This window comes from Choloepus didactylus, chromosome 22, assembly GCF_015220235.1.
Source record: "Choloepus didactylus isolate mChoDid1 chromosome 22, mChoDid1.pri, whole genome shotgun sequence".
NCBI lineage: Eukaryota > Metazoa > Chordata > Mammalia > Pilosa > Megalonychidae > Choloepus > Choloepus didactylus.
This window is the reverse complement of record NC_051328.1, coordinates 5,629,438-5,741,459: the sequence shown is the minus strand read 5'-3', so window position 1 is coordinate 5,741,459 and position 112,022 is coordinate 5,629,438. Positions and strand designations below refer to the sequence as shown.

The window sequence follows — 112,022 nt, the reverse complement described above, 5'->3', positions numbered from 1 at the left end:
TGAGCCACCTCCTTCTCTCAGCCTTACCCCGGGCTGAAAATGGAGGACTTCTTGGGAGAACCCCACCTGTCAGGTCCTCAAGGTTCTCTCCTCACCACTGATCACCTCCAGGGAAGCACGCAGTTGACAAGTCTCACTGCCTCACACACAGCTTCCCACCAGCGTTTTAGTCCCCAACTTTTAAAATTATGTGCAGACAACCAGGATTCACCAGAAATCTGAGGAAAGCCTCTGATTCAAAAGACAGTTCAAAACAAAAACAGAAAAGTTAACAGTATGAAGGGAGACAAACTGTATCATTAATATCCTCAGAGATTCAAAAAATATGTTGCAACTATAGAACAAAATAGGACTCTCTTTTAAAAAGGAGCGTCTGAGGAAAAAAAAACTCAGAAAAACATGATAGCGGAAATAAATAAAAACAGAAGGGTTGGAAGATAAAAGTTGAACAAAAAGTCAGAGATGGAAAACAGAGAAGATAAAATTAGAGCGTCAGTCCAAGAGACCCAATATCTGAATAATTGTGGAGTTCCAGAGAAAACGGAAGCAAGGAAAATAAAAACAAGAATTGAAGATTTCCCAGTACTGAAAGACCTGTGGTACCAGATAGAAAGGCCCATCCCATCAAGTGCTATAGATGGAAACAGACCCACCTAATTCCCATAATAGTGAAATTTCACCGACACTGACAAAGAGAAGATCCCAAAAGTTTCGAGAGAGCAGAAAAAAGGTCACCACTCTGACATTAGATTTCTCACAACACTGGAAGTAATAAAGCAAAGCTTTCAAATTCTGAAGGAAAAATCTCTTCCAACTTAGAATTCTATATCCAGCCACACAGTCAGCTGAGCGTAAATGAAGAACAAAGACATTTTCAGACCTTTATTGCCTGTGTACTCTTTTTCAGGAAGCCTCCGGGTGAGGTGCACCAGGAAAGGAGGGAGTCTGTGGAGAAAGAGGAATGAGACATGGAATGTAGGAGAGCCGCAACACAGCAGGAACGAAAGTGGAGAGAGAGGCTGGGGTGGCATCTGGGCCCCAGGCCCAGGTAGTTCGAAACCTCTGAGAAGAAAGCAATAAAACGCCTGGTGTACCTGAGCATTGGAGGAGGCTTAGAAAATAGGGCGAATTAGTAAGGAACATGGAAAACTTAAAAAAAAAAAAAAAGGTAAAAAGAAAAAAGTTGCACAGAAGAAAGTCATTTTATTACCCAGTTCAGTTGAGAAGAACCGAACTTACCCAGTCATGTAAACACTGAATATTGAGCTAAGCAAAACCCAGCGTGACTCCACAGGGAGGCAGGGACACAGGAGTGGGAAGTCCACAAGTAATTTCAAGAACTAGAAACCAAGAAGCGGCAATGGAAGCATACTAGAGACATGAAGATAAACACCCACTCCCTCCCCTGCACACACACACCCCACCGACAAAAAAGCAGGCCAAAATGAGAAGTGGCTGCTTCAGAAGAGGGGGGAAGTGGAGAGAGAGGATGGGGCACTTTTAGGACTATCTGGCTTTAAAGTATGACAAGAGATGCCCTGCCCCATCCACCTGCTTTCCACGACTACTCAGGTCCTCTCACCCTCCCCTCGGCCCTGCCCAGCTGCCCTACACACATCTGTCATGCCACAGGCTTTTCCTGTGTCACCTTTTTCCTTACCTTCTGTCTCCCTGTGGAGACGTCTTGAGTACACCTGACACTTGAAAGCAGTTTCCTTGAATAGGATTTCAAACGCAAAGATGCAAGGCATGATCTACCAAACGATTTTAAGGATTGCTCCCGCAAAGCCAAATTCCTTAAGTTACCTGCTGAGTAATTTAAGTGCAAAGTGGTTTGCAACCTAAACTGAGCAATAGCTCTTTTGAGAATTGATACACCATTTAAATAGATCACTTGATGCTTTTAATAACCTCCTTTCCTTTCATTTTAATGTTGGCATGACCACATCTCACTGTCTATTCTCATGTGCGCTTTGGATGGGTTCCCCTTCAAAAATAACAAAAAATTTTAATCCCATGTGTTTAAATACGAGTTCATTACTTCCTTTAAAACACACACAGATTATTAGTCTGTTTTTTTTTTTTAATAGCTTTCCTTGGACAAGCAAGAAGTATAAAGCATTTTGCTTAAAAGGTGGAAAATGTTACCAATTTAAAAGTCAAAGAAGTTGCACTGCATTTCTGAGCTAAACTGGTAAATATAAAACATCTCATAATAGACTTCTCTGAACACAAATGAATTGAAATTACAGCAGCAATTCTACCATGAGAGCATAATAAAGTGATTTCAAGGAAAATACCTCCTAAAATACATCTCTATGCTCCCAAGGATTAGGGTGATCACTGCCTAGAATTTCCCACAACCACCTTTCAACCTCTCTGCTTTATTTTTTTTTTCCCCATCAAAATCCAAGGTAGCTCTCTGCCTTCCCTGCTTTTCTGACCTAAATAGATTTTCTTGTTAGAGTCCCACCCCCCCCACCTTTGCCCACCATAAGATTCATTCTAGTCCAAGACAGAGAATTTATTTTTAGAGGGAGTTTTGGTTGTTGGTGCTGCAGGTATTAAAGGGTCTTAAAAGACTGCATTTTAGGGGGCAAGTGGTGGAGAATTATCAGCATAACCAATTATTTTGCTAAGGGCAAAACATTTTTAAAAGAGTTAGTAACAGAAATAGTAGGGCAGTAAGTTTCAGATGACTTTGTTGGATTTATAATTTAAATCCTAGCGAAAATATCCAAAGATGAAACACTTCTCAAAGCAATTCATGAAAACTCACCTAAAAGAACATAAAACTAAGGGAAACTTTCTCAATAAACTCTGTTCAAAAGAAAAGTGCCATCAAGTGGCAATACTTATAAAATCCCTGTTCAAGATAAGATGAAAAATACTGGGCATTTTGTAAGAGTTTATTAGTTTTTAAGCACCTTGGGGTATCTGACATGTTAATTTACCAAAGCAACTTGCATGCAAAACTCAGAATAAAAAAAAGAAATGAAATAGGTCTATACGTGGCTAATATGGAAAGATCTCAATGTGCTGGGGAAGTTGCAGAATAACAGTACTATCCCATTTATGTTAAAAAGACCCTGAAACTACACATGTACATATATTTACATATGTAAGTGCATAGGAAAAATTCTAGAAGGATCCATACTAAAATATTAAAGTGGTCACTCCAGGGATATAAATGGGATTAGTGGTGAAGGATGACAATAACCTTTTATTTAGATAGTTAAATATTATTTACATTTCTTCACAATGGAACATACATTTATATATTACCTGTAAAATTGAATTCAGTGTGGCTGGGTAGATGGACAACCTTGTTCTGTATATTCAACTTCTCTAATTCATCATTTGAGAACTTCAGGGCTGCTATTTAAAAGGGTGATCCTTTCTTGCTTTTTTAAAGAGAACACTTTTAGTACATGTTTAAGAAGTGAGCAGAACAAATTGGACTAAAGTGGGCAGTCTGGTTTTACCAGCCAGCTGTCTACATACTGCTGAGTAACTCTTCACTCTAAATTATCTAGCAAGTTTTCCAGCATTTTTTCACCACCATTCAGTTGGGTCCCAGGCAGGCACCTCCAGTCCAAGCCAAAGGACTGCCAATTCTGCACCATAGCAGGTGCAGGACTCTGAAAACATGCTTTATTTGGGTTATTAACCCTGTGTCTGTTTCACTGGAGAACCAAACACTTTCATCATTCTAAGGTAATTCTGTAACTTTTGGCTCCACTTCACCTGTAGTCAAGTATTTCAGTTTCACAGTACACTGAGAATAAGCCCTTACATTAAAGGATAAAACCAGGCCTGTTAATCATATTCTAGGGAGTCAATTTCCAAGAGTCTTGTAATGACTCCAGTAACCATGTCTAGAACCTGAGCAGGAAAATAAAACAGCACCTTAAGGCATCTCTCACTCTCTGCTGCTGGCATTAGACAGGATAAAAACCCAGCTTAAAGATTCAAAAAGCAGCCACAGAAATGGTATCTATGCACAAGAAAATCTCCCATCAGTAAAACAGAGCTGTCTTTAGAATTAGAAGATAAATTAAAAAAACAAACAAACAAAAAAACCAACTAGCCATTCAAGTATACATCATAAAGGCTCATACCAGAAGTTTTGAAGATATAGAGAGCACAAAGCCTTTATTGAATTGCAGATTATGAATAAACCCAATGGTAAGCACTGGGGGCAGATGTGCATAGAAATGCAATTTATAAAATTTTCAAGCCAAACAATTGACATCTTTGAAGAAATTGTTGTTAGCTAAAAAAAAGCTTCCAGGTGTGCAATTCATTCATAGTATTCATAACTGATGCCCAGTGATATGACCTCAGGAAATGTCGAGATTTCATAAATCATTTGTATCAAATCTCTTTTTCTGTTAAATTCCTTAGTGTCTCTGCAGCAGTAACTAAACAAGATTGGAAAGCTTTCGGGATGAGTCAAACCTCCAGCACCTCACAGGAGTCCGCATTTCTTAACACAGAAGGCAATGCTAATCAAAGAAGGAGATAAATAAAAAAGTGATTAACAACAAACACTGGCTTCCATCAAACTTCTTAAGCATTTGTATCTACAGTATATTCCACTTAAAAAGGCTCATCTCAGTAGTCCTCCACATTTTATGCCTGGAAAGAAACTATGCTGACATACCACTTAACTTTTCACTTTAAGGGTCTTAAGACCCTGCGACTACTTAAGACTACTACAAGTAGTAGGTAAAATGTGAAGACTGACACTGATGACAAATCTTTGGTTTATGTTGATTACAGGGCTTCAGAAGACTTGAGGGAAAAAAACAAAGTATTCCCTGAAATTTTCAATATATAAAAATCAGAGAGAGATCTTAAAATTCAGAGATTAAGTTTAGGGATAAAGTGATATAATGAATTGCAACTAAGTGCAATGGGTAATAACGAAATTATCTTGGGGGGATAGCAGCTATCAATTGCACGGACTCCAAACTGAAAGGTGAAAATAAATGTCAACTCAACTTGGATGATAACCAATAATCTTGCTCTCTTTAATAAGTAGGGGCTGACGAATCCATAAAAGGCAAGTATTGCACTTCGCCTAGCAACTAGCTTTGGGGAATGCTTCTCCTAGCCCTCTCTCTTCTCCGGTACTCCACCTCAGCTAACCATTCACATAATGATCAGCTTAGCTGGTTTTATTTCATCATCTCTTGCTTGTGCATGTATTTTGTTTCTGTGGCATCTTTAAGATAAAGCAATGCTCCAAAAAAACTCAACGGGACTGTGAGGCCACGTAGGGGCTGGTGCCACCAAAAGGAGTCACGGCCATGGAACTACAAGGACGTAAGTTAAAATGTAAAAATAAAGATGATATATACACAGATCAATAAAAAGCTTCCACTGAAATACACAAGTCAAAAGAATACCTGATTTCCATATTATCATCATTATCATCTATTCTTACTGATATGGCTGAAATTTCTCAGAGTAAATTCAAGGAGAGACCTCAAGCTTATAGTAACCTAAGGGAACTTGCTATGTCTCTGCTCAAACTCTAGTTTCTAAAGTCTTATCTTCTTCAATCTAGTAGACTCTGGACTAGTTTAAACTTAATAAGGCGCTGCATATAAATAGAAAATAAAAAAGCCAAATTCTTTAAAAAAAAAATTTTAACCTGAGTAAAACAAACATTAGCAGTTTATTAACTAAAAACTGTCCTTAAGTAAATATTTAATTCTGAATATCAAATAAATCAGCAGACTTTATAAGCAGTTTTTCTGGTTAATAATTTTGTCAACAGTCAATTATCCATATATTTGGCTCATTATCTTTGATGAAAAAAAGTTGCTTAAGGTGTGAACTCAGCAGATGGTTGAGAAAAAGGCTCCTGGGTTACCCTGTCATTTGTGAGCCATGCTAATAACTTCCACAGTAAAAGCCGGTTTATTTCTTAATTGTGTAAAATATCAAGTGGCATATTAAAATTTGTTCTTTAACATTTATTCCCCCATAAATTGTTTTGACAGAATGGCAGGTTAGCTAAAGCCCTAAGGTTTGGAAGCTGAAGCAAGGGGAAGGAATTACTTAAACAAATCTTCCAAGAAATTACTTAAACAAATCTTTGTTCTCACTTTAATGCTACATCATTTTCTAAACACTTCACTAGATCAACTATGTCACTGATGAATTACTATATGAAGAGTAACTATTAAGCATACAACTTTTCTGGTCAATTAAGTTTAATACAGCCATTTATAGAATACTTTGCTCACAAAATATTTTATTAGAATGTTGCTTTCCACTAACTGAAACAGTTTAATGGGCTAGGAGAATAACAATGGATGGATAAGAATAAATTCTTCTGATCATTAATTTTAATATTCCAATATTTATCACAGCAAAATTGAGAATGTCTTTTTTTATAGTTTATCATTTATTTTTGAAAAGCAACCAATTCCCTATGAACATTCCTAGTAAGTGACTGAAATGCTAAAAAATAAAGCAATGGTATAACTGAAGGAACTGATCAGTTTCAAACTGTAGATCAAATTAAAATAAAATTGAGAAGACGTAATTACAAGCAATAAAAACATCAGCAAAACTCATTATCCAGAGATTTCTAAAGAGCAATCCCCCAACTACATCTTAGCCATTGAGGCTTGCAATAATGTGTGTCACAGCAGCAAACCCTCGAGGTTTCTGGAAGCCCCTAGCACTAGAGTCCACAGGTGAAGGCAAACACAACTCACACTTACCATTAAATGCGGGAGGGAATGGGAAGAAAACACATAGAGGTATAAGACTCCAGAGGGAAAAGACAAACAAAGCTCTCCCTACCACCCATGTTTTGCTCTGTGAAAACTTTATTCAGGAATATCTGGAGCCAAAGCAAATAGCCTGAAAATTAATGAGAGGCTCAAAATGCAAGCAAAGGTAAAACACACTCAAAATAGGACAAAAATATAGCATGATCATGTATTGAAAACTGGAGGGCAACTACATATAATAACAGTAAATCCCATAAATAGATCAAAACTAGATTTGAAAACCAAGCACAACATCTCCAAACAAAACAAAGACGCTAAAAACCAGGCACCCCTTCATTGACAGCTTAAAACTGGAGGAAAAAAATGCATTTACCTTTATCTTCAAATTATAACCTTTCAGGCTTTGTGCTGGCACCTCTTTGATCCATCAGCACCTCTAAAGACCAGTATTTAGCATTTTATTGTGACTTTTTAAGAGCTTCAACACTGACCAAGATAACATACAGGACCACCAAAGAAATGTCACCACAGTGAGGCATAATTTGTCAAACCCCATTCTACAAGTACCGGCAAAGGAAGGTTATGATTCATGGATGTGGATGGACTGTAATATTTACATGGCATGTTCCTGATAGATTCACAAAACCTTTATAAAAGTACTAAAACTCAAAAAAAGAAATCAGACAGGAGTCAAATACAGAGATGAAATGTACAAAACAAATGAACAGGCAAACTAAAAGTTCTTGAAAGTATTTTACTTCAGATTGAAAAATGAACAGCTTCCACACTGTTCACTGTAAGATACACAGTATTCACGAATACAATGCTGGTCATTTGAGGAAATGTACACACCTCAATTTCTCCTTCATGCTTTTTCTTTTAGAAAGATACTGTTTACCAAAAAGAAACTTCAGCAGTACAGGAAAAACTATTTTCCCAGTAAATTTACGAAAACCTAAGATTCCCAATGGAATCAAGATTATCTTCCCGCTACCACCACCTTAATACAATCACATGCTTATTGGGACACTAATATCCGCACCCTAAAAGCACATTTACTTTCAACAATGAGGGTGATTCTTTTTAAAAAAAACTTCAGTGTGGTAAATGCAACATGGATCTCTGCAAGTATTAAGTGTCTGAAATAGGCAGCTAATACTGGATTTAATATTATTTTATAAATAATTTGTTCCCTTAGCAGTAAACATAAGTCTACACATTCACAATCCTAGGAAATAAATACTGTGATTATGCACAATGTGTTATGACAAACTAGTTTCAAAAAACAAAAGCTCAACATCTTGATAAAAATTCTGATCAGAATAAAATGTGACTCTAAAATTTAAAACATTGTCAACATAACATCACATTTAAAATCTTCCACAGTTTACACAAGTATGAGTTTCCAGTTTTGGAATATACTTTTCCGCTGTGAATTAAAATATGAACATATTGAAAAATGTTAATTTCAGTGATGACATCAGTTTTGGTCTTACTTAAGCATTATTTTCTTCATAAAAAGTTGCACTAAGTGTCCATTAATGGTCTGATTGGTCTTCAATATTTCATAAATGTATATAAAAGAAATTTCTAAAAGCCAATAGTATTTCATATACACATACACACACACACACACACACACACACACATGAAAGCATCTCATCTCAGAAATGGCTACATTTAACAGAGCCACACACACCGATGTTAAACATAAGAGCTTTCACCTTGAAAGAAAGCATTTTCCGAAATGTCACTTACATTCTATTACATTAAATATCCCCATCTGAGTTTCAAACTAAACATGTGATGAATAACAGAATTATACATCGCATCTGCACTCAAAGCTGACCACGACCAAAATTTACAGTATGATTGAAACAAGCCAATGTTTAAAAAAGTTTTAATTAAAGATAACAATTCCATGAAAGGAGAGGATAAAGAATGGGATGACAAGAAGTATTTGGTCTTAATAAGGCAATACAAAATAGACCCATTATCAAAGACCATTTAATTTCTTAAGATAAACAATACCAAAAGCATAAAGTGGAGTATAAGAAAATAGTTTTTTATAAGTATGATTTAATTAAAGCTGTTTACAGTTATTCTCTCCCACAGTAGTTAAGCATGAATTTAAAAAAGAATAAAAGATGAGAAAAACAAGCACACGCAGCACACAGTGGTTAGAGGGGCTGGCATGCAAACACCTGTGGAACGCGAGGTTGCACCGCAACAGGAATGGGACAAGACTTGGGTGGCTTTTTTTTTCCTTTTAGGAAGAAGAAAAAAAAAAAAGACTGCAAAGGAAACAAACACAAAGTCATGTAATTGCCCACTGCCCAAGACGACAGCACTACAGAAAACAGTTGCAAGTTAATTCTCAGAGATGACTAGAGATTTTTCAGTGTTTACACAAAAGTACATAGTACATATTTTTTTACAAAATAAAATAAACATCATTTGCCACCATAAACCTTTCTTCAGAGAGGAAAAATTTTTGCAGCAGGTCACAAGGGTTCTATTAAATCATTTCAATGCTGAGGAAAACAAATTGAGTAATAGAACTAATCACTTCCCTATATATGGATGTTAAGATGACAATTCAGATTATTTTTCAAACTAATCCTGAGAAAAATCTGTTTACAATTTAAACAGTAATGTTATGTAAAAAGTATTAACAAATCCACTATTACAAATATCAATTTCCTATATGGTCGTCTATATATACACACAATAAAATGGTAAATATATGCAAAAATGTTAAAAAAAAAAAAAAAAAACATGCACAGATCACTTTCTCCTTTGGAATCTGGACTTCCTATAAGATATCTTTGTTTTCCTTCCCCACCCCATCCTCTGAAACTGTGTTTTATTTCTATCACCTTACCCACACTGAATACTATTCCCTATAACGCTGCATAAAGCCAATGAGAAATATATTTATTTTACATTCAAGCTTTAAATCTTAAAATGACCCTGTTGTAGCATATGACTTATCAAATGAGCAGCCTTTTTTTTTCCCCCTTTTTTGCTTGCTTTTTGTTTCTGCAGTTGTCAGTCTTCATGATCCATTCCGTGGCGAGCTGGGAAAAAACGCAGTTGCTAAATCAGCGTCTGAACAGTGTCAGGCTCCCGAATGTCTCCTAGGAGTCCCTATCCAACTGTCCTGAGCATGAGATCAGTGCACACAGGAGACAGCCCATCGCACAACGCCGACTATCTGCACAGCTCTGAGAGGGGGGCGTCCCTCTTGTGTTTCCTCTTTTTGCCATGGTAATACTGATTATTTGATTTGCCTTGATGCTGTTTGTTTGTCATCAAGGAACCATGGCTCGTCTGAGTTGTACCTTGGAAGCCTTTGCTGGAAGAACGGAAGAGCCTTGTTGATCCATGCTGCAGAAAAGGAGAGCGGTCAGAAGACGTCAGCATTGCAGATTAAATACAGCAACCTTCTAAGACCTGAATTCTGGGGGAGCTTTCAAAACTAGGAATATGCTGGGCAGAGAGTTAACATACTGACCACTGATTTTTCTAGCAGGCAGAAAAAGATGTTGTACATAAGTGAAACATCTGGGATAAATGAGGTGAACTCACTTGAGCTCTAAAACTTGCACATTATTTTTAAATGGAAATCTTGAAAAACACAGACCATTATACTGTCTTCCTAATCGAGTACACAGAATGTAAAACTTTTCTTAAGGAACCTATCAATTGTTATACCACATAGTAAACAGCTTTAGAGAAAGAAGCTGCTAAAATGTGCAGGTGTGCTGTCAGCTCATGGCTCGTCACAGTTGGCTGCTCCTTTCTTGCTATCACTTGTCACTTACTCATGACACCAGTCTTTTCTGTCAGCCCTGTCACTTTAATTGCTTTTTCTAAATAAGTCTGTGTTTGGCACACCCAACTAAAGCTGTATATGACAAAGGGGATTTGGTAAGTGAAGTCGGACACGAGATGACTACTGCCAAGAGGGCTTTCCCCAGGGTCCCAGATGTCCTCAGAAAGGATGAGATGGCCCTGGGCTAGAGACCTATAGAAAACGGTCTCCTCCCCTCACTCTCATTCATTACTTCTGGTTACATAACTATGTTAGGCAACTAAAAAACAGCTGCCTGACCATTTCACCACAGGCAACTAAGCAGTGAATATTAAAATATAAAAAAGGGACACATTATCCCAGATATGCACAACATTGCCATGAGGTCATGCAAACACTTCATGTGAGTCCACTTCAAGCACAGTGGAAACTTTTCTATAACTTGACGCAATTTTTGATGCTGAGTCTGTAGTAAGGTGGGTTGGCTAGGACCTCTTGTAAGGACCAGTCACTAGATTCCCACAAAGGCTTATGTTACAACAGTATCTCATAAAGATTCTCAAGACAACCTGTTACTAGGAGCATTGTCATGCTTTGGGACCTCTTAGAACAAAATTGGTTTGCTCTCTAGCCTAGAGTTTTCTTCAGACCCATCACATATATTATTCATAAATCTTCTAAGAAATTCTAAATATTGTGTATTAAATATTAACATTTAAAAACACAAATTCCACACACCTGAGACTTGTTGGTGCTGTTAGATGTGTTCATGGTCTGGGTGCTCTGCATTTTCCCGACTGCTGGAGAAGATTCCAAGGACACATCTTGCGACCCAACTCGGTTCCCAGGGGATGGACGGCAGAGCAGCTGTTTCGGGGTTTTGCATGGTGTTGCATCGGAATCCTAACACAAGTTACAGGAGTTATAAAATCACATATTAATAATTTAGATATTCAATACTAAGAAAGGAAAACAATTTCAGCTAAGTACTCTCTGGGCTAAATTTATCTTCGTCAAATCCACTGCCCACACCTGAGCTTGTTAATCAGCCTTGAAGGAGCTCACAGAGGTTCTAAGTTTATTTGCATTTTTATTTACAGAAAATGAACCACAGTATAGTGGAAAGAGCATGGTAAAGAGTGGGAAACCTGTGTCCCAGTCCCTGGCTCAATGTGTTCAAGCAAACACAAAATAATCAGTTTAAGAGAATTAATCTCTGAGCGTGTGATTACAAATTAATGATCCCTCCACCCAAACACCATGTGGAAGGGGACCTGCCAGAGACAACAGGCTGAATGGGCTGCTCTGGGCCATGACTGTGCTACTTCTCTCCTCAGGTCTCTACCCTTCACCCTCGAACTCTGCCCACATCCCAGAGTTATACACTCTTGGTCTCTAAACCTCCCGTGAGGCCGTCTCTGCTTCCGCCCTGCTGTGTGTGATATCTAGCTCAGCATTCTGTCCTCCACCGTGCTGCTCTAAGAGCCAAAAAGGCACACGGGTAGGTTCTGCATCTGAGGGTTTATAACTTCATAATGATACATGGTTCTAGTTAACAATGTAAAATTATGTCCCTTACATATTTGGGTTGCTTTTTGTGTCATACACTTAACAAAGTCAAAATTAAAATAATCGAGTAAGCCCATTTTAGATCTCAATTAAGTAGACTCTAAATTAAATTTTTAAAAGTAACTGTAAATGTAATTGACACTTAAAATTCAGTCAAGATAAAGACAAAAAGTAGATTAGGGATGGTCAGAGAGGAGGGAGATAGGGGACTCAGGAGGGACTGCCAACAGGTATAGGGTTTCTTTTGTGCTTATGGAAATGTTCTGGAATGAGCAGTGATAGTTGTGCAGTACTGGGAATATATTAAAACCCACTGAACTGCATACTTTAAAATGGTGAACACTGTGTGAATTCTATCTTGATTTTAAAAAACTCAATCAGTGATGGGTTGAGCCCTCTACCATAGGTTTTACCCTTGGGAAGACGGTTGCTGCAAAGGAGAGGCTAGGCCTCCCTATAATTGTGCCTAAGAGCCTCCTCCCGAATGCCTCTTTGTTGCTCAGATGTGGCCCTCTCTCTCTAGCTAAGCCAACTTGAAAGGTGAAATCACTGCCCTCCCCCCTACGTGGGATCAGACACCCAGGGGAGTGAATCTCCCTGGCAACGTGGAATATGACTCCCGGGGAGGAATGTAGACCTGGCATCGTGGGACGGAGAACATCTTCTTGACCAAAAGGGGGATGTGAAAGGAAATGAAATAAGCTTCAGTGGCAGAGAGATTCCAAAAGGAGCTGAGAGGTCACTCTGGTGGGCACTCTTATGCACACTTTAGACAACCCTTTTTAGGTTCTAAAGAATTGGGGTAGCTGGTGGTGGATACCTGAAACTATCAAACTACAACCCAGAACCCATGAATCTCGAAGACAATTGTATAATAATGTAGCTTATGAGGGGTGACAATGGGATTGGGAAAGCCATAAGGACCACACTCCACTTTGTCTAGTTTATGGATGGATGAGTAGAAAAATAGGGGAAGGAAACAAACAAACAAACAGACAAAGGTACCCAGTGTTCTTTTTTACTTCAATTGCTCTTTTTCACTTTAATTATTATTCTTGTTATTTTTGTGTGTGTGCTAATGAAGGTGTCAGGGATTGATTTAGGTGATGAATGTACAACTATGTAATGGTACTGTGAACAATCGAATGTAAGATTTGTTTTGTATGACTGTGTGGTATGTGAATATATCTCAATAAAATGAAGATTAAAAAAAAAAAAACCTCAATCAGGAAATTCAAACACATTTTTCTGACTACAAGAAGCCTTACTCAATAGAGTATATTACTAGATAATTCCATTTATATGAAATTTTGGAATAGGCAAAACTAATCTACCATGTTAAAAAATGCCTCTGAGAGTGGAAGTGGGGATTAACAAGGAAGGATCATGAGAGAGCTCTCTGCGGTTTGTTAGGGTTTGAGGTTACACATGTGTATACATCTGACACAGTTCAGTAAACATGCAGTTAAGACTTGGCCATTTCCTTGTATGTCAATTTTATATCAAAAGAAAAAAAACTATAAACAAACATTGAACTCTAGTTAAGGATGTGCATGCAACAGTATTTTGGGGAAAGTGTACTGATGTCTGCAATTTACTTTGAAATGCATCAAAGAATAAGATGAATTAATGGATACAGGATGGATAGATGGTAAGTATGGACAAACAAGTAAAATGTTAATAGTAAAATCTAGAGGTGAATATGTGGATGTTCACCTCTGCTGTATGTTTGAAATTCTTCATAAAATGTTGGGAATAAGTACAGTCATGAAAGCTATTAAAACTGCCCAGTAACAAATAAGATGAGTTAGCCTTATACCTCTAGAATGAGTTAACCCAGCAACAGAACCTCTAACCTTCCAGGTTTAGAAAAACCACCTGTGTAATACTTACTACATCACTAGAGCTGGACTGCGTGGCAGAAGAGGAAGACACTGGACCTGATGAAGAGTTTGAAGAGTGTTTACTAAGAGATTCCGAAGTTTTACTTCTACATTTTCCAAGGGCTTCATTTTCTTCAGATAGATTATTATTACATTTATCTAACTGCTGAGTATCTACTATCAAGGTAACACCATTTCCTGAAAGAGTGGCAAAAGATTGGAAAACGTTTCTTCCCATTAAACACACACAACACAGAAAAGGCTCTAATACTTGGTCAAGCAATAAATAAAAAAATCTTACCATTGCATGAAGGCTCAGGCCTATTCTGCAAGCCCCACTGCTTTGATATCCAATCTCTATACGTGGCGACTTCATCCGTTACTCTAATTATTCTACCTAATATGCTGCATGTGTTTAAAAAAAAGGGGGGGGAGACATTAATTTGAAGATAAGAAGCCACAACCAATCTTGACACAATGGGTTGATTTTAGTTCAATATTTACCTCTCTGTTTCGTTGTTGGGATAGTACTTGGCTATTGGTGATACAGCATGACTCAAAACAACGTAGGCATAATCAAAGGCCTGTTTCACTTGCATGGCCCCATATGAACTCCTTCCAACATCATTACCTTAAAAAGAAATGTATACATAAAATAGAAGCTTGACCACTGATTAGTTTGAACTAATTCATTTATAAAATGAAATTCCAGCCTCCAGCAGGGGCTACAGTTGTCTCTGCTAGACCTGCACCTGAGAGCTGGACTTTCAGTAGTCCCCACAACTCTCCAAGCTCTGAACATGTCTATCACGCAGTTAGCACTTTTTTTTTTACTAAGGCATATAATTGCCTAAACGTATTTTGGCCCATCAAGGACCACCCAAACATACACAGTCAAGTAAACAAAAAAAATAGGTGTCTATTCTCTCCTAGAGTGAAATCAAGCTATATTAGAAATCCTGAATTTTGCACTTTTATTAAACTATATATATATATATATATATATATATATATATATATATATATATATATATTTCCTCCACTAATTATGAGCTCCTAAAAGGCAAGGACCATGTCTCATCTGAAAAATCTTCATGTTCTTGGCAAAACACCTTTATACAGAGTAAGCTCCTAGTGAATATTTCCTGAATGAATAAATACATAGAATGATTAATGTTTATAACAGCTCAGTAAGCCAGAAGAGGGCTTCTACACAATTACTGTACCTCTTAACTTCCTTTTCTTGTTCATTTTCAAAGATTACACATTAAAGCAAATAACTAAAAGTATTTTCATGAAGTCTAATAATGTAGTCTAAGTATTTTACAATTATATCAAGAAAAAAAATTGCCCAGAACAACTAGGATACAAATTAGCAAACACAACTTCATGAAAATATGCAAGGCATTTATTTTCTGTTCACTTTCAAGCCAACATAAAGCTAGGAAAGGCAAAATAAGACTAGACAAAAATAAAGAAGAAAGAAGTGGTCCAAAAGGAAAATAAACTGTTTCCTGAACCCTTTTGTCATGAATTCAGAAATACATCACTGAGTTCACTGCCTTTAAGTACTTCAAAATCATCACATTAAAGCCTTGGCTGACAAATAGTTAGAATCATGAGCAATGAGAACAATGGAAAAAAGAAAAATGACGGCCAAACTGGAAGTGCACAGAAACCCATCCAAATAGCTAATATCTTCTCCTTTGCTTTTAAGAGTCAAATTCTACTCCCAACCCATTTGGAAGTATGCAAGGCGTTTTTCTAGTTTATTTTGGTATGTTTGTTTAAAAAACATTTGATTAAAAAAGAATGACTACAACCAGATGTTATTCCTTCATTTTTTATCTAAGGAGAGCTCAAAGTACAATAAAGATTACTGACAATGCCCTCTCTTTGAATGCCCCAAAAATTTACCTAATTTTAATACCTGGTTGTAAAGGATCTTCAATATAAAGCATTGATGGCCTGTAGCCATCTAGCATATTCTTCTGTACTTCATCTTTGGCCACATAAGAACCACCATCCTTTATCCGGATGCCAGTCTTTAAATAATTGAAGTGTCGTCCATATAATTCAAAAAATTCTATTAAGAGAACACCATAGTTTGTATTGGGGATGCAAGCATCTTCCCTAGGATGCAACTAAAAATAGAAAAAAGGAAGAAATTATGTTGGATTTTCTCCAAATTATCAAGGAGGGAGAGAATATAAATGACACCCTAATTTATATAACCAGTATCATAATTTTAGCTTAGACATGAGACAACAAATACACGGTAATAGCCGGCTCTACTGCTGTTACAGAAAACACTAAAGCTCCATGGGTGTGGAACTGGTGGGGTACGGTTTATAAAGTTGACTTCTGCAGCCGTCCGGGACGGTAACAGGGCTGACTTGGCCCAGCAGACCAGGAAAGTCATCCTGCAGGGAGTCAGGCAGTTGGCAACACCGCGCCACGTGAATGTACTCGCTCACAATCTGAAGGCTTGTGCCTCAGTTTCTGCTGAGTTTATAAAATTAGCTGCTTAGAAAAATTCCTATTTGTGGCATTTATACTACTATTTTACATTAATGGAAATTAGACCATACCTTTGTCTGTTAAAATTTGTGGTGAAAAGTCTCAAAAATAAGAGAACAAAAGGAATTATATTTTTAAAGAACTTTTAAATATTTATTTGCTAAATTATAAGAGTATCTTGTTTAAAGGGAAAAGCTGTAAGTAATCAAGGGAAACATTCCAATTAGAGCTTAGTTTAAATTATTTCCAAAACATTTTCCCAGTTGATTTTCTTCTAAAATTTTAGTAGACACTTGCATGTGTATCCATACAACTCACCTGAAGGAAACTGACTGCCATTAAAAAGAGACTATAAGAACCAATTCCACCTGTAAATACTTCATTAAGGTCCCTCTGTAATAAGAATTGTTTCAATACTAAAACCAAGTATGGTAATACAGGATATTTCTGAAAAAGAAATAAAATTATACTTTCAGTGAGTCCTATATATCAGAAATAGCTCTAGGCATTAACGGGGAAACAAACTTGTCCTTACATTACAAAATTTGGTAGAGACATGCAATATATTTAATCTTCTATTTAAAGAGTAAACTATAAAAAAAGGAAGTTATAAGTAACCAAAAGTTTTCTGCCTCACATCGAAAATCTAAAACATGTGTACTTAAATAATGGCACCCAGGTACCTGTGACAGAAACTCTGATGGCATATATTTAATGACACTCATTTATAAACATTATCATGTGACACTCAGTTGTAAGCAGGTAATAGAAATGGTACAAGGACAAAGTCTCACAACATCTTAAAGCACTAACTCCGTGAGATCTTAAAGAATCACTTTTCCTGGGCGGCACTCCACCACACAGACCAGGGTCCCTGAGACAATCTGCTTTGCCAGAGCCCAGAAGCAGCCCTGCCTGCTGGCCTCCACGTGGGCAGATGTCCACACTCAGACTGTCCGTGCCTTGGAGAGGATGAGGCAGGGCTAGCCATAAGGGAGAACGGCAGAGTTGGCAAGCAGGGGCAGGGAGAGTCCATCTTGCCCTCTCGCACATACTCATTAAGCACCCACTACAAATCCAGCCCAAGGATACTGATGTACACAAAGCAGGCACAAACACCCAGAAAGAAATCTTAACAGCCATCACCTAGGGGTGGTAGAATTACTATGCTTTTCATTTCTCTTGTACATTTATTTATGTTGTTTAAATTTCCTACAGTGAACATGTACTGCTTCCATAAGAAAGAAAAAGGTTTACACTTCTGCAAGGCACAGAGTAAGTAAGAATGGGAAAGAACAACAAAATACAGAGTTATAAATAAGCATTTTTAAACATTATAGTTGGAGTAAGAATAGATATACCTCTTTAAAGGACAATTAGGCAAATATTCAACAGACTCTTATCTGCATATTATATACCCTTTGACCCCAAAATTCCACTTCCAGGAATCTTCCCACAAACATTTTTGCAAGTGTAAACAAAGATGCACACATGGAAAGATGTTCACCAATGCACTTTTTGTAATAGTAAAAAAACTGAAAACAACGTAAACATCAGTAGGGAACTGCTAAATAAATTATGATACATCCTTACAAAGGACTATTGGGTTGCCAATAAAAAGAATGAAGTAAACTTTTATGTGCCAATATGAACAAACCTCCAAAATATTAAGTTAAAAAGAGGAGGTATAAGACAATGGGTGTATAGTGTGCTATTCCTTTTATGCTTAAAATGTCAAGAAGGTAAACAAACAAACAAAAATGGTTGATGGTGGTAAATTCTAGAAAGCAGATCTAAGCATCTAAGGTGTGAGGGTAACTAGCTTTTCACTATCTTTTTAATATTATTAAATATTTTTATCATTCATATTCTTTTCAATTAAAAAACATTTCTTTCCTGAATTGAACACTTGAAAATGGCTTAAAAATTACTTTTTAAAAAATTTATTTTCCAGGAAAAAGAAAATTTATACACACATACACACATTAACACCAAAAAAAAAAGTGGGATTATGGATACTTTTCTTTTTCTGCTTTTCTGTACTAAACACATTTATACGAGAACATAATGTTTACAACATGATAAAGTAGCTACAATTTTTCTTCCCCCTGCCCCCAAAAAAGGTGGAAACATAGAGCTGCTAAAGGAAAAAAAACTGGGAACGGGTAGGAAAGAAGATATACTACATAAGCCAAAGAGGTTTACATTTAGCTAAGGGGGTTTCAGGGAAAGCTAACAACTGTCTTTAAATATGTAGAAATGATGTTGACAAATTCATCCCTATTTTGGAAGAAACAAAATAGACTTAAAGAGCTTCAAGATAAAAAGAAACCTGCAGGAACTATCTCACAGGTGATTTGAGAATTAAAATTTAGAAAACCTCCCTAGGGAGGTTCTTAAATCTGAACTCTTGGAGATTAAAAATGGGCAAGAATCAACTGTACAGCATGATTTCAGCTTTTGTCTCCCTAAGAGGAAGGATCTAGAACACAGAATTTCCATAAAAGCTTTCTCAATCTTTAATTCTCATTTGAGGTCATATTATAAATTAATTACTGATTATTACAAGCAGATTCAAGGAAAGTAAACCACTGCATAGAAAAGAATCATTTGTCAGCAATATGCTTAGAAAAACAGTTTAGCAAAGTCTATTGGAACACCACCATAATAGAATCCCAGAACAAAATTATATTTCTAATAGTTTCACTGTGAAAACGCTATAAACTCTCTGACCTTGGTAAAATCTTTGATGAGGTCAGCTGCTCTCACGCCATTCTGTACATTAAAGCTGATATCAACTTTCACTTCAGTAAAAGAATCTGTTAATTTAATAATAGGTACCTAGAGAAAGAAGAAAGGCAAAATTAAAATACTGAACCAAATTAGAAGACAAAAGCACAGATGGAAAGTCACTAGGCTTGAGGTCTAGACCTGCTCATGAGGACACAGAAGCACCGAATGTTCTGAAGACGGCACACCGTTCTTACCCTGGTCTTCTACAAATACTTTACATTATGTGTTTAGCATTTAACTTCAAAAACAATGTATTTTGTAACTTCTATTAATTGAGAATATTGAAATCAAATAACAAAAACCTTTCTCAACATTATATACTTTGGAGAACACTGTTTCCAACTCAGAATAAGATAAAGGATTATGAATGCTAGGCACTAAATGTTTCCTATCACCACACTGGTTATAGTAAGAAGACTGCCAGAATGAAGCACAATAATCCACTTGCATGACTGGTCAGTTTCGCAAAGAGCCAAAAAAGCAACTCAACAAAAGAAGATACAATGTAAGAATGACCCTCAAATAAAAATGACTGGATGATTTCTATGTGATATTAGGAATTATTTAAAAATATTAAAAAATAACTTTCCTATCTGCAAAATGCATTAGAAACTTCAAACCACCAAAATTGTGTGCAAAACTTGGGTCTTCTAATAAACAGTGTTCCATAAGAAACAATACAAGTGTTCTGCCCAGAGAAAACCTAATAAGCAAAAATCTAAACCTCTAAAATAGATGTATTTATTTCTATAATGTGTTTCCTTAAAGGCCCTTTAATGGTCATCCAGTTATGGTTAAAATGTGACTCGATTTACAAAGTCACAATTATACACAATTTTTCAGTGTCACAAAATAAGATATAATAGAATAGCAACATTTTTCTAGGTAACTACAAACTGTTTATTAGAAATCCATATTTTTACTTATACATTTTTATATTTTATAAAAGTCTCTACAGGAGTGACATTAAAAAACATTTACACACCTATGGATGAGTAGAAAAATGGGGATAAAAACTAAAGGACAAATGGGGTGGGATGGGGGGATGATTTGGGTGTTCTTTTTTCACTTTTATTTTTTATTCTTGTTCTGGTTCTTTCTGATGTAAGGAAAATGTTCAGAGATAGATTGTGGTGATGAACGCATAACTATGTTATCATACTGTGGACAGTGGATTGTATACCATGGATGACTGTATGGTGTGTGAATGTATTTCAATGAAACTGAATTAAAAAAAAAAAAAAAATTTGCACACCAATGTTCATAGGGGCATTATTCATGATTGCCAGAAAATGGAAACAATCCAAGTGTCCTTCAACAGACGAGCAGATAAACAAAATGTGGTATATACATATGATGGAATACTATGCAGCAGTAAGAAGGAACAAGGTCTTGAAATGTGACAACATGGATGAACCCTGAGGACCTAATGCTGACTGAAATAAGTCAGTCACAAAAGGAAAGACACTACATAGTATCACTAATATGAACCCCCTGGATTATGTAAAATCAGTGACTTAAAATGAAGACTATGGGGACCTAGAGAGAGACAGAAGCTAGAGAAGGGGGAATGATAACCTAATATGTACAGACCTGTCAACGAAGTTGAACTTAAAGGTATGGGAACCAACAGGAGTGATGACAGTTCATTAATGGGATTATAAGTATTAGTGCCATATCCTGAAGGCAAACATGATTGAAAGAGGTTAAAGTCACGTATCTCTCAGATTAGCATAACAAATATAAATAAGTTCTTGCGTGATCCGCTTCTAAAGTATGATGCTTGTACAAAGAGTTAACAACAGAGTGGTATACAGGAAAAACTACCTATTGCATACTATGGACTATATTTAAAAGAATACCTTACTAGTACCACACCACAACTAGGGGTAAATAATTGGGGTGGGGGGAGGGTGGGTTATGATAATTGTTTAAAATTGAGAGGGATGATGACTGTACAACTAAGTGAGGATAACGTGAGACATGGATTGTTTGTTTTGGACAGAATATCTGCTACGTAAAATTAAGGACCCCCTACTTAATAAAAGTAAAGCCCTTGATCTTGAGGCTTCCTCTTGTGATACTCACTGCTGCAAAGGGAAGACTATGCCCACCTATAATTACGCCTAACAGTCACTTCCAAAGAACCTCTTTTGTTACTCAGATGTGGCCTTTCTCTCTCTCTAAGCCCAACTCTGCAAATAAAATCATTACTCTCCTCCCTGCGTGGGACATGACTCCCAGGGGTGTGAGTCTCCCTAGTGACATGGGACAAGACTCCCAGGAAGAAGCCTGGCCCTGGCTTCATGGGATTGAGAATTTCTTGAGCAAAAAGGGGAAAACAAGTGTAACAAATTAAGGTTTCAGGGGCTAAGAGATTTCAAATAGAGTCGAGAGGCTATCCTGGAGGTTACTCTTATGCAACCATCAGCTAGATATTTACAAACAGCCACAGTAAAGTCAAGAACAAACCAACAAACAGTATTCCTCAAAATCCTAAAGAATACCCAGGTCCCTATCTGAGATTCTACAAAAATTTTACTCACTAAGTTTATTTTTCAGAAAGTTAAATCCTCCAGATTGTTCCTATGCCAGATAAGTCCCAAAACCCAGAGGCACCAGTCTCTTAAGGAACATCAACCAGATGCATCCCCCTTCCCCATAATGCTGGCACTCCTTTTCAATATGAACAAGTTAGGGTGGTCATTGCCCAGATATCCCCAAAGATTGAGAAAGTGATCAAACGACAGGGAGAAACAACAGACAAGGTAGGATTTAACAAAAGAATTATGTCTACTCAACATTATATAGATTTTTTTTTTTTTTTTTTTTTTTTTTAGTTTCTAGTCTATTAGAATAGCTATAAGGAAATAACTAAAATTGTGGAATTATAACCCATACTATACTTTGAAATTTGTTCTATAATTACTTTTTAAATTTCTGTATATTTATTTCACAATAAAAAATGTTTTAAAAAAGTCTTTGCAATGAGTACTGTATATAATAAAATGGAATAATGTGAGATTAACAAAAATGAAAGAATCATTTACACAATCCAACTACGCTTACCAAAATCAAATTTTAACTTTACAAGTTTCATGTGTAAATAACTAGAGATTTTAAGATGAAATGTTGAAGAACTTACAGTTGCCTTGTCCAGAACTTTCACCGAATCCTCATCTGCAACTTTATGTTTCCGAAGAGCTTCCTCCAGGGTCCAGAGGGGCAGGTTCTCCCACTTCCCAAACACCACAAGGTCGATGTCACTGAACAGACAATGTGCAGCAAAGTGGTTTAAAGAAGCAAAAAACTACTCGTTTTAGCTTACATTCAAGTTTACAGACTACAAATTGGTGTAATTTAAAACCTATTTCCCACCCTGCCCAATGAATACTAAATGTGTTGGTGACAACTGAGGGAAGTGGGATTGTTGATTTTAACTACGTCCTCCTCTCAGTCATTTAACAGAATCCAGAAGCCAGAAAATAGGGTGATTTGGAAAGAAGTAAAACTTCAAAAAATATCAATTAATGTTTCCTTCTCAAAAAAGCTTCTGGTACTGAACTTACGAGTTTGCTATAAAGATTAGAATAACTATAACTTAGAAATACTATATGGTATTTTTGAGCCTTTTCTCCTCCATTCTTAGATCCTATCTAGTATCATGTATTGCATTTAATTGTCATTATCTCTTTAGTTTCCCTTTCTTTTTTAATTCTGGAAACACATATACAACATAAATCTTCCCACCCCAACCTCTCCCAAGCACACCATTCAGTGCAAACAATCACATTTGCTATATTGCAGTACCCTCATAACCATCCATTACTATCACTTGCCCTTCACCCCAAACAGAAACCCTGCACTCATTTTGCATTAATTCCCCACTGTCCCTGCCCCTCACCCCTGGTAAACTCATATTCTACTTTCTGTTTCTATGAGTTTGCTATATTTTCTTTGTGGTTACCATAGGGCTTTAATTTCCTAAATCTATAATCTTGTTTGCTTTGATACCAACTTAACTTCAATAGCATATGTAAACTATGTTCCTATACCCCTTTTATGTAATTTGTGACAAGAACTACATAAAAGTAGAGCCCCCATTTTTATGTAGTTCTTGTCACAAATTATATATTTATACACTATGAGCCTCAAACCAATGATTTAGCATTACATTTTATGCATTCGCCTTTTAGATCCTGTAGGAAGTAAAAAGTGGAATTACTAACCAAAAATAAAATAGTGTTGGTATTTATATTTAGCCATGTCATTATCTTTACTGGATATCTTTATTTCTTTATATGGCTTCAGTCAACTGTCTAGTGTCCTTTCCTTTCAACCTGCAGAACTATCTTTAGCATTTCTTGTAGGGCCAATCTAGTGGGGACAAAGTGCCACAGCTTTTGTTTATCTGGGAATGTCTTAATCCCTCCCTCATTTTTGAAAGACAGTTTCACTGGATATGGAATTCTTGGTTGGCAATTTTCAGCTTTCAGCACATTTTAAATGTGTCTTTCCACTGCATTCTTGCCTCCATGGTTTATGACGAGAAATGAGAACTTAATCTTATTGAGGCTCCCTTCCACGTGACACTCTGCTTCTCTCTTACAGCTTTCAGAATTCTATCTTTGGCATTTATAGCTTGATTATAACATGGCGTGGTGTGGGTCTATTGGGCTTATCCTGTTTGGCATTCATTGAGCATCTTGGATGTGAATATTCATGTCTTTTGTTAAACTGGGGGAGTTTTCAGCCATTACTTCTTTAAATATTCTCTCTGCCCCTCTTTCTTCTCCTTCTGGAACTCCCACAATACATATTTGTGGGAGTACATTTGATGGTGCCCCTGTCACTTTGCTTCATTCTTTCCTCTTCCTATCCTCAGACTGGATGATTTCAATTGTCTTATCTTCATGCTGATCATTTCTTTTGACAGCTCCATTTTGATGTTGAACTCTTCTAGGGAATTTTTAATTTCTGTTACTGTGGTCTTCAGTTCTGTTTGGTTCCTTTTCATAATTTTCATCTTTCTATTGATATTCTGTTTTCATTCTTCTCTCAGTTTCCTTTAGTTCTTTGTCCATGTTTTCCTTTAGCTATTCGACACATTTAGGACCATTTTTTTAAGGTTTTTGTCTGGAATGTCCCAGGTCTAATCCTCCTCATTGATGGCTTCCAATGCTTTAATCTCCTTTGCCTGGGCCACAGCTTCCTGTTTCTTTGTATATTCTATAATGTTTTGTTGAAATCTGGCCATTATGATATTTTAATGTGTTATTGCTGGAATTTAAGACTCAGGCATCTGTTCCTTAAGCTTGTACACAGATAATGTGGTGACAGAGCTTTTCTTGGAAGCCTGGAGCTAACAAGGTAAATAAATAAATAAAAGGGAGAAAAAAGAAAACACATTTCCCAGTCTTTGCAGACTGACCTGTGCAAGTGCTCTCCATCAGGATTTATCCATACAATGAGTTTGGAGAATAGCTCCTGGCCAAAGAGTAGGAACCTTCCCATCCTTTCTGCATGTGCATATTGTCTTGGGCATGTGCTTTGGCCCTAGGAATTCCCAGGTTTACACAGATATGACTGTCTCCTCCTCCACAGGAACAGTTTCATCATGGTTCAGGCACTACACTGTATGTCCTGCACGCAGCCAGCAATCCCTTGCCCCAGGCAGCCACAACTTGACTGCTCTCCCACTGCATTCTGAAGGAGAGCTTTGTGAACTGCTGTACCAGTTTGTATATATTATGTCCCCCAGAAAAAGCCATGTTCTTTGATGCAATCTTGTGGGGGCACATATATTAGTGGGGATTAAGTTGGAATCTTTGGATTAAGTTGTCTGTATGGAAATGCACCCCACCCAACTGTGGGTGATGACTCTGATTGGATAATTTCCATGGAGGTGTTACCCCACCCATTCAGGGTGACTCTAAATTAAATCACTGGAGCCATAAAAATGAGCTGACATCTGGGAATGCCCAGGAATGACTATGGTCTGTTAATTTCTGATGGGTATAGTAGGACCAAGTTCACAGAATTGTTGCTATATTAGGTTACTTTCTTGGGGGAAAGTAAGAAAACGTTGGAAGTAAAGTAGTTATCTTAGGTTAGTTGTCTTTTTCTTACTCCCTTGTTATGGTCTCTTTGAAATGTTCTTTTATTGTATGTTTTGTTTTTTGTTTTTTTTTAATTTTTCATACAGCTGATTTAGAAAAAAAAAAGTTAAAAAAAAAAACAAGGAAAAAAATAAGCAGAGCCCCCTTGAGGAGCTGGTGGAGAATGCAGGGGTGTTGGGCTTCCCCACCTCGATGGTTGCTAACATGCCCACAGACATAGGGGACTGGTGGTTTGATGGGTTGAGCCCTCTACCACGGAATTTGCCCTTGGGAAGACTGTTGCTGCAAAGGAGAAGCTAGGCCTCCCTATAATCATGCCTAAGAGCCTCCTCCCGAATGCCTCTTTGTTGCTCAGATGTGGCCCTCTCTCTCTAGCTAAGCTAACTTGAAAGGTGCAATCACTGCCCTCCCCCCTACGTGGGATCAGACACCCAGGGGAGTGAATCTCCCTGGCAACGTGGAATATGACTCCCAGGGAGGAATGCAGACCCGGCATCGTGGGACGGAGAACATCTTCTTGACCAAAAGGGGGATGTGAAAGGAAATGAAATAAGCTTCAGTGGCAGAGAGATTCCAAAAGGAGCCAAGAGGTCACTCTGGTGGGCACTCTTATGCACAATTTAGACAACCCTTTTTAGGTTCTAATGAATTGGGGTAGCTGGTGGTGGTTACCTGAAACTATCAAACTACAACCCAGAACCCATGAATCTTGAAGACAATTGTATAAAAATGTGGCTTATGTGGGGGGACAGTGGGATTGGGGGGGGCCATAGAGATCACACTCCCGTTTGTCTAGTTTGTGGATGGATGAGTGGAAAGGTGGGGGAAGGAAACAAACAAACAGACAAGGGCACCCAGTGTTCTTTTTTACTTTAGTTGCTCCTTTTCACTTTAATTATTATTCTGGTTATTTTTGTGTGTGTGGTAATGAGGGTGTTGGGGATTGATTTTGGTGATGAATGTACAACTACGTAATGGTACTGTGAACAATCGAATGTACGATTTGTTTTGTATGACTGCGTGGTATGTGAATATATCTCAATAAAATGAATAATTAAAAAATATATATACAAAAAATAAACCTGCAAAAAAAAAAAAAAATGAGCTGACAAACAGAAGGAACTCAGTGCAGCTGAGAGTGACATTTTGAAGAGGAGTTACAACCAAGAGGGACACTTTGAAGAATGCACAGGAGCTGCAGATAAGAAACGTTTTGAAGATGGCCGTTGAAAGCAGACTCTTGCTCTGGAGAAGCTAAGAGAGGACAAATACCCCAAGTGCAACTAAGAGTGACATTTCTGAGGAACTGCAGCCTAGAGAGGAACGTCCTGGGAGAAAGCCATTTTGAAACCAGAACTTTGGAGCAGACGCCAGCCACATGTCTTCCCAGCTAACAGAGGTTTTCTGGGCACCAGTGGCCATCCTCCAGTGAAGGTACCCAATTGTCAATGTGTTACCTTGGACACTTTATGGCCTTAAGACTGTAACTATGTAGCCAAATAAACCCCCTTTTTATAAAAGCCAATCCATCTCTGGTGTTTTGCATTCCGGCAGTATTAGCAAACTAGAACAACTGCCTTCTACACCAGGGCAAGTTCTAGAATGATGAGTTCCTCAGACCATCAGCAGGCACACATGTCCGCAGCATGTGCCCCAGGGCTACTCTGCCCACCCTGGGATCAGGGCCAGGGGTCCTCACAGGGAGCGCAGCGAGGGGTAAGAGAGGGGCCAGCCAGGGAGCCATGAGATCCCAATGTGTTTATGTAGCCTTTCTCTTGATTCAGAGCTTGCCTTTTTACTGCAGTCCTTTAGTTGTTTTCTGGAGCTTTGAGAAAAGATGTTTCTGCCATTTCTTACTGATTATTCAAAGCCTCTGTGGAGGGATGGGACCTGGAAGCTTCTCGCTCGACCATCGTGATCAGCGCAGGCCTAGCATTTCTTCCTTCTTTCTTTCTAAAAAACTTTTTATTTTGAAATAATTTCAAATTTACAGGACAGTTGCAAAAATAATACAAAACCAATAGAGGGAACTCCGACAAACCCCCACCACCACCAGATACCCAGATCCACAATTTGAATATTTTGCCACATTTGCTGTATCAGTCTAATTATCTATCTATCTGTTTTCTAAACATTTGAGAGTAGGTTGTATATACATCATGCTTGTTCAAAACCTAATACTTCCATGTGCTTTTCCTAAGAACAAGGATATTTATTTAAGCACAGTTATCAAGTTCAGGAAATTTAACATTGATATAAAGCTTATAATCTATATTCCAATTTTTTCTTATGTCCCAATAATATCCTTTAAAACCAAAGCATTTCAATTCTTAGAAAACAAATATTCACTCCTCAGGAAAAACTTATCATCTACCACAGTGGTTATAGGTCAAGACAGCCCTCATTTGAGAAGACTCAAAATATGAACAAGGGCCCCCAAAAGATCAAGACCTTCCCGGAGAAGTTTTATACCCTGAATCTCAGGGCCAGGATGCTGGAACAGTATAGCTAGTAGTATGACTTCTCAATTTAAAAAAGCGAGACCTCACATTCCAGAGTGTATCCAGCTCCACAGTATAATCAGATGTTTTCCCAAAATACTAAACTTACATCTATGAATTCCCTTCTGAACCACAGGTAATGGGTTAAGTTATGGGGTTGAGCAGTACTCTACAGGGTAGCCAATCACTAGAATTAGTAACTAACTGGGTCCATTGCTGCACACTCCCTTTTACATCCATTTGTATCATCTCAATCTTGAGAAGGTGATCTGAAGTGATATTCTGCCTCAAAGTAATTCAAATAAAATACAGGCAAATAAACTTTTGTTTCATAAACTTGATTATTTTGTCTCTACTCTTACACATTCAACAGCTAAAATGAATACACTGTATAAAAATGTACAATCCCTTGAAAGTTTCATAAACATACTAACCTAGTAGGTAAATACAAGCCAGTTTTAAAACTTCCAAATATCTGGACCTGAAATAGAAAAAGAAGTTACTACATTAAAGTATCAGAAGAAAAGCCACCAAGCTAGGGGGAAATACTGGGTTTTGCTACCCTCTACTGGTAGTTTTCAGTACTACAAAAGCATTTTCATAAACTTGCTTTCACAACATGGGAATTCTGTTTTATAGGTGGACGTTTGGAACAGAGTTTAAATTTATCAGGTTCAAATGTGAAACATATAGACCAAAACAGAAAGCTTTTAAAAGTAATAGGTCACCTTATAGTTATGGTACGTGAATATATCTCAATAAAACAATTAAAAAATAAAAAATAAAAAGTAATAGGTCACTAATGTTTCTTTATAATCCAGAGACATTCTTTTGGAATTGATTTTATACAAGCTGTCATAAAAACTCTCATTCATAAAATAAAACCATGCTCTTGCCATGTTATGTTCACAAATCCTTAATTTTTGTTCTCTAAGCAGAAGTCTTCTCACAGATTCCTAAATTAGGATCAGACTACTCTAACTATGGGATGAGCACTGGCCTGCAGGACAACCCCACAGGGGAGATTAGGACTGTCACTGTTACATCACGCTGTGGCATGAAACCAGGGCCCCCCTCTGTCGGCCCACGACCTGTGGAGGGATGGTGGGCATGGGGGTCAGCATAGAGGCTGGGACTGGGAACTTTGCAATAACTGGCAATGGAAAGGCCTCAACCCTTAGGGTGAGAAGCATCCTGGCCTCTTCTAAACAAACCCTTATCTAAACAGAAGTAAGGATACAATCCTCCAGCTCAGAATGACAAACATTAATTTAGATGAGGGTCTCCCCACCTCAGCACTACTGACATTTGGGCTGGAAAATTCCTCACTGTGGGGTCTGACCTGTGCACTGTAAAATGTTTAGCAGCATCCCTGGCCTCTACCCTATGGGTGCCAGTAGCAACTCCCCAGTTGTGACAAAAATGTCTCCAGACAATGCCAAATGTCCTCTGGCTGGGGGCGACATTGTCCCCATTTGAGAGCCAGTGACTTCGATCACATTGGAGAAACAATGTGACATGTAGTAGAGGCTCAGTAAAATATTAGTGTCCTTCCTTCTTTATCTACAGTATCTTATCTGAAACTTTATTTTGGCAATTGGAAATAAACACTTCCCTGGCTTCCCCTTCCCCACTTTCAGACAGAATCTAAAGAGAAGCAGTCTAACACAAAGAAATGGATTCTAACAAATTTCTTCTTTGAATGCACAAAATTTTAGAAGAGATCCTCAAAGGAGCCCTGAAAAGTGAAGTATTAACCTACTATCCATGACAAGAACCACAAATAAGCAAAAAAAAATCTGGGGCAAACATTCCATTCATTGGGTGGGGGCTGTATTGGGAAGAAAGGAGTAGTCAGAAAGCAAGGAGAAAACAGCAATTTCAGGACAGGGGCAGAGGAGACTTATGCCTGCATTAGCCTAAGAAAAGGAACTTCAAGTGAGGAAAGAAATTCCTTCTTGACATTTTCTTTCAGCTACAAGCAATTAATATTTGTTTATACCGTAGGTTGGTACAAAATGGTAATAGGGTTTTGATATATCACATCCAATCACAGACTACTACAAAGAGGTTTCACCTTTCTTCTCTTTAAATTAATTCTTCCTAAATATAGTTCACCCTTAGTAGTTGCTATGCAGCACTACAAAAAAAAGTATCAGTCATTCGATTCGATGAAAATAATTGGGATGCCCCAATTCTAAAGGCTGCAGAAAATGGTTCGCCTTTAAAATGTGATTAGACTGTAGCTCTACAGATGCACATCACCGCACGTGAGGCCCGTGACCCGACACCCATGCGCACTCCCCGTCCTGCGGGCGAGGCTGCTGCTCTCAGCACCCAGCTCCCCAGGCGGGTACTCACGTCGGCACTGGGCCACAGCTCCTTGATCACACTCTCGATCCTGTTCACCACCTCCATCCGCATCTTCTCCTCCTCCGGTCTCGGAGACATGTATTCATAAAAATCACTGATTTCTTCATGCAGACTGAAGAAAAAAGAGGAAAAGTTAATATAGGTAGGGTCACACTAACGAGAAATCATCAACTTAAATAGTCTCATCTAATTAAGTCTTACAAGATAATTCGGCTAATGATTTTTATACTCAGATTTTTACCTTAGATTTAATGTGACAACCCACGATAAGCTCAAATGGGAATGTACAGACTTTAACTGAAAAGGCCAAAATAATAAAACAAAATGGAAAACTCCAAGCAGTATTAGTGAAAGTGCCCGAGCAGACTTCAGAGCATTCATCATCTACCTACGCAGAACACCTGCTGGGTGCTGGCGACTTAAACAAAGAAACAAACAAAAAGGGTAAGACCTGGCCCTGCCTTTATGTTTCCAACCTAGAGGACATAAACACAAGAAGACAGTGAATCCAGGTGACCTGGGCAGGCTCCCTGGCAGAAGAGACTTACCCTCTTACCTCTAATCCATTCCTCACAGTGAACAACTCAGTATGTGTTTCGTAATGTTTCCTGGCAGAAGGACTGGCAGACCAAGGCTCCGTGAAGGGGCTAAAGGTGTCCAGGAGGCTGAGTGAGGAGGCACCGATAGGAAGTGTGGAGCAAAATGCATAGGGCTATGGCAGAGGGAAGAGCGGGAGAAGCACCCAAAGAAAGGCAGGCCCTGGACAATGGGGGGTTCTGAACGACGAGCTAAGAAGTTCGGACTTAATCCTGTGGCAACAGGGAACTATTTAATGTTTCTGACGCAGACTAAGTGAAGACTGAGTTAAAAAAAAAAAAAAACTCAGCATTTTAAGAAGATTAATCTGGCAACTGTGCAAACAATGGATCGACAGAGAAACAAGACTGGATGCAAGGAGAACTGTTCATAAATTACAGCAATTGTAAAGGGGCCGGATGAAGGGCTAGACAAGGATGGTGGCAGGAAAGGAATGGTCAACAGAAGCAACACACACATGCGTGCACACACACACACACAGCACTCTCACACACACACACTCGGCTAGGTGGCAGAGCCTGACAAAATAAGGAAAGAAAGAGGATGCTTGCAAGGGCTAAAGCCTGAGGGGCTGGGGGAATTACCCAGCAGGATGAAGGAAAAAAAATAACTAGGCTGAGTACTGAGTTGAAGATAATCAATTAACACTGCAGAACAGAAGAAAATGAAAGCAGCCATTTCTTACAAAGTTGGTGAAACTAAAGAGCTTCTTTTGGGAATGGGAAAGTGAAAAGAAATGCAAAGGTAACTTATGTGCCTAACTTTCACTGAATGCTTACCAGGCCATGGGGCCCACTCCGGTTAACTGGAGGTAAACTGGAGTGAGGACCTCAGGGCTCCCGGATCACAGTACCTCACAGTCTATCACATCAGGGGAAAGGTGATGCTGGAAATGGGTGCCAAGTACCACGGGAGTAGAGAGGTAGAGGGGGGCTTGGCAGCTGTGGGGGTGGAGGTGGTGGACCAGCTAGGAAGGGCTGGGATTATTAACAGAGCCTTGAAGGAAAAATGTGCCCTTGAAGCCCATTCAGATAGAGGTCCATTTCTCCCCAATTTGGAAGACCAAAAATGGTTTTGAGGAAGGAAAAAACACGTTTAAGACCCAATCCCCATTTTTGCTACCAGAACTCTGATAACTTTAAAACTGTGACTGATTGATCAGTCAACAATTTCTAATTATTCTGAGGTTTCATTTTTAGCCCAAGAGTCAAAAAAGCTTGTTCTGGACCCAGGCTCTGCCTGTAGGCAGCTGTGTTTCCTTCGGCAAGTGGCTGGAGCCTTCCGGCTGCAGGTGCGACACGGGTTGACAAGTCTAATATGACAAGAAGGAGATATCAATAAAGTTTCTGTATTAAAAAAAAAGTGCAACCCAGGGATAATCTGGGGCTAAATAGAGGCATGAAAACATTACTTTTGTTCTAAGAAAGCTCTACTACAGAAATGCTAGGATCTCAGAATTATGGGAACTATATGAATTTTGTAATGCTCATTATGGGGGGGGGGGGGATAAAGAAATGACCCTCTAAGGGCTCAATTTCTTTGGCTATCGAAAAGGAAGAGCCTCTGCTTCCTACCTGTCAGATGGGCAGCCCTGGGGGTCGATGGGAGTCCTTCAGCAGCTTCTGCACCCTCAAACCAGAAGCACACAGAAGACTTCCCGTGTGTATTGTATACTAATAAATGATAAATAATAGTTATATAAATTTTTAATTTTCCTTCTTTCCATCCTCCATGAAGGAACAAGGCTGCTGTTCAAGGACGTTCACCACAGCATTATTTGGAAAACTAAAAAAATTTAGAAAAAGCCTCAACACCCATCGGTGGGATCCGAGTAAACAATGATTCGACCACTCATAGCCAGTGACCCATTAGAAAGACTGAGGTACAGCTCTGTGAGCTGAAGGAGAAAGACAGAAGATGTGCTAAGTTTAAAAAGAAAAGCACTAACAACATGTTTAGCATGATCCCTCTTGTGTGCAGCAAAAGGAGACACAATGTGTTTCCATGTGCATTACAAGTTTTCTGGAAGGAGAACTGTTAACAGTGATTACTTAGGGGAGAGGTACTTTTCCCAGAGGAGGGAATGGCACGAGAGTTAAGGAGACTTGAACCTTTCATTTCTTGTCTTTATCATTACAATTGTTTTTAAACTGCTAGCATGTATATGTCTGCTTTTCTAAGGGATTATTATCTGTTTGATGAGATTATAGGTCATTTGTCATCTTCTTTACATTTTCCCATAGGAAAAACAAAATGTTTTATTTTTAACCCTCTATATAATGTACCTGTGTGTGTATATGTGTATGTGTATATAGATAGATAGATATTTTTTTCCCTCCCATAGAAGAGAGTTTATATACCACCATACTGTTAAGAGTTACTAAATCTGGAGAGTGAAAAATTGGGGAGTGGAGAATTCCATTTAAAAATGTATAAATCTATATAGTCTACCTTAAAAAAAATTATATATATATTAGTTACCACAAAATATTTTTATAACAAGAATTTTGTACCAAGGAAAAATACTCATTAAAGAAAATTAACATTTGAAGGAGAAAGACTCATGGTACTCTAATATTAATTTAGTCTTGCAGATCAAAAGGTTACATGCTTCGCAACTGGGGAACCTGAGAAATTTTAAAAAGAACTTGATGGATGGCCTATGAGCAGCACCGCCACCTGGGGACACAGAGAGCCCCCAAACCCAGCCCACAGCAACTGCACACACAACCATTTGGAAAGTACTGCATGCCCAAAGCACGGTGTGTGGTTTCTGTTAGTGTCGGGCTAAAGATTTACATACTTAGATACATGGCCATATACAAGACAAACTTCTGGAATAATACATTAAAAACTGTTGGCAATGGTTTGCCTGGGGGAGTAGTACTAGGTCTGATGTGGCAAGGATTTATTTATACCCTTCTGTGCTGTCTGATCTTTTTCAAATGTGCGTAGGCTCCAAGAGAAGTAGCAGCAAGCCCTCAAGCGAGCATAGTGCAATTTGAGTGACATCTTCAGAGGCTCTAGAATCCAATTTTTACAAAGAAACCGTCAAACACGCATCGGTGCCCCTGTACTTCCAATTGCCAGCTAGACACCTCTACCTAGACCTCATCTTAAACTAATCAGTGAGTTCAAAACAAAATTCTTCATCCTTCTCCCAAACCTAGTCCTTTCTCCTTGTACTTTCCTCCTTGAGTTGTTTCCCCCAACAGGATCCGCAGCGTCCTCCCTGGTTCATCCTTCCTCATGCCTCTGAAGCCGACAGGTCCCCAAGGCCTATCCAGTCTACAGAAAAGACGTCTCTTCCAAATCAGACCCCACCCTCCATCTGCCCCACCCGGGCCTTCCAGTTCAAGTCCCTTCATCTCTCGGTAGGACACTGCAGCAGCCTCCAAACTGGTCTCCCCTGCCACTAGCCTCTCCAGGCATCTTCCAGGTGACCACCAGGGACCCCTTCCAAACTCTTCATCAGAGCATTCCCTGCCTTCTAGCCTCCCTGCTCGCCCCTCTCCCTGGAGCAGCCATACGGAGCTGGGCCCTGAACACATGCGCCTTCTCAGGAATCAGCCCTTCCTCACATCTGCGAGTCCTGTGCCTGGAACACCCTCTTACTCAGCTCCCAGGAGCGCAGATGCACCTCCCCTGTAGAGGGCCCAGAAGCACAATCACTGCAGTGAAGTACGATGACACTGGACTGCCCAGGTCCCAGCTCCTGCACAGCAGTTAATCGTGTGAATCACCTGTGGATGGGTCCCCACTCAGACTCGACTCTCCCAGAGCAAGAAGCCTGCCTGGTTCAGCCAGCCCCTCAGACCCGATACTTGGCACAGAGAACCACTTCTTCAGGAAGGGACCCTTAGCTTACACATGTGCATCTACCCACATCCATGTCCACATGGTCATAAAACAAGATTATGTTCCCTCAGATAAGTTCTGCAGCAGGATCTAAGCAAATGGACACTCTCTTGCATGTGGGTGAGCACTGACAGAAGCAGAAAGGATGGCAATTTGGTCCAAAAACTGAAGGTGCCCTCTGACTTTCAGACTGTAGCCGAAGGAAATAAGTCTGGCATGTGCCCTAAAGGTATGGCTATAAGAAAATGTCTACAATGAATATGTACTTTTTTTAAAAAGTCAAAGTGTAGAAGTAGTTCAAGAATGGAATACCCCATTAACATCTTTATACTTTAAAGTCTATGCAATGTTTCTTATTTTCTACAGTATTGACAAGGATACAATGAGATCACTTGAAAAAGGCCGTGCCTATCAAAATAGACGTCTTCCAGTATGAAAGCTGAGAAGAAAAAGCCCCCTCCCTCTTCCATTTGTAAGGAGGCAGACAAACTGATTTATACCCCCCAAAACTCTCACTAAGATTTGAAAAAAAGAGAGAGAGAGGGAAAATACAATGTCAAATTATTTAGAAGGAATAAAGAAAAAGCCCACATACCTTATTTTTGTAAACTTTGTAGGCATTTAATAACCGTTATTCATAGTCAACGAATGTCACATTCACTATGCTGACCTCTCTCCTTGGTTAGGACAAATTGCAGAGACTGGACATCTGTCTGTATGTACTAGATTCCCAAATTTTCATTTCTTCTTCTTCTAAGAGGTGCTCATACCTGCCTTCCTAGAAATCAGAGCACTCCTTTTAAATAGCATCACCTGCTGCTGCCCAATTTAAGGACTACACTTGTGTTAGGCCACAGTTTCAGGATAGTGTTTCCTTCCATCATCTGTCCCTTCCCCTTTACTTCTAGGAAGAGACACAATAAAAACTTACTCCCCCCAAGCCTGTTACTTTTGCCAAGCAACTACTTTCAATTATAAGATAAAGAAGAAAAAAAGAGAAAAGAGAGAAAAAATCATTATCTAGGAGTGCTTATGGAATTCAAATCACTAATTCTTTCCCTTTCAGTAAGAATTCTCCACTTCCCCATCATTCTGAATAGATATAACCAAACATGGGTAAAGTGGGGAAGCCTGAAGAGGAATGGTTGATAGTATTTCTCCAACTAAGATCAAATATTCTGAACCTGAAGCTTAGTTAATAAATTTATTTCCCAAATGGGAGGCACTCAAATATTTGCTGAGTGAAAAAACAAGCGAGGTTGAACCTCTCCTCATCTACAAGGTCCATATGCCAATAAGAACAGTTCATTCGACAGAAGTGTTACATTCTTAAATATAATAATGAAATGTGGGCATGTTTAACGTGTACAAATTTAATACCAAACTTAATTGTTTAATTTATTTATTTAGGGTGGAAGGGCTGATGTTTAAGAACAAATAGGATCGGGTTGTTTTGAGTGTTCTTTTTAACTTATTTATTTACTTTTGGAGTAATGGAACTTCAAAAAGTGATTGGGGTAATGAATGCACAACTATATGATGATACTGTGAACCACTGATTGTACACTTTGGATGATTATCTGGTATATGAATATATCTCAATAAAATTGCATTAAAAAAAACAAACAGGCACCGCTCTGTGGGCATCCTGCTTGCAACCTCTACTGGTAAAAGAAGCACAGCGTCAACACAGGGGTGCCTCATCTCAAGGACCTCTACAAATGAACTCCAGAGAGCCAGAACACACTAGAGGTGATCATTTGCTTAATAAATGTTTTTTATTAAATAGGGCAAGCTCCCAATGCATATTTAAAATAATTTAACCATTAATACTGATTACTTTCAGTAATGGAACTGGAGACAAGGGTAACTGGAGAAAGGCTTTCACAATTTACTTGGATTTTTTTCCTGTGCTGTTGAGATTGTTTGGATAAGTGCTGGTATTATTTACATAATTTTAAAAAGCTTATGCAAAAGCAAACAAAATGATTCAGAAAGATTCAATTTGCACATAAACCGAAAAACATAATGTATATAAAACTAGGTTTACTTCATGAGATCCTATACTTTTTCAAAATTAACATTAACTCCGAAAGAAATATGTAGATTTACAGCTGTTTGGGAAAGGACACAGAAAAAAAAAAAAAATTACCTAATTACCAGCCCCTTAGCAGCAGCAAACACAGCCAGTGCTGAGCACGTGCCAGACGCCGACACACACCAAACACTCGAGGCAAACCTCCTGCTTCACTACATACACCACTTCAGAGCCAGTGGAAAAACGGTGATTACATCACGGTCACTTTGCATGGCGTTTGATTTTACAAAAATGAATCTTTAATATTTGCATATTGTTCTAGAATATGAATATACCATAATTTATTCCACCAATTCCTCATTCTTGAGCATTTAGATCGCTTCCAATTCTTGGCTACCACAATTAAAATTATGATGGCTATCATCCTTGCACGTCAAACTGTAACCAACTCTAATCTTTATTTTAGAAGAAATTATTAGAAGTAGAAACCCTGGGTGAGAGAGCACGGAAGAGTAAGGGGCTAGGAAGTGTATTCGAAGACATTATTGGGGAAAACTTCCAACCCTTCTGAACGACATAAATATGCAAATCAAAGATGCCCAAAGAACTCCAAATAGAATACATACAAATAAACCCACTCCAAGACATATTCTGACCAGATTGTCAAATGCTGAAAGAAGGAGAAACTTCTATAGCAGTAAGAGAGAAACAATTCACCACATACAAGGGAAACAACGTAAGACTAAGTACTGACATAGTGGGCACCATGGAGGCGAGAAGGCAGTGGTATGACATAGTTAAAATTCTGAAAGAAAAAAATTGCCATCCAAGAATTCTTTATCCAGCAAAGCTCTCCTTCAAAACTGAGGGGCAGCTTAAAATTTTCACAAACAAATGCTGAGAGACTTTGTTAACAAGAGACTTGCCCTATAAGAAATACTAAAGAGAGCCCTACTGGCTGAGAAAAAAAGGAGAGAAGTCTGGAGAAGGGCACAGAACTGAAGATTTTTAGTAAGGGTATCTTAAAGGAAATAAAGATAGAGGGGGGGAAAGTACATATGACAAATAAAAACCAAAGGATTCAAGAACTGCCTTCACAGTAATAACACTGAATGTGAATGGATTAAACTCCCCAATTAAAAGATATAGATTGGCACAATGGATTAAAAAAATATGAATCATCAACTTGTTGTTTACAAAAGACTCATCTTAGACCCAGAGACACAAAGAAATTGAAAGTGAAAGGATGGAAAAAAAATATTCCTTGCAAGCTATAGCCAAAAGAAAGCAGGGGTAGCAATACTAATTTCAGATAAAATAGACTTTAAGTGCAAGGATGTCATAAGAGACAAAGAAGGATACTATATACTAATAAAAGGGACAAATCACCAAGAAGAAATAACAATCATAAATGTCTATGCACCCAATCAAGGTGCCCCAAAATACATGGGACAAACATTGGCAAAACTGAAGGAAGCAACAGATGTTTCCACAATAATTGTGGGAGACTTCAATACATCACTCTCTGCTATAGATAGATCAACCAGACAGAGGACCAATAAGAAAACTGGGAACCTAAACAATCTGATACAAAAATTAGGCTTAAAAGACATACATAGAGCATCACATCCCAAATTACCTGAATATACACATTCTTCTCTAGTGCTCATGGAACATTTTCCAGGACAGGTCATATGCTGGGGCATAAAACAAGTCTCAATAGATTTAAAAAGATTGAAATTATTCAAAACACATTCTCTGACCACAATGGAATGCAACCAGAAGCCAATAACCATCAAAGATTTAGAACATTCACAAATATGTGGAGGTTAAACAACACACTCCTAAACAATCAGTGGGTCAGACAAGAAATAGCAAGAGAAATTGCTAAATATAGAGAGGTGAATACAAATAAGAACACAACATATCAAAACTTATGGGATGCAGCAAAGTTGGTATAGAGGGGAAACTTTATAGCTCTAAATGCATACATTAAAAAGGAAGAAAGAGCTAAAATCAAAGAACTAATAGAACAACTGAAGAAGCTAGAAAATGAACAGCAAACTAATCCCAAACCAAGGAGAAGAAAAGAAATAACGAGGATGAAAGCAGAAATAAATGACATAGAGAACAAAAAAACAATAGAGAGAATAAATAACACCAAAAGTTGGTTCTTTGAGAAGATCAACAAGATTGAAAAGCCCCTAGGCAAGACTGACAAAATAAAACAGAGAGAAGACCCAAATAAACAAAATAATAAATGAGGGGGTGGACATTACTGCAGATCCCGAAGAAATTTTAAAAATCCTAAGAGGATACTATAAACAACTACATGCCAACAAACTAGATAATTTAGAGGATGGATAATTTCCTGGAAACACATGAACAACCTAGACTGACTAGAGAAGAAACAGAAGACCTCAACGAACCAATCAAAACCTAGAGATCCAATCAGTACTCAAAAAGCTTCCTACAAATAAAAGCCCATTGTCAGATGGCTTCAAAGGGGAATTCTACCAAACTTTACAAAAAGAACTGACACCAATCCTACTTGAACTCTCAAAAAAAATTGAAGAAAATGGAACACTACCTAACTCATTTTATGAAGCCAACATCACTCTAATACCAAAACCAGATAAAGATGTTACAAGAAAGGGAAACTACAGGCCAATCTCCCTCATGAATATAGATGCAAAAATTCTCAATAAAATATTTGCAAATCGAATCCAAAGACACATTAAAAAAATCATACACCATGACCAAGTGGGGTTCATTCCAGGCATGCAAGGGTGGGTCAACATAAGAAAATCAATCAGTGTAATAAAACACATTAACAAATCAAAAGGGAAAAATCAAATGATCATCTCAATAGATGCTGAAAAAGCATTTGACAAAATCCAGCATCCTTTTTTGATAAAAACACTTCAAAAGGTATGAATTGAAGGAAACTTCCTCAACATGATAAAGGGCATATATGAAAAACCCACAGCCAGCATAGTACTCAATGGTGAGAGACTGAAAGCCTTCTCTCTAAGATCAGGAACAAGACAAGGATGCCCGCTGTCACCTGTCTTATTCAACATTCTCCTAGAAGTGCTAGTCAGAGCAATTCAGCAAGACAAAGAAATAAAAGGCATCCAAATTGGAAAGGAAGAAGTGAAACTGTCATTATTTGCAGATGATATGATCTTGTATCTGGAAAACCCCAAGAAATCGATGACACAGCTACTTGAGCTAATAAACAAATTCAGCAAAGTAGCGGGATACAAGGTTAATGTACATAAGTCAGTAATGTTCCCATACACTAGAAATGACCTAACTGAAGAGACACTCAAGCAAAAGATTCCATTCTCCACAGAAACTAAAAAAATCAAGTACCTAGGAATAAACTTAACCAAGGATGTAAAAGACCTTTACATAGAAAATTACATAACTTTTTACTAAAAGAAATAAAAGGGGACCTAAAGAGATGGAAAGATATTCCATGTTCATGGATACAAAGGCTAAACGTTGTTAAGATGTCAATCCTCTGCTGAGCTCCTCGTATATAACCTGGTCAGTCTCTGGAACTCTGGATCTGTGTGACACATGAGACTCAGAGTTGGAACTTGGCAGCTATGAATGAATGCCAGTATTACCCCATACAGCAACTGTTGAAAGAGCTGAAAAAGAATTCAGGCTTTAATTAGAGATATGAAAAAAGAGGATCTGGTTAGGACTAAGGCAAATCAGGCCCAAAGGTAAAGGATGATACTGACTGGGTTTTAAAACTACAACTTTTGTGTGAGCCCAAGGGAGGACACGTTTATCTGGTGCAGGACCTCTATTTTCTGTAACACACTAGATAATTTAACTTGTAAGATCAGTTTGTTTGAACAAGGTAGGTGCAGGGAGCAATGAATGGGAAGTGGGATTTGGTGAATTTGTACAGGCTGGGATGAAATCTCGATACATGCAGAGTGATATGGGCAGAGAGTATAACTGTATTTGCGGGGCCCCCTTGAGGAGCTAGGGAGAAATGCGGAAATGTTGGACTTCCCCACCTGGGCTATGGCATTTTTCCTGTCAACGTTGAGGACTGCCAATTTAATGGGCCGAGCCCTCCATCTGGGGGCTTTCCCTTGTGAGGCAAGTTGCCACAAGGGAGAGGCTAAGCCCAGTTATAATTGAACCTAGGAGTCCTCCCCTCCTGCCACACCGAGAGCCTCTTTGTTGCTCAGATGTGGCCCCCTTCTCTCTAAGCCCACTCAGCAGGTGAACTCATTACCCTCCCCTCTACATGGGATATGACACCCAGGGATGCAAATCCCCCTGGCAACAGGGGAAATGACTCCTGGAGATGAGCCTGGACCCAGCACAGTGGGATTGAGAGGATCTTCCTGACCAAAAGGGGGAAGAGAGATGAAACAAAATAAGGTTCCAGTGGCTGAGAGATTTCAAATGGAGTTAAGAGGTCACTCGGGAGGGTATTCTTACGAGCTATATAGATACCACTTCTTAGTTTTTAGTGTGTTGGAATCGCTACATGGAAATACCTGAAGCTGTCAAACTGCAACCCAGTGACCTTGATTCTTGAAGATGTTTGTATACCTACGTAGATTGCACAGTGTGACTGAGTGATGTGAAAACCTTGTGGTTCACACTCCCTTTATCTAGTATATGGAAAGATGAGTAGAAAAATGGGGACAAAAATTAGATGAAGAATAAGGTGGGATGGAGGGGATGGAAAGATTTAGGTGTTCTTTTTTGCTTTTATTTTTATTTTGGAGTAAGGAAAAGGTTCAAAAATTGATTCTGGTGATGAATATACAACTGTATGATGATGCTGTGAATAACTGACTGTACACTGTGGATGACTGTAGGGTGTGTGAATATTTCTCAATAAAACTGAATTTTAAAAAAATGTAAATGAACGATGGGGGGAGGAGGCGAATGAGATATTCTGGATGTTCTTTTTTATTTTAATTTTTATTTAACCTTTTGGAGTAATGAAAATGTTCACAGTTTACTGTGGTGAAAGTACAACTATATGATGATACTGTGAACAACTGATTGTATACTTTGAATGTATGTTATGTGATTATATCTCAATAAAATTGCATAACACACACACACACACACACGAAAAAGATGTCAATCCTATCCAAACTGATTTACAGATTCAAAGCAATTCCAATCAAAATGCCAAACACCTACTTTGCCAACTTGAAAAACCTAGTTACCAAATTTATTTGGAAGGGAAAGATGCCTTGAACTGCTAAAAACATTCTAAAAAAGAAAAACAAAGTGGGAGGACTTATACTTCCTGACTTTGAAGCTTACTATAAAACCATAATAGTCAAAACTGCATGGTATTGGCACAAAGATAGAAATATTTATCAATGAAATCAAATTGAGAGTTCAGAAATAGACCCCCAGATCTACAGCTGATCGACTTTTGATAAGGCCACCAAATCCAACTGAACTGGGATATAACAAGTCTCTTCAACAAATGGCCCAGGGAGAACTGGATATCCATATGCAAAAGAATGAAAGAGGACTCCTACCTCAAACCCTACACAAAAATTAACTCAAAGTGGATCAAAGACCTCAATATAAGAGACAGTACCATAAAAATCCTAGAAAATAATGTAGGGAAACACCTTCAAGACCTAGTCTTAGGAGGTTACGTCTTTAACCTTACAACCAAAGCAAAAGCAAAGAAAGAAAAAATAAATGGGAACTCCTCAAAATTAAAAGCTTCTGTACCTCAAAGGAATTTGTCAAAGAGGTAAAGAGGCAGCCAACTCAATGGAAAAAAATATTTGTAAACCATGCATCTGATAAAAGACTGATATCTTGCATATATAAAGAAATCCTACAACTCAATGACAGTAGTACAAACAGCCCAGTAAAATGGGCAAAAGATATGAAAAGACATTTCTCTGAATAGGAAATACAAAAGGCTAAAAAACACATGAAGAAATGTTCATCTCATTGGCATTGAGATGCAACTCAAGACCACATTGAGGTATCACCTCACACCAATAAGAATGGCTGCCATTAAACAAACAGGAAACTACAAATGCTGGAGAGGATGTGGAGAAATTAGAACTCTTATTCATTGCTGTGGGACTGTATAATGGTACAGCCCCTCTGGAAGACAGTTTGGTGGTTCCTCAGAAAACTAGATATCGAGTTACCCTACGATCCAGCAAATTCACTTCTTGGTATATACCCAGAAGATCTGAAAGTAAAGACACAAACAGATATTTGCACAACAATGTTCACACTGTCACTGTTCACAATTGCCAAGAGATGGAAACAATCCAATTGTCCTTCAACAGATGAATGGATAAACAAAATGAGGTACATACACATGGTGGAATACTACGCAGCAGTTAAGAAGGAACGAGGTCGTGAAACATATGAAAACATGGATGAACCTTGAAGACATAATGCTGAGTGAAATATGTCAGACAGAAAAGAAGAGATACAGTATGTTTCCACTAATATGAACTCAGTGAGAAATGTAAAATAAGTATCTTAAAATATAGAATATAGGGGACCTAGAGATAGAAGCTAGTGAAGGGGGAAACAATCTAATATGTACAGAAATGATAATGAGGGTGATCTTAATGGTATGGGAATGGTCAAGTGTGACTACAGTTCATTAATGGGATTATAAGTATCAGTGATGCATTGAAGGCAAACATGTCTGTAAATGGTTGTTTAAAGGCATGTAACCCACAAAGTAGCATCACAAACCTAAATAAGTGTTAGCATGACATAAGACATGACACCGGTACAGAGGGTTAACAACAGAGTGGTATGGAAAAACTACCCATTACGTCTTAATGACTATATTTGATAGGAATATCTTACCAACTCTACACTAATACTAGGGATGAATAATTAGCAGCTGAAAAGAGCTCTGGGATGTATTATGTTATGATAATTTTTTAAAGTTGAGAGTCATGATGATTGTACGATGAAGTGAAGATAATATAAGAAACTGACCATTTATCTTGGGATAGAATATATATTAAGTGAAGCTAGGTACCCACTACTTAACAAATCAAGCCCTCAACTTGAGGATTGCTCTTATGAAATTTAGGGTTGTTTAGGAGGCTGAGCCTCCTATAATTATGCCTAAAAGGCACCTCCAGGGAACCTCTTTTGTTGCTCAGATATGGTCTTTCTCTCTCTAAGCCCAACTCAGCAAATATATTCATTAACCTCCCCTCCACCCCCCTCCCCCACTGAGGGACATGACTCCCAGGGGAATAAATCTCTCTGGTGACATGGGATGTGATTTCCAGGAATGAGCCCTGCCCTGGCAGCAAGGGAATGAAAATGCCTACTTGACTAAAAGGGGAAAAAAAGAAAGGTAATAAGCTAAGGTCACAGTGGCTGAGAGGTCCCAAACAGAGTCTAGAGGCTATCCTGGAGGTTTCTCTTATGCAAGCTCCAAGCAGACATCCTAAATGACCACAATATGCCATGCCCTTACCAAAAATAGCCCCCAAATACCTAGGTCCCCACCTGAGATTCTATAAAAGATTCAGTCACCATGTTTTATCTTTCAGAAACTTAAATCCACCAGAGTATTCCTATACCAGACAAGTCTTAAAACTCAAAGGCAACAGCCTCTTTAAGATCAACAACCAGATGCAGCCCCCTTCCCCATACTATCGACACCCCCTTTCAATATGAACAAGTTAGGGTGCTCACTGCCTAGACACCCCTGAAGATGGAGAAACAGATTAAGTGAGAGGAAAGGGTAGCAACAAACAAGATAAGATTTAACAAAGGTCTATGAATACTGAAACTTTATATAATTATATATATATATTTGGATCTTGGAGTGCTGGAATGGCTGGGAGGAGGTAAATGACATGGTGGAACTGTAGCCTACAGCATCCTTTGGGATTTGCTCTACAGCTGCTCATCGAATTGTGCCTTGAAGGTTGTCACCTTTCCGTATATACCTTCTACTGCATGATAGAGGAAGGGACTGAGACTGTGGAACTGTAATCTATAACAATTTTTTAAATTACCTATATTACTGCTTGTTGAGCTATACATTGAGAGATGACATCTTTCTGTATGTATGTTATATTTTGCAATAATGTAAACGGGTGAAGTTATAGTGACCCATGACATTGTTTGAAATTTGCTCTCTAACTACTTGTGAAATCATACTTTGAAAGTTATCAGTGTTATGTATATATGTTAAAGTTCACAATAAAAAAAATGGAAAAAAAAAAAAAAAGAAAGAAAGAACATGGGCATCTTAAACTTTTGAAAAATACTCCCAGAATGCCCTCCACTAGAATGGATACTGATACACCCTCCCAAGAAAATGCACAAGGGTCTTCCCCAACCTCCACAAGAGTATTTTGTTTTTATTCTTTGTTTCCTAGTAAGGTTGGGAATTTTCTCGGTATTTATTTGACATTTGTATTTCTTCTTTTTCAGTTCATTTCAATAAACCATCTGATGGAATTCAGCTGGAATCAAACCTCTGCTTCACCACTTTCTGGGTATGCCTGGGTAGGGGATTCATCACTCCAAGCCTCAATTTCCTCCTTCAGTAAAATGAGGATAACAAGGGTAACTAACTTGGAGGGATTATATAGGGATTAAAGAAGAATATGGAAAGGGCACTGTTTACTTAGCATATAGTAAATCTTCAATAAATATCAGCTATTATTAATCATTATTAACAAATATTTACTGAATGCCTACAAAGTGCTAGGCACGAAGATACTACCCGCAACAAGACAGGTATATTCCCTGCCATCCTGAAGTTTACAGACTACTGTGAATTGACTGCTTTAATCTTTTTATTTTTATTTTTTGTGTTGACATATTTTCTTATTGGTTCTTTAGCCTTCTTTATAGGTAGCAAATACATTTTACCCAGTTTCTTTCCATTTAAAATTTTTTCAATATGTATAAGTTCTTTTTTTTTCCTTGATGGAGTTATATCAATGAATCTTTGCCTAAAAGGGACAGACAACTTAGGTAACTACAAGAAGAAAGAGCAACTCACATGCAACTTTAATGCTGGATGCATCAGGGAGTGGTGGAGAAGGTGGTAACCTGGAGGGCCCAGACCCTGTCTCAAGGAAACAGCTGCCACTGAGTGATGGCCAACTGTTGCCACGTAGGCACGGGAAGTTCAGTGTTGCCAGTGCATCCCACTTCTCCAAGATAAGCTAGAAATCCAGACTTGTAGGTAAAACTTTGATTTTAAAATTCTGGCACAATTTTTAAAAGATAAATAAAGCAAGACAAAAGGTAACTTGTCTGTAGGTCTGATCCAGCCATTAGGCCATGTATGAAATCTCTGCTCTTAGGTCTTCCCTCTGTGAAATGTTTCAAAAGGCTTCTTAACCTTGATATTGGAAAAATATCTGGCTATATTTTCTTCTAGTTACTTAATTTTGTTTTCTTGTTACTATTTAACGATCACTTATTCATTTGGAATTTAACTGAATATGGTGAAAGGTAAGGTTCTAACTCTTTTCCCCCCAAATACTTAATCAAGAGTCCTGCACTCTTTACAGACGATTCTACCCTTTCTCGATGACTGCGTATACACTTGCTGTTCCAGTCTGCCCAGTGATCTGTCCCCGACTCCCCTGGGTAATTCTACCGTCCCACCCCCTTTCCTTAGGGAAAACAGTCCTGCCCCTACCATTTCATGTGATCTGGGAAGGCTGCACAGCTGGAGGTCCTGGACAGGAAGGTGAAGGCGTGGGTGGCCCCAGTGAGTGCAGCATCCCCATGGCCAAGGGCCACGTGGTGTGCTTCCCCAGGACTTCGCAATCGGACACTAAGGAAGCTTCTCTGCTTCTATCAACAGCCATCCCTCTCTTCCCTCCAGCTCCACAAAGGAAGCCTGTCAGCCAAAGGAGAGAACGAGCCATCCCTGAGAAAGAATCAAAGCCAGGGAGACAAACAGAATTGGAGCCAGGAATCAGTGAAGCAAGAATCACCCCCCGGGCATCCCAGCTACTTGAAAAAATGTCTTTGTTAACTGTTATGTAGAAGAGCTACTGACTTCTTTTTTTTTTTTTTTTTTTTTTTAAATCATCATTTTATTGAGATATATTCACATACCCCGCAGTCATACAAAACAAATTGTACTTTCGATTGTTTACAGTACCATTACATAGTTGTACGTTCATCACCTAAATCAATCCCTGACACCTTCATTAGCACACACACAAAAATAACAAGAATAATAATTAGAGTGAAAAAGAGCAATTGAAGTAAAAAAGAACACTGGGTACCTTTGTCTGTTTGTTTGCTTCCCCTACTTTTCTACACATCCATCCATAAACTAGACAAAGTGGAGTTTGGTCCTTATGGCATTCCCAATCCCACTGTCACCCCTCATAAGCTACATTTTTATACAACTGTCTTCGAGATTCATGGGTTCTGGGTTGTAGTTTAATAGTTTCAGGTATCCACCACCAGCTACCCCAATTCTTTAGAACCTAAAAAAGGTTGTCTAAAGTGTGCGTAAGAGTGCCCACCAGAGTGATCTCTCGGCTCGTTTTGGAATCTCTCTGCCACTGAAGCTTATTTCATTTCCTTTCACATCCCCCTTTTGGTCAAGAAGATGTTCTCCATCCCACGATGCCGGGTCTACATTCCTCCCCGGGAGTCATATTCCACGTTGCCAGGGAGATTCACTTCCCTGGGTGTCTGATCCCACGTAGCGGGGAGGGCAGTGATTTCACCTTTCAAGTTGGCTTAGCCAGAGAGAGAGGGCCACATCTGAGCAACAAAGAGGCATTCAGGAGGAGACTCTTAGGCACAAATACAGGGAGGCCTAGCCTCTCCTTTACAGCAACCGTCTTCCCAAGGGTAAAACTTATGGTAGAGGGCTCAACCCATCAAACCACCAGTCCCCTATGTCTGTGGTCATGTTAGCAACCATGGAGGTGGGGTAGGCGAATACCCCTGCATTCTCCACAGGCTCCTCAAGGGGGCACTACATCTTTTTTTTTTTTTTTTCCTTGTTTGTCTTTTTTCTTTCTTTCTTTTTTTTTTTTTAACTTTCCTTTCTTTTTTAAATCAACTGTATGAAAAAAAAAGTTAAAAAGAAAACAAACATACAATAAAAGAACATTTCAAAGAGACCATAACAAGGGAGTAAGAAAAAGACAACTAACCTAAGATAACTGCTTAACTTCCAACATGTTCCTACTTTACCCCAAGAAAGTTACATAATATAGCAACATTTCAGTGAACTTGTTCCTACTACATCCATCAGAAATTAACAGACCATAGTCATTTCTGGGCATCCCCAGAACGTTAAATAGCTTATCTGTTCTTCTTGGATTATTGTTCCCCCTTCCTTAATTGCTCTCTACTGCTAGTTCCCCTACATTCTACATTATAAACCATTTGTTTTACATTTTTCAAAGTTCACATTAGTGGTAGCATATAATATTTCTCTTTTTGTGCCTGGCTTATTTCGCTCAGCATTATGTCTTCAAGGTTCATCCATGTTGTCATATGTTTCACCAGATCGTTCCTTCTTACTGCCGCGTAGTATTCCATCGTGTGTATATACCACATTTTATTTATCCACTCATCTGTTGAAGGACATTTGGGTTGTTTCCATCTCTTGGCAATTGTGAATAATGCTGCTATGAACATTGGCGTGCAGATATCTGTTCGTGTCACTGCTTTCCGATCTTCCGGGTATATACCGAGAAGTGCAATCGCTGGATCGAATGGTAGCTCTATATCTAGTTTTCTAAGGAACTGCCAGACTGACTTCCAGAGTGGCTGAACCATTATACAGTCCCACCAACAATGAATAAGAGTTCCAATTTCTCCACATCCCCTCCAGCATTTGTAGTTTCCTGTTTGTTTAATGGCAGCCATTCTAACCGGTGTTAGATGGTATCTCATTGTGGTCTTAATTTGCATCTCTCTAATAGCTAGTGAAGCTGAACATTTTTTCATGTGTTTCTTGGCCATTTGTATTTCCTCTTCAGAGAACTGTCTTTTCATATCTTTTGCCCATTTTATAATTGGGCTGTCTGTACTATTGTCATTGAGTTGTAGGATTTCTTTGTATATGCAAGATATCAGTCTTTTGTCAGATACATGGTTTCCAAAAATTTTTTCCCATTGAGTTGGCTGCCTCTTTACCTTTTTGAGAAATTCCTTTGAGGTGCAGAAACTTCTAAGCTTGAGGAGTTCCCATTTATCTATTTTTTCTTTTGTTGCTTGTGCTTTGGGTGTAAAGTCTAGGAAGTGGCCTCCTAATACAAGGTCTTGAAGATGTTTTCCTACATTATCTTCTAAGAGTTTTATGGTACTTTCTTTTATATTGAGATCTTTGGTCCATTTTGAGTTAATTTTTGTGTAGGGGGTGAGGTAGGGGTCCTCTTTCATTCTTTTGGATACGGATATCCAACTCTCCCAGCCCCATTTGTTGAAAAGACCATTATGGCTCAGTTCGGTGACTTTGGGGGGCCTTATCAAAGATCAGTCGGCCATAGATCTGAGGGTCTATCTCTGAATTCTCAATTCGATTCCATTGATCTATATGTCTATCTTTGTGCCAGTACCATGCTGTTTTGGCAACTGTGGCTTTATAATAAGCTTCAAAGTCAGGGAGTGTAAGTCCTCCCACTTCGTTTTTCTTTTTTAGAGTGTCTTTAGCAATTCGAGGCATCTTCCCTTTCCAAATAAATTTGATAACTAGCTTTTCCAAGTCTGCAAAGTAGGTTGTTGGAATTTTGATTGGGATTGCATTGAATCTGTAGATGAGTTTGGGTAGAATTGACATCTTAATGACATTTAGCCTTCCTATCCATGAACATGGAATATTTTTCCATCTTTTAAGGTCCCCTTCTATTTCTTTTAGTAGAGTTATGTAGTTTTCTTTGTATAGGTCTTTTACATCTTTGGTTAAGTTTATTCCTAGGTACTTGATTTTTTTAGTTGCTATTGAAAATGGTATCTTTTTCTTGAGTGTCTCTTCAGTTTGTTCATTTCTAGCATATAGAAACATTACTGACTTATGTGCATTAATCTTGTATCCCGCTACTTTGCTAAATTTGTTTATTAGCTCTAGTAGGTGTATCGTTGATTTCTCAGGGTTTTCTAGATATAAGATCATATCATCTGCAAACAATGACAGTTTTACTTCTTCTTTTCCAATTTGGATGCCTTTTATTTCTTTGTCTTGCCGGATTGCCCTGGCTAGCACTTCCAGCACAATGTTGAATAACAGTGGTGACAGCGGGCATCCTTGTCTTGTTCCTGATCTTAGAGGGAAGGCTTTCAGTCTCTCACCATTGAGTACTATGCTGGCTGTGGGTTTTTCATATATGCTCTTTATCATGTTGAGGAAGTTTCCTTCAATTCCTACCTTTTGAAGTGTTTTTATCAAAAAGGGATGTTGGATTTTGTCAAATGCTTTTTCAGCATCTATTGAGATGATCAATTGATTTTTCCCTTTCGAGTTTTTAATGTGTTGTAATACATTGATTGTTTTTCTTATGTTGAACCATCCTTGCATGCCTGGAATGAACCCCACTTGGTCATGGTGTATGATTTTTTTAATGTGTCTTTGGATTCGATTTGCAAGTATTTTGTTGAGGATTTTTGCATCTATATTCATTAGGGAGATTGGCCAGTAGTTTTCCTTTTTGTAGCATCTTTGCCTGGTTTTGGTATTAGATTGATGTTAGCTTCATAAAATGAGTTAGGTAGTGTTCCATTTTTTTCAATGTTTTGAAAGAGTTTGAGTAAGATTGGTGTCAGTTCTTTCTGGAAAGTTTGGTAGAATTCCCCTGTGAAGCCATCTGGCCCTGGGCATTTATTTGTGGGAAGATTTTTGATGACTGATTGGATCTCTTTGCTTGTGATGGGTTGGTTGAGGTCTTCTGTTTCTTCTCTGGTCAGTCTAGGTTGTTCATATGTTTCCAGGAAATTGTCCATTTCTTCTACATTATCCAGTTTGTTGCCATACAGTTGTTCATAATATCCTCTTATAATTTTTTAATTTCTTCAGGATCTGCAGTTATGTCACCTTTTTCATTCATTATTTTGTTTATATGGGTCTTCTCTCTTTTTGATTTTGTCAGTCTAGCTAGGGGCTTGTCAATCTTGTTGATCTTCTCAAAGAACCAACTTTTGGTGATATTTATCCTTTCTATTGTTTTTTTGTTCTCTATGTCATTTATTTCTGCTTTAATCCTTGTTATTTCTTTTCTTGTACTTGGTTTAGGATTGGTTTGCTGTTCATTTTCTAGCTTCTTCAGTTGATCCATTAGTTCTTTGATTTTGGCTCTTTCTTCCTTTTTAATATATGCGTTTAGTGCTATAAATTTCCCCCTTAGCACTGCTTTTGCTGCATCCCATAGGTTTTGGTATGTTGTGTTCTCATTTTCATTCGTCTCTATATATTTAGCAATTTCTCTTGCTATTTCTTCTTTAACCCACTGATTGTTTAGGAGTGTGTTGTTTAACCTCCAGGTATTTGTGAATTTTCTAAGTCTCTGATGGTTATTGACTTCTAATTGTATTCCATTGTGGTCAGAGAATGTGCTTTGAATAATTTCAATCTTTTTAAATTTATTGAGGCTTGTTTTATGTCCCAGCATATGATCTATTCTGGAGAAAGTTCCGTGAGCACTAGAAAAGTATGTGTATCCTGGTGATTTGGGATGTAATGTCCTGTAGATGTCTGTTAAATCTAATTCATTTATCAGATTGTTCAGGTTTTCAATTTCCTTATTGGTCTTCTGTCTGGTTGATCTATCTATAGGAGAGAGTGATGTGTTGAAGTCTCCCACTATTATTGTGGAAACATCAATTGCTTCCTTTAGTTTTGCCAATGTTTCTCTCATGTATTTTGTGGCACCTTGATTGGGTGCATAGACATTTACGATTGTTATTTCTTCTTGCTGAATTGCCCCTTTTATTAGTATGTAGTGGCCTTCTTTGTCTCTCAAAACATCCCTGCATTTGAAGTCTATTTTATCTGAGATTAATATTGCTACACCTGCTTTCTTTTGGCTGTAGCTTGCATGAAATATTTTTTTCCATCCTTTCACTTTCAGTTTCTTTGTGTCCCTGTGTCTAAGATGAGTCTCTTGTATGCAACATATTGATGGTTCATTTTTTTTGATCCATTCTGCGAATCTATATCTTTTAATTGGGGAGTTTAATCCATTTACATTCAACGTTAAAACCGTGAAGGCATTTCTTGAATCGGCCATCTTATCCTTTGGATTATGTTTGCCATATTTTTCCCTCTCTCTATTAATATCCTTTATTGTACCCATACCGAATCTCTTTAGTACTGAACCTTTCTCCAGGTCTCTCTGTCCTGTCTTTGTTTCTCTGTCTGTAGGGCTCCCTTTAGTATCTCCAGTAGGGCAGGTCTCTTGTTAGCAAATTCTCTCAGCATTTCTTTGTCTGTGAAAAATTTAAGCTCTCCCTCAAATTTGAAGGAGAGCTTTGCTGGGTAAAGTATTCTTGGCTGGAAATTCCTCTCACTCAGAATTTTAAATATATCGTGCCACTGCCTTCTCGCCTCCATGGTGGCTGCTGAGTAGTCACTACTTAGTCTTATGCTGTTTCCTTTGTATGTGGTGAATTGCTTTTCTCTTGCTGCTTTCAGAACTTGCTCCTTCTCTTCTATGTTTGACAGTGTGATCAGTATATGTCTTGGAGTGGGTTTTTTTTGGATTTATTCTATTTGGAGTTCGCTGAGCATTTATGATTTGTGTATTTATGTTGTTTAGAAGATTTGGGAAGTTTTCCCCAACAATTTCTTTGAATACTCTTCCTAGACCTTTACCCTTTTCTTCCCCTTCTGGGACACCAATGAGTCTTATATTCGGACGTTTCATATTATCTATCATATCCCTGAGGTCCATTTCGAGTTTTTCAATTTTTTTCCCCATTCTTTCTTTTATGCTTTCATTTTCCATTCTGTCATCTTCCAGGTCACTGATTCGTTGTTCAACTTCCTCTAGTCTTGTACTATGAGTGTCCAGAATCTTTTTAATTTGGTCAACAGTTTCTTTAATTTCCATAAGATCATCCATTTTTTTATTTAGTCTTGCAATGTCTTCTTTATGCTCTTCTAGGGTCTTCTTGATTTCCTTCATATCCCGTACTAGGATCTCATTGTTCGTCTTTAGTTCTTTGAGTAGCTGCTCTAGGTGCTGTGACTCTGCTGGTCTTTTGATTTGGGTGCTTGGGCTTGGGTTATCCATATCGTCTGGTATTTTCATATGCTTTATAATTTTCTGTTGTTTTTGGCCTCGTGGCATTTGCTGAACTTGATAGGGTTCTTTTAGGGTTTGTAGACCAGTTGAAGTCCTTATCTCTAATTTATCAGATCTACAGCTTCGTGGAGTACACTTTCTCTAACTAGCCAGCAGGTGGCGTCCACGAGCCACCTGTTCTCCACAAGCCAGATCTCCCCTGCTTAGCCTTTTTGGTGAGTAGGGGAGTGAGTCTTGTGGGGCCCAATTGGTGTACCAAGCTTGTGTGTGTAGTTGGTGTTGCCTGCCCTGTATGTGGGGCGTGTTTCTGGGCAGTCGGGGAGAGGGGGTGGCCCTAACAATCAAATCTCCCTGATGATCCTAGAGTTTTAAAGCTGCTGCAATAGTCTAATCCTTCAGTTCAGTCCTGCCACAGTTTGTCTCTGCCACTGACCCACAAGTCTTTGGTATTGGCGTATGGCTCCTGAGACTTGCAAGTGGGCCCCTCTTCCAGGCTGTGCACCCCGGGTCCTCTGTTGAGGGATGACTGTGCTATGTCACAGGTGAGTGCCGTCCCCCCAGGGCAGTTCTGGGCTGCTGGGCTGTGTTGGGAGGCTCCCAGTCTGCTCAAATGATGGCTGAATGGGGCTCTGTTAATTCACACTGCTCCCCCTTCCCAGCTCTGGGACATTCAGCTGAGGTTGCAGGGAAGGCTAATGTCCACGCCCAGTTTTGTGGTGTGTGCCTGTTATTTGAAGCACTTCCGTCACACTGGGTTGTCTGGGGCAGCTCTGGGCTATGGGGCTGGCGATGGGCAGGAGTGTTTCCTGTCCACCAGGATGGTGGCTGTGAGCGGACACCCCCCTTTTCTTGGGAAGTTGTGTTGTTTAGTGAATTTTCTCAGCCACTGGATTATTGCCTTTTGTCTCAGAGCCCTCTTAGTTCTGCTCTTGACTTGACGTGCCCAAATTTCAATTCTTTGAAGCTTTTTGTATTGAGCTTCTTAGAGTAATTGTTTTAGAAAAAGCAAATAGGATTTAAAAAAAAAAAAAAAAAAAAAAAAACGGCCCTCCTCAGAGATCTAATGGGTTATTGAAATGCTAATAGACAAAGCAACCAGGGCCATTAAGGAAAGGTGCACAGGGCAGAGAGATCAGCTTTGCTTCGGGATTTGCATATGCGCCTCAAGGCCTGATCTCCGCCCTTCCCCTTTCTGTGTTCACCAGAACTCCAAAAATCCTCTGCTTTTATTTTGGAGTTTTTCGTGTTGTTTTTTTTTCTATGCCTGTCTCCTCTCTGCTGGGCTGGCTGCTCTCAGAGTCTCTGGTGTCTGGTCTCAGTCTATCTATGGTTGGAGTTTGAATCAGTAGAATGAGTTTCCGATAAGAGCAGCCACTGCAATTCTCCCTTCTCCTTCCCGGAGCTGACAGCCCCTCCTCCCCCGGGACTGAGCCTGGCAGGGAGGGGCGCGGGTCCCCTGGCCGCAAAAACTTACAGATTTCGCTGATCTCAGCAGTTCCACGTTTTCATGAGTGTTGTATGAAGTATGCCCAAAGTCAGATTGCTCTGTGGTGTCCAGTCCACGCAGTTCCTGGCTTTTTACCTACTTTCCTGGAGGAGTAACTAAAACATACAGGTCACCAGTCTGCCATCTTGCCCCGCCTCCTACTGACTTCTTTATATTTATTTTACAACCAACCAACCAATTTCCCTGCCCTGCTGCATAAGCTAGAATTACTAAGATGAGGTTAAGTAATACCAGTGAGAACAGGCACGCTGGTCTTGTTCCTGATTTAATGGGAATTGTCTCTAGTGATTCAGGTAATGTAGTATATTGGTTTGAAAGTGTCACTATTGTTAGGTCAAGGAAGTACCTGCATATTCCCAATTTGCTAACACTGTACTCTTTTTCATACAGAAATTTCATTTAAGGCTTCACTCAACAATCATTTTCAACAAAAAGCTGTTATATTTTTTGCCAAAATAAAAGCAGCAATTTCTTCCTAACGATGAAAATTAAGATTATTATTATTATTAAACTAAAAGCTACAACTCTAAGTATGTGGCTTCCCCAAAAACAAACTTCACAAACAAGCCCATAATATTGTAGCAACAGCAAAAATGTTTAAAGCCCTTACCCTAATAAGTTTTTTTTTTTTTCATATGCTCAATGAGGTAAAGGTCTTTAACCCAATAATTAGCAAACAAAACAAAACAGAAACAATTTATCTGACACTTCTATTGAGCAGCCAACCACCAGAACACAAGAAGACATTTTATGGATATGCACAAAACTGAAAAACATTGAAGATTTCCTATAATTCTATGATTATAAAAATTCTCTGGACCCTATTCTGTGTTCCATCTTGTTAAATCTCTCAAACTGAATTTATTCAAAATACATATGTCTCATTTACCACCTACCCTCTCTTAAAATCTGCTGTCTATAGATGTTATTAGCAGGTACATCTATCTTTGATGCTGTGTGAAGTTCTTCTACACTGAATATGTCTATACTGGGCAAAACAGCACTTTATCAAAGTAATGCTTACTCAACAACCTTGTAACGACTTCCCATTAAATTTATCCTTATCCCTGAAAACAGTATGAGGTCCTTGGTCCTTATGATCTCTGGAAAAAAATAAGACATCTACTAAATAGCCTACTTTTTTTTTTATTATTATTGTTTTTGAAAGAAGCCATGAACTGATGATTTTAAAGAGGTCCAGTAACGACAATAAAACAATGTCTCATTTAGTCTTTACCAACAGAACATACAAGTATTACAAAATTTCCTCTCCATATACCACAACTTTAATAATGATTTTTAAAATGCTATATTACTATACGAGATAGAATTTGAAACCCTCCTTTGATTTTTATACCTTAGGACCCTTGTTAACTTTCCAGTTTCATTCAGAGCATGAGAACGTCTCAGGGTCTGAATTTGGCCTCTGCTGTCCTGCTACCAGCTCACTCTTACCACGTCGTTCTGACTTCCTTCCCTTCTCGCCTTCAGCTCCTGTTCCACTTAATAGGAACGCTAGAGGGAAGTGAACTCACTGAGCGCCTCAGGGTTTCTCCAAACGCATCAAGTCCGCAGTTTGGGTGCCAGGCTTTGAGAGTCCTCCTGACGTGACCAGAGTGTCTTCTACTCTTGGCTGTTCTGGAGCCAGCCTTGCCTTGACAAAGCACCCAACTTCCATATAGTTCCTCCTATTTTTAAAAGAGCTCTTGACTATGTCTAACTCAATCTTTCACAGTAATTCTGTGAGGTAGGTCAGACAAAAGTCAATTTTCTAATTAATTTTTTTAAATGGAGAATAATTGATTTTCCTAAGATCACACAGAACCAAATCTGAAAAACGGAACATGCCAACCATAAAAGAAGCACGGAGGTAAAATTACTTTTGAACCCTGGCTAAGACTCTTCTAGATGAGTGACCTTTCAAAGGTTGCCAACTTCCCCCAGTCTCAGTTCTGGCATCTGTAAAACAGGGACATTAATGCCCAATCCACAGCTCTGTGAGGCAGCCAGCCTGCTGCCCAGCACCTGGTACACTTCGGGGTCCTTTCTAGACCCTCTGAACTTTGCTGCCAGGGGGTGAGCTCACATACGGACCAGGGCAAGGAGAGGGTGGCACAGGTCACTTCTCCAAGACCAGTCAACTCACCAGCTTAGTCAGGCCACCGCAGGCCACACCCTATACTTTCTGGCCCTCTCCTCATTCCTCCGCATTACCTATATTCCCACAAACACTACGGAAAGCCGTGACACAACGAGCACTGTGCCCAGCCTCTGTCCAATCCCTTGAGCCTCATTACATCTAACACATATCCCATCTTAGAACACAGGACGGCTCCTCTGGGCTACAACTACTCCAGCAACGTGAATCCCTTAGCCATTGACTCTTTGCCTGAACCAAAAAGCTAATTCCAAAATATTTCAACAACTGACACAAGTTCCACATCTCTAATACCCACTAATTCCTCTTATGCCAGAGGTCAGCAAACCACACCCACAGGCCAAACCCAGACTGTTGCCTTTTTCTGTACATTACATGAGCTAAGAATGGTTTTACATTTTTTAGACTGTTGAAAAAAATCAAAATAATAATATTTTGTGACATAAAAATAATATAAAATTCAAATTACAGTGTACAAATTACAATGTCTTATTGGAATAGGCCATACTCGTTCCTTTACATACTGTCAATGGCCGCTTTCAGGTGCTACAACAGCAGGGCTGAGTAGTTGAGACAGAAACCATACAGCCCACAAAGCTTAAAATATTTACTATCGCTACAAAAATAGCTTGCTACCCCCTCCTCTATACATAGACTCCATAATGTATCCAAGAGTAATTTGGTAGATCAAGTCTACCAAGTTACACTAAGCACTTCTGGTATTGCCTTGTATGTAATTTAGGGGGTAAAGAAATCTACAGAATTAGACGTATAGACATATTCATAATCCAATCCCAGGGTCAATTAAGTCATACTTAAAAAAAAATAAAAGACCGTGCTAACTACTAAGTAAGTAGTTATACATTAAAACTTAGCTAACAAAAAGATGTGACCAAACATCTTACTAAAGATTTAGGGATAGCCAATAAGAACATGAAAAAATGCTCAGCACCATTAGTCATTAGGAAATGCAAATCAAAACCCTGATGAGATACCACTTCACACCTATAAGGATGGCCATAATTTAAAAAAAACAAAACAAAAAACAAAAAATAGTAAGTATTGACAAGGATGCAGAGAAACTGGAACCCTCATACGTTGCTGGTGGAAATATAAAATGGTGCAGTCCCTGTGGAAAAGTTTGGGAGTTCCTCATAGTTAACATAGAATTACCATATGACCCAGCAGTTCCACTCCTAGGTATATATATACCAAGAGAATTGAAAATATATGTCCACACAAAAACTTGTACAAAAGTGTTCATAGGAACTCTATTCACAGCAGCCTGAAGACGGAAATAACCCAATGTCCATCAAAAGATGAATGGATAAACAAAATGCAGCTTATCTATACAACAAAATATTATTCAGCTATTACAAAGAGTAACGTACTGATACATACTATAACATGGATGAACCTTGAAAACATTATGCTGAGTGAAAGAAGTCAGACACAAAAGGTCACATATTATATGTTTCCATCTACATGAAACATACAGATTAGGCAAATCCATAAACAGAAGACAGATCAGTGGTTGCCAGTGGCTGGAAGGACGCAGAGTGAGGAGAGCTGCAGGGACATGAGGAGTGCCCGTTTAATGAAAGAGGGATTCCGTTTGGGGTGATGAAACCACTCAGGAACTAGATAGTGATGACGGTTGCCCAACACTATGAAGGTACAAAATGTCACAGAATTATATTCTTTAAAATGGTTATTGTAATATATTTTACATTACATATATTTTACTACAATTACCCAAAAAAAAAAAAAAAAGGCATTAAAAATGTACTGCTCTGGAACTGGGGAAAAATGCAGAAATGTGGGACTTCTCTAACTGGGTTATTACTGATATTCTCACAATCACTGAGGACCACCAATTTAGTAGGCCGAGCCCTTGATCTTGGGGTTGCCCTTATGAAGCTTGTTACTGCAAAGGAGAAACTAAGCCTATTTATAATTGTGCCGAAGAGTCACCCCCAGAGAACATCCTTTGTTGCTCAAATGTAGCCTTTCTCTCTAAGCCCTCACTGCCCTCCCCACTACGTGGGACGTGACTCCCAAGGATGAGTCTGGACCTGGCATCATGGGATTGAGAAGATCTTCTTGACCAAAAGGGGGAAGTGAAATGAAACAAAATAAAGTTTCAGTGCTTGAGAGATTTCAAATGAAGTCGAGAAGTCACTCTGGAGGGCATTCTTATACACTAGATAAATATCCCTTTTTAGTTTTTAGTGTATTGGAATAGCTAGAAGGTAACACCTGAAACTGTCTAACTGCAACCCAGTAGCCTTGATTCTTGAAGACGATGGTATAACTTGTAGCTTACATGGTGTAACAGTGTGATTGTGAAAACCTCGTGGCTCGCACTCCCTTTATCCAGTGTATGGACAGATGAGTAGAAAAATGGGGACAAAAATTAAATGAAAAACAGGGTGGGAAGGGGGTACGGAATGCTTTAGGTATTCCTTTTTACTTTTATGTTTATTCTTTTTTTTTTTTTTTTGGAGTAAGCAAAACGTTCAAAAATTGATGAGGTAATGAAGGCACAACTATATGATGGTACTATGAACAACTGATTGTACACTGTGGATAATCGTATGGTATGTGAATATATCTTAATAAAACTGAATTTTTTTATAAAAAGGTACTGCTCTGGGGATGGGCGGAAAGGCCACCAGCTCAATTATCATGTAGCTAATCAGCAGAGACAGATCACTACAGAATTAGGTCCTATATCCTACCTACTATATCAATCAGAGCAATATGCTACTTCATATAAATACTATTAGTCTGTTGAAAAGAAATACCAAAAAAGGCATTTTCTTAATAAATATGATTCTCTGGTTATTTCTTGACACAAATTTAGAAAACTATTTTATCTCTAATAGAAATATTTAATAGCAACCTGGAATTAGTTTATGTCATGGACAGAAGATAAGTAACTGATTTAGGTATTACAAACAGAGTTCACACTAGTAAGACATGCACCACACATGGGAATGCTCAGGAGAGAGTATAAAGCGGGTTTCCTGACAGCTCACCCAGGCCTCAGTTCATGTCTTACATTTGGCCCTAGACCTGCCTGAAGAGGTTAAAGGTTGTTTCCTTTAAAAGCATTAGGAAAAGAATTATCTTCAAATAGAAACAAATGCCAATAAGCATTTATAACCAAAGGAACATGAAAGTTCTTTCTTCCCAACTTACTCTCCCCACAACTCACTTCCAATATTTAAAAATCCCATTGGTATGGTCTCACACTTTAAACAGGACAACTCAGTTGAGAATTTAACAGTGAGAAGATAATTACTCCAGGGTCATGGAAACACAAAACAAAACTAACAGAAGTCAATTTGTGATTTTTTGGCAGTAAAATTATTTTTAAAACATATACCAAAAAAAAAAAAAAAGCATACACACACACCATGTCTAAGATTAAGCACACAGGCTTTTATTTTGGTTCTATTAATGGAAAAAGCAGTAAGGGTTCAAGCACTAAAAATAGTCCATAAAAAAAACTGAGCTTACAATGCAATTAAGAAAAAGAGATGGACCATCAGTTAAAGAAACTATATCAGCTAGGGGCACGGAGGTAATAATAGTAGATGCACAGTGAGATCCCCTATAAATGGTGAGTATGGAAAAAGAGAAAGGAAAAAAAAGGCATAAACAAGCTCCTGCTAAACTCAAATGTTAGCATCTCTAACTTAGCTGTTCAAAATTGAGGGAAAAATTAAACTTAGCAGCAGCCTATAAAATAAAGCAATGTTTCTCAAACATGGAGAAATATGTCTCAAAAACCAGTTCTGCAGACACATGCCCTGCCCCAAACGTTCTTCATGAGAATTTTTAAATGTTGTGCTTTCATTTCATATTAATATAAAAAACATTAGCATTAACCTATCCTGGATCATCCAGATGCTTCCCTCGAAACAGAGCTACCCAGGGATTTCCCAGCCCACATCTGCTGCTGGGTCTACCATCAGGCTAAGACCAAACAATAGGATTTTAATTGTCCGTATGAACAGTCAAGAATGGAGTATGAGCTGAAACGAGTAATGCACCCATGCCAAGGAAAGGTCCCGTGGCTCTCCTGCAAGGCTCTGTGGTTTTCAGAATAGAGAAGGATGGCGACAGCACAGAGTCCTCACGTGGCTAAGTAATAAAGGCATGCCCAACACCACCGAGCCTGCCACAGCCGGCAATGCCATCCTCACATCAGGAGCAATGATTTAATTGGAGTAAAACATCCTCTGTCACATAAAATTAATTTCAATTTTTTTGGTTATCATTTCATCTGTATTTAATTTGTAAATCTGTTTTATAATCTTTGAGCATAAGAACTGTATACTTGTGTGCACTCTTAAATAACGTAATAAAAATAACTTAAGCTAACACTGGGCATCTACAGAAAGTTTTCTGCAGAGTTCAATTTGAGAAACACTGCTATAGAGTTAGAATTAAAAATTAAGCCAATATGCAACCAACTTAATAAAGAAGTTGAAAGAAAAAAAAATTAAGCCGTTATACAGCGTTTACAAATGCAGACAGCACTATACACTGCTAATGGATGTAAACATATGTAGAAGCAAAAACATGGATGGAAAGGACATGTGCTCTGCTGAAAAGTTGTATTATTCCTTAAATAAAAAAGAAAGGAACAGTAACAAAAATAATAAAAAAGAAAATAAAGGAAAAAGAAAGATTAAAAGAAAGGAAGGAAGGAAAGAAGAAATGAAGTTGGAGAGAGGAAGAGAAAAAGGAACTCAAATTTGTTAAACTCCAGTGGTAAGTACTCAGATTCATTAAGTTACTCTGTATCCTCTCCACATGTTTGAAATAGTTAAAAATAACAAAAATAAAATTTGAAATCGCTAAAAACCAAAAGCTAATAACATAACATGACTTAGCCAAGACTATGTCTCTATTTTTCAAAGCCAAAACACTATTACCATGGTAGTGCCTGGGATGTGAAAGTACTACTAGGCGCAAGGTGACACTAAGAACCAAAAGCTGGAGACACTCCCAGGTGTCTCCCAAGAAATACAGAAATAATGTCCACACAAAAACTTGTACACAAATGTTCACAGCATTATTCACAATAGGCAAAAAGTAAAAACAACCCAAAGATCCATCAACAGATGAAGGGGTAAGCAAAATATGGTGTACCCATACGATGGAATAGTATTAGACCATAAAAAGGAATAGCGTGCTGATGCTACATGAGATGACATGGATGGACCTTGAAGACAGCATGTTGAGTGAAATACGCCAGACCCAAAAGGACAAACATTGTATGATTGCACGTAAATGAAGCAGAATATGCAAATTCATTGAAACAGAAAATACCGTACAGGATGGAGGAGAACGGGGAGCTCCCACTTGAGGGGTAGAGTTTCTGTTTGGCTTGATGAAGAAGTTTGGTGAGGATGGTGGTGATGGCAGCACAACATTGTAAATGCAACCACAATGCCACTGAATTGTACACATGAAAGTGACTACAGTGAGAAATTTTGTGTGGTATACATACATGCTGTGTGTGTATATATATATATTTCAAAAATAATTTTTTTTAATCTTAAAAAAAGATTAAACTAAGTAGCGGTGCATGGCGAAACAAGAATGAACATTGAAAACATTATGCTAAGTGAGAGAAACCAGTCACAAAAGACCACATGTTGTATGATTCCATTTATATTAAATGTGCAGAACAGGCAGATCTACAGAGGTAGAAAGCAGACTGGTAATTGCCTAAGTTTGGAAGGGCTTGGGGGGAAATGGGGAGAGACTGCTAACGGAAACGGGGTGTCGGTTTGGGGTGATGAAAGCATTCTAAAATTGATTTTGGTAAGGGCCACATAACCCTGAATATACTAAAAACCACTGGAATGATACACTTTAAATCGGTGAATTGTATGGTATGTGAAATATATCTCAGTAAAGCTGTTATTAAAAAAGGGGGGGAGACCTGCTATTACAGCTGCTAAACAAACTGTGCGTGAATTTTCACCTGTATGCCACCACAAAGCAAAACAAGAGGAAAAGGAGACTCTGAAAGTTAATAAAAAGAACCCTTGAACGTCAGAGAGATGAACGATTTAACTTCACATTTCAGTTAGCATGTGTAACTAAGTTTCATGACTCTTTGAAAACACTTGCAGAAAACCCTATATTGGGATCCAAAGGGGCTCCAGGGACTCCAGGGTCACCACTGATCTAAAGCATTAAGAGATTTTAAGGTAAGAGCAATCTAATCCGAGAGTTCCAACAGCTTCTTTCCACATGTCGCTCCGTGAACCGGCACCTGCTGATCTAAGCTCCCTCCTGGGCGCTGCTGGTTTCACAGGATAATCTTCCAGCATCCACACAAGGTCAAAAAAAAAATCTTTTCACAATGAACTTCCTTACCAATGAGCACATATTACATGTCCTTAAATTTGCCCTTAACTAGGGAACTTGTTTCATTTTATGGAAAATTACACAGAACTGAACAATTTCTTGGCAGTTTCTTCTTCATCAGAAGACACAACCACCCATTTCTGGAACTGGTAAAACCCTCACCTTATCTAATTCTTGTGCATAAGACCTTCTGGCCAAGGACAGAGGCCAATTTTCTAGTTCAACAGTGTGCCAAGTACATTATTATCTCACTTTCAGATAAAAAGTGATAAATATGATGAGAAAAAATAAAACACTAATGCACAAATGAAACTTCAAAGTAGACTGATAATATGACTAACACATTCACACATACCTCAAAGCACACAAACATACACTAAAAAACTAGTGAAGCAAAAATCTCGTAACCACTATACCAAGACCAAAAAGAAGTAAAATGATAAAACCCAGCCTAATGGGGGGAGAAGGGAGGTTCCAGAGCCATGAGAAAAGAGGTTGCATTCACTGTTAATGCTCACAATCTTTCTGGCACCACATAATCAGAAACCCAGCAATCTTACTTTGAGGAACACAAACCCAGATACTAGCCAGGAGGTAAACACTCTGTATAAGTATGCTTCAAGCACTTTATTTACAATAGAAACTAATAAGCAAATGTCCAACATTAGGAGACTGTTTAAGTAAACCTTAGTGCATTCATATAGGACAATATATTCACTAAAAAAAAAAAAAAATGCTGCATGTGTAGACGTAAATACAGGGAAAGGACCATAAAAAATGTAAACTGGAGGAAGTATTAAGACTTTTCATGTTGATGAAAATAACAAAAGAAATGAATCTTTCACAATGTCTAAAAAATCAAGAGTTTATGGAGACTAACAGTTGATGCTTTGTAATAGAGATTCTTTGAAATTCTTGGCATTTTTATGTTATTTTATAGTCATGCTGATCAAACAAAATTATTAAATATATAACTTAAAGTTTCTAACCCTGGTTACAAAAAGCAAGCACCAAAGAAAATGCATAACACATCAAATTAAGTTTTTTCTTGATAATTCCTGAAGATCTGACACAATTATTCTTGTTACCAGTAACTGTTAATCACCTCCACATTTTTTATAAAACACCTCCAAGCGCTGGCCCTGGTACCTAAACATTCAGGCTCTGCGTGGCCCACCCAGGACACCTCCCACATTGGACATAGGCTCTGCTAGTATCTTGATGCAAATATTGACGAGTTCAATGAAACCAGCAAATCTTCCTGAGCGCCCTCCTCTCCTCCATCCCTTCTACAGCACAGGCTCCTCCAGCATTGACCAAAGGACAAATGGCAGCATTTGCTAAACCTTTAAATACACACACACACACACACACACACACACACACACACACACACACACACACCATCCCAGCAAGGCCAGCACATGTGCACAAGGAGGCTGAAGAACACTCACTGCAGCACTGCCATAGGACAAACAGGAAGCAAAATATATGTTCACCAATAGGGAAATGGAAGAAAAAAAAAAAAAAAAAAAAAAAAATATATATATATATATATATATATATATATATATATATGAATTCTGCGTAGCACTTAAACCAACACAAAAAAATTTCTAAAATATATTATGTGAAAAACCGTCTGAAAGGATCCACCAACAGGACACGGGAGACCATCACTACCTCTGAGAAAGAGACTGGACGATGAGACTCCTGCCTTTCATGTGATATTTTACATTTTTACAAGGAGAATATATCCATGCCTTACTTACATAATGACAACGTACCTTCAATAAAAATCTCTGGATACATTCATTTAGTACATGTTCAAGTAAATTACATATGATTTATCTAACACTCCATATTAAGGGACTCCAAACTCCCATGAATGAGGAGAGCCTGAATCTGACTGACAAAGGGTATTCAAGGCATGTTGTCTTCACATTTAAATGCACCAACACATCCCCCTCTGTGCTGCTCCTACAATATAAATTCTCTCCCCTGCTAAAAAAAACCTAGCACTTCTAGTGCAAGACCAATTTTTTTAAAGAACTCTTACTATAATCTCAAACTCCTTAATAAACATTTTTACTTTTAATCCAAAAAGTAAGTGTGATACAAGGCTTGAGCCAAACTTCATTTCATTAAAATAATGTCTGTTGCCCACATAACTATTTTGAAGTTGTTTAATTCACTTGGTCTGGTTTTAATCGATACAGAAAAATTTAGTTGGAAGCAAAGACATTACGGTCTGGAGCACAGACTTACAGCGTCTCACTCCCTCCCGACTAGAAGTCCTTTCTACCTACTGGGATCTATGGTTTCTGAGATCTCCTGGAAGACAGTAAAAATCAGCTTGGGAAGTCCAAGCTCTAAGCCTATGACCAAGGGAAGAAATGTTTATACGGTACAGGATCTATATTTTCTAAACAATATAACTTCTACAGCCAGTTTGTTCAAACACCACAATTACATGGAACTTTGAACAGGAAGTGAGATATGGTAGGTCTGTATAGGTTAGAGTGAAATAGCAACACATCCCAAAGTAATTTGGGTGGAAAATAAAAATATATATTCAGGGCCCCCCTGAGGAGCTGGGGGGAATTGTGAAGGTGTTGGACTTCCTCACCTGGATTGTTGCTGACGTTCTCACAAACATTGGGGACTGACGGCTTGATGTGCTGAGCCCTCCGTTTTGGGGCTTCCCATTATGAAGCTCATTATTGCAAAGGAGAGACTAAACCTACCTATAATTGTGCCTAAGAGTCTCCCCCTGAGTGCCTCTTTGTTGCTCAGATTTGGCCCTCTCTCTCTCTAACTAAGCCATCTTGGTAGGTGATCTCACTGCCCTCCCCCCTATGTGGGACCTGAATCCCGGGGGTGTAAATCTCCCTGGCAATGCAGGACACGACTCCCGGAGATGAATCTGGACCCGGCATCACGGGATTGAGAACATCTTCTTGACCAAAAGGGGATGTGAAATGAAACAAAATAAAGCTTCAGTGGCTGAGAGATTTCAAATGGAGTCAAGAAGTCACTCTGGTGGACATTCTTATGCACTAAATAGATAACACTTTTTAGGTTTTAATGTATTGAAATGGCTAGAGGTAAATACCTGAAACTACCAAACTCCAACCCAGTAGCCTTGACTCTTGAAGACGATTGTATAACAATGTAGCTTACAAGGGGTGACAGTTTGATTGGGAAAACCTTGTGGATCACACTCCCTTTATCCAGTGTATGGATGGATGAGTAGAAAAATGGGGACAAAAACTAAATGAAATATAGGGTGGGATGTGGGGGATGATTTGGGTGTTCTTTATTATTTGTATTTTTTATTCTTATTCTGATTCTTTCTGGTATAAAGAAAATGTTCAAAAATAGATTGGGGTGATGAATGCACAACTATATGATGGTATTGTGAACAGCTGATTGTACACCATGGATGACTGTATGGTATGTGAATATATCTCAATAAACTGAATTTTATAAAAAAGTGGCTAGCAAAAAAAAAAAAAGAGAGAGCCTATGAGTGGTAGGTCTAGACCTGGGCTGCATTATTATTTTATATATGATATGCGGACCACCTCCGCTACAGACCTATTAAATCAGAATGTCTGAAGAGTAGGATCTAGTCATTTCAATTTTTTTTTTCAGTTCTCCAGGTGATCTAATGGGCAGCCAGGATTGAGATCCCTGCTTTCAAGTAACTGATGTAGGAGTTCCTCTTAAAACCATTACCTGCATGGCTTCATGAAACATTGTGGAGATGAGGTCAAACACCAATCTCTGGTTTTATTTGCTATCACAGTTTTACACTGATAAAACCAGATTCTGGGTAGACTAGGATCTGGTCTAGATTAGGGCTAAGAAGTAAAGATACTTAGTTTCAAGTAAAAATAAAGTCACTAACTAGCTGTGGAACATGGTAAAGTCATTTAACCTCTCTGAGGCTCAAGTTAATCAAAAAAAAAAAGACTGAAGTAAACAACCTCAGAAAATCTTTTTATTCTCAAATGCTATGATGATTCTCACATGGCTACAAATCAGTCAAGTCAATGAGCATGGTGATCTTTAAATAAATGCATGAATATCATCTTCAAATATAAAGATTCATCAAATCTTTTTACATGAAATCCTATTCTTCATCACAAATAAGAAATCCTAACTGAACATAATTATGTTCTATCAGGACAAATAAGTCCCAAAATAAGTCCAAATACATTTGAAATCAAAGAAGTTTTTTAAATAACTTCTTAAGTTTCCCCCTCCCCGACAACATCATTCTGATTTTTTTTTAACCATATATTATTTTGAAGTCATAAAATAAAGATGAGAACCTACTCTCATCAACCCTCCTTTTTCAAAAAGAAAACCATTAGTCATGGGAAGGAAAAAAGAGAGGAGTAGCTACTCCAGATTAGAAAAGTTTATGACTGCCCCTAGCGTGCTCAGGTCTCAGAGGTGGCTCCTACAAACTCCTCAGGGAGCCAAAGCCAAACTATGGCCAAGAAACTTGGTTCAGACTATCTTCTTGGAATCTTCCTCTACAGAGGCCAGACTGCCTTTCATTTCACAGCTGCTACCATGCTAGCTACATGGTTTTCATATGTCAACAGTGGTTTTTAAAATAAACATTTGATTGGAGGAAAATATCCCTTGACAAGACTGACTCCCAGTAGGAACCCTGCCCAAAAGGTTGTACGGATTACATTAGCCCGAAAGCAGGAATGGGTCACACTACAGCTAAAGAATAGGAGCACAAGATTAAGAAATACAAGTTTAATTCCACGGAAAAATGAAAGTGTTACTCCTGGTTGTTAACTTAAAGCTTCCAGAACTTCATCTTCGTAGCAGAGATCATAGGCCATTAAACTCATGACAATTTTCTTCAGCTACCATAAACCGAAGTGTGCCAGTTCGATGTATTATGTCCCCCAAAAGGCCATTATCTTTGATGCAATCTTGTGTGGGCAGACATATTAGCGTTGCTTAGATTTTGGAATCCTTTGGGTGTTTCCATGGAGAAGTGATTCAATCAACTATGGACAAGACCTTTGGCTGGATAATTTCCATGGAGGTGTTGCCCCACCCATTCACGGTGGGTCTGAATTAAATTACTGGAGCACTATATAAGCTCAGACAGAAGGAGCAAGCTTGCTACAGCCAAGAGGGACACTTTGAAGAATGCACTGGAACTGAGAGAGGAGCTTCAGCTTACAGAGACATTTTGGAGATGGCCTTTGAAGGCAGACTTTTGCTCCAGAGAAGCTAAGACAGGACAAACACCCCAAGAGCAACTAAGAGTGACATGTATGAGGAGCTAAAGCCTAGAGAGGAACGTCCTGGAAGAAAGCCATTTTGAAACCAGAACTTGGAGCAGACGCCAGCCATGTGCCTTCCCAGCTAACAGAGGTTTTCCAGACGCCATTGGCCATCCTCCAGTGAACGTACCTGATTGTTTATGTATTACCTTGGACACTTTATGGCCTTACTAACTGTGAAACTAAATAAACCCCCTTTTATAAAAGCCAATCCATTTCTGGTGTTTTGCATTCTGGCAGCATTAGCAAACTAAGGCCAGGTATGGTACCTGTGAAGGGCAACCATGACAGTTCACTCTAGGAGAGAATTAACTTCCCTTTCCACACGCAAGGCTCTAGTCATCCCAAAGCCCACTTCCGCTTCCTGCAGCCCACCTTGTTTCCTTTCACTTAGGGACATCAGCTCATCAACAGAGCCAATAAGACATTGTATCCCCTTCTCACTCAAAAAAAAAAAAAAAAAAAAGAAAAAAAAAGGATTGGAACCACACCAAATGTCTTTCCATCCATGAGTTCATAATAATACTCAAGAACAAAATCACTCACTGATCACTTCTAGAAGAGCCTGTCAAGCATTTATGCTGTTTCCCCTATAAGCACAGTACCTTCAGGATAGCCAAAGAGCTGAGAAGGGAAAGTTTCTCCTTTTAGAAGTGCTTCAGCTAAAAACTGAAGGAAGATCAGGAGAATTAGAATATCAGAAGTCTCCAATCTTAATAATGAATAAATATAGGCAATGATCATTAATGGCTACTGATATCACAAAAATAAAGCCAATCAGACATTCTGTATCCTCTGATAGAAATACACACTACCACTTAGGAAGTTTTATTATAATAAAAACTTTATACACACACACACACACACAGAGAGAGAGAGAGAGAGAGAGAGAGAGAGAGAGAGAAAGAGAGGCACACAAGCCTCTAGATCTAATTACAAATTTACAGAAAATACAGAGGAACAAAGGAACGTGTTAAACTAACACCACGGAAATGCAACCAGCAAAACAGAGAGTCAGAAAATCTATAGAAAATACAACCTGGTTTCTTCCACAAATAAATTAATAGGGTGAACACAAAGATGGTGGAGAAACCTATAGATTAAAATATTTAAAAGGCATTTCAACCAGTAACAAGCTAAGAATCTCATTTGGATTCTGATTTCAACAGACTCTTAAAAAGATAATTATGGGACAACTAGGGGAACAGGAAGATTGGATATCTGATGCTAGTAGGAAATTTAAACTTAATTTGTTTAAATATAATATAGTATTGTGATTATGGCAGAGTTTTTAAAGTCCTTAACTAGAGACATATACAGAAATACATATAGATGAAACGACGTGACATCTGGGATTTGCTTCAAAATAATGTGGGGCATAAATGAATTGGGGTGTGGATGAAATAAGTTTGGCCATGAGCCAATAACTGTTGAAGCTGTGTAATGAGTACACGAAGGTTCATTATTCTACTCTACTTACATATTATGTTTGTAATTTTCCATAATAAAAAGGCATTAAGAAATGAATTGGAGGACTTTCAGATTTCAAAATTTCTTTGAGAGAGGTCAACTATCATAGTAGTTATTATGCCCTGCTCACTATTATCTATCTCAATTCTGTTAAATACCAAATATCCAATCTGTCCCTTCAGAGCTTATAGTTTTAAACCAATATAGTCAGTTTTTCCTTTCCAATCCTCTATAATCTAATCAATATTTCAAAACCTAGCAGACATCTAAAAGATGTCTGACATAAAGTTGGCCCTTCCCTCACTAGTCAAAGCAAACCTCTCCACCTATATACTGTCTATCCAACTAGATCATAATTCCCTAGAAGGCAAGGAATAGACTATGTTTTCCTCTCTTTATTTACCACAGAAAGCCTAGCACAGTGCTTTGCATACAGCATTTGATTATTCAACTAAAATTTGTGTGGATCAACATTGTGAATGTAATTAAAACCACTGAACTGTATACTTAAAAATGGTTAAAATGTTATATATGTTTTACCACAATAAGATTTAAAGAACAACAGTGTGGCTCAGTTCTGGCCTGTTCAGAGATGAGAAGCAAAACCATCAAGTGAAACAATACCAAAAGCAGACAATGTTTTCAAAGTCTACAGGTCATCAAAAATACATTTAAAAAATTGTGATAGACACATAAAATGGAATACTACCAGGTACCAAAAAGTAACAAACTGCTGATACACACAGCAATATGGATAAATCCCCAAAACATCATAGTAAGAAAAAGAAGTCAGGCACAAAAGACTATACAGTATATAATTCCATTTATATGAAATTCTGTAAGGGACAAAAGTGGTTGCTTGGAGCCAGAGATGAGGGAAGGAAACTAATTGTAAAGAAGCATGAGAGTACTTTTTGGAGTGATAGAAATGTTCTACATCTTGTTTTTGTATCTTGATTATTATGGTGGTTACACAACTGTACATATTTGCTAAAATTTATCTAATTGGACAATTAAAATGGGTGAATTTTATTATATATAAATTACACTTTAGCAGAACTGCTTAAAATCATAAACTTAAATTTAAAAATATATATATATTTGTAATAGGACAACCAAAGTTAGATATAAATAAAGACCTCTTACAAATTAATTTTAAAAAGACAAACATCTCCAAAAGAAAAATGGGAAATAAGCAATTCAAAAGGAAAATAAAGAGGCAATGATATGAAGATACACACAGATTAAGTCAGTAAAATTTTTTTTTCACCTGTAAAATTGTCAAAAATGTTTTGTTTTGCATTGGTTTAGTTTTTAATTATAATATTTAGCACTGGTGAAGGTTTAGAGAAAATGGCGACTCTCCTACACTTCTGACATAAGAGTGAACTGGCCTAACCTTTTTCCAGGGCAACCTGGCAAAAACCTTAAAAAATATGAAACCCTCCACATCTAAAACTTTATCCTAAAGAAATAATCATGTGCCAAGACAACTCAAGGGGAAAGAATAATCTTTTCAACAAACGATGTGAGGACAACTGGATATCCACGTGCAAAAAAATGATTGGCCCACACTTCATCCCAAATACAGAAATTAACTGAAACTTGAATACAGACGCAAAATCTTCAACAAAATATTAGCAAACCAAATCCAACAGCACATAAATCCCATAATCAAGTGGGATTTATCCCAGGGATGCGAGGTTGGGTCAACATAAGAAAATCAATTAATGTAATAAACTGCATCAATAGAACAATGAAGGGGGGAAAAGGCACAATCATCTCAATTAACGCAGAAAAGGCATGTTACAAAATCCAGCACCCCTTCTTGATAAAAACACTTAGAAAACTAGGAATAAAGGAATGATTTTCTGATACATACGACAACATGGATGAACCATGAAGACATCATTGTTGAGTGAAATAAGCCAGACACAAAAGGACAAATATTGTATGATCTCAGTGATATGAAATAATGAGAATATGCAAATTCATAGAGTTAGAAACTAGAATACAGGTTACCAAGGGCTGGAGTGGAAATAGGTAATGGGAAGCTAATGCATTTTTAAACAGAACAGTTTTCTGTTTGGGGTGATGGAAAAGTTTTGGTAGTGGATGGTGGTAATGGTAGGACAACAGTGTGAATGTACTTAACTTCACTGAATTATATATTTGCACATGGTTAAAAGGAGGAAAATTTAGGTTGTATATATGCTCCTAGAATAAGATTTAAAAAAAAAAAATAACACAGGACTGTACTACACAAACTGTGAACCCTAATGTAAACTATGGACTATAATTATAATAATTTTGTTTCATCAATTGTAACAAAGGTATCATATTAATGCAAGCTGTTAATAATATGGAAAACTGTGAGGGGAAGGAAGTATATGGGAATTCCACTTTCTACATGATTTTTCTGTAAACCTACTTTTCCAGTAAAAAACAAACGTAAAAAATTAACTCAGACTAGATCAAAGAAAACACAGGTGTAAACCTTTATGACCTTGGATTAGGCACTGTTTTCTTAGAGATGACACCTAAAGCATTAAGCAACCAAAGAAAAAGGACAAATTGGACTTCATCAAATTGAAAAGTTTTTTGCTTCAAAGGATGCTATCAAGAAAGTGAAAAGACAACCCAGAAAACTGGAGAAAATCTCATTATCATCTATCTGAAAAGAGTCCAGTATCCAGAATATATAAACAACTCTTACAACTCAACAAAAAAATGGTCAAAGGATTTAAACAGACATTTCTCCAAAGAAGCTATCACAAATGGCCAAAAGCACATGAAAAGATGCTCAACATCATTAGTCATTAGAGAAATGCAAATCAAAACCACGAGATACCACTTCATACACACTAGGATGGCTATATTCAAAAATATATATAATAACAAGCATAAACAAGGATGTGGAGAAATGGGAACCCCCCATACAATGCTGGTGGGAATGCAAAATGGAGCAGCCACTTTGGAAAACAATTTGGCAGTTCCTCAAAAACTTAAACACAGAATTACCTCATGACCCAAACAATTCCACTCCTTAGTATACAACCAAGAGAACTGAAAACGAGCTCATACAAACACTTGTGCATCAACGTGCATGGCAGCATTATTCACAATAGCCAAAAAGTGAAACAACCCAAAGGTCTATCAACTGATGAATGGATAAACAAAATGTGGTATATCCATACAATGCAATATTATTTAGCCATAAAAAAGAATGAAGTTCTGGTACATGCTACAACACAGGTGAACCCTGAAAACATTAACGCTAAGTGAAAGAAGCCAGGGCACAGAAGGTCACATATTGTATGATTCCATTCATGTGAAATATCCAAAAAAGGCAAATCCATAGAGGTTGTTGTCAATGACTGAGGGATGGGAATATGAGGCAGCGGGGGGGAGATGGAGAGAGACCACTAATGGGCAAGGGATTTCTTTTGGAGGGGATAAAAATATTTTGGAAGTAGACAGCTGTGATGGTTGCACAACTGTGTAATATACTAAAAGCACTCAAGTGTACACTTTGAGAGGGTAAGCAAACAAGTGGGGAAGAAAATAATCCTGGTTGGGGCAACGGCTCAGCTATAAGCATGTCTTTTATTAAAAACAAAAGACTGGACACAAATTAACAGTCCAACAGCAGGGGGCTGTGGGGATTGGTGAAATAAATTAAGGTATATTCAATCAATGGAAAACCACGCATACATGCAGGAGCTACACTGGGTCACACTAAAGGTGACAGGTATTAAAAATGCTGTAGCAACATATTTGGTACGGAAAATGTTTGTGATAGCAAGTTTTTAAAAAAGTCAAAAAAGGGGGACTCGGGCAAGATGGCGGCATAGAGAGGAGTGGAAGCTAAGTAGTCCCCCTGGAACAACTACAAAAAACCAGAAACAACTAGTAAATAATCCAGAATAACTGTGGGGGGACAAACGAGACCGTCCACTCATCATACACCAACCAGAATTGGGAGGAATGCCCGAGAACACAGCATAAAATCTGTAAGTAAAACCTGCGGAACCAGGTCGGGAGACCCCCTCCCCCATAGCCCGAGCTGCAGAGCCTCGTGGTGCCAGAGACAAGCTCTCTCCCAGCAAGCGAATACAGCTCAGCTGAGCTCCAACTGGGGTTTTAAGTAGCAAGTATGAACTGCTCACTACAGGTACGCAACCCCAAAAAACAGACAGAGGCTTTGGGTGATGACTGACCTGGGAGAGCCGAGGGTCACCTTGGACTGGGTCTGAAGGGGACTATCAGTTTCTTTTTTGGCTCAGTGGAGAAAGCCCCAGTCATTTTCAGTTTCCAGGGCTGTGACTCTGGGAAGGGTGGAGACACCACAAGCAGAGAGCGAGACCACTGAAATGCTAATGACCTCCACCTGGGGGGTCTGTCTTCTCTAGGAGGAAAGGGGTGGGGCCCTTTCCATTCAGAACCAGACCCCAGAGCCTGGGGGAACAAGGCCATACCTCCTCACACCAGTCAAGAATTATAGGCTAACAGGTGTCACCTGCTGGGCAGAAAAGCACAGTGACCTGAGGCATCAAAGGGTGGAACAATTTTCTAAGACACACCCGCAGGGAAACCAGATACTGAATATTTCTTCCCTCTGGGACCTGAGCCTGTTCTGGTCTGGGAAAACCTGATTTGGATAACCAAGGAAACCATGCCTAGACAACAGAAAATTACAACCTACACTAAGAAAAATAAAGTTATGGCCCAAAGGAACAAATGTACACTTCAACTGAGATACAGGAATTTAAACAACTAATGCTAAATCAATTCAAAAAGTTTAGAGAAGATATTGCAAAAGAGATAGAGGCTGTAAAGGAAGCACTGGACATGTATACGGCAGAAATCAAAAGTTCAAAAAACCTACTAGTAGAATCTATGGAAATGAAAGGCACAACACAAGAGATGAAAGACACAATGGAATCATACAACAGCAGATCTCAAGAGGCAGAAGAAAACACTCAGGAACTGGAGAACAAAACACCTGAAAGCCTACACGCAAAGGAGCAGATGGAGAAAAGAATGAAAAAATATGAGCAACGTCTCCAGGAACTCAAGGATGAAACAAAGTACAGTAATGTACGGATCATTGGTGTCCCAGAAGCAGAAGAGAAGGGAAAGGGGGCAGAAGCAATAATAGAGGAAATAATTAATGAAAATTTCCCATCTCTTATGAAAGACATAAAATTACAGATCCAAGAAGTGCAGCATACTCCAAACAGAAGAGATATGAATAGGCCTACGCCAAGACACTTAATAATCAGATTATCAAATGTCAAAGACAAAGAGAGAATTCTGAAAGCAGCAAGAGAAAAGCGATCCATTACATACAAAGGAAACTTAATAAGACTATGTGCGGATCTCTCAGCAGAAACCATGGAGGCAAGAAGGAAGTGGTGTGATATATTTAAGATACTGAAAGAGAAAAACCACCAACCAAGAATCCTGTATCCAGCAAAGCTGTCCTTCAAATATGAGGGAGAGCTCAAAATATTTTCTGACAAACAGACAATGAGCGACTTTGTGAACAGGACACCTGCCCTACAGGAAATACTAAAGGGAGCACTACAGGGTGATAGAAGACAGGAGTGTGTGCTTTGGAACACAATTTTGGGAGATGGTAGCACAACAATGTAAGTACACTGAACAAAGGTAACTATGAATACGGTTGAGAGAGGAAGATGCGGAGCATGTGAGACACCACAAGAAAGGAGGCAAGGTAACGAATGGGACTGTGTAACTTGGTGAAATCTAGAGTATTCAACAATTGTGATAAAATGTACAAATACGTTCTTTTACAAGGGAGAGCAAGCAAATGTCAACCTTGCAAGGTGTTAAAAATGGGGAGGCATTGGGGGAGGGATGCAATCAGCATAAACTAGAGACTGTAACTAATAGAATCATTGTATTATGCTTCCTTTAATGTAACAAAGGTGATATACCAAGGTGAATGCAGATAAGAGGGGGGGATAGGGGAGGCATGTTAGACACTTGACATTGGTGGTATTGTCTGATTCTTCATTCTACTTTGATTTAAGGTTATTTTTCCTTTTGCTGCTTCCTAGCTGTCATTTTTTTGTTTCCTCTTTCTTTTGCCTCTCTACCTTCTTTGACTCTCCCTCCTGCCTTGTGGAAGAAATGTAGATGCTCCTGCTTAGTATGAGCAGAATGTTCAATTAGGATGAATTTAAATGTTTGGAAATGAACAAGGGTGTTGGTAGCAAGATGTGAGAATAACTAACAGCGCCGAATGGTGTGTGAATGAGGTGGAAAGGGGAAGCTCAGAGTCATATATGTCACCAGAAGGAAAGTTGGAGGTCAAAAGATGGAAATGTATAAAACTGAATCCTATGGTGGGCATTGTCCATGATCAACTGTACAAATACTAGAAATCACTTCATGAACCAGAACAAATGTATGACAATACAATTAGAAGTTAATAATAGAGGGGCATATAGGGAAGAACTAAACACCTATTACAAACTATAGACTACAGTTAGTAGTATTTCAACATTTTTTTCATAAACAGTAACAAACGTACTATATCAATACTAGGAGTCAACAATTGAGGGGGGGTGGTTAGGGATAGGGGAGGTTTAGAGTTTCCTTTTCTTTTTTCTTTTTTCATCTTTCACTTTATTTCTTGTCTGGAGTAATGAAAAGTTTCTAAAAATTGAACAAAAATTAAGTGTGATGGATGCACAGCTGTATGAGGGTACCCAGGGGCATGTGATTGTACACTTTGGATCTTTGGATAATTGTATGGTATCTGAACAATCTCAATAAAAATGAAAAAAAAAAAAAAAAAGTCAAAAAAGTATACCCACAACGTTCTGATACCCCTCTGCAAAGAAGAAAAAATAATCTCAGAATAAAACCGGTACTTTAAACTGGAAAAAAATTTTGAAATTATACTCATAATAGGAGTCCATATTGATAAAAAGAAAAAAGGAAATATATAATTACACATATTAAAAAGGCTAAAAATATTCACACCAAAATGTTAGCAACAGTTATATCTTGGTAGTAGTATTATAGGGTTATCCCCCCACCCCTAGGTTTAGTTAAATTTTCTAGTTTTTTAACAATCAGCATTTATCAGAGGTACTGTAAAATACATTTCAATTTGAAAAACTAACAAGTATTTGTAAGGGACAGTGATATTAGCACCTCGTACAAATAGGAAAATCAAGAAGAATACATTCAAGGATTAAGGGCATCAAAATTTCAAACCTTGTTATTGACCAAATGCTTTATTAAATCCAAATTACCAAAAATTAACTTTAAAAACCCCATACCCACAATCCTAATGGATTCTTTTTCTTGCTTTGACAGAAGTTGATTTGATATTTTACGGAGCTACAAATCACACTATTTGACAGAATCAAACCAGTGATTTCAAAGGGCCAGAAGGAAAAATGAGGGACCAGGTCTCTATTCTCAGTGAAGAAAGTTCAGATGAAACGGTTTATTCGAGGATAGATGTGAGGAGAAAGTATTTATTCTACACAGGCTGAGGCATTATTCTGATATAAAAATACTGTAAAAAAAACTTCACCACCACCACCAATAACCACCACTAACCACAGTACTGTTTACTTCCCAAAATACAGCCTAGCCAACAGAAAATAATGTGTATCCAACATAAGAAAGGAGAGGACTGCCAATTTTGAAATCAACTCAGCAGTTACACTTTTATGTTTTTAGAAAATGAGATTAAAGCTCTACTCCATGCTAATAACTGTTTCCAAGAAAAAGCAACATGTAAAGGAAACACTGCAAAGCAGTTCAAAGACAAAACAAAGAAAAAGAATTAAAATGAAACCTCTAAGTATAAAACCAAAATAAAACCTGAAAATGAAGGCCCTTTTAGGTCACAATTTTATTCAGAGAATTTTAGTTGAGAAAATTCCCAATACTGTCAAGAAGTTCTTAGAGTAAAAATTAAAGCTAATTTTGAAGGTGAGGTTATCTATAAGAAGGTTAATAGGAAGAAAGCACAATGAGCTATCACCACACTTACCAGAATGGCTAAAATAAAAAATAATAACACCAAATGCCGGTGAGGTACAGAGACACTGGATCTCTCGTACATTGTGAGTTGGAATGTAATATGGTACAGGTGCTCTGGAAAATGTTTATTAGTTTCTTTTAAAACTAAACATGCACTTACCATATGACCCAGCACCTTTGGAAATTCATCCCAGAAAAAGGAAAATCTATGTTCACATAAAAATACGTACATGAATGTTTATAGCAGCTTTATTTGTAGTAGCCACAAAGTAGAAACAATCTGAATGTCCTTCAAAATGGCTGAAAACTTAAACTATGGAACAATCATACCATAGACTACTACTCAGCAATGAAAAGGAATGAACTACCAGTAACAAACAACTTGGATAGCTCTCAAAAGAACTATGGTGAGAGAAAAAAGCCACTCAAAGTTACATACTATGTGATTCCCTTTATGTAACATTTCTCAAAAGACAAAGTTACAGAGGTGGACAACAGATGAGTGGTTGTTAGGGATTAAGCTCTAACAAATTCATGTGTGTGTGAGACTATAAAAGGATAGTATGAGGGATCTTTGGGGTGATAGAATAGTTCTGTATCTTCATTGTGGCAGTGGTTATACAAATCTACACATGTGATAAAATTGCACAGAGCTACACACTCATACAAGTGCACATAAAATTGGTGAAATCTGAATTAGGCTATGGATTGTAACAATGTCAACTTCCTGGTTTCGATATTAAACTATAGTTATGTAAGATGTTACCATGAGGAGAAACTGGGTGAAGCACACACGGGACCACTCTGTACTATTTTTTGCAACTCCTTATGACTCTATTATTTCAAAATAGTTACGTTAAAAAAAAAAAAAAAAAAAAAAAGATGGGGCTGTGTATGAGAAGGTTAATATGCTAACAAGAATAGTACTTGGAACATGGTAACAGGGCTCCCATTTCATTGAGTACTTTCTATTAAGTCAACTAATTTGAAAACACAAATATACACTGTATATATATTTGAGCAGAAAGCATGATTTGAGCTAGAATTCCTGGGTTTAGTTACCAGACACCACATGAAATCTCTTTGCACAAGGCAAGATTGTTTTCAGATCTGAAATTGCTCAAGCAAATAAGGAACCAGCGTATAACATAAACAGCTCCAAATGCAGTTTTTTCCAAAATCTTTAACTCAAATTTCCATGTGGCCCAAAACCCTTAGTATACAACAGTCTCGTCATTAAGCAACTCATTGGATGAAAATAAATGTAGCACCTGCTGTTTGGTTCCAAATTAATGAAAAGTCTATCTCAAGGCCATCCTCAACTTCAAAAAAAAAATGTATATATATATATATGAAAGAAATTAATTCTGCGTAATCTTAAAAACAGTAAAACAAATTTGAAGCCGTATGGTGTTCTGCAGAAGCTGAGTCCCTAGCAAATATTCTGAGGGATGGAAAGAGCATTCTACTTGCCGTCCTCTGAATTCCTCGAGCAGGCTCTGAGCTGTCCAGCCAGCTCTGCAGGAAAGAGCAAAGAGAGGCGTCTCAGACCAGCTGCTGGGAACTGGTCCCTAATTCTTCACAAAGGGTCCTCTTTGGCTGTAGCCCCTTCAGAATCACTCCATACCTGTCTGTGTGAAAGTGATTAACGCAACTCTCTAGTGTCATGGGTGTGATCCTAAAATAGTTTCCTCCACTAAATGTTACTCAGATGGATTCAACAGGAGAATGGAAAGCTGTGTGAAATCAGACCTCAGCTTACTTTTCTACTTTTCCACAGGAAAAAAATGATTTCAATTTTTCTCAGCTTCAGCAGGTGTAAGAAAACCTAACCAGTTCTGTCATGTCTACACCATTCCTGTGATGTACAGGTTGTCTGAGAACCCACAAATGAGGAAATCATCTGACCAGTCAGGTATCAGCAAGGACACCTCGAATTCTCTTTCCATGGACCATTCTGGACTCCTAATAACATTAGGATTTATTGGTAGCATTTAATGAAAGTTGAGATGTAAGGCATCTAGCAGGCCAGGACCAGAATTTTTCTACAGCACCCTCCCCGCACCCCACACTACCCCACCCCCAGACGTTAGACTTCTCCATTACCCTTTTCACATCTTTTCTTTCCTGCAATATACTAAATCTTTTGTGTGAACACAGGGTACACTCCAAAAAACTCTATTCACTCGCTGTTTCCTTTTGCCTTTCAACAGCTAAAAATGTAATGAGAGTTGAAAAAGACTCCATACACTGAAATGCCAACGATTCTGACAACTACAGTGTTCACAGATCACAGATTCTGGATAAGAGATGCAACTGTAACATGGAAGTAACTTTGCTGAACACAGTGTTTTAGATTTGGGGAGATTCTCAACTAGGAATTACACTGTATAAGACTCTACACTGCAGAAAACCTAATGTCTTCTTAAAAGCACATTTCATTAACCAAATGTAGTAAAATTCAATAACCTGAGGTTCTCAGGTCACTAAAGAATTACTGTGGGCTATGCAAATGCCCAGAAATTAAACTTAGGGTAAGCACTTGGAATAAGGCCTGTAAATTCTTTCATTCTCAACCTAAGTTAATCTGCCTGATCGCTTTGGAGCCCGGCAGGAACACCAATTCCATTGATCACATTGTGTAGAAAGAAGCAGAGAGAAATAAGCCAAATGCCACTGAAGAAAAGAATCAGCATCTTCGGAATACCACGATACACTGAACATTGAACACTAGGTAATGGTACATAAGGGAGACCACTGCCCTGCTGCAGTGAGGAGCACAACATCTCCACTCCCAAATTTCAACCCCCCACCAGACATTTCCACTTAAACATCTGCCCCTTAGCTTCTACCCCAAACCAGCAGTCCCTCCAGCCTTTATTTTCAATAGCAACACCAACATTTCTCTAGTCAAGTTCAAGCTGTAGTGTGATTATTAAATCCAATAAGGGACTCAAAATCCTCTATGTCCTTACTTGTAATACTCCTCAAATTCACTCTTCCTTCCCAATCCCCACTTCCACCATCCTAGTTCAAGAAATTATTCTGTAAACCCAAATGTCCCAAGGAGGTCTTTTTGACGTCCCACAGTCAAATTCATACTCCAAAACAGTATTTTGGACAAGTCTCCTAAATATTTGAAAAAGTATCTACAGACCTGGCAGTGGAGCCAACAGAAACTTATCCTCATGGGCTTAGACAAGAATCTAGAACCTTCTTTAAGAAGTTTCTGGACACCAGGGCTCAAGGCCAAGGGCTCTAAATCTCTATAAATTGCCTGTGTTTGCTATTTCTGGTCATCCCTTCTTTCTCCACAGTGTTCAACAATTAAATCCTTGAAATGAAAAGGGTTATGGCTTGTTTTCATGGACAATCAGAAAAATCTGGGCAGACTGCAGTCAGCCTGGGAGGTGAATGAATCCCAAGAAAGTAAGTAGAAGCAACTTAAAAAAGGGGGGGGGTGGGAAGGGGGAAGCGAACCAACTCCCTGGGTAGTGGCTACATGGGGAAGAAGACTGAGATGGTGAGCCAAAGGGAGTTTAATTTTGAAAGAGGACTATGAAATTCAAATACCTTACTCTACATTAAAGAAGTTTCCATCTAGTTAGTAAGAGGTCACACACATAAATAAAAAGAAAATTAAAAGATGAGCTATCTATACTAAAAGCATGATGCAAATGCTCCAAGAGTCCAGAGACACCAAAAATTAAAGAACCTGGGTAGCAAGAAGTCAGGATTTTGAACTGCATCTCGAAGGAGTGTTCAGGGAATAAGTCAACCAGATGGCTGATGCTGAGAACACTGAGAGAGAAGAGATGTGAGAGATGCAAGAGAGAATGTGTATTTTGCTGTTCTATATAGTTCTAATCTGCTTTTTGTCTCCTCTGCCTATCTGGACTGCCAGTTCAGAGTCCAGGGACCATGGCAATGTGCTAACCTATTAGTCAAATGCCAGTCACATCCTAAGGGCTCGGAAAATGTTAATCTCAGAATAGCATAACATTGAGGTGCACTCTGAATTCAGATTTTTTTTAATACCTGTATTAAAAAATGGTAAAACTTCTTGAAAACTTAAGAAATAAAGAGCCATAATAAAAACCCAGACATTCACTCTAGGAACTGCTTAATATATTTTTCAAAATTGGAAGGTCCTCAGAATTGAAAGTTTTAAATTTTAAACTGCTGACATTCGCTAAAGGAGGAGGCAAGAGAATGGAAAGTCTGATGGAGTGATAAGCAGTTTTAAAACAGGTTTACACTCAGTTTTTAAAAGTAATCCCTCTGGGAAATGAAAACTCGTTTCCTTAATCCCTTTGAGGGCAATATAATAGTTAAATCAGGAACAAGAACATTTTGCTTCTACATAAGCTCAGTTGTGAACCTTTACTCTTACAGTGAAAGAGGCAGCCAGCATTTTGAATTTATACCATATATTTTCTAAACACATATACAGAGGTTTCAGTAAGACTCAATCAGGGAACTTCAGGGTTTTAGTTGACAGTGATTACTTAACTGGAGCTTGTTCCTACGAAATGAAACTACCAGAACCCCTCAATATCAATTTACTTGTCACTAAACCACGGGTTTACACTCTGACTTGGAAATGTTAACAGGATGGAACCACAAGCCTTTTATTAAAATTTGATGACCATGGAGAGCGCCCTTGAAGCTTAAGCAACGACAGAGTCAACCCTAAAGGGTTCCCTCTGGAAAGTGAAGACGGGTTTGACATGTACCCCAGTGCCAGTCCTAAAATGTTGGACGGCATTTTCCAAAAAAGGTGGGAGCTGTAATAGTAGCATATAGCAGACACCAGCCCACTACAAGCAGATGGAACCCCCCAACTCATTTTAGCCAAATCTTCAAAAAGGTACACATGCAGAATGGTCTCTCCTTGCCAAACCAGGGCATATCTGAATGGGTGAATCTAAAAAGAAAAGGGATTACTAATAGCGATTTCATGTGCCTACTATAGAACCTTGTCTAATACAGGATCTGAAAAATGAGAAGCAACTTGAAAGCCCATTCTCCATACTCAAGCTAAACACACACGAAAAAACAAACCAAAAAACCCAAAACAAGAAAGGAAAAAAAAAAAAAAAAAAAACATGGTCCTAAAGCTTTATCTTACACAAGGATTCATAACCTATTCCGGCACAGGGGAAATCTAGCTGGAAACATTCCCTGCTTATGTACATAATTCACTAAGGGTCAGGTACGATTCCATTTGGTAAGAGCTGAACTTTAAACCAAAAGTCACTAGTGGTGCAACATCCACTCACTAGCATAAAGTTACGCCCTGGAATGAAGAGCACTGGCTGTCCGTGCCAGGATGACAACTTTGTACTTGAGAAGCTGAGGCCACAGACCACCAACTCCTCCTGGAAAGTTCCATCAGGTTCCTCAAAAGAAGAGCTGACCACCTCCACCAGCTTAAACTTGGCTGTCACCCCATTCCTCCCTCCTCAAAGACAAGGTACCCCTAATATAGGCAATTTTTAGAAAAATTTTAAGATGGAACAAAGGGTCAACAGCAGGCAATGCCTTGTAGGGCTGACATGAGTCCTGTTCAGGATTGGGGGAGGGGAAGGAGCATTCTGGATGTTTCTAGTCTTGGCAAGGGAAGCACCTCCAACCTCTAGATCCTGTGCCATCAAAAGACACTAAGACACGAACATTCCTAGGGAATGAATGAAGTGCTGGTGCTAAGCGACCTCATCTTGGCATGTGATGATGGGGAGGGAGGTGTGGACAGCTGGAAGGGGGCTCCGGAAGGTGTGTTTGACCACGGAGGATGGGAAAAAAGTGTGCATGTATGGGGTGGGGGGGCAGGGAAGGTGTGGATGGTTCCGCGGGAGGAGGAAGGTGTGGATGACTAAGGGAGGTGGGGGGGGCGGGGGAATGGCCGATGGGGATGTCCAGAAACGGAGTGGACACTAAGGAGGGTGGGGGCAAAGTGTGGATGGCTGGGGGACGGCCGTCTGCCCCCAGGGGAGCAGCAAGGAGCCCAAGCCTTAGTGGGGGGAGGCTGCCCTCGTCCCGGCTCCCCGCCAATCCCCCTTTCTGTGGGCGTGTGCCGGCGGCGCGTGTGCACAGGCCAGGCCACAGGGCCGTCACTCACCCCACGACTCCCTGGTTGTAGTTCCTCCGCTTCCAGGGGGTCCCGCTGTACACGCCCCCGCTGCTGTCGGCCCGGCCGCCCCCCGCGGCCCGCCCTCCGCTGGGCTGCAGCAGGCTGTAGTTGAGTCCGTAGGTGCTGGCCTTGTTGTCGCGCTTCCTCTTGTTGCTGCTGCCCGCAGCCGGGTCGACGGGCTCCGCGGCCGGGGCGGCGGCCGAGGAGTGCGGGGACGAGGACGCGGAAGGGGACGAGGACGCGGAGGGGCCCGCGGCCGCCCGGCGGGCCCAGGCCGCGGGCTGGTGGTGGTTGTTGTTGTTGTTGGTCGTCTCCAGCGGCAGGAAGTCCCGCTGCTCCGCGGGCAGCGCGTGGCCGCCCAGCAGGCGCTCCCCGGAGCGGTACATGCCGGCCGAGGCCGGGCCCGCGCCGCCGGAGCTGCCGGTGCTACTGCCGCTGCCGCCGGTGGCCGCGCTGCTCCCGCCGCCGCTCGCGCCGCCGCTGCTGTGACAGTGGTGGTTGAAGTAGAGGTTCCTCAGCCCCTGGGTCGTCTCCCAGATCTGCATCCACAGACTGTTGGACGGTCCGAGCTGCTCTGGCTGGAACCAGGCGATCCTCGGATCCATCAAACGGCGGCGGCCGCTGCCCCCGCCCCGCCCGGCCGCCCGCAGGGCCGCCGCCGCCGCCGCCGCCTCAGGCGCACGCCCGGCCTCGGCTGCTGCTGCCGCCGCCGCTGCTGCTGCTCCGGGCCCGCCGCGGGCGGCGCGATCGCGCAGGGAGCCCGGCCGCCACCGGCCGCGTCGCTCCCGCCCTCGGGGGCTCCGCAGACCCTCCCCCCCTCCCTCCGCCCCTCCGCCGAGCCCCTGTCACCGGGGTCCCCGTGCAAATGGCGGCGGCGGCGGCAGCTCGGGAGAAGGGCGAGCGGCAGCAGCGGCGGCGGCGACGGCGGCGGCGGCGAGGAAACGCGCCTGCTCCGTAGCGTCCTCGCGCCCCCCCCCCCGGCCCCGGGGCGGGGCCTCGGCCGGCTCCGCCCCGCTCGCCCCGCCCCCCGCCCGCGCTCGCCCCGCCCCGCCCCCGCACCCCCGCCCGCGCTCGCCCCGCCCCGCACCCCCGCCCGCACCCCCGCCCGCACCCCGGAGGCCGCGCCATGCGTCACAGAGGCCGCGGCGAGGCGCGGTGAGGGCCGCAACTGCCCGGCCCAACCGTTCCGGCGTCGGCGCGGGGGGGTCCCCGCCTGAGGCGCGCATACCTGGGCGTCGGGGCGCCTCCGAGGCGCGCGCTGCCGCCCGGCCTTGGTTTCCCGGTCGGTGCGGCCGGGTGACTCCGGACACGCCGCCGGCTCCGCGAGAGCACGGGCTGTAGGAGGCGCCGCCCCGCCCGCTGTCCGCTGCCCCCGCCCTGCGTCTTCCGGGCACACCTTCGGCTCTCCCGAGATGTCGGCTCCAGCCTTTTTCACTGAAACGCTTCCCGGGGGTTATCCTGTTTCGTGGGCGAACATGGTGGACACACCCCCAGAGGGGAGAGAAGGCGCCACGCCTGACCCGGACGTGCACCCTAGAACGCTGCCTGGGCGCAGGCTGCTCTGGTTTTACCGCGGCCGGCGCCGCCTGGCCACACCCAGCGTCTCGCATGCATCTGCGGGGCGCTACTGCGCTCGGACCGGGGTGCGAGAGACGCAGACCTTGGCACCGGGTTATCCGCCGCCTGACTTGAGAAACCTGCGCCCACCTCCCCAGCGGGACGCGCATCTTCGTTCCCGTGGAGGATGTTGCCACCCCTGAGTGTCTAAGCCCTGAGCTCCAAATCACAGCCACACACTCCAAACCCACAGGCACGCACACACACAAACACGCACAGATGCACACGCACAGAGAAACACAGGCGTACAATTCAAGCTGCTTGTATTGTACTTGCCCTAAGGTGCAGCAGCAACCTTGGAAGACTTCCTTAGTTCTGACTTAACTTTCAGAAAACCCCAAACTTCTTAAACCTAGAATGAGGACCATATTGTTGGCATCAGTAGATGTTTTCCACAAGGTGATTATTTGCATATCTTTCCAATCCCTGGGGTTGGAAATAAAAAAAAATTAAAAGAAATTTTAAAAATAATAATAAAAAAAAAAAACCCACGAAGGGAAAGGGAAAGTTACGCATTTTAAATTTAGACCTTTAACATTGGTTTAAAGTCCAGAACAAGTCCCTGAAGCAGAATTAGGCCTTCTATTTTGGGAGCTCAATATCCTGGAAAGATCTTTTTGGCAAAGATGAAAACTGTTTATCAAAGAAATGAATCATTGCTCTATCTATTTTCTTGCTGAGAGAATAGCATGTCCATAAATATGGAAAACACACAAAAATCCTTCAGAATTTTGGTCATTTTGTTTTGTTGTTTTACTAAAAATCAGTGATTAGAGTTTTCTCCGAATAAAATTTGTGATATACTAAGAGTTAAATAGCCAGGAAAATAGTGGTATTTTCTATGCTATTCAGACAATAAATTAGACAAAAGTTTTAAAGAAATGTATTGAAATGTGTTTCTTTTGACTTCAAATTAAAAAAAAAATTAAACAAAAATGGAAAGCACAAAAAATTCAAGACTATCAAGATCCCACCATCCAGAAATGCCTACTGTGAAGACTTTATTAAATATTCTTCCAAAAATCTCTCCATCCACATATACATATTGAGATACAGGTATAGATTCAGTCTTTTAAAATATTATTTCAGGTGTTCAAGAACACATTAAATGCCATGAATATCTAAAACAGGAAAAAAAGTTGTTCAAAATTAGTAACAGTACATGCCAGAAGTTAACATTTGTTACATTTGAGTGCTCGTTTCTTCAGCACTACTAAAGGATTGGCAAAGTGTTCAAATGAGTTAGTATACATAAAAATACTTTGTAAACTCTTGAGTGAGATTGAAACGCAAAGCATTACTGTTCTTGCACCCAGTTGGGGAATGCTACAGCTGTTTTGCCCTGTATCCATGTTTCAAGGGATCATTCAGTAAATCTTGGTTGAATGTCTATCCTCCATATGGAAGTGAGCTAATTGTTTTAGAGGAAATAAGTAACCAGGGCCTTTGGCTGTCATCCATGAATTTACTGTCTAGTTAGAGAGGAATAAAGGTAAATATTTAAAGTGAAATTGCTGTTCATTCAATTAATACAACAAATATATCTTGAGTACTTCTTATGTGCCAGATGTTGAGTATACACAATGAACAATACGGGCAAGGCCCCTGCAGTCATGGACCTTGCATTCCACCAGCAACGTAAACGTAAAGAATCAGATGGCTGGGAAGAAAGAGAAAACAGGCTACATCCATAGTGAGTAACAGGATCCTATTTTTAGATGGGCTAATCAGGGTAGACTGCTCTGAGGAAGTGACATTTGAGCAGGGACCTAAATAAAGTGAGGGGGTGAGCCAAGAACATCTAGGGGATGATCCATCAGGCTGAGGGAACGGCAAGTGCAAAGGAAGATGTTTTGTGCACAAGATGATAAGGCAATTTGGCTGAGTGTTAAATGTGTGCCATGGTATAGAATCAAAGTATCTTCTTGGAATTTTCTTCAAATCATCCAGTCCAAAGAAAATATTTAGGAATCTTACATACCCAAAACTGTATTCACTCTCCCCAAAAAATCTCAAAGTAATCTACTACTGCATCCAAAGAGATATACTACACTAATTTCAACTGATCAATTTTAGAAATCACTGCAAATGTTCATTTTGCTATTGAGAACGAAAGAACAGACATTTGTAGCATTCTTCAAGACCATCTGCATCAAACTGGTGAGCCAGATAACACAGCTATCCCAAAACCACACGTTTCCCTCCATAATCTAGCATCTTGTTCAGTCTTGGGGTGGGAATGGGGAGGTTAGTTGATGGTCTCAACTTGCAAGATTTACTGAAATACCAAGGTTCTGCAATAAAAATTGCAAAAAGAAATGAGAAGGCCTCTAAGCCAGGTGAAATCACTGCCCTCCCCACCCCCCCCCCATGTAGGACATGACTCCCAGGGGTGTAAATCTCCCTGGCAATGTAGGACATGACTCCCAGGGATGAGCCTGGTCCCGGTATCACGAGATTGAGAAAGTCTTCTTGACCAAAAAGGGGAAGAGAAATGAAACAAAATAAAGTTTCAGTGACTGAGAGATTTCAAATGGAGTCAAGAGGTCACTCTGGTGGATGTTCTTATGTGTTATATAGATATCCCATTTTAGTTTTTAGTGTATTGGAATAGCTAGAAGGAAATACCTGAAACTGTCTAACTGCAACTCAGTAGCCTTGATTCTTGAAGATGATTGCATAACTACATAGCTTCCATGGTGTGACAGTGTGATTGTAAAAACCTTGTAGCTCACACTCCTTTTATCCAGTGTATGGATGGATGAGTAGAAAAATGGGGACAAAAACTAAATGAAAAATAGGGTGGGATTGGGAGGATGAAATGATTTGGGTGTTCTTTTTTACTTTTATTTTTTATTCTTATTTTCATTCTTTTTGGTGTAAGGAAAATGTTCAAAAATTGATTGGGGTGATGAATGCATAACTATATGATGGTACTGTGAACAGTTGATTGTACACCATGGATGATTGTATGTTATGTGAATATACCCCATAAAACTGAATTTAATTAAAAAAATTGATTGGGATGATGGATGCACAACTGTATGATGGTACTGTGAACAGTTGTTCCATGGAAAACTGAATTTAAAAAATTGGATTTAAAAAAAAAGAAATGAGAAGGCAAGTTACCTAAGAATCAGGCAAATTTAAATGTTTTCATTGATTATTTATTAACTTGAATCACCCCCAGGAGTCATGTCCCACAATGCCAGGGAGATTTACACCCCTGGGAGTAAGGTCCCAAGTAGGGGGGAGGGCAGTGAGTTCACCTGCCGAGTCAGCTTAGAGGCCTTCTCATTTCTTCATACAATTTTCACTGCAGAACCTTGGTATTTCAGTAAATATTGCAAATTGAGACCATCAATAAATGTTTTCATTGATGTATTTATTAACATGAATTGCATGTACATACTACCACATTATATTATTAATTTCTCACTCAGAGATCCTTACCACATCCACAAGGACCTACACAATCTGAACCTACCCCCTCTCTGCTCTCCTGTCCTACCTTAACCTGATCACTTGCTCCAGCTACACTGTTCCAGAACTCTCCAGCAAGATCACAAGGCAGAGCCTGTGCACTTGATCATTTTATGCTGGAGCCTTCTTCACCTAGCTGTCTTTGTGACTCCCTCATTTCCTTCAGGTCTCTGCTGAAAGGTTGTTGTGCCAGGGACCTTCCCAGCTTTTTCACCCTTTTGACACATGTATTAGATTTGGGAAAGGTCCCATTTATTTTTTCTTTCATTGCTTGTACTTTGGATATAAGGTCTAAGAAACTACTGCCTATCATTAGATCTTAAAGATGTTTCCCTACATTTTCTTCTAGGAGTTTTTATGGTACTGGTTCTTATATTTAGGTATTTGATCCATTTTGATTTGATTTTTGTATAGGGTGTGAGATAGGGGTTGTGATGGTTGTGTTCATTTGTCAACTTGGCCAAGTAAAGGTGTCCAGGTGTCTGGTCAAGCAAGCACTGGCCTAACCATTACTGCAAGGACATTTTGTGGCTGGTTAATAAATCAGAGGCTGGTTTATTAAATAACCAGTCAATTGGTTTTATCTGTGGCTGATTACATTTACAATCAACTAAGGGAGTGTCTTCCACAACGAGAGAATCCAATCAGGATTTAATCCAAACAGTTGAAGACTTTTAAGGTAGAAGAGAGAACTTTCATTTCTTCTTCAGCCAGCCATTCCTCTCCTGGGGTTCATTGAATACCTTCATCAGAGTTGCCAGCTCGTGGCCTGCCTTAAGGAATTTGAAATCATGAATCCTGCCCTATGGAATTTTGACTCGTATATCCCCACAGTTGCTTAAGTCACTTGTATAAAATCTCGTATTTACAGATATCTCCTGTTGGTTCCCTTTTCCTAGAGAGCCCTGACTAATATAGGGGTCTTCTTTCATTCTTTCGGATATGGATAGCCAGCTCTCCCAGCACCATTTATTGAAAAGGCTGTTCTCTCCCAGTTGAGTAGACTTGGGAACCTCACCAAAAATCAACTGACCATAGATCTGAGGGTCTATTTCTGAACTCTCAATTCAATTCCATTGATCAATATATCTATCTTTATGCCAGTACCATGGTGTTTTAACCACGGTGGCTTTATATTATACTCCAAAGTCAGGAAGCATGAGTCATTCCACTTCATTCTTCTTTTTCAAGATATTTTTGGCTATTTGAGTCCCCTTACCCTTCCAAATAAATTTGGTAACTAGCTTTTCCATTTCTGCAAAGTAGGCTGTTGGAATTTTGATGGGCATTGCATTGAATCTTTAGATCAATTTGGGTAGCACTGACATCTTAAAAACATTTAGCCTTCCAATCCATGTACATGGTATGTCTTTCCATTTATTTAGGTTTTCTCACCTCCAGCTTTTGCTGAAACTTGTCCATCACCCTGTTTTGGTTTCCTGGGCTGCTTAAAGCAGATACCATGAAATGTTTTGGCTTTAACAATGGAAATTTATTAGCTTAAAGTTTTGAGGCTGAGCAAATGTACAAACCAAGGCAACATCAAGGTGATGCTTTCCTCCCAAAGACTGGCTGCTGGTGATCCTTAGCTCCTCTGCCACATGGCAAGGCACATAACATTGTCTGCTGGCCTCTCCCGTCTCTTCTGGGTTCTGTTGATTTCAGCTTCTTGCTTCTGTGGCTTTCTCTCTGTGTGTATTCATTCCGTTTGTAAAGGACTCCAGTAATAGGATTAAGTCCCATCCTGAATGAGGTGGGTCACACTTTAACTGAAGCAGTCTCATCAAAAGATCCTACTTACAAGTCCACACCTACAGGAATGGATTCAATTTAAGAACATGTATTTCTTGGGTTCACACAGATTCAAACCACCACATACCCCAAATGGAAACTGTGTACCAATTAAGCATTAACTCCCCATTCCCTATTCCCACCCCAGCCCCTGTATTAATTTATGACTCTATAAATTTGCTTTTTCTAATTATTTCATATCATTGAGATCATACAATATGTGTCCTTTTGTGTCTGGCTTATTTCACTCAACATGATATTTTCAAGGTTCATACCATGTTATCGCATATGTTTTGGTTTGGTAAAGCTGTGGGAAGGCACTATACCAGAAGTGGGTTGGATTTTACAACAGGGATTTATTAACTTAAAATTTACAGTTCTTAGGCCATGAAAATGTTCAACTCCAGGCATCAACAGGATGATACCTGGACTCTGAAGACAGGCAGCTGGCATCCAGGACACTCTGTCACAAGAGAAGGCACATGGCCAGCGTCTGCTGGTCCTTCTCTCCCAGGTTTTGTTGCTTTCAGCTTCTGACTTCAGGGGCTTCCTCTCTGTTTTCTGTGGGTCCTCTCTTAGCTTCTCCAGGGTTTTTTTTAATAAACTTCTCTGGGTGTTCTTTACCTTCTGTCTCGCTTGGCTTCTCTGTGCACTTCTCTGAATTTTATCCCTTAGCTTTTGTATGTGTTTTAGCCTCTTATAAAGGACTCCAACAAGAGGACTGAGACCGACTTTGAATAAGAGGTCACATCTCAATTGAAATAACCTAATAAAAGTCCCCCTCCCCATAATAGGTCTGCACCCACAGGAATGGATTAAAAAAACATCCTTTCTGGGGTACATACAGCCTCCAAACTACCATAGCATGTTTCAGAACTTCATTCAGTTTGAAGGCTGAATGACATTCCATTGAAGGTATAAACCACATTGTGTTTATCCATTCATCTCTTGATGGACACTTGAGTTGCTTCTATCTTTTGGCAATTGTGAATAATGCCCTATAAACATCATTGTGCAAATATCTGTTTGATTCCCTGCTTTCAATAATTTGGGGTATATACCAAGAAGTGAGATTGCCAGGTGAGGTTGTCATGTGGTTATTTCCATACTTAACTTTCTGAGGACACTCAACTGTTTTCCACAGTTGCTGCACCATTTTTCATTCCCACCAACAATGGACAAATGTTCCTATTTCCCCACATTCTCTCCAACACCTATTATTTTCTCTGTCTCTCTTAACAGTTTTTGACTTAAAATCTATTTGATCTGATATTGCTATAGCTACCTCACCTCCCTTTGGGTTGCTATTTGCGTGGTATGTTTTTCCGTCCTCTTACTTTGAAACTAATTGTGTCTTTAAATTTAAGATAAGTCTCTTGTAAACAGAATGTAGTTGCTATTTTATCCATTCTGCCAATCTGTGCCTTGTGGCTGGGGAGTTTAATCTATGTACATTTAAAGTAACTACAGATAATGCAGGACTTCGGCCATTTTGCTATTTTGTCTTTATACGTCCTATGCCTTTTTTGTTCATCAGTTCTTCCATTAATGCCTACTTTCATATTTATTTGATTTTTTGTAGTGTAATATTTTGAGTCCCTTTTCATTTCCTTCTGTATATATTTTTCTGATTTCTTTTATGGTTACCATAGTGCTTAAATTTAACATCCTGAATCTGTAACAATCATGTTTGATTTGATACCAACTTAATTTCAATAGCATATACAGTCTTCCTACACTCCTCTATCCCCCCTCCTTTTTGTTGTACTTCTTACAAATTGTATCTCTATGCACTGAATGTCCAAAACCATAAATTTATCATTACTTTTTATGCATCTGCATTTTAGAACCTATAAGAAGTAAAAAGTGGAGTTACATACTGAAAAATACAATATAGTAGTACTGGCACTTATCAGACTATCTTTACTAGAGATTTTTATTTTTTTATGCTGCTTTGATCCACTGTCTGGTGTTCTTTCCTTTCACCTTAGAATTCTCTTTAGTTTTGCTTGTAGGGCAGTTCTAGTGGTGACAAACTCCCTCAGCTTTTGATAATCTGGGAATGTCTTTAAGTCTTCCTCATTTTTTAATGCAATTTTATTGAGATATATTCACATACCATACAATCATCCAAAGTATACAATCAATTGTTCACAGTGTCATCATATAGTTGTACATTCATCACCACACTTTTTTGAACACTTTCAGTACTCCAAGAAATAAAAATGAAAATAAGAAAAATAAAAATATGAAAGAACACTCAAAATATCTTACTCCTTTTCCACCCTCATTATTCATTTACTTTTTGTCCCCTTTTTTCTTCTCATCTGTCCATACACTGGATAAAGGGAGTGTGAGCTACAAGGTTTTCACGCTCACACGGTCACATCATATAAGCTATATAATTATACAATCATCTTCAAGAATCAAGGCTACTGGATTGCAGCTCAACAGCTTCAGGTATTTCCTTCTAGCTATTCTAATACCCTAAAAACTAAAAAGAGATATCTATAAACTGCATAAGAATAACCTCCAGAATGACCTCTTGATTCCAGTGAAATCTCTCAGCCACTGAAACTTCATTTTGTTGCATTTTGCTTCCCCCTTTTGTTCAAGAAGACTTTCTCAATCCCACGATACCGGGTCCAGGCTCTTCCCCAGGAGTCACGTTGCATGTTGCCAGAGAGATTTACACCCCTGGGAGTCATGTCCCATGTAGGGAGGAGGTCAGTGAGTTTACCTGCAGTGAAATCAAATGTGTGTTAAGCCATTAAGTTTGTGGTAATTTTTAATGCAGCAATAGAAAATTAAATTTATTTTGTACATTGCTCTATCTCCCAAACACTTAGAAGAGGGTCCAGCCTATAGTAGGTGCTCAATAAATATTCTTAACTAAAAATATTGTTTTAGAAAAGCAAAACAGAACAAAGTGGACAGTAATGTTATAGCATGATACCAGTGGGGGGTGTGTACGTGTGTGTGTCTCTCTGTATCCATCTGCATAGACAGAGAATATTCCTAGAAGGGTCTATAGGAAACTGACAGAAGTCTGGAGAGGGAAATTAGGGTATTGCAATCCATGAAGGTGGAGACCTTCATTTCACTTTGTACCCTTTTGAACTGTTTTTTTTTTTCCCCTCTGTAAATGTATTACTTAAATATACACACACATGCCAAAACACAATAGCCCCCGTGACTTGAAATTCTAAAGTTTTCCAAAGTAAAATCCCTTCCTTGGCACTTAATCCTTTGCTCTGTGCTCTGCCCTCCCTTCCCCAGCAAGTCCCAACACTGTCATTCACTTCCACCCCAATCCCCGCCAGGATGTTTTCTGGTGGACATCTTCATTAAAGAATAGCCAACAAAGGAATTAAATATGTTTTGGACTTGTGTATTATGCTTTGCATGCCTCACAAAAAGCAGGCAGGCAAATTTTGTTCCCAGACCTGTGTAAGCCAAGTCCCAAGGGACTTTTCCAAGGTAAAATGCAAGACAAAGATGCCAAGCTTTCTCCTTACTGTTATTGTATAACCAGACCAGCAGGCAATTCATTCTAGAAAAGAATTTGAATAATACAAGTCAATAGTGATACAAGTCACCTAGAAATAGGCTTTGAAAAGTGGCCCAAATAATGGGGAACCAAGCAATTTCCATATTTGTTTGGCCGAGGTAAAAAAAGCCAACGGAATTTGCAGGCTGAGGACAAATGGACAGAACCCATTACACTGTGAGGAAAACTAAGGCCAAGAGTACAGCAGACAGCTCTGGCAGGCCACACACCATGTGCCAGAAGTAGAAGCTGCCACAGTTGCCACTTAAAACAAACTCACACCCCACCCTGTTGCATCATGTTAGTGGAACTGTTTCAAATCTGTAGCCCAGACCTGTTTTGAAACTGGCCTATGTGACAAACTTAAAATACAGCAAACGCTTTCTCTTCTAGGGCTCATAGAGTATTCCAATACAGTGAATGGGCTGTTCCTGAGATTACATCTCATTCACCCTCAGTAATTAGTCAGAGACTATGACCACAGCAAGACAAGGTTTTTGACCTTGTTCGAAGTTCTAAAACTGGACCTGAAAACACACAACCATAATTAATGTTCAATGATTAATCTATCTCTGTGAATGGATAGCTAAAAATCAGTGAGCTGTAAGATATCACCTCTGCCTAGGTTCTTAAATCACATTTAGTTTTGTGTATGAGTGTGTGTGTGTGTAAAAATTACAGTTCGTCACAGGTGACACTAAGGCTACATCCACTTGATTATTCAATCTATTCAAGCCACACATCTTGTCAATGTGGCCACAAGGCCATGACTTCAAATTCTATGAAGGTCAAAAACTGTGTTCCATCTCTTGGCCAAAATAACCTCTAGGAAATATTTGGATACTTGACTAAATTTCATCTTTGCCATTCATTCTTTCAATCATTCTTTCTATCAACACATAACATGAAGAAATAATGAGGCATAAGCCAGTGGTTTTGCTCACAGTCCCACAGCCCATGGGTATGTGGGTGTTTTCTAGTCAATGTACTTCATTGCAGCCAAATCCTTTGTCAATTGGATGGACAAGAAGCTCCAAGAAGACAGTCATTATGGGTGTGACTGTTAGGTTCATGTGTCAACTTGGCCAGGTGATGGTACCCAGGTGTCTGGTCAAGCAAGCACTGGCCCAACAATTACTACAAGAACATTTGTGGCTGGTTAATAAACCAGAAGGCTGGTTTGTTAAATCATCAGTCAATTGGCTGCAGCTGTGACTGATTACATCAACGAAGGGTGTGTCTTCCACAATGTGAGAATGCAATCAGCTGAATTTAATCCAATCAGATGAAGACATTTAAGTGAGACTGATAGAGGACCTTCATTTCTTCTTTGGCTGACCAGTGAAGTGTTTCCTGAGGAGTTCATCGAAGTTGCCAGTTCTTTGCCTGAGGAGTTCATCAAACACATTCATCGGAGTTGCCAGTCTGCTGCCTGCCCTACAGAATTTGGACTCGTGCATACCCACAGTTAATTGAGACACTTTTATAAATCTTATATTTATAGATACCACGTTGATTCTGTTTCCCTAGACAACCCTAATTAATACAATGGGTAACTCAAATGGGGAGCTGGCAGCTCTGGAGCAGAGTGTCCTGGGGACACAGCCTCAGACTCCCAAGTGATGAGGAAGAGAAAAGAAAAATGATCAAGCACAATCTAACTCAACCTATTTTAAATAACAAAAAATGAACAGTCCTCTCACCTCCACTTCTAATACTGCTGCCACATGTAATAACCATTACTGTTCTAAAACTGATCAAATCTACTTCACATTATGACCAGGTGGTTGGGAAAATTTTACTCCAGTGGGAGGTTAGGTGTATATATAATACAATATAATATAGTATAATATAATATAATATAATATAATATAATATAATTACATTGCATTAGTTTATATAACCTATAGTGAATTTTCCCAAATCACTGTGAATTAAATATTTTAGTGCCAAATATGAGAAACCCCAAAATGATGATTTCTTACATTTTACATTCTTTTATAGCCATTGGAGTCCATGACATATGAAGGAAAGAAAAGGAAATGGAAAGAGAATAAGAAAGTTTCTTGAAACTCCCCTATAGAAATGGAGCAGCTCTCAACTAATACCACATTCTGGGTTTCTAGAAACAGATAGGAAAGATAAAGAATCCACTCATTAAATGCCCCAAAATATTGGGGACAATCTCAACTTTGCTCATAAAGAATTAGGTACCCTCTTGTGTGTATCAGGTTGACAAAGATTAAGGAATGTTTTGATGCCCCGTGGTGGTGAGGACACAGGGGAACAAGTCTGTTCCCTCTCGGCAGAAGAGGAAAGTGGAGTAAAATCTTTGGAGGATAATTTTGGTCCTATCAAATTAAAAGTGTTTATGCCCTTTGGCCTGGTAAATCTAGTTTTAGGAATTTATATGCTCACACCTGTGCACAAAAATCTTTAAATAAGAATATTTAAAGCTGCATTGTCAGTTGTAACCAAGAACTGTGACCAATGTACACATTCACCAATAAGGGCCTGGTTAAATGAAGATACATTCAGTCAATAAAATACTACCATGCAACAGTTAAAATCAATGAGCCAGAACTAAACATAATATAGAATATATCGTCAAGTGGAAAAAGCAAAGTGCAGATAGGAGTATAGAGTATGATTCAATTTCTGTTTAAAAAACAAACAAACAACAGCAAAAACAAGTATAAGCACCAATATTTTCGCAAGAGCCCATTGGCAGTCATTGCCTCCGAGGGGTGGATTTCGAGGACGGGAAGAAGGACGTCTTCCTTACACCTTTGTATTACTTGTACTGCCCATCTCCACCTCTAAGTGTAGGTACTATTTTTATAATAATACTTTTAAAAATGACTTTTTAAGAAAAACAAGGAAAAAAAAAAAGATGTAGTGCCCCCTTGAGGAGCCTGTGGAGAATGCAGGGGTATTCTCCTACCCCACCTCCATGGTTGCTAACATGACCACAGACATAGGGGACTGGTGGTTTGATGGGTTGAGCCCTCTACCACAGGTTTTACCCTTGGGAAGACGGTTGCTGCAAAGGAGAGGCTAGGCCTCCCTATGGTTGTGCCTAAGAGCCGCCTCCCGAATGCCTCTTTGTTTCTCAGATGTGGCCCGCTCTCTCTAGCTAAGCCAACTTGAAAGGTGAAATCACTGCCCTCCCCCCTACGTGGGATCAGACACCCAGGGGAGTGAATCTCCCTGGCAACGTGGAATATGACTCCCGGGGAGGAATGTAGACCCGGCATCGTGGGACGGAGAACATCTTCTTGACCAAAAGGGGGATGTGAAAGGAAATGAAATAAGCTTCAGTGGCAGAGAGATTCCAAAAGGAGCCGAGAGGTCACTCTGGTGGGCACTCTTATGCACACTTTAGACAACCCTTTTTAGGTTCTAAAGAATTGGGGTAGCTGGTGGTGGATACCTGAAACTATCAAACTGCAACCCAGAACCCATGAATCTCAAAGACAGTTGTATAAAAATGTAGCTTATGAGGGGTGACAATGGGATTGGAAAAGCCATAAGGACCACACTCCACTTTGTCTAGTTTATGGATGGATGAGTAGAAAAGTAGGGGAAGGAAACAAACAGACAAAGGTACCCAGTGTTCTTTTTTACTTCAATTGCTCTTTTTCACTCTAATTATTATTCTTGTTATTTTTGTGTGTGTGCTAATGAAGGTGTCAGGGATTGATTTGGGTGATGAATGTACCACTATGTAATGGTACTGTAAACAATCGAAAGTACGATTTGTTTTGTATGACTGCGTGGTATGTGAATATATCTCAATAAAATGAAGATAAAAAAAAAATGACTTTTTAGAAAGAAAAGAATCAATGAACAGATGTGACAATTTCTGTCCTTGACAAGCGTTTGCAGCTGGGGGCTGTTGGAGAGTAGAGTGTGTATACTATGTCAGTTAGCATCTGCCTGGAAGTGTACATATCGGGACATTCAGGTTTGAGTGTTACTTTTTATTAGGTTTAAGTATTTAATTACATTTCCTAAGTGAGGCTGCCTTTTACCACCGTCTCTCATTGACAACGGGCGTTACTTATCTTAATTAAAGCAGTAATTTGGGTTTTTCGGTACAATTGGTCTTGGGGCCTACTGAGATGTCCTATATCTAAAATTTAGATGTCCTGCACCTAAAATTCTTGGTGTAGAATTGAACTGAAACAGTTTGCATCTCAGAAGGCTGTAAGCATTCTCTTGATAACACTAATGTCCTTAGACAAGGTAGAAAGCACTAAGTAGCAATTAGCCTATTTTAAGAGATTATTAAAAAAATAATTATTGAATTCCTACTAAGGACACCTAGGGTTTAGCAATGAACAAAACATACAAAACATAGTCCCCACCTGTGGGAAGTCAATAAAAAGAAATCACATATATAAACACACATGCACACAGATTTAGATACACTGCATACATGTATACTACAAACATGTCATATTTTTAAAATATAGATGTACAGTTTACTCTGTTACTTTCTTTTCATGCAGCCATCTTAGAGATTTCTCAGTGTTGGTGCATGCAGATCTACTGTCTTCCTTTTAACTCCATACAGATTTCCATAGTATTATTACAATGTAGTTCTTTAGCCGCTTTAGGGATGGACATGTAGGTAGTTTGCAATCTTTTGCAATTATGAAGACTGCAGTAAGAATATTCCTGTAGAAGCCCGTTCACCTTAAGATTTAACAATGGGTCTTTTAATAACAACTTTATTTTTACCTTTTAATAAATTAATTCCCAGAGGCTATCCAAGAATCCATTAAGGTTCTTCTATGACAGATGCAGAAATGGTGGCAGTTTGGATAAACAAGTTCCTACACTGTTTCTTACTTGTCTCTCCTGTGTTAAAATGGATAGTTTTTCAAAACTGCTCCAGGATCTGGATACCTGAGTGTATGCTGGAGTTCTCTGTATGGGTTTTGTATTATTTTTGCAACTGTCCTATAAGTTTGAAGTTATTTCACAATAAAAAGTTTTTTTTTTTATAAAAATGGCAACCAGAAAATCTAGAACACAGGAGATCATTGTTCTCGGTTTTCTGGTTATTACTTTCCTTTCCAAATGTAAACAGAAGAAATCTGGGTCCATTTATGGAATTAAAAATATAATATTCTAAATAAGTTTATATGTCAAGTGATGATAAGTACTAAAGAAGAAAAATATAGATGATGTGTGTGCTATTTTAGGTGAGGAGCGCGGGTAGGCTCTCTGCTAAAGGGACAGTAATAAATACGTGTGCACAAGCATACACATACACAAAATGTTTTCCTATTCTTTCAGAACCTTATTGTGCATAGATATTCACAAACGTACTAGAATATTCACTGCAGCATTGTTTAGAGTAGCAAAAGCCTGGGAAAATCTAGACATCCATTTATTTGAAAAACGTTTGCATAGCATTTAATATGTGTCAGGCACTGTTTTAACTGCTTGAGAATTATTAACTATCTTCAACAACAAACTTATGATATTGTTAATGTCATTAACCTCTTTTCAGATGAGAAAATTGAAATGCCAAAATTAAGTCATTTGTCCAAGTTAACAATGAAGAAGTGGCAGAATTAGAATTCAAACCCAGTTCTATCTGGCTCCAGAGTCTGAGTTTTTGACTCTGACCCCGTGCTGCCTCCTCTCTAAGGTGGGACTGGTTAAATAAAGGATGGCTGCAACCCTTCAATTGAATTCCATGGAACTTCTAAAAAGAATGGGGCCTTTCTATATAGACTGATTTGGAAATATCTCTAAGAGATAATATGAAATAATATCCAAAAGCATGAAAAGTACAACTAAAATTTGTATACAAAACAGGAAAAATATTGTATGTATGTGTGCTTTTTTTATGCAAAGACTATTTCTAGAAGGATACACCCAAAACAGGGAGAGGCACTTAACTTCTGTGGAGAGAAACTGGGGAAACAGAGAAAATCTTTTCATGAAAAATTTTCTGGTATTTTAATTGTTTATCATGCATGTGTTTTACCTCTTTTGTTAAATATAATTTTAAAAATAGAGGGGAAATATAACTTCTTTCAGTAGAACAATATAAAATGTCATCTGAATTTCTCAGAACTTTAGTTGAGCTTATGATTCAAGGTCAAAGTGAAAAACCAAAGTTGAAAGATAGAAGATATGGTAAAGATAGCAAAATTGGTGAATCAGGCTATCTGCAAGGGTAGGTTGGGGGACTCTGGAGTTCTCTTTTGGGGTGTGTATTAATTTAGTAACTGTCTTGTAAGTTTGAAATTATTTCAAAATAAAATGTTTCAAAAATTAAAAAAAAAATCAGGTTAGTGTGAATTCTTCCAACTTTGTTCTTCTTTAAAAATGTTTTGGTAACAGCACTGTATTATATATTTGGATATGGTTAAAACAGGACATTTTGGGTTGTATATGTTACTAGAATAAAAATTAAAAACAAAACATAGGACTGTACAACACAAAGAGTGAACCCAATGTAAACCATGGACTGTAGTTAACAGTACATTATTAATGTTCTTTCATGAATGTAACAAATGTACCACACTAATGGAAGGTGTTAGTAATAGGATGGCACATGGGAACTCTGCTTTTTTATGCATGATTTGTCTGTAAATCTGCAACTTCTCTAATAAAAAAAAGAATTGAAAAATGTTTTGGATATTCTGAGACTTTTTCTTTCCCATATAAATTTTAGAATCAGTTTGTCAATTTCTATGAAAAAGCCTGCTATTGCTTTTTAATGGAATTTTCTTGAATCTATAGATAATTTGGGAAGAAATGCCATCTTCCAATCCATGAACATGGTATATTTCTCCATTTATTTAGGTTTTCTTTATTTTCTTTCAACAATGTTTTGTAACTTTTGATGTACAGATCTTGAATATATTTTATTAAGTTTATTCTTAAGTATATTTTGGATACGATTATAAAAAATTGTTATATTAATTTCTTAGGGGTGTTATTCATTGCTCCTGTATAGAAATACCAGACTTGCATATTGACCTTGTATCTGGTGACCTTGCTAAATTCACTTACTACTTCTAGTATCTTTTTGTATGTTCCTTAGTGTTTCCTATGTACACAATCACATTAATTGCAAATAAAGGCGGTCTTAGTTCTTCCTCCCCAATCTGTATGTTTTTATTTATTTATTTTCTTGCCTTATTGCACAGGTTAGAATCTCCAATACAATGGTGAATAAAAATGGTGAGAGTGGACATTTTGCCTTGTTCCTGATCTTAGGTGGAAATAATTCAGTCTTTCACCATCTAGTATGATGTTATTTGTAGAGTTTTTTTTTCTTTTAAAGATGCCCTTTAATAGGTTAAGTAAGTTCCCTTCTATTCCTTTTCACTAAGAGTGTTAGATTTTGTCAAACACTTTTTCCATATGTATTAAGATGATCATTTTTTTGTTTTTACTCTATACAAATAACAGAAAACATGAGTCAACTGATTTAAATCATAATGAATCTTTTGATTTCATATAAAGAATCCCTTTTGCTGTTGAAAGATGGCTGAAGCAGTGCAGCTTTTGCATTCAGTCTGCTGCAGTGCTGTTTTGATTGAAGTATATGAGGAAACTCTAGACTCACACAGATATGATTTATATAAGCCAATTATGGTAATACCATTTCCTTTACCTGTAGTAGACTTAGGAAAAGGTATTCAACTCAATTCTCGATTGATATGTGAGGGTAGAGCCAAATGGCTCCCCTTCTTGGGCACAGATCAACACTACATTTCCCACCCGGCATTGTGGAATGGAGAACATCTTCTTGACCAAAAGGGGGATGTGAAAGGAAATGAAATAAGTTTCAGTGGCTGAGAGATTCAAAAGGAGCTGAGAGGTCACTCTGGTGGGCACTCTTACACACAATATAGATAACCCTTTCTAGGTTCTAATGGATTGGAATAGCTAGCAGTAAATACCTGAAACTATCAAACTACAACCAAGAACCCCTGAATCTTGAAGATGATTGTATAACAGTGTAGCTTATGAGAGGTCACAATGTGATTGGGAAAGCCATGTGGATCACACTCCCCTTTGTCCAGTGTATGGATTGATGAGTAGAAAAACGGGGGCAAAAAAAAGGGGGCACTCAGTGTTCTTTTTCACTTTAATTGTTCTTTTCCACTTTAATTTTTATTCTTATTACTTTTGTGTGTGTGTGGTAATGAAAATGTTCAAAAATTAATTTTGGTGATGAATGCACAACTATATGTACTGTGAACAATTGACTGTACACTTTGTATGACTGCATAGTATGTGAAAATATCTCAATAAAATTGAATTAAAAAAAAAGAATACATTGTGGCTCTGCTAAAAAAAAAAAAAAAAAAAAGACTACATTTCCCAGCCTCCTTTGCTGCTATGTTAGGGTGGGTAACTAGTTTCAGCCAATGGAATGTGGGTAGGGAAAAAGGTTTGCCACTTTTGAGCTTGCCTGTAAAATTTCAAGTGAGATCCTTAGGTCATTTTCTTCTACCCATCCATGAAGCTGAAAGGAAAAAACTCTAAGATGTTGGAAGCATGAAAAGAATAACCCTAGATCCCAGAGAGAGCCACCCAACCTGCACAGATCTATGATGTGGGTAAGAAGAAAAACTTCGATTGTATTAAGCTACTTGGATATTAGGTGACTTGTAGCATATAACATGATAGCATATAAGATTAATTTTGTTTCTTACAGCATATGACATTAATTCCCCCAACTGATACAGAGTGGAAATTGGCTGGGGAGATTTCTAGGAAAAGTTTTAGCTATTAAAAGGAGAGACAATGAAGAGAGAGCCCCTTTTCTGGCTGTGGACATCGATGTAGCCATCTTTCAACCATGCAAGGCAGCTAACCTGTGTGCTAAGGAAGGCAGAGCAAAACCATGGAAAGAACCTGGGCTCTTGATGTCAATGAGCTTAGTCAACCAACCCTCTTAATGGGTTTTTTTGAGATAATAAATTCATCACAATTTAAGACAGAGGAGTCATGTTTTCATCACTTGCACTCAAAAATGTCTTACCTGATGAAACAACATATCTAAAATAAACTCATCAACTTCCTTCCAGCCCAATCCATTTCTAGTATTTCCTATCTTGGTAAATGATAACACCATCCAACATGTCATGTAGGACAGAAGCCTCAGTAGACCTGAAGCTTTCCTCCACTTTAGTATCTGCCCTTCACCCCCATCTCTATTCATCATCAGCTGCTTTTGAATTCTTGTGCTTCTCTTCACCTTCATCAACACCACACTGATCAGAACCAACACCGTCTATTTCCCAAACAACCCCAATAGTCTCTTAACTAGTCCATCTGCTTCTTTTTTGGCTCATCTCTAAGTCTGATGAGATTATCAGACTTTTATTTTGAAAACATCTCTCCTGGCTACAGTGTAAAGAAAGTAAAAGGAAAGTAAAATGGTCATTATTTGCAGATGATATGATCTTATATTTGGAAAATCTTGAGAAATCGATGACAAAGCTACTTGAGCTAATAAATTAAGCAGAGTGGCAGGACACAAGATTAATGCACATAAATCAGTAATGTTCCTATACACTAGTAATGACCTAACTGAAGAGGCAATAAAAAAAATTGCCATTCACAATAGTAACTAAAACAATTAAGTACCTAGGAGTAAACTTAACCAAGGACATAAAAGACCTCTACACAGAAAATAACAAAACTTTACTAAAAGAAATAAAAAAGGACCTAAATAGGTGGAAAGATATTCTGTGCTCATGGACAGGAAGGCTAAACATTGTTAAGATGTCAGTTCTATCCAAACTGATCTTCAGATTCAACACAATTCCCATCAAAATTCCAACAACCTACTTTGCAGACTTGGAAAAGCTACTTATCAAATTTATTTGGAATGGAAAAGGGTCTCAAATTGCCAAAAACATCCTAAAAAAAGAACAAACTGGGAGGACTTACACTTCCAGACTTTGAAGACTACTATAAAGCCATAGTGGTCAAAAGAGCATGGTATTGACACAAAGATAGACATATTGATCAATGAAATAAAATGGAGAAGTTTGGAAATAGATCTCCATATCTATGGTTGACTGATTTTTTTTAATTAAATTCAGTTTTATTGAAATACATTCACACACCATACAATCATCCATGATATACAATCCACTGTCCACAGTATGATAACATAGTTATGCGTTCGTCACCACAATCTATCTCTGAACATTTTCCTTACATCAGAAAGAACCAGAACAAGAATAAAAAATAAAAGTGAAAAAAGAACACCCAAATCATCCCCCATCCCACCCCATTTGTCCTTTAGTTTTTATCCCCATTCCTCCACTCATCCATACACTAGATAAAAGGGGTGTGATCCACAAGGTCTTCACAATCACACTATCACCCCTTGTAATCTACATTATTATATAATTGTCTTTGGGAGTCCAGACTGCTCGGTTGGGGTTTGGTAGTTTCAGATATTTACTTCTAGCTATTCCTATACATTAAAGCCTAAGAAGTGTTATCTATATAGTGCATAAGAATGTCCACCAGAGTGACCTCTCGACTCTGTTTGGAATCTCTCAGCCACTGAAACTATTTCGTCTCATTTTGCATCCCCCTTTTGGTCAAGAAGATACTCTCAGTCCCACGATGCCGGGTCCACATTCATCTCCGGGAGTCATACTCTGCATTGCCAGGGAGATTTACACCCCTGGGAGTCGGGTCCCACGTAGGGGGGAGGACAGCGAGTTCACCTGTCGAGATGGCTCAGTTAGAGAGAGAGAGGGCCACATCTGAGCAACAAAGAGGTACTCAGGGGGAGACTCTTAGGCACCATTACATGCAAGTTTAGACTCTCCTTTGTGGTAATGAGCTTCATAAGGGCGAGTCCCATGCTCGAGGGCTCAGCACATCAAACTGCCAGTGGTTGACTGATTTTTGATATGATCCCCAAATCCACTGAACAAATGGTGCTGGGAGAACTAGATATCCATAACCAAAAGAATGAAAAAGGAACCCTATCTCACACTCTATACAAAAATTAACTCAAAGTGGATCAAAGACCTTAATATAAGAGACAGTACAATAAAACCCTTAGAAGACAACATACGGAAACATCTTCAAGACCTAGTATTAGGAGGTAGCTTCTTAGACCTTACACCCAAAGCACACACAACAAAAGAAAAAACAGATAAATGGGAACTCCTCAAAATCAGAAGCTTCTGTGCCTCAAAAGACTTTATCAAAAAGGTGAAGAGGCAGTCAACTCAATGGGAAAAAATATCTGGAAACAATATATCTGATAAGAGACTGAAATCCTGCATATATAAAGAAATTCTACAACTCAACAACAATAGTACAAACAGCCCAATTATAAAATGGACAAAAGACACAAAAAAAGTATTTTTCTGAAGAGGAAATACAAATGGCTAAAAAACACATGAAAAAATTGTCATCTTCACCAGCTATTAGGGAAATGTAAATCAAAACCACAATGAAATACCATCTCACACCAATAAGGATGACTGCCATTAAACAAACAGGAAACTATAAAAGCTGGAGAGGGTGTGGAGAAATTGGAACACTTATTCATTGTTGGTGGGAATATATAATGGTACAGCCACTGTGGAAGACAGTTTGGCTGTTGCTCAGAAAACCAGATTATCGAATTACCCTACAATTCGGCAATTCCACTTCTCAGTATATATCCAGATCTGAAAGCAGTGACACAAACAGACATTTGTATACCCATGTTCATAGCAGCACTGTTCACAATTGCCAAGAGATGGAAACAATCCAACAGTCCTTCAAAAGACAAGTGGATAAACAAAATGTGGTATATACATACGATGGAATACTATGCAACAGTAAGAAGGAACAAGGTCTTGAAACATGAGGCAACATGGATGAACCTTGAAGACATAATGCTGAGTGAAATAAATCAGACACAAAAGGAGAGATATTGTATGTTACCACTATGAACTCCCTGAAAAATGTAAAATCAATGTCTTATAATGTAGAATACTGAGGACCTAGTGATAGACAAAAGCTAGTGGAGGGGAAAGGATAATCTAATATGTTCAGATATGTTAATGAGGGTGAATTCAAAGGTATGGGAATGGATAGAGGTAATGATTGTTTGTTAATGGAATAATAAGTATCAGAACTGTACTGAAGGCAAATAGGATTGAAAGAGGTTGTTTAAAGACAAATCCCACAGATCAGCACTACAAATATAGATAGGTATTTGCATGATACACTTCTAAGGTCTGACAGTAACTAGTACAGAGAGTTGACAACAGAATTGTATATGGGAAAAAATCTACCTATTGCATACTAGGGACTATAATCAATAGGATTACCTTCCTAGTTCCACACAAATACTAGGGACAAATAATTATGGGCTGAAGAGCTATGTGGTGTTTGGGTTCATTAGAATTGTTTAAAATGGAGAGTGATGAGGATCATACAACTAAGTGATGATAATGTGAGATGTGGATGGATTATCATGGATATAACATATGCTATGTGAATTTAGGAACCCCATACTTTATAAGTCAAATTGTTGATCTTGAGGTTTGCTCTGGTAAAACTTATGGTTGTAAAGGGGAGGCTAAGGCCACCTATAATTGTGCCTACAAGTCACCTCCAGAGAACCTCTTTTGTTGCTCAACTGTGGACTTTCTCTCTCTAAGCCCAATTCTGCAAATAAACTCATCACTCTCCCCCCAATGTGGGACAGAGCCCCCCCCCCCCCAGGTGAATGAGTCTCCCTGGGAATGTGAGACAACAGATTCCAGGAAATGGCCTGACCCTGGCATCAAGGGATTGAGAATGCATTTTTGACAAAAAGCAGAAAAAGAAAATCAACAAAATAAGGTTTCAGTGACTAAGAGAATTCAAATAGAGTTGAGAGGCTGTCATGGAGGTTACTCCTATGCAAGCTTCAGTTAGATATGCCAAATGGCCACAGTATGACAAGCCCAAGTCAACAGTAGTCCCCAAAACCCTAAAGAATACCCGGATCCCTGTACGAGATCTAGAAAATTCCACTAAGTTTATTCTTCAGAAACTTAAATCCTCCAGAGAGCTCCTATGCCAGATAAGTCCCAAAACCCAAAGGCAATAGCCTCTTCAAGAACATCAACCTGATGTGTTGTCTTTTCCCATAATGTCAAAACCCCTTTTCAACATGAACAAGTTAGGGTGGTCACTCCCTGAAGATTGGAAAAGTGATTAAACTAGAGGACGGGGTAGCAACAGACAAGATGGAATTTAACAAAAGACTATGAATATTGAATCTCTATATAATTTTCTTTTTCTTAGTTGCTAGGGTACTACAATAGCTAGAAGGAACCAATTTAAATGGTGGTACTGTAACTCATAACATTTTTGGGAAATTCCTATATAACAACTTGTTATGTCGTTCTTTTGAAAGTTATCTTTTTGCATATGTTGTATTTCATAATAAGGAAATAACTGAAACTGTTGAACTGTAACCCATAACATTCTTTGAAATTTTCTACTACTTGTTAAATTGTACTTGGAAAGTTTTCACTTCTATATATATATGTAATTTTCCACAATAAAAGTGATTAAAAAATCATTTTAAGGATTTCATTTCCTCGTATCTCTTAGGATAAAGATGTGACATCTAAACAGGGCTTACAAAGCCCTGGTGTTCTGGCTCCAGTCCTGCCTCACTCTGGCCACACCTTGTAACACTTTCAGCACCCTGGAACTTTTTGTGGCCCTCTCATCCTTCCTCTCTCTGCTTCCCCAGGCCCCAGGATCTTTGCACACGCTGGTCCTTTCCTCCTGGAAACTACTACCCTGGTTTCTTCTTCATCTAGTTACTGCTACTGTCACTTCTCCAGGGATGCCTTCTCTGACCCTCCCTGATAAGTCCCTCATGGTGTCATAGCAGAATGGACCCTCTCTTTGTAGCACCTGTCACTTTCGTAACTTTCCATTGATTACATGTCTCTACTAGTCTGTAAGCTGTGTAAGGTCAAAGATCATGTCTATTTTGCTCACCTTGGTAGACTCAGTATCTAGCAGAATGCCTGGCACAAAGTTAGGGGCCTTGCTCTACTTTGCTAATGCTGCCAGGATGCAAAATACCAGAAATGGATTGGCTTTTATAAAGGGGGTTTAGTTGGTTACACAGTTACAGTCTTAAGGCCATAAAGTGTCTAACACATCAACAATTGGGTACCTTCACTGGAGGATGGCCAACGGTGTCCGGAAAACCTCTGTTAGCTGGGAAGGCAACTGGCTGGTGGTCTGCTCCAAAGTTCTGGTTTCAAAATGGCTTTCTCCCAGGATGTTCCTCTCTAGGCTGCAGTTCCTCAAAAATGTCACTCTTAGTTGCACTTGGGGTATTTGTCCTCTCTTAGCTTCTCCGGAGCAAGAGTCTATTTCCAACGGCCGTCTTCAAAATGTCTCTCATCTGCAGCTCCTGTGCTTTCTTCAAAGTGTCCCTCTAGGCTGCAGCAGCAAGCTCCTTCTGTTTGAGCTTCTTATATAGGACTCCAGTGATTTAATTAAGAGCCACCCTGAATGGGCAGGGTCCATATCTCCATGGGAGTTATCCAATCAAACGTTTCAGTCACAGCTGATTGAGTCACATCCCCATGGAAACACTCAGTCAAAGGATACCAACCTAATCAACACTAATAAGTCTGGCCCCACAAGACTGCATCAGAGAACATGGCGATTTGGGGGACATAATACCTCCAAACTGGCAAAGTAGGTATGCGTGGGCATGCAACAGGAAGCAGCATGGTGCATTCAAACAACTGATAAAGGACGGAGCAGCTGGAGCTCAGGGAGCAAGGCAGAGCAGGAGACCAGACAGCCAGGCAGCACCAGACCAGGCAGGGCTTTACAGGTAGGATGGCCAGACAAGTTAATGCTGAAGTGGAGTGCTTTTTTTTAGGCTTGAAAAAAATTATTTTCCTAAGGTTTAATTTGAAGTAATTTCAAACTTAATAAAAAGAAGCAAGAACAGTTCAAGGAAGCGCCCATGTCCCCTTTTCCCAAGCCACTAATTGTCTATGTTTTGCCCCATTTGCTTTGTTATTCTTTCTCTATTTATGTATTGATGAATATTCCTTTTTCTGAATCATTTGAGAATAAGTCAGAAATATCGTGCCCCTTTGCCCCTGAATACTTTCATGCATATTTCCTAAGAACAAGGACATTCTCTCACATAACACAGTACTGTAATCAAATTAAGAACTTGAACACTGATAATCCACATTACAAATTCAACTTGGTTAGCTGTCCCCAACTACGTCCTTCATTGCTGTTTTTTTCTCATCCTGGATCCAATCCTGAATCACCCATTGCATGTACTTGTAATGTCTCATTGGTTTTCTCTAATCTTAAATCAGGGAACTTTTGTGAATCAGATAGGATACTATTAATAATTATGCTGGGCCAACAGGCATATACCCGGACTCTCAGGCAAGCCTGGACATGTGGTCATGCTACCTCCAAGTCATGGCAAGGATTTTGAACTTTATCTTGTGGAAAATAGGAATCGAAGTGTAACAGCATAAAAGCAAGGAGACAACTTGAATTAGTTCGTGTTTTCTCCATTGTGGAGAAGAGATAAAGATAAAATGCGGGCAATATTTAACAGAAAACTAAATGCTGCATGAATACACAAATTGTTAAAAGACAATTGCATCTAGAAATAATCAGCATACTTTTTTGATTTCAAGTTTGAAAACACAACACAAAATTGCAATCAATGTATTAATTAAAAAACCCATTAAAAGTTCAGAACTCTGATGCAAAATGAAGGTATGTTTATATATGCATTAGATGGCTTTAAATTTTGGCCACATATTCTGTGATACTCCTGACTTCAAGAGGTGGGGCTTAATTCCTCTCCCTCGGAGTGTGTGTGGACTTAGAGATTCACTTATAACGAATAGAATGTGGGTGGTACTTCTGAAAATAGGTTATAAAAGACATTTTGGCTTCCTCCTTGCTCTGTCTTGAGTCACTTGCACTGGGGAAGCCTGTTGTGTCCAAGGACACTCAAGCAGCCTTATGGAAAGGGCCACATAGGGAATGACCAGGCCATCGTGGAAGAGGATCCCATGCCCCCCCCCAAGCCCTCAGTTGACAGCAGCCCAGGCCAGTTCTTGACAGCAGCTTTATGAAAGGCCCTGAGGCAGAACAACCCCGCCAAGCCACTCCTGAATTCCAGAACCACAGATGGTGAGATAATACACTTTAATAGTTTTCAACTAATGAGCGTTGGGGTAACCCTGGCATTCATTTGAAAAGAGGGCCTATAGCTTTCACCAGATTCTCAGAATAATGACCCCCAAAGGTTGAGAACTACTACTACGGTAAATGAGCATCAGATTTCTAAAAATCATTGGTACTCATCTGATAGTTTGTATGGGTTTACTTTTTAACAAGTGAGAAGATTCAAACCACTGGAAGGTTCAAAAGAATGTTTAAAAGTGGTCTCAAGGACAGGCCAAAAAAGCAAACTTCACCCTACCCCATCAAGCTAAGATCTAACAGAATACCTAATGGAGGTGAAGGGATGTCTCATGTTCAAGAGGAAAGGCTCTAAAATAATAAACTAAAAAAAGCAGCAGCAGAGCAGCAGCAGAAGGAAGGCTCCTCCTAAGTACCAACCATGATCCTGACACGGTGATACATCCACCACTTGCTGTTAAAGGAAAAAGTAAGTTGCAGAACATCATGTTCTCATTACAGAAACCATGTATGTGTTTATGTATAGATGGATGTCCCAAAAAAAGTTCTAGAAGGATACTTTATCAGTTGGGGTTTGGGGCTGCAAGCAGTAGAAACTGATGATTGTCAGTAAATAAAATTTATTGTAAAAATCACAAAACTGATGAAAAGGCAGGAGAACCAGGCTGTGTGAACTGACAGGAACAGGCACCCAGAGGAAGAGCCTATAAGCAGAGGCCTCAGAAAAGAGGGCCACCCCCGCCACCACAGACCTCTTGTGAAGATCCCAACTCACCCAGCCATCGCACGGTGCTTCCACAACCTTCCACGTCTTCAGGGAGAATCATCCAAAGCACCAAGAATTTCTGCGGTAACAGAAATCTAAAAGTATCGTAGTCTACTCAAAAAGACAAATCAAAGAACAAGACTATTTTCACAGGGACAGAGTACGGGGACAAGATCTGTAGTATAAACTTAAGAACTCCTTATTTTATAAAAATGAAATGGTGAGGAAGGGGAAGTCTTTGGGAATGTTTTAAAATACTATAGCACAACTTTACTATTGTTGCTGAAAACAAAAAAATGTCTGGAGACTGAGGTTTTGAAAGTGTTCCTGCTCTATATATGGGTTAAACATAATCAAGTATTGGTTCATGGCAATTGCAAAAAAGGCAGGAAGCAAACCGACAAGAGAACTGGGTGAGGAGGAACACTGAAGAAATAAGCACCTTTCCCTATTCTGACATCTCAAAGGTATTTTTTAAAAG

At 39.0% G+C, this 112,022-nt stretch overlaps 1 protein-coding gene across 2 annotated transcripts; it reads right to left on the bottom strand.

Moving 5' to 3' along the window:
- Positions 1-7,489: 7,489 nt before the first annotated feature.
- Positions 7,490-84,903, bottom strand: TENT4B (terminal nucleotidyltransferase 4B). 2 transcript variants are annotated; one of them, XM_037815918.1, is made up of 12 exons: positions 84,096-84,903; positions 30,319-30,442; positions 28,392-28,438; positions 22,483-22,603; positions 19,278-19,385; positions 16,863-16,991; positions 15,955-16,168; positions 14,529-14,655; positions 14,326-14,429; positions 14,035-14,222; positions 11,311-11,475; positions 7,490-10,145 (listed from the first exon to the last, which is right to left on the bottom strand). In XM_037815918.1, exons 1-12 carry the CDS (start codon positions 84,710-84,712, stop codon positions 9,969-9,971), a joined length of 2,121 nt encoding a protein of 706 aa, XP_037671846.1. In that variant the 5' UTR covers positions 84,713-84,903; the 3' UTR covers positions 7,490-9,968. The 2 variants fall into 2 exon arrangements, with proteins under 2 accessions (XP_037671846.1, XP_037671847.1); XM_037815919.1 differs by having other exon boundaries at positions 14,035-14,081.
- Positions 84,904-112,022: the final 27,119 nt, after the last annotated feature.

Bases quoted from the DNA above. Each gene is read 5' to 3' on its own strand.
- TENT4B (XM_037815918.1), bottom strand. From the start codon at position 84,712: ATGGATCCGAGGATCGCCTGGTTCCAGCCAGAGCAGCTCGGACCGTCC. The intron at 14,656-15,954 runs GTATTAAAATTA...TTTCTTTTTAAG, and splicing joins TGAAGATCCTTTACAACCAG to GTAATGATGTTGGAAGGAGT. The intron at 14,223-14,325 runs GTAAGATTTTTT...CCACTCTTTCAG, and splicing joins GCCTGAGCCTTCATGCAATG to GAAATGGTGTTACCTTGATA.